General features: G+C 46.5%; 1 protein-coding gene across 1 annotated transcript; it reads right to left on the bottom strand.

The window, feature by feature from the left end:
* Nucleotides 1-1,615: 1,615 nt before the first annotated feature.
* Nucleotides 1,616-101,591, bottom strand: LOC137517955 (serum paraoxonase/arylesterase 2-like). Its single transcript, XM_068235042.1, has 9 exons — nt 101,453-101,591; nt 86,677-86,747; nt 82,175-82,230; nt 81,912-82,080; nt 26,333-26,465; nt 20,726-20,926; nt 15,970-16,051; nt 5,219-5,350; nt 1,616-1,852 (listed from the first exon to the last, which is right to left on the bottom strand). The coding sequence occupies exons 1-9, from the start codon at nt 101,500-101,502 to the stop codon at nt 1,691-1,693; spliced, it is 1,056 nt and encodes a 351-aa protein (XP_068091143.1). The 5' UTR covers nt 101,503-101,591; the 3' UTR covers nt 1,616-1,690.
* Nucleotides 101,592-117,298: the final 15,707 nt, after the last annotated feature.

Here is a 117,298-nt window from a genome sequence, read left to right as displayed (position 1 = left end):
GACCCTTTACTTTAATTGAATGTTTCTTATTTACACTGGGGTGCCATGTCCGTTTACCAATCAGACTCCTGAGTTATAGCTATGTATGTAGCTCCAGCTGGGGATCCTTGGAGTGCAAATGCTGCCATCTAGTGGCTTAGAATGAATTAGCACTTGTGGCACAGACTTGTGAAAAATTGGTGCTAACAAAACAATTAGAATCAACCATTAAACAATACTAATTACTTAAAGGAAACATCGGGGAAAAGTAACAAAATGAGCATTACTTACTCAGGGCTTCCTCCAGCCCCTGGCAGCTGCAATGTCCCTCACCACAGGTGTCTCGGGATCCCCTTAGTAGCAGATGCTGACCTCGCCAGGATGGCCTCCACTGCATGTATTCCAGGTACACTCTGCACTGCAGTCACCCCCCCCCCCCCCGCCCCTGTACCCTAGGAGAAGGCCCGCCCTCCCCACCCCTAGAAACAGGCATGCATTCTGGGTACACTCTGCACTGCAGTCACCTCACCTCCCGCCCCTGTACCCTAGGAGAAGCCCGCCCTCCCCGCCCCTAGAAACAGGCATGCATTCTGGGTACACTCTGCACTGCAGTCACCTCACCTCCCGCCCCTGTACCCTAGGAGAAGGCCCGCCCTCCCCACCCCTAGAAACAGGCATGCATTCTGGGTACACTCTGCACTGCAGGCACCTCACCTCCCGCCCCTGTACCCTAGGAGAAGCCCCGCCCTCCCCGCCCCTAGAAACAGGCATGCATTCTGGGTACACTCTGCACTGCAGTCACCTCACCTCCCGCCCCTGTACCCTAGGAGAAGGCCCGCCCTCCCCACCCCTAGAAACAGGCATGCATTCTGGGTACACTCTGCACTGCAGGCACCTCACCTCCCGCCCCTGTACCCTAGGAGAAGGCCCGCCCTCCCCACCCCTAGAAACAGGCATGCATTCTGGGTACACTCTGCACTGCAGGCACCTCACCTCCCGCCCCTGTACCCTAGGAGAAGCCCCGCCCTCCCCGCCCCTAGAAACAGGCATGCATTCTGGGTACACTCTGCACTGCAGTCACCTCACCTCCCGCCCCTGTACCCTAGGAGAAGGCCCGCCCTCCCCACCCCTAGAAACAGGCATGCATTCTGGGTACACTCTGCACTGCAGGCACCTCACCTCCCGCCCCTGTACCCTAGGAGAAGGCCCGCCCTCCCCACCCCTAGAAACAGGCATGTATTCCAGGTACACTCTGCACTGCAGTCACCTCACCTCCCGCCCCTGTACCCTAGGAGAAGGCCCGCCCTCCCCACCCCTAGAAACAGGCATGCATTCTGGGTACACTCTGCACTGCAGTCACCTCACCCCCCGCCCCTGTACCCTAGGAGAAGCCCGCCCTCCCCGCCCCTAGAAACAGGCATGCATTCTGGGTACACTCTGCACTGCAGGCACCTCACCTCCCGCCCCTGTACCCTGGGAGAAGCCCGCCCTCCCCGCCCCTAGAAACAGGCATGCATTCTGGGTACACTCTGCACTGCAGTCACCTCACCTCCTGCCCCTGTACCCTAGGAGAAGCCCCGCCCTGCCCACCCCTAGAAACAGGCATGCATTCCTGATACAAATCATTTGAACAAACTTTTTCTTTAGAAACATTTATTGACAGTGTAGATGTGGCTGTTCAGTGAAATGTGTGACTCGGTATCAGTCCCGGTTACTCCAGCTGGCAGTACAGAGCGCGGTGAAATACCGTCCCGACCAGCAGCTTCTTCTTATATACCGCAGCCACCGAGGAACCCTGAATCAGTGAGCCGTTTTCCGCGTACACTCGGGTCACTACCGGGCGCTCAGAGTGGATGTTCTGCACACGGACCACCTGAAAAAACGATTGTTGATTAAACTGTACAATATTAACCACTTAACAACCTCTGCCACGCTTATCTACGCCCCTTTAAAATTCACCTGAGTCACAGGGGCGTAGATAGGCAACTCCTGTTTATTTTCCTGCTGTGCGCGATCGCGTTCGCGTGCGCGATCGCGTGCGCGATCGCGTCCGCGTGCATGCGGACGGGCATACGCGTCGGGCACCCGCTGGTCTGTGATTGGCTGATGTGAACATGTGTTCACAAAGCCAATGACAGTGCTTATTCATGCAGAATGTGTGTAAACATTGTATCAGTCACTATGCTGTTACAGTTACTGAGATCACTCTTGAGAGGATCTCAGATAACTAACACAGCATTAGTGACTGATCAGCATCAGTGAGGTTTTTTTTTAAATAAATTATACCCCCATTAAGCCCATTAACCCTTGCCTCCCTTAAATGTGAAAATTGCTGTGGTTTTTAGGTGAAAAACCCTGTGGTAGAGAAGTGGTTAATATTATTTCATATTTGTATAGCGCCGACATGTTCCGCAGCGCTGTACAGAGTCTTGTCACTTAAAGAGACACTGAAGCGAAAAAAAAAATGATGATATAATGATTGGTATGTGTAGTACAGCTAAGAAATAAAAGAAATAAAACATTAGGAGCAGAGACAGAAGTCTACTATTGTTTCCAGTACTGAGTTAAGAAACTCCAGTTTTTATCTATACAAAAGAGCCATTGAGCTCCACGACTTTCAAAGTCGCAGAGAGCTCTGTCTTCTGAAGCTTGTTATCTGAGCTGTCAGCCACTGTATTTTATTTTTCTCTGCAGAGAAGGGGTTCAAAAGTTCACTGGTCTGCTCTGTAAAATCATTTAGAATGCTGAGTTGTGTGTAAATTGCAAATATTAGAGAATGATGCAATGTTATAATAATAACACCAATATATATATATATATATATATATAAAAACTATACACCTGAAAATAAAAGTATGAGAATATTTTCTTTGCTACTAATGTTCTAGTAATTATCCGTAGTACACAACCATTTCACTATATCATATTTTTTTCGTTTCAGTGTCTCTTTAACTCTCTCTCAGAGGGGCTCACAATCTAATCCTACCATAGTCATGTGTGTATGTATGTATCATGTACTGTATGTATCGTAGTCTAGGGCCAATTTAGGGGCAGCCAATTAACTTATCTGTTTGCTTTTGGGATGTGAGTGGAATCCAGAGTACCTGGGGAAAACCCACGCAGACACTCGGAGAACATACAAATTCTGTGCAGATATTACTGGGATGGGATTCAAATTTGGGATCCAGCGCTACAAGGCGAGAATGCAAACCGATACACCACCGTGCTGGCAACAGCATTCATGAAAATATGTCGCACTTATGGCCAAATTCAGGCACAAATCAGAAGAAAGATGGGCACGCCAAGAGCACGCCGATTGATGATGCAACCTATTTCAGGCTCATGTATCAATCGGACGTGCGGGTAAATCTCGGGCCGACATGCTGTTTCGGGTACGTGGCGGTAACAGCGGTGATGTCACATCCACCCCACGTGCAATACACCGGCAGCATGTGAGGCACAAATGGAGGAAGCCGTAGACAGATGGGCACCGCAGAGAGTGATAGCGGACAGGCAAGGGCGTAACAATAGACCCTGCAAGGGATGCAGCCGCAGGGGGCCTATAAGCCGCAGGGGGCCCTGTCCTGAGAGACTGAGAACTAAGGGTAAGGAGAGAAAACAAATTTCTGCTCTCTCCACCATTGCTCTGATGACTGTAACTGCTCAGCTGCTGATTGGGAATCATACAAAGTTTTGTAGACAAAGATTTTTAGATTTGTTTTGGCAGGAGGGGGCCCCATTTAAAGTTTTGCAGGGGGGCCCAGTGATTTCTAGTTTTTGCCCCTGACAGGTTAAGTATAAATGCATGCACAGGAGGGCACATGACACTGGGGGGGGGGGGGGGGGGCAGAGGGCACCTTCTATCACTGCCAAACTCACATGTGCACAGATCAGAAGATCTCTCTGCCACTCGGACACACCCCTGACAGGCGCGGGAGGTTAGGGGACCGGTAAGGGGAAGACCCCGAGGACAATGAGCAGCACCAGGACACTAAAAAAAGAGAAGGTCTAACAGATGTAATAATTGTAGAATATACGGGGGCTTTGCAATTAACTGCCAAAGTTGGCGCCACTCACTTCAATCCAATTGAAACGAACAATTAAAATGTCAAAGGAAAATTTTAAAAGCCAAAGAATTCTGTGTGTTTTTTAAGTGAAAATGTCCCAATTTCCCGCGAGATTGAACTTTACAAGTTTTGCCGCTCGTCTCTATCGCTGAACATGGATTTTGTAACTAAAGGCACCCACACTCACTACGTCGATTTCCACACTATATACAGCAGATTCGATCACTGTGATCAAATCTGCTGTGAAATCCTTAATGCAAATGTTGACCGATCGACCGATTTTCATCTGAAATCGATCAATTCCATTGATGTGTCCAAACGGAAAATTTCACTCGATCGCCGGTGGGTTGGGAGAGTGTCTTTAGTGGCACTTGATTTGGTCATGACTGAGGCAGCAATAATCTCACCTGTCCGCCGGTGCGAGTCCCCAGGTCCCTGCTGTCCCGTTCTCTGGCTGGCCTTCTTCTCCCTCTCCTCTTCCTGTCCCATCCTGTGAAAAGGGGAAGTTCAAACAGTAGAGCGCCCTCTACTGTTTGAACTTCTGCTCGGGACAAGAAGTGAAGAGAAGATGGAGAAGGCCAACAGCAGGGACCCGGGGACTCGCACATGGACAGGTGACATATTGCTGCTGGCCGGGGGAGCAGGGGACAGCGAGGCAAGCAGCAGCTTCACAGATTGTGCATCAATTTCATGCTGAAATCAATTCAGAATCTGTGTGCAGTGAATGGGCAGCTAATAAATCAATCTCTGATCAGATTCGATCAGAGAGAGAGATCTACTGTATCAGTTGGTTGATCTGGTGGCAATCGGCCAGTGTGAGTCTTAAAGGACTCACGAGGCAAAATACTAAAAAAAGTTAAATACCTGCATGAAATTTTAATGCACGGAGGATGCAATCCGCGCCCTCCGTGCCGTTCCACCGGGTCCCCGCTGCTCAAGGTCCCCCCGGGCCGGTCCCGACCCCACAGCATGGGCTCTCCTGTCTCCACTAAAATGGCCACCAGAGCTGGCCATGGCTGCACAGTCCGCATAGACACGAGTGCGGCTGCACAGCTCTAGGGCCGCCCCCCGATCCATGCTACAGGCTGTCTCCTGAGCAATCTCAGACGGGAAGGTGAATCCAAGTCATACGTCTGAATGTTCTATGGTAGATTACAGAAGAAGATACCAACCTCTGATCCCGGGACATCGTCCTCTTTGTAAAACATCACTTTAAATAGACTGATCTGGCATCCCGCCCAGATATCTCCTGTCTCTGGATCTACGGAAATATTGTCCACCAGCGTCTCCAAGTCAACAGACTTCTACAGAAACAGAAAATACGGCGTGAATACATATGTGAGAACCAAACTACATTTCATTATTGGTTACTATTCAGAGAGATAAGGGGGCTGCCATGTTCCTGACCCTCTGAGAGTGACTTCCTGCAAGGGATTCTGGGAAAAATCTGTCCAGAGACAGAGGATGCAGCCTGCACACTTGCTACATACAGGACAAACAGAGGGCTTCACAATGATTGAACACTTTATTAGGAACACTATACTAATACTAGGCAGAGTCTCCCTTTATTAGGAACACTATACTTATACTAGGCAGAGTCTCCCTTTATTAGGAACACTATACTAATACTGGGTAGGGCCTCCCTTTATTAGGAACACTATACTAATACTGGGCAGAGTCTCCCTTTATTAGGAACACTATACTAATACTGGGCAGGGCCTCCCTTTATTAGGAACACTATACTAATGCTGCATAGGGCTTCCCTTTATTAGGAACACTATACTAATACTGGGCAGGGCTTCCCTTTATTAGGAACACTATACTAATACTGGGTAGGGCTTCCCTTTATTAGGAACACTATACTAATACTGGGTAGGGTCTCCCTTTATTAGGAACACTATACTAATACTGGGCAGGGCCTCCCTTTATTAGGAACACTATACTAATACTGGGTAGTCTCCCTTTATTAGGAACACTATACTAATACTGGGCAGGGTCTCCCTTTATTAGGAACACTATACTAATACTGGGCAGGGCCTCCCTTTATTAGGAACACTATACTAATACTGGGTAGTCTCCCTTTATTAGGAACACTATACTAATACTGGGCAGGGTCTCCCTTTATTAGGAACACTATACTAATACTGGGCAGGGCCTCCCTTTATTAGGAACACTATACTAATACTGGGCAGTCTCCCTTTATTAGGAACACTATACTAATACTGGGCAGGGTCTCCCTTTATTAGGAACACTATACTAATACTGGGCAGGGCCTCCCTTTATTAGGAACACTATACTAATACTGGGTAGAACCTCCCTTTATTAGGAACACTATACTAATACTGGGCAGGGCCTCCCTTTATTAGGAACACTATACTAATACTGGGTAGGGCCTCCCTTTATTAGGAACACTATACTAATACTGGGCAGGGCTTCCCTTTATTAGGAACACAATACTAATACTGGGTAGGGCCTCCCTTTATTAGGAACACTATACTAATACTGGGTAGGGTCTCCCTTTATTAGGAACACTATACTAATACTGGGTAGGGTCAGGGCCGGTCCTGGACTTTCTGCTGCCTGAGGCAAAGATCGTAAAGGCGCCCTCCCCCCCCCCAATATTTCTACATAACATGAGCGGCGGCAGCCAGCCAGCCTTATCATCATCATCGTCACGTCGGCGGCGCTCGCTGCTCAGTGACTGACCGTGACAATCAGCCGCAGCCAGGGCAGCAGAGCGGGCGGCAGCCGCCGCCATCAAATCAGCAGGCTTAGGCACTAGGCAGCGTCACCAGCGTGCAGCCTTGGAGGAGACAGGAGAGGCTGCAGAGCTCGGAGTCATCGGACTCGGAGGCCGGCGGCAACAGTGCAGTTTCTAGGCTAAAATGCACCCAGGGCGAGGGTGTAAAAATTGCGCCCCCCTCCCCCGGTATAGGTAACCAGCTATAGGTCCCCCCGAGTATAGGTGGCCAGGCATGGGTGAGCCAGTAAAGTTGCCCCCAGTATAGGTTAGCCAGGTAGTTGCCTCCAGTATAGGTAGCCAGTATAGTTGCCCCCAGTATGTTAGATAGGCAGGCACCCCCCCCCCCCCGGTATAAGTTAGATAAGTAGGTGCCCCCAGTACAGGTTAGCTAGGTAGGTGCCTCCAATATAGGTAGCCAGTATAGTTGCCCCAGCATAGGTTAGATAGGTAGGTACCCCCAGTATAGGTTAGTTAGGTAGGTGCCCCCAGTATAGGTAGCCAGTATAGTTGCCACCTGTATAGGCTAGCTAGGTAGGTAGGTGCCCCCAATACAGGTTAGATAAGTGCCCCCAGTATAGGTTAGATAGGTAGCTTCCCCCCAGTATAGGTTAGATTAGGTCGCTGCCCTTCAGTATAGGTTAGATTAGGTAGGTGCCCCCAGTACAGGTTAGATTAGGTAGGTGCCCCCAGTATAGATTTGATAGGTAGCTGCCCCCAGTACAGGTTAGATTAGGTAGGTGCCCCCCAGTATAGGATAGATAGGTAGCTGCCCCCAGTATAGGTTAGATAGGTAGCTGCCCCCCAGTGTAGGTTAGATAGGTAGCTGCCCCCCAGTGTAGGTTAGATAGGTAGCTGCCCCCCAGTATAGGATAGATAGGTAGCTGCCCCCCAGTATAGGTTAGATAGGTAGCTGCCCCCAGTATAGGTTAGATAGGTAGCTGCCCCCCAGTATAGGTTAGATAGGTAGCTGCCCCCCAGTATAGGATAGATAGGTAGCTGGCCCCCAGTATAGGTTAGATTAGGTAGGTGCCCCCCAGTATAGGATAGATAGGTAGCTGCCCCCAAAACAGGTTAGATTAGGTAGGTGCCCCCCAGTATAGGATAGATAGGTAGCTGCCCCCAAAACAGGTTAGATTAGGTAGGTGCCCCCCAGTATAGGATAGATAGGTAGCTGCCCCCAAAACAGGTTAGATTAGGTAGGTGCCCCCAGTATAGGATAGATAGGTAGCTTGCCCAGGTAGGTGCCCCCTCATAATGGCGGAGGGGGGAGCCGGAGCCGCGGGGAGGGCAGCCCGACCTCTCCCTCCCTCTCCCCGGGCCGCCCTCCATGCTCCCCCCTCGGACTTTAGGCAGCAGAGTTAGCGCGCAGGGAAGCGCTGCTGTACACAGCCTGTTACTCACCTCCCTGGATCCGATCGCCGCTCCCGCCCTGCTGGTCTCCTCTCTGCCTAGCCGGCTGATACACACGCGGCTGCTTCCTGTGTAAACAGGAAGCAGCGTGTGTAATGTATCAGCGGCTACATTGCAGAGAGGAGACCAGCAGGGCGGGAGCGGCGATCGGATCCAGGGAGGTGAGTAACAGGCTGTGTACAGCAGCGCTTCCCTGCGCGCTAACTCTGCTCTCTAAAGTCCGAGGGGGGAGCATGGAGGGCGGCCCGGGGAGAGGGAAGGAGAGGTCGGGCTGCCCTCACCGCGGCTCCGGCTCCCCCCGCTCAGTCACAGCCACTTCATCTGGTGCCGCCCCTCCACTTCCTGCCGCCTGAGGAACCCGCCTCACCCCGCCTCATGGGCGGGCCGGCCCTGGGTAGGGTCTACCTTTATTAGGAACACTATACTAATGCTGCATAGGGCTTCCCTTTATTAGGAACACTATATTAATACTGGGCAGGGCCTCCCTTTATTAGGAACACTATACTAATACTGGGTAGTCTCCCTTTATTAGGAACACTATACTAATACTGGGTAGGGCCTCCCTTTATTAGGAACACTATACTAATACTGGGTAGGGCCTCCCTTTATTAGGAACACTATACTAATACTGGGTAGATCCTCCCTTTATTAGGAACACTACACTAATACTGGGTAGGGCCTCCCTTTATTAGGAACACTATACTAATACTGGGCAGGGCCTCCCTTTATTAGGAACACTATAATAATACTGGGTAGGGTCTCCCTTTATTAGGAACACTATACAAATACTGGGCAGGGCCTCCCTTTATTAGGAACACTATTCTAATACTGGATAGGGTCTCCCTTTATTAGGAACACTATACTAATACTGGGTAGGGTCTCCCTTTATTAGGAACACTATACTAATACTGGGCAGGGCCTCCCTTTATTAGGAACACTATACTAATACTGGGTAGGGCCTCTCTTTATTAGGAACACTATACAAATACTGGGTAGGGCTTCCCTTTATTAGGAACACTATACTAATACTGGGTAGGGCCTCTCTTTATTAGGAACACTATACAAATACTGGGTAGGGCTTCCCTTTATTAGGAACACTATACTAATACTAAGCAGGGCATCCCTTTATTAGGAACACTATAGTTATACTGGGTAGGGTCTCCCTTTATTAGGAACACTATACTAATACTGGGCAGGGCCTCCCTTTATTAGGAATACTATACTAATACTGGGTAGATCCTCACTTTATTAGGAACACTATACAAATACTGGGTAGGGCTTCCCTTTGTTAGGAACACTATACTAATACTGGGTAGGGCCTCTCTTTATTAGGAACACTATACTAATACTGGATAGGGTCTCCCTTTATTAGGAATACTATACTAATACTGGGTAGATCCTCCCTTTATTAGGAACACTATACTAATACTGGGCCTTTATTAGGAATACTATACTAATACTGAGTAGGGTCTCCCTTTATTAGGAACACTATACTAATACTGGGCAGGGTCTCCCTTTATTAGGGACACTATACTAATACTGGGCAGGGCCTCCCTTTATTAGGAATACTATACTAATACTGAGTAGGGTCTCCCTTTATTAGGAACACTATACTAATACTGGGTAGGGTCTCCCTTTATTAGGAACACTATACTAATACTGGGCAGGGTCTCCCTTTATTAGGAATACTATACTAATACTGGGTAGATCCTCCCTTTATTAGGAACACTATACTAATACTGGGCAGGGCCTCCCTTTATTAGGAATACTATACTAATACTGAGTAGGGTCTCCCTTTATTAGGAACACTATACTAATACTGGGCAGGGTCTCCCTTTATTAGGAACACTATACTAATACTGGGTAGGGCCTCTCTTTATTAGGAACACTATACTAATACTGTATAGGATCTCCCTTTATTAGGAACACTATACTAATACTGGGCAGGGTCTCCCTTTATTAGGGACACTATGCTAATACTGGGTAGGGCCTCTCTTTATTAGGAACACTATACTAATACTGGATAGGGTCTCCCTTTATTAGGAATACTATACTAATACTGGGTAGATCCTCCCTTTATTAGGAACACTATACTAATACTGGGCAGGGCCTCCCTTTATTAGGAACACTATACTAATACTGGGTAGGGTCTCCCTTTATTAGGAACACTATACTAATACTGAGTAGGGTCTCCCTTTATTAGGAACACGATACTAATACTGGGTAGGGCCCGCTATTATTAGGAACACTATACTAATACTGGGCAGGGTCTCACATTATTAGGAACACTATACTAATACTGGGTAGAATCTCCCTTTATTAGGAACACTATACTAATACTGGGTAGTGCCTCTCTTTATTAGGGACACTATACTAATGCTGGGTATGGTCTCCCTTTATTAGGAATACTATACTAATACTGGGTAGATCCTCCCTTTATTAGGAACACTATACTAATACTGGGCAGGGTCTCCCTTTATTAGGAACACTATACTAATACTGGGCAGGGTCTTACTTTATTAGTAATACTATACTAATACTGGGCAGGGTCTCACTTTATTAGGAACACTATACTAATACTGGACAGGGCCTCCCTTTATTAGGAACACTATACTAATACTGGGTAGGGTCTCCCTTTATTAGGAACACTATACTAATACTGGGTAGGGTCTCCCTTTATTAGGAACACTATACTAATATTGGGTATAGCCTCCCTTTATTAGGAACACTATACAAATACTGGGTAGGAGCCCCCTTTATTAGGAACACTATACTAATACTGGACGGGGCCTCCCTTTATTAGGAACACTATGCTAATACTGGGCAGGGCCTCCCTTTATTAGGAACACTATACTAATACTGGGTAGGGTCTCCCTTTATTAGGAACATTATACTAATACTGGGCAGGGCCTCCCTTTATTAGCAACACTATACTAATACTGGGCAGGGCCTCCCTTTATTAGGAACACTATACTAATACTGGGTAGAGCCTCCCTTTTTTAGGAACACTATACTAATCCTGGGTAGGGTCTCCCTTTATTAGGAACACTATACTAATACTGGGCAGGGCCTCCCTTTATTAGGAACACTATACTAAAACTGGGCAGGGTCTCCCTTTATTAGGTGCACTATACTAATACTGGGCAGGGCTTACCTTTATTAGGGGCACTATACTAATACTGGGCAGGGCCTCCCTTTATTAGGAACACTATACTAACACCGGGCAGGGTCTCCCTTTATTAGGAACAATATACTAATACTGGGCAGGGCCTCCCTTTATTAGGAACACTATACTAATACTGGGCAGGTCTCCCTTTATTAGGAACACTATACTAATACTGGGTAGGGCCTCCCTTTATTAGGAACACTATACTAATACTGGACGGGGCCTCCGTTTATTAGGAACACTATACTAACACTGGGCAGGTTCTCCCTTTATTAGGAACACTATACTAATACTAGGCAGGGCCTCCCTTTATTAGGAACACTATACTAATACTGGGCAGGGCTCCCTTTATTAGGCACACTATACTAATACTGGGTAGGGTCTCCCTTTATTAGGAACACTATACTAATACTGGGTAGGGCCTCCCTTTATTAGGAACACTATACTAATACTGGGCAAGGCTCCCTTTATTAGGAACACTATACTAATACTGGGCAGGGCTTCCCTTTATCAGGAACACTATACTAATACTGGGTAGAGCCTTCCTTTATTAGGAACACTATACTAATACTGGGCAGGGCCTCCCTTTATTAGGAACACTATACTAATACTGGGCAAGGCTCCCTTTATTAGGAACACTATACTAATACTGGGTAGGGCCTCCCTTTATTTGGAACACTATACTAATACTGGGCAGGGCCTCCCTTTATTAGGAACACTATACTAATACTGGGAAGCGCCTCCCTTTATTAGGAACACTATACTAATACTGGGTAGGGCCTCCCTTTATTAGGAACACTATACTAATACTGGGCAGGGCCTACCTTTATTAGGAACACTATACTAATACTGGGCAGGGCCTCCCTTTATTAGGAACACTATACTAATACTGGGCAGGGCCTCCCTTTATTAGGAACACTATACTAATACTGGGTAAGGTCTCCCTTTATTAGGAACACTATACTAATACTGGGCAGAGCCCCCCTTTATTAGGAACACTATACTAATACTGGGCAGGGCCTCCCTTTATAAGAAACACTATACTAATACTGGGCAGGGCTCCCTTTATTAGGAACACTATACTAATACTGGGCAGGGCCTCCCTTTATTAGGAACACTATACTAATACTGGGCAGGGCCTCCGTTTATAAGAAACACTATACTAATACTGGGCAGGGCCTCCCTTTATTAGGAACACTATACTAATACTGGGCAGGGCCTCCCTTTATTAGGAACACTATACTAATACTGGGCAGAGCCTCCCTTTATTAGGAACACTATACTAATACTGGGTAGGGCTTCCCTTTATTAGGAACACTATACTAATACTGGGCAGGGCCTCCCTTTATTAGGAACACTATACTAATACTGGGCAGAGCCTCCCTTTATTAGGAACACTATAATAATACTGGGTAGAGTCTCCCTTTATTAGGAACACTATACTAATACTGGGTAAGGTCTCCCTTTATTAGGAACACTATACTAATACTGGGCAGAGACCCCCTTTATTAGGAACACTATACTAATACTGGGCAGGGTCTCCCTTTATTAGGAACACTATACTAATACTGGGTAGGGTCTCCCTTTATTAGGAACACTATACTAATACTGGGCAGGGCTCCCTTTATTAGGAACACTATACTAATACTGGGCAGAGTCTCCCTTTATTAGGAACACTATACTAATACTGGGCAGGGCCTCGCTTTATTAGGAACACTATACTAATACTGGGCAGGGCCTCCCTTTATTAGGAACACTATACTAATACTGGGTAGGGCCTTCCTTTATTAGGAACACTATACTAATACTGGGCAGAGTCTCCCTTTATTAGGAACACTATACTAATACTGGGTAGGGCCTACCTTTATTAGGAACACTATACTAATACTGGGTAGAGCCTCCCTTTATTAGGAACACTATACTAATACTGGGCAGTCTCCCTTTATTAGGAACACTATACTAATACTGGGCAGGGTCTCCCTTTATTAGGAACACTATACTAATACTGGGTAGGGCCTCCCTTTATTAGGAACACTATACTAATACTGGGCAGAGTCTCCCTTTATTAGGAACACTATACTAATACTGGGCTGAGTCTCCCTTTATTAGGAACACTATACTAATACTGGGCTGGGTCTCCCATTTTTAGGAACACTATACTAATACTGGGTGGGGTCTCCCTTTATTAGGAACACTATACTAATACTGGGCAGGGCCTCCCTTTATTAGGAACACAATACTAATACTGGGTAGGGTCTCCCTTTATTAGGAACACTATACTAATACTGGGCAGGGCCTCCCTTTATTAGGAACACTATACTAATACTGGGTAGGGTCTCTCTTTATTAGGAACACTATACTAATACTGGGCAGGGCCTCCCTTTATTAGGAACACTATACTAATACTGGGCAGGGCCTCCCTTTATTAGGAACACTATACTAATACTGGGTAGGGCTTCCCTTTATTAGGAACACTATACTAATACTGGGCAGGGCCTCCCTTTATTAGGAACACTATACTAATACTGGGTAGGGTCTCCCTTTATTAGGAACACTATACTAATACTGGGTAGGGCCTCCCTTTATTAGGAACACTATACTAATACTGGGTAGGGTCTCCCTTTATTAGGAACACTATACTAATACTGGGTAGGGTCTCCCTTTATTAGGAACACTATACTAATACTGGGTAGAGCCTCCCTTTATTAGGAACACTATACTAATACTGGGTGGGGTCTCTCTTTATTAGGAACACTATACTAATACTGGGCAGGGCCTCCCTTTATTAGGAACACTATACTAATACTGGGTAGGGTCTCCCTTTATTAGAAACACTATACTAATACTGGGCAGGGCCTCCCTTTATTAGGAACACTATACTAATACTGGGCAGGGTCTCCCTTTATTAGGAACACTAAACTAATACTGGCTAGGGCTTCCCTTTATTAGGAACACTATACTAATACTGGGCAGGGTCTCCCTTTATTAGGAACACTATACTAATACTGGGTAGGGCTTCCCTTTATTAGGAACACTATACTAACACTGGGTGGGGCCTCCCTTTATTAGGAACACTATACTAATACTGGGTAGTCTCCCTTTATTAGGAACACTATACTAATACTGGGCAGGGTCTCCCTTTATTAGGAACACTATACTAATACTGGGCAGGGTCTCCCTTTATTAGGAACACTATACTAATACTGGGTAGAGCCTCCCTTTATTAGGAACACTATACTAATACTAGGCGGGGTCTCACTTTATTAGGAACACTATACTAATACTGGGCAGGGCCCCCCTTTATTAGGAACAGTATACTAATACTGAGAACTTTTTCTTTGAAAACTATAATGGCCAGAAACGGAGAAAAAATGTTTTCTTTTCTTATTATTCCAGTTAAAATGCATTTAGAATAAAAATTTTTTTAGCAAAACATACCACCTAGAGCTTATTTGGTGGCATAAAAATATAGATAGAAATAATTTTGTTGTGATTAGTAGTGATAAAGTTATTGCCAAATGAATGGGAGTAGTGCTGAAAGGTGAAAATCGCTCTGGTCCATAAGGGCAAAAAACCCTCAGTGGTGAAGTGGTTAAAGAGAACTGAACCTGAACTGAAAATAAAAAGTGAAAATAACCATACACAGGTCATACGTACCTCCTGTGTAGTCTACTCCTCAATCTCTTTCTCCTCTACTGTGTCCCATTTGTCCACTGTGATCAATGGAATTCTCTGTCCTTCATTTTAAAAATGGCCATTACCCCATAACAGCCTACAGGTCAGCACACTGATAAACTGTAATATCACCCACTTGAGCCGTAGGGAAACATGGACATTACCTTGCACATTCATTTATAACTGACAGCTGCTGATTTATAACTGACAGCAACTGGCATATTTCAGTTCTGACAAAATAATGTCAGAACTGGAAGGGATCACTGTAAGAAGAAAATGGTGAGCTTCTGAGAGGAACTGACGGTGAGGTTGGTATGTCATATTCATTTGCAGTTACATAATTTGTTTATTTTAAATAGCTTTCCTCGCTTCAGGTTCCCTTTAAAGAGAGTCTGAAGCGAGAATAAATCTCGCTTCAGAGCTCATAGTTAGCAGGGGCATGTGTGCCCCTGCTAAACCGCCGCTATCGCGCCGCTAAACGGGGGTCCCTTACCCCCCGAAATCCCCTCCGTAATGCGGGGGAGCACTTCCTGGTTGGGGCAGGGCTCACCGCCGCAGCCCTGCCTCCCGCGCGTCTGTCAGCGCGTATCTCCGCCTCTCCCCCGTCCCTCTCAGTCTTCCTTCACTGAGAGGGGCGGGGGAGAGGCGCAGTGGGGGGTTTGGGGGTCAAGGGACCCCCGTTTAGCGGCGCTATTGCGGCGGTTTAGCAGGGGCACACGTGCCCCTGCTAACTATGAGCTCTGAAGCGAGATTTATTCTCGCTTCAGAGTCTCTTTAAAGCTGTGTCATTCAGGGTACGATAACTGTACAATAATCATCTTACTTGGTGAACAAAGCGGATTCTGACTTTCAGGTACAAATGTCTATTTTATTCATTTATTTATTTTTTACATTTCTGCCTTATGTCATTAATTCCTCTAATGTGTTACCTTCACGTTAGACAATGACCAGTTTGCGTGTTTCTCAAGGACATTAACTGTGTGGCCGAAGGTATCAGCAAGATAGATGTACCTGCAGAAGACAAGAATGCAAAGAGCTTGAATAAGGCCTCAAACCCACCAGAGCTATTTTATGAGCGTTTAAAAAGCGATTCAAACCGCATGGACTTCCCTAAACGCTCAGCTAATGTTAATGGATGGGCCAAATTCCACTGGAGCGATTGCGATTACCAAAACGCAGGACATGCAGCATTTTCCGCGTTTAGCGTTAGCGTTTCTGCAATGTAAAGTATATAAACGCTGGCTTAATCGCTCATCAAAACCTGCACAGAGCGATTTTGCTAACGTTTTGAAGTTATTGTACACTGTAACAAAATTAAAATTAATTGAAAGGACCAATCAGAATTTAATCGCTAATCGCTACACAACCGCTGGCAAATTGAATACACTTTTTAAAATCGCTCCTGAAAACGCTCATGAAATCGCTTACAAACCACTCATACAAAATGCTAGCGATTGCGATTAGGGATAGCGTTGTGTAGTGGGTTCCAAGCCACACAGAGATTATACTTAAAGTGAACGCGAGGTGAGAGGTATATGGAGGCTGCCATATTTATTTCCATTTAAGCAATACCTTAAATACCAGTTGTCTGGCTGTCCTGCTGATCCTCTGCCCCTAATACATTTAGCCACAGCCCCTGAACAAGCATGCAGCAGATCAGGTGTTTCCAGGCCGAAGCAGAGGCGAGAGAGGCTCCAGCCTCAGGGCACAGTGTAGGAGGGGCCGAGGGAGGGGCCGAGGCAGAGGCGAGAGAGACTCCAGCCTCAGGGTGCAGTGTAGGAGGGGCACACAAGTCACTCAGCTATCATTGCCCTATTGTGTTTGAAGCAGAAAGAAATAAGAGAAGGGGTTACATGGCAGTGACTGAAAGCCAGATTACTAGGGATGAAGGTGTTGGGGGCCCTGGGGCACCTCTTAGTCTAATACTAATCAGTGTGTGACAGCTGGGGTGGGAGGGATGGAGGGCGCACTTTGGTGCCTCAGCCTTGGGTGCTGGAGGTCCTTGTCCCGGCTCTGGGTGTTTCTGACATTGTCAGATCTGACAAGATTAGCTGCATGCTTGTTTCTGGTGTTATTCAGACACTACTGCAGCCAAATTGATCAGCAGGGATGCCAGGCAACTGGTATTGTTAAAAAGAAAATAAATATGGCAGCCTCCCTATCCCCCTCACCTCGAGACAACTATCGATAAAAAAACTTTTTTTTTAATACTCTGCATTAGGGTTCCCATTACCACTAGTGCCATGGGCACTTTATTTTGTTTCCCACTGTTCTCTCTGTCTGCTTTAAAATCATCCTTCACTCCTCAGACAACTCACAAATAATTCAATGTGTTCTCCTCACAGCATGCAGGAGAGTCTGAGGAGGAAAGCTGATCAGAGGAGGTAACAGGCAGCTAGATGTGCTGGAATATTGCTGTAATATAACTAGCAGTCAGGGAGGTATGTATACACCACTCCTGACTGACTGCTGATCAGAGGAGGTAACAGGCAGCTAGATGTGCTGGAATATTGTTGTAATATAACTAGCAGTCAGGGAGCTATGTATACACCACTCCTGACTGACTGCTGATCAGAGGAGGTAACAGGCAGCTAGATGTGCTGAAATATTGCTGTAATATAACTAGCAGCCAGGGAGATATGTACTGTATATGTTACGGCCAAAACCAGAAATCGGTTTAGAATTGGCTGGCCGTTTCTAGAACTGGCCGATTTGACGTCGGCCAAAGACCAAAATGCTGGGAATTTCTGACATTGGCCAGCCAGTTCTAGAAACGGCCAAAGTCAGTCGGCCAAAGTCCAAACCGCACAAGTTCCAGAACATCCCGGGTCCTGTCCAGCACCATGAATGGCACTTGGAACTTACTCTCTGCTCTGAAACATACAGCATAATAATCTTTTTAAAGAAAAGCATTTCTTAGTTACAGCTGATACAAATCCTGCAATAAATCACCGGATCCAAAATAGTGTAACTAAGGTGATGACTGGAGCCAATCAGAGGTCTCTCAGCAGAAGCCCTAGCAACCAATCACAGAGGGGAACCCTGGCCAGCCCCACCTGACCTCATTGAGCCAATCAGAGGCCTCCTAGCCTAAACCCTGGCACCCAATCACAGAAAGGAACCCTGGCCAGTCCCCTGTATAATAAGGAGGGCTGCCATGATGAGACAGATCGTCCTGGCTTGCTGAATGCTCACTGAGAGAAATGCTCCAGTGCTGGTGGCCTACAAAGGGCTGCCTGTACACAGTTATAAACCTAAAGCTGTTCATTGATTAACCCCTTCACTACCTTATAGTTAAATCGTTAATTAGCTTGATTGATGTCTCATAGTGTGACAGTTAGGCTGCATTTCCACTTGTGCGGTGCGAATTTTTATGCGAATTCGCATGGATGACGATGTATGCGTATTTAACCATGGCAGTGCTGGTGTGATTTTCCATTGTTTCTATGCGAATTCGCATGAAAATTCACATTCCTAAACCACATGCGAATTTCCTATTAAATACATTGTATGTGATTCGCATAGCAGTATGCGGTATGCGAATTCTGATGGCTCTGCCATGCGAATTTTTTCTGCACAGAAAAACGCAAAGGAATCCTGACAAGTGGAAACAGTCCCATTCACTTGTATTGCTATGCGAATTTGCATGCGAAAAACGCAAGCGAATTCGCGATAGTGTGTGCTGCAGTGCTGCTGGGCCAAGTGCTGAACACAGTGATAAGCTGTTCAGTGATTAACCCCTTCACTATCACTACACAATAGTTAAATCATTAATTACCTTGATTGATGTCATAGTGTGACAGTCAGAGTGTGTGCTGCAGGGCTGCTGCAGCTGCTATGTGTCTCTGTGTGTGTGCTGTGCACAGACCAGGCCAGCTGCTGCCTGCCACGTGCAAACGTGTGCAAAGTACCCCGTGCAAAGTGCCATGTGCAAACACGTGCAAAGTGCCACGTGAAAAGTGCCACATGCAAACATGTGCAAAGTACCCCGTGCAAAGTGCCACATACAAACACGTGCAAAGTGCCACGTGCAAAGTGCAAGCACGTGCAAAGTGCAACGTGAAAAGTGCCACATGCAAACACGTGCAAAGTACAAACATGTGCAAAGTGCCACGTGCAAAGTGCTAAGTGCCACGTGCAAATACATGCAAAGTGCCACATGCCACGTGCAAATACGTGCAAAGTGCCATGTGCAAAGTGCAAAATGCCACTTTTCACGTGGCACTTTACACGTTGCACTTTGCCCGTTGCACTTTGCATTTGGCACGTTTGCACGTGGCACTTTGCACTTGCACTTGGCACTTTGCACGCGTTTGCACGTGGTACTCTGCACTTTGCACGTGTCTGCACTTTGCACGCGTTTGCACGTGGTACTCTGCACTTTGCACGTGTCTGCACTTTTCACGTGGCACTTTACACGTTGCACTTTGCCCGTTGCACTTTGCATTTGGCACGTTTGCACGTGGCACTTTGCACTTGCACTTGGCACTTTGCACGCGTTTGCACGTGGTACTCTGCACTTTGCACGTGTCTGCACTTTGCACGCGTTTGCACGTGGTACTCTGCACTTTGCACGTGTCTGCACTTTGCACGCGTTTGCACGTGGTACTCTGCACTTTGCACGTGTCTGCACTTTGCACGTGTTTGCACGTGGTACTCTGCACTTTGGACATAATGTGGGCTGCACGACCGCTGTCTGGAACCTAGACCTGATGTTAATTGACAGCTATTTTTTTTGTTTTGCTTTTGGGGGGATTTTAAGTCCCCACATCATTAATTAGTGTTCCTCTTTAAAAATAATAATGCTACATGCCTAATTTACCCTAAAAAACGTTCTTAAAGCAATTTAAATGCCACCTCTGGGTTTTCTACCCGGATATCTGAATTTGCCTGGATACCCCGGATAGTAGGGTCAGATACCTGATTCTATTCGGATACCCACCAGTTGGGGTCCGGATATCCGCTCTGGATCCAGATATCTGGGTATCCGAGCACCTCTGATAAACACACATCAAACAGCTGAACATTGGCGCAGACTCTGTGCCATCGATTATTGATCAGTGTGGTAAATCGACCATTTCTCAAGCGATCTGCTCAGAATTGTGAGGCTGCCTCCAGGAAACACACTTAGCAGAAACGCCAGCGTTGCGGAAAACACAGCCTTTCTGCCTGCAATGGGCCGCATCAAGAAACGCAGATAAAATGCATGTACGTTTTGTATGCATTTTATAATATGCGTTGTTAAAACCGCTGATTTTGTTGCTTATTTTTCAAAAACGCACATTATGAAAGTCAATGGTGACGCAATGCCATGCGTTTTGTATAGAGCGCCCCCTAGTGGCTGCAGCTCTGGCGCTTTGAGTTCGCCAGGAGAAAAGCGCAATTTTTTTTTTTAATGTGTTTTTATATGCAATAAAAAAATAAGAAAAAAACAATGTTTTCTGATGTATTTACGCTTACTGTTGTCTACCTCGTGATTTGCATAAAATGCATGGAAAATGCATAAAAAATGCAAACGCGGAAAAATGCACGCAAAACTCAAAAAACGCATGTGCGCAAAATGCAAACGCAATACGAAACACAATACAAACACACAAACGCATATGCATAAAAACGCGATGTTTCCCGCACTGCTAAGTGTGCAGCTAGCCTCAGGGAGGCGTGGCAATGGCGGAGGACACGCACTTCCCGTCAGGTGACACGGCGATCCCGTTGCAGAGGTAGAATCCTGTGGCCACTTCTCGGACATCGCCGGGGCTGTAGTACACCACATTTGACTTCTTTAATCCGATAATCATCTCCAGATGCATCATTGCTGGTGTTTTAAAGTAAAAATCATTTGTGGCATAAAAACTCTCCGGTCCAACAGCGACAAGGTCGTTCACACTGGAAAAAACAAATAATAAAAAACATGTGAGAACGTTTTCATAGGACTAGATCTTTAAAACAACCTTTACAATTCAATAGCCGTTTTCATATACTGAGAAGCAGCAGTTCCTGTGCAGCAGCAAACTTAGAAGTATATAGACGCTCACTAACAATACGTTTTTTAGAGAATGATCTAAAGCTTGGTACACACCTTTAAAGAGACACTGAAGCGAAAAAAAAATTATGATATCATGATTTGTATGTGTAGTACAGCTAAGAAATAAAACATTAAGATCAGATACATCAGTCTAATTGTTTCCAGTACAGGAAGAGTTAAGAAACTCCAGTTGTTATCTCTATGCAAAAAAGCCATTATCTCTAGGACTTTTAAAGTCCTGGAGAGGGCTGTTTTCTGACTTTTATTATCTCAACTCTTAGTTAACTATTAACTTTTTCTCTGCCAGAGGAGAGGTCATTACTTCACAGACTGCTCTGAAAGAATCATTTTGAATGCTGAATGTTGTGTAATCTGCACATATTATAGAATGATGCAATGTTAGAAAACACACTATATACCTGAAAATAAAAATATGAGAATATTTTCTTTGCTGCTAATCTTCTAGCAATTATTCATAGTACACAACCAATTCATTATAACTTATTTTTTTTCGCTCCAGTGTCTCTTTAAGTTTGATTGGCCAATCGCTGACCAATTTTACCCCCTCCATGCAGCATGAAGATTACCTACACAATCTGCTCATAGTATTCAGGATCTGTTGCCACTCATACTACATGGAAGTGGTAGGATTGTCCAATCAAAACTGAAGGTGTGTGCCAGGCTTTACTGTTGGGGGGTGGGGGGACGGAATGCCGAGTTCTTGACACAGTCCCTCCCCCCTCCACTACTTCCTGCAGTAAGTCTTATTAAAAATTTGAGTGCAGTTTATGAAAACGCATTTTCCACTGATGTAATTTATCTAAATGCCATTTAGTTGTATCTCTGATTTTGTGCAACATTCAGTTTCGCAATGTGTGATGTATGTTTCGAGCCAAATCAATGGGAAGAAATCTCTCATAAAATTGGCTGTCAACCTTTTGAACTCCCTCCATACACTCTCCCGACCAGTGCAGTGCCCACCTCAGGCTGCAGCCCGAGGCTGTTCCGTTATGGTCAATCCGTCCGTAAGACTAATCTGATCTGTCTATTGTGTCACCACCTCTCATGCTGATTCTGCGTTATGTTTATTGGACATTGTTTTTAGTTTTGCTTGCTTGTAAATTGCATGTTAAGTCTGTCTATCTTTTTCTCTACTGAGCTATACAGGTGAAACTCGAAAAACTAGGATATCTTGTACAAGTCCACTTATTTCAGTACTTAAGTCAACTTAAGATGACACTAATATATGAAATAGGAACCCTTTGCGGGTGTTGGGATGAAAGAGTCTGACACTTTGAGCCGAAAAATGGGAACAATAGTCTAATGGGCTGAGATTCTGACTTTGGAGTTCTCTAGAGTGACCAGATTTTTTGGGGGGGCGAGGCGCGCCAAAAAATGGGGGAGGTGCGGCGTGCCGAAAAATGGGCATGGCCATGACAATATATGGGCGGAGCTAACGTAATGATGTTTACGCCATGATTGGCAGCATGGGTGTGCAGAAACTGTGTGATGCTATTTAAAGAGAACCCGAGGTGGGTTTGAAGAATATTATCTGCATACAGAGGCTGGATCTGCCTATACAGCCCAGCCTCTGTTGCTATCCCAAACCCCCCTAAGGTCCCCCTGCACTCTGCAATCCCTCATAAATCACAGCCACGCTGCTGACAAACAGCTTGTCAGAGCTGGCTGTGTTTATCTCTATAGTGTCAGTCTGCTGCTCTCCCCGCCTCCTGCAGAACTCCAGTCCCCGCCTGCATCCCTTCCCTCCCTGCTGATTGGAGGGAAGGGACGGGGGCAGGGACCGGAGCTATGCAGGAGGCGGGGGAGCAGCTGAGACTGACACTACAGATGTAAACACAGCCTCACAGCACGGCTGTGATTTATGAGGGATTGCAGAGTGCAGGGGGACCTTAGTGGGGTTTGGGATAGCAACAGAGGCTGGGCTGTATAGGCAGATCCAGCCTCTGTATGCAGAGAACATTCTTCAAACACACCTCGGGTTCTCTTTAACCCTCCTGGCGGTAACCCTGAATGTAGTGTGGGGTAAGCCGCGCAGGAGGATTTCTCAGGCCCTGCTGGGCCGATTTGTATATATATTTTTTTTGCTACACGCAGCTAGCACTTTGCTAATTGCGTGTGCACACCGATCGCCGCCGCTCCGCGCCGATTCACCGCTACCTGCCGCGCCGTTCCCCCCCAGACCCCATGCTCTGCCAGGCCAATCAGTGCCTGGCAGCGCTGAGGAGTGGATCGGGACTCCCTTTGACGCACGACATCGATGACGTCATCCAGCCCGTCGCCATGGCGACAGGGGAAGCCCTAATGGAAATCCCGTTCAGAACGGAATTTCCGGACGGGCTTTATCGCCGGAGGCGATCGAAGAGGGTGGGGGGATGCCGCTGCACAGCGGCTATTATGTAGCAAGCCCTGGGCTTGCTACAGGATTTAAAAAAAATAAAATAAAAAAATCTACTGCGCTGCCCCCTGGCGGTTTTTAATAGACCGCCAGGAGGGTTAATAGTATACCATAACCCCAAAGCAGCAAACATAGCCAACTATGACCATTAAATAATTAATGCAGCAACAGTTACCCCAGACACCAGAAAATAAACGCAATGTGGGCAACATGTCAGCACAAAATAAACACAATGTGGGCAAACATTTCAGCACAAAATAAACGCAATGTGGGCAACATGTCAGCACAAAATAAACACAATGGGGGCAAACATTTCACATGGAATAAAAGGAATTTACTCACCTGACAGAAGACTCTTCACCCGGCCTCTGGCGCGCATCTCCCGGACTATCCTCCTGCAATCTCCCGTGCTGACAGGCAGAGCAGGGCTACGGCAAGATAGCGCCAGAAGCCCTGTACTGGAGACACAAATAGTCTCCAGTACAGGGCTTTCGAGCGCCATCTTCCCGTAGCCCTGCTCTGCCGGAAGAGGAAGACTAAGGAGGCTGGAGCGGGGCTGCGGGCTATGAACTGGCACGGCGTCTATTAGACGTCGCTGCCAGTTCATGCAGTTACAGTGGCCAGAGTCCTGAATGCTGGGACGCCCCGCGGCTGAAAGTGGTACATTTCCCGGGACCTTATGCAGCCTGAGACAGGGGACCCCGAAGGCGGGACACGTCCCGGGTAAAGAGGGACGTATGGCCACCGTAGGTTCTCATGAGCTGTAAGCCATAATCATCAACATTATAACAAATAAAGGCTTGAAATATCTCTCTTTGAATGTAATGAGTCTATTTCATATATTAGTTTCACCTTTTAGGCCTCTTTTTCATGGACTGTTGAGCTGTGTGCTCAGCAAGCAATTGCCAGGCAGCAGTGAGCAGTTACCAGGCAGCAACAAGCAGTTACCAGGCAGCAGTGAGCAGTAACCAGGCAGCAGTGAGCAGTAACCAGGCAGCAGTGAGTAGTTACCAGGAAGCAGTGAGCAGTTACCAGGCAGCAGTGAGCAGTTACCAGGCAGCAGTGAGCAGTTACCAGGCAGCAGTGAGCAGTAACCAGGCAGCAGTGAGTAGTTACCAGGCAGCAGTGATTAGTTACCAGGAAGCAGTGAGCAATTACCAGGCAACAGTGAGCAGTTACGAGGCAGCAGTGAGCAGTTGTGAGAGTCTGAGAGGCATTTCACTGCCTACAGTCTGTGGAAAAGAGGCCTTAAAGGACAACTGAAGTAAGAGGCTGCCATATTTATTTCCTTTTAAACAATACCGGTTGCCTGGCTGTCCTGCTGATCCTCTGCCTCTAATACTATCAGCCATAGACCCTGAACAAGCATGGAACAGATCAGGTGTTTCTGATATTATTGTCAGATCTGACAAGACTAGCTGCATGCTTGTTTCTGGTGTGATTCAGACACTACTGCAGCCAAATAGATCAGCAGGTCTGCCAGGCAACTGGCATTGTTTAAATGGAAATAAATATGACAGCCCCCATCTCCCTTTCATTGCAGGTGTCCTTTAAAGTTGAATTACTAAAATAAATGGACTCTTGCACAATATTCTAATTTTCCGAGTTCCGCATGTATCCTGTGCCATCCTCAATTCCGGGCACACCCAGTCATGCTCGCCGAAATAAACTGATTCTGATTAAGATTTTGAAGTTCATTACCTGGATTTTCATGTAAATAAACTCCACTGGTATTCACAAGAAATTGCAATGGGAAATTCCGCATTAAAAAAAAAACACTTTAAAAAAATTTGCCAAAATGCCAAAAGTTCATGCAAAAAAAAGAGAAAAGAATGCAAGAATTGCAAACGCAGAATTGTGCATGCGGAAAACATCATGCATAAAACAGAACAGTAAATGTGAGCATCACATGATCAGCCATCACATGATCAGCCATCACATGATCATCAGCCATCACATGATCAGCCATCACATGATCATCAGCCATCACATGATCAGCCATCACATGATCAGCCATCACATGATCAGCCCTGCGCAGATCTGCCTCTGCGGCGCCGTCTGTCAAGCAACGTCCAGCTGATTTACGGCAGATGGGAGGACTTATCGGTCACGTCTGGTACCTGTGCAGAGACGTGTGTGATGTACTCTGGGGTTGATCGATACAACCAAATTTCGATTTCATCGGAATTCCGTGTTCCGCAGGCAAATTTAGAACTGACACTGTTCTGAGTACCGAGTTCTGTTCTGAAAATTAGCTTCTAAAACTTTTCAAAAATGTTCAGCTCATATTGATTCCCTGGTCCCCGGAGGCCACATTAGAGTGGCAGAACAAGTAGTTTTCCACATGGATCGGGGGTGCAGGGGACCAGCCTTGTCCCTGGACCCCCCATTCTGTGAAAAAACACTCATTCTGCCACTTTAGTGTGGCCTTAGGGGGCCAGGGAATCCCTGGCGGCCATTTTGTTGGCATCAATATGGGCTGAAAATTCTTGTTTTAGAAGCTAATTTTCAGAACCTTGTAAATTCTGAGTTTCATGATTTACTCAAAAAGTCTGTATTCGGAACTCAACCCCAATGTACTCCAGCGGTGGCTGGATGGTGTAATGGTTAAGGGCTCTGTCTCTGACGCAGGAGACCAGGGTTCAAATCTCGGCTCTGCCTGTTCAGTAAGCCAGCACCTATTCAGTTGGAGACCTTGGGCTAGTCTCACTAACACTGCTACTGCCTATAGAGCCCTAGTGGCTGCTGCTCTGGTGCTTTGAGTCCGACAGGAGAAAAGCGCAATATAAATGTTATCTGTCTTGTCTTCTACGTTTACATTATAAACCATTATCGTTGACGGTCACGTTACCTGTGCAGAAGCGGGTGGGAGATACTCTTCTGATGGACAAGGACTTTGTTTTCAGAATTGAATTTGAATATTTCAATAATGGATGAGTACTGCGGGAGAGGGTGGGACACCACGAACAGGTAAATGGAGCCGTCTAAAAGACAAATAAAAAGTCATCACTATTATTGTCTATATAGTGCTAACATCTTCCGCAGCACTGCACAGAGTACTATTATTGACTATATAGTGCTAACATCTTCCGCAGCACTGCATAGAGCACTATTATTGTCTATATAGTGCTAACATCTTCCGCAGCACTGCACAGAGCACTATTATTGTCTATATAGTGCTAACATCTTCCGCAGCACTGCACAGAGCACTATTATTGTCTATATAGTGCTAACATCTTCCGCAGCACTGCACAGAGTACTATTATTGACTATATAGTGCTAACATCTTCCGCAGCACTGCACAGAGCACTATTATTGTCTATATAGTGCTAACATCTTCCGCAGCACTGCACAGAGCACTATTATTGTCTATATAGTGCTAACATCTTCCGCAGCACTGCACAGAGCACTATTATTGTCTATATAGTGCTAACATCTTCCGCAGCACTGCACAGAGCACTATTATTGTCTATATAGTGCTAACATCTTCCGCAGCACTGCACAGAGCACTATTATTGTCTATATAGTGCTAACATCTTCCGCAGCACTGCACAGAGTACTATTACTGTCTATATAGTGCTAATATCTTCAGCAGCACTGCACAGAGCACTATTATTGTCTATATAGTGCTAACATCTTCCGCAGCACTGCACAGAGCACTATTATTGTCTATATAGTGCTAACATCTTCCGCAGCACTGCACAGAGTACTATTATTGTCTATATAGTGCTAACATCTTCCGCAGCACTGCACAGAGCACTATTATTGTCTATATAGTGCTAACATCTTCCGCAGCACTGCACAGAGCACTATTATTGTCTATATAGTGCTAACATCTTCCGCAGCACTGCACAGAGCACTATTATTGTCTATATAGTGCTAACATCTTCCGCAGCACTGCACAGAGCACTATTATTGTCTATATAGTGCTAACATCTTCCGCAGCACTGCACAGAGCACTATTATTGTCTATATAGTGCTAACATCTTCCGCAGCACTGCACAGAGCACTATTATTGTCTATATAGTGCTAACATCTTCCGCAGCACTGCACAGAGCACTATTATTGTCTACTAGCTGATGACCCGGCATTGCCCGGGTATGTATTTGGCTGGTGTTGGCTCCGCCTACTTTTTCTAACCCTAACACATAATTACTCACTGACCAAGTTTGTTAACTTTGCGGTCTTTGGTATCAATAATCTGCTTTGAAATGAAACAAATCTGATTGGCTGTGTGTGGCTCCACCCCTTTTCTGAATTTGAACCCCAGTCACACAATAACCAACTGTACCAGGTTTGAGGCCTGTGCCATTAACAGTTCAAGAATTGTAGCAATTAAATATTCCCCTTGAAAAGCAACAGATGAAGTTTGATTCACTTTTGTAGGCTCCACCCACTTTTCTGAATATTAATCCCAGTGACCAACTGTGCAAAGTTTAAAAACCCTGCCATTAACAGTGTAAGAATGGCTGCAGTTTACATTTTCCCAGTGAAATGTGTATTTGTCTCCACCCACTGATGATCCGGCGTTGCCCGGGAATGTATTTGACTGGTGTTGGCTCCGGCCACTTTCTAACCCTAACGCACAAACACTCAATGACCAAGTTTGTGAGCTTTGGGGTCCTTGTCATCAATAATTTGCATATTCCCATAGAAATGAAACAAATCAGATAGGCTGTTTGTGGCTCCGCCCCTCTCCAGCATTCAAACCCCAGTCACCCAATGACCAACTGTAGCAGGTTTGAGGCATCTGCTATTAACAGTGTAAAAATGGCAGCAATTTAAATATTCCACTTGAAAATCAACAGGTGAATTTTGATTGGCTATTATAGGCTCCACCCACTTCCCTGAATATTAATCTCAATCACCCAGTGACCATCTGGGCAAAGTTTGAGAACTCTGCCATTAACAGTGTAAGAAGGGCTGCAGTTTATATTTTCCCAGTGAAATTTGGTTTTGGTTCCGCCCACTATTTGTAACCTGGACACACAGTCACTCAATGACCAATTTTGTGAGCTTTGGGGTCCTTGGCATCGATAATTTGTACTTTCCCATGAAATGAAACAAATCTGATTCACTGTTTGTGGCTCTGTCCCCTTTTCTGAATTTGAACCTCAGTGACCCAATGACCAACTGTACCAGGTTTTAGGCTTGTGTCATTAACAGTGCAAGAATTGCAGCAATTTTAATATTCTCCTTGAAAAGTGACATGTGATTTTTGATTGGCATTTTTAGGCTCCACCCACTTTTCTGAATATTAATCCCAGTCACCCAGTAACCAGCTATGCTAAGTTTGAGAACCCTGCCATTAACAGTGAAGAAGGGCTGCAGTTTACAATTTCCCAGAAAAATCTGTTTTTAACTCCACCCACTTTTTATAACCTTGACACAGTCACTACTCAATGACCAAGTTTGTGAGCTTTTGGGTTCCTGGCATCAAAATTGTGCTAATGGAAGCAGTTTATCCAGCAAAGAAATCTGGTTCTTTTTGGCTCCGCCCCTTTACTGAATTTGAACCCCAAACACTTAACAACCGACTGTAGCAGGTTTGAGGCCTCTGCTATTAACAGTGTGAGAATGGCTGCAGTTTCAATATTCCCCTTGAAAATCAATAGGTGAATTTTGATTGGCTGCTGTAGGCTCCACCCACTTTTCTGAACATTAGTCCCAGCCACCCAGTGGCCAACTGTGTCATGTTTGAGAACCCTGCCAATAACAGAATGGCTGAAATCAATCTAACAAATCTGATTGGCTGTTTGTGGCTCCACCCCTTTAGTGCATTTGGACCCCAGTCACCCAATGACTGACTGTATCAGGTTTAAGGCCTCTGCCACTAACAGTGTAAGAATGGTAGCAATGTGAATATTCCCCTTGAAAATCAATAGGTACATTTTGATTGGCTGTTGTAGGCTCCACCCACATTTCTGAATGTTCATCCCAGTCACCCAGTGGCCAATTGTGTAAAGTATGAGAACCCTGCAATGTAAAAAATGAAGTTGTTGGCACCGCCCACTTTTTCTAACCTTGACATACAGTCACTCAATTATCAAGTTTATCAGCTTTGGGTTCCTTGGTATCAATACTTTGTATATTCCCATTGAAAAATAAACAAATCTGGCTGTTTGTGGCTCTGCCCCCTTCCTGAATTTGGGCCCCAGTCACCCAGTGACCAACTGTACCAGGTTTGAGGAATCTGCTTTTCACAGTATAAGAGAATGGTAGCAGATGAAATATTCCCTTTGAAAATCAAATGGGGAATTTTTATTGGCTGTTGTAGGCTCCACCCACCTTCCAAAATCTTAATCTGTCACCCAATGACCAACTGTGCAAAGTTTGAGAACCCTGCCATTAACGGTGTAAGAATGGCTGCAGTTTATATTTTCCCAGTAAAAGTTGTTTTGGCTCCGCCCACTTTTCGTAACCTTGGCACACAGTCACTCAATGACCAAGTTTGTGAGCTGTCAGGTTCCTGGCATCAAAAATGTGTGAATGGAAGCAGTTTATCCACCAAGGAAATCTGATTGGCTGTATGTGGCCCCGCCCCTTTAGTGAATTTGGACCCCAGTCACCCAATGACCGGCTGTAGGAAGTTTGAAGCCTCTGCAATTAAAAGTGTAAGAATAGCAGCAGTTTAAATATTCCCCTTGAAAATCAATAGGTGAATTTTGATTGGCTGTTGTAGGCTCCACCCATTTTCTTGAATCTTAATCGCATTCACCCAGTGACCAAGTGTGCCAAGTTTGAGAACCCTGCGATTAACAGTCTAAGAATGGCTGCAGTTTACATTTTCCCATTTAAAATGAATGGCTGAAATTTGATTGGCTGTTTTATGCTCCGCCCACTTTTCCTGGATTTGTAACCTCGGTCACCAAGTGACCAACTGTGCTATGTGTGGGGACTCTGGCTCGATTACTGTGAGAATGGCAGCCTTTTACATTTTTTCCATTGACTTGAATGGGTGAAATCTGATTAGCTGTTTGTAGCTCCGCCCACGTGTGCAGGGGGGGCGCGAGACCCCCAGAACATATCATCCCAGGTAGTAAGGGATCTGTGTACCAAGTTTCGTTCAAATCGGTCAAGCCGTTTTCGCGTGATCGCGGCACATACACACACACACACACACATACACACACACACACACACACACATACATCCGATTTTATATATATAGATATAGTGCTAACATCTTCCGCAGCACTGCACAGAGCACTATTATTGTCTATATAGTGCTAACATCTTCCGCAGCACTGCACAGAGCACTATTATTGTCTATATAGTGCTAACATCTTCCGCAGCACTGCATAGAGTACTATTATTGTCTATATAGTGCTAACATCTTCCGCAGCACTGCACAGAGCACTATTATTGTCTATATAGTGCTAACATCTTCAGCAGCACTGCACAGAGCACTATTATTGTCTATATAGTGCTAACATCTTCCGCAGCACTGCACAGAGTACTATTATTGTCTATATAGTGCTAACATCTTCCGCAGCACTGCACAGAGCACTATTATTGTCTATATAGTGCTAACATCTTCCGCAGCACTGCACAGAGCACTATTATTGTCTATATAGTGCTAACATCTTCCGCAGCACTGCACAGAGCACTATTATTGTCTATATAGTGCTAACATCTTCCGCAGCACTGCACAGAGTACTATTACTGTCTATATAGTGCTAACATCTTCCGCAGCACTGCACAGAGTACTATTATTGTCTATATAGTGCTAACATCTTCCGCAGCACTGCACAGAGCACTATTATTGTCTATATAGTGCTAACATCTTCAGCAGCACTGCACAGAGTACTATTATTGTCTATATAGTGCTAACATCTTCCGCAGCACTGCACAGAGTACTATTATTGTCTATATAGTGCTAACATCTTCCGCAGCACTGCACAGAGTACTATTATTGTCTATATAGTGCTAACATCTTCCGCAGCACTGCACAGAGTACTATTACTGTCTATATAGTGCTAACATCTTCAGCAGCACTGCACAGAGTACTATTATTGTCTATATAGTGCTAACATCTTCCGCAGCACTGCACAGAGCACTATTATTGTCTATATAGTGCTAACATCTTCAGCAGCACTGCACAGAGTACTATTATTGTCTATATAGTGCTAACATCTTCCGCAGCACTGCACAGAGTACTATTATTGTCTATATAGTGCTAACATCTTCCGCAGCACTGCACAGAGTACTATTATTGTCTATATAGTGCTAACATCTTCCGCAGCACTGCACAGAGTACTATTACTGTCTATATAGTGCTAACATCTTCAGCAGCACTGCACAGAGTACTATTATTGTCTATATAGTGCTAACATCTTCCGCAGCACTGCACAGAGCACTATTATTGTCTATATAGTGCTAACATCTTCAGCAGCACTGCACAGAGTACTATTACTGTCTATATAGTGCTAACATCTTCAGCAGCACTGCACAGAGTACTATTATTGTCTATATAGTGCTAACATCTTCCGCAGCACTGCACAGAGTACTATTATTGTCTATATAGTGCTAACATCTTCCGCAGCACTGCACAGAGTACTATTATTGTCTATATAGTGCTAACATCTTCCGCAGCACTGCATAGAGTACTATTATTGTCTATATAGTGCTAACATCTTCAGCAGCACTGCACAGAGTACTATTATTGTCTATATAGTGCTAACATCTTCAGCAGCACTGCACAGAGTACTATTACTGTCTATATAGTGCTAACATCTTCAGCAGCACTGCACAGAGTACTATTATTGTCTATATAGTGCTAACATCTTCCGCAGCACTGCACAGAGTACTATTATTGTCTATATAGTGCTAACATCTTCCGCAGCACTGCACAGAGTACTATTATTGTCTATATAGTGCTAACATCTTCCGCAGCACTGCATAGAGTACTATTATTGTCTATATAGTGCTAACATCTTCCGCAGCACTGCACAGAGCACTATTATTGTCTATATAGTGCTAACATCTTCCGCAGCACTGCACAGAGTACTATTACTGTCTATATAGTGCTAACATCTTCCGCAGCACTGCACAGAGTACTATTATTGTCTATATAGTGCTAACATCTTCCGCAGCACTGCACAGAGTACTATTATTGTCTATATAGTGCTAACATCTTCCGCAGCACTGCACAGAGCACTATTATTGTCTATATAGTGCTAACATCTTCCGCAGCACTGCACAGAGTACTATTACTGTCTATATAGTGCTAACATCTTCCGCAGCACTGCACAGAGCACTATTATTGTCTATATAGTGCTAACATCTTCCGCAGCACTGCACAGAGCACTATTATTGTCTATATAGTGCTAACATCTTCCGCAGCACTGCACAGAGTACTATTACTGTCTATATAGTGCTAACATCTTCCGCAGCACTGCACAGAGTACTATTATTGTCTATATAGTGCTAACATCTTCCGCAGCACTGCACAGAGCACTATTATTGTCTATATAGTGCTAACATCTTCAGCAGCACTGCACAGAGTACTATTATTGTCTATATAGTGCTAACATCTTCCGCAGCACTGCACAGAGTACTATTATTGTCTATATAGTGCTAACATCTTCCGCAGCACTGCACAGAGTACTATTATTGTCTATATAGTGCTAACATCTTCCGCAGCACTGCACAGAGTACTATTACTGTCTATATAGTGCTAACATCTTCAGCAGCACTGCACAGAGTACTATTATTGTCTATATAGTGCTAACATCTTCCGCAGCACTGCACAGAGCACTATTATTGTCTATATAGTGCTAACATCTTCAGCAGCACTGCACAGAGTACTATTATTGTCTATATAGTGCTAACATCTTCCGCAGCACTGCACAGAGTACTATTATTGTCTATATAGTGCTAACATCTTCCGCAGCACTGCACAGAGTACTATTATTGTCTATATAGTGCTAACATCTTCCGCAGCACTGCACAGAGTACTATTACTGTCTATATAGTGCTAACATCTTCAGCAGCACTGCACAGAGTACTATTATTGTCTATATAGTGCTAACATCTTCCGCAGCACTGCACAGAGCACTATTATTGTCTATATAGTGCTAACATCTTCAGCAGCACTGCACAGAGTACTATTACTGTCTATATAGTGCTAACATCTTCAGCAGCACTGCACAGAGTACTATTATTGTCTATATAGTGCTAACATCTTCCGCAGCACTGCACAGAGTACTATTATTGTCTATATAGTGCTAACATCTTCCGCAGCACTGCACAGAGTACTATTATTGTCTATATAGTGCTAACATCTTCCGCAGCACTGCATAGAGTACTATTATTGTCAATATAGTGCTAACATCTTCAGCAGCACTGCACAGAGTACTATTATTGTCTATATAGTGCTAACATCTTCAGCAGCACTGCACAGAGTACTATTACTGTCTATATAGTGCTAACATCTTCAGCAGCACTGCACAGAGTACTATTATTGTCTATATAGTGCTAACATCTTCCGCAGCACTGCACAGAGTACTATTATTGTCTATATAGTGCTAACATCTTCCGCAGCACTGCACAGAGTACTATTATTGTCTATATAGTGCTAACATCTTCCGCAGCACTGCATAGAGTACTATTATTGTCTATATAGTGCTAACATCTTCCGCAGCACTGCACAGAGCACTATTATTGTCTATATAGTGCTAACATCTTCCGCAGCACTGCACAGAGTACTATTACTGTCTATATAGTGCTAACATCTTCCGCAGCACTGCACAGAGTACTATTATTGTCTATATAGTGCTAACATCTTCCGCAGCACTGCACAGAGTACTATTATTGTCTATATAGTGCTAACATCTTCCGCAGCACTGCACAGAGCACTATTATTGTCTATATAGTGCTAACATCTTCCGCAGCACTGCACAGAGTACTATTACTGTCTATATAGTGCTAACATCTTCCGCAGCACTGCACAGAGCACTATTATTGTCTATATAGTGCTAACATCTTCCGCAGCACTGCACAGAGTACTATTACTGTCTATATAGTGCTAACATCTTCCGCAGCACTGCACAGAGTACTATTATTGTCTATATAGTGCTAACATCTTCCGCTGCACTGCACAGAGTACTATTATTGTCTATATAGTGCTAACATCTTCCGCTGCACTGCACAGAGTACTATTACTGTCTATATAGTGCTAACATCTTCCGCAGCACTGCACAGAGTACTATTACTGTCTATATAGTGCTAATATCTTCCGCAGCACTGCACAGAGTACTATTACTGTCTATATAGTGCTAACATCTTCCGCAGCACTGCACAGAGTACTATTATTGTCTATATAGTGCTAACATCTTCAGCAGCACTGCACAGAGTACTATTATTGTCTATATAGTGCTAACATCTTCAGCAGCACTGCACAGAGCACTATTATTGTCTATATAGTGCTAACATCTTCCGCAGCACTGCACAGAGCACTATTATTGTCTATATAGTGCTAACATCTTCCGCAGCACTGCACAGAGCACTATTATTGTCTATATAGTGCTAACATCTTCCGCAGCACTGCACAGAGCACTATTATTGTCTATATAGTGCTAACATCTTCCGCAGCACTGCACAGAGCACTATTATTGTCTATATAGTGCTAACATCTTCCGCAGCACTGCACAGAGCACTATTATTGTCTATATAGTGCTAACATCTTCCGCAGCACTGCACAGAGCACTATTATTGTCTATATAGTGCTAACATCTTCCGCAGCACTGCACAGAGTACTATTACTGTCTATATAGTGCTAACATCTTCCGCAGCACTGCACAGAGTACTATTACTGTCTATATAGTGCTAACATCTTCCGCAGCACTGCACAGAGTACTATTACTGTCTATATAGTGCTAACATCTTCCGCAGCACTGCACAGAGTACTATTATTGTCTATATAGTGCTAACATCTTCCGCAGCACTGCACAGAGTACTATTATTGTCTATATAGTGCTAACATCTTCCGCAGCACTGCACAGAGTACTATTATTGTCTATATAGTGCTAACATCTTCCGCAGCACTGCACAGAGCACTATTATTGTCTATATAGTGCTAACATCTTCCGCAGCACTGCACAGAGCACTATTATTGTCTATATAGTGCTAACATCTTCCGCAGCACTGCACAGAGCACTATTATTGTCTATATAGTGCTAACATCTTCCGCAGCACTGCACAGAGCACTATTATTGTCTATATAGTGCTAACATCTTCCGCAGCACTGCACAGAGCACTATTATTGTCTATATAGTGCTAACATCTTCCGCAGCACTGCACAGAGCACTATTATTGTCTGTATAGTGCTAACATCTTCAGCAGCACTGCATAGAGTACTATTATTGTCTGTATAGTGCTAACATCTTCAGCAGCACTGCACAGAGCACTATTATTGTCTATATAGTGCTAACATCTTCCGCAGCACTGCACAGAGCACTATTATTGTCTATATAGTGCTAACATCTTCCGCAGCACTGCACAGAGCACTATTATTGTCTATATAGTGCTAACATCTTCCGCAGCACTGCACAGAGCACTATTATTGTCTATATAGTGCTAACATCTTCCGCAGCACTGCACAGAGCACTATTATTGTCTATATAGTGCTAACATCTTCCGCAGCACTGCACAGAGCACTATTATTGTCTATATAGTGCTAACATCTTCCGCAGCACTGCACAGAGCACTATTATTGTCTATATAGTGCTAACATCTTCCGCAGCACTGTACAGAGCACTATTATTGTCTATATAGTGCTAACATCTTCCGCAGCACTGCACAGAGTACTATTATTGTCTATATAGTGCTAACATCTTCCGCAGCACTGCACAGAGTACTATTATTGTCTATATAGTGCTAACATCTTCCGCAGCACTGCACAGAGCACTATTATTGTCTATATAGTGCTAACATCTTCCGCAGCACTGCACAGAGCACTATTATTGTCTATATAGTGCTAACATCTTCCGCAGCACTGCACAGAGCACTATTATTGTCTATATAGTGCTAACATCTTCCGCAGCACTGCACAGAGCACTATTATTGTCTATATAGTGCTAACATCTTCCGCAGCACTGCACAGAGCACTATTATTGTCTATATAGTGCTAACATCTTCCGCAGCACTGCACAGAGCACTATTATTGTCTATATAGTGCTAACATCTTCCGCAGCACTGCACAGAGCACTATTATTGTCTATATAGTGCTAACATCTTCCGCAGCACTGCACAGAGCACTATTATTGTCTATATAGTGCTAACATCTTCCGCAGCACTGCACAGAGCACTATTATTGTCTATATAGTGCTAACATCTTCCGCAGCACTGCACAGAGCACTATTATTGTCTATATAGTGCTAACATCTTCCGCAGCACTGCACAGAGCACTATTATTGTCTATATAGTGCTAACATCTTCAGCAGCACTGCACAGAGCACTATTATTGTCTATATAGTGCTAACATCTTCCGCAGCACTGCACAGAGCACTATTATTGTCTATATAGTGCTAACATCTTCCGCAGCACTGCACAGAGCACTATTATTGTCTATATAGTGCTAACATCTTCCGCAGCACTGCACAGAGCACTATTATTGTCTATATAGTGCTAACATCTTCCGCAGCACTGCACAGAGCACTATTATTGTCTATATAGTGCTAACATCTTCCGCAGCACTGCACAGAGCACTATTATTGTCTATATAGTGCTAACATCTTCCGCAGCACTGCACAGAGCACTATTATTGTCTATATAGTGCTAACATCTTCCGCAGCACTGCACAGAGTACTATTATTGTCTATATAGTGCTAACATCTTCCGCAGCACTGCACAGAGTACTATTATTGTCTATATAGTGCTAACATCTTCCGCAGCACTGCACAGAGCACTATTATTGTCTATATAGTGCTAACATCTTCCGCAGCACTGCACAGAGCACTATTATTGTCTATATAGTGCTAACATCTTCCGCAGCACTGCACAGAGCACTATTATTGTCTATATAGTGCTAACATCTTCCGCAGCACTGCACAGAGCACTATTACTGTCTATATAGTGCTAACATCTTCCGCAGCACTGCACAGAGCACTATTACTGTCTATATAGTGCTAACATCTTCCGCAGCACTGCACAGAGTACTATTACTGTCTATATAGTGCTAACATCTTCCGCAGCACTGCACAGAGTACTATTACTGTCTATATAGTGCTAATATCTTCCGCAGCACTGCACAGAGTACTATTACTGTCTGTATAGTGCTAACATCTTCCGCAGCACTGCATAGAGTACTATTATTGTCTGTATAGTGCTAACATCTTCCGCAGCACTGCACAGAGCACTATTATTGTCTATATAGTGCTAACATCTTCCGCAGCACTGCACAGAGTACTATTATTGTCTATATAGTGCTAACATCTTCCGCAGCACTGCACAGAGTACTATTATTGTCTGTATAGTGCTAACATCTTCCGCAGCACTGCATAGAGTACTATTATTGTCTGTATAGTGCTAACATCTTCCGCAGCACTGCACAGAGCACTATTATTGTCTATATAGTGCTAACATCTTCCGCAGCACTGCACAGAGTACTATTACTGTCTATATAGTGCTAACATCTTCCGCAGCACTGCACAGAGTACTATTACTGTCTATATAGTGCTAACATCTTCCGCAGCACTGCACAGAGTACTATTACTGTCTATATAGTGCTAATATCTTCCGCAGCACTGCACAGAGTACTATTACTGTCTATATAGTGCTAACATCTTCCGCAGCACTGCACAGAGTACTATTATTGTCTATATAGTGCTAACATCTTCCGCAGCACTGCACAGAGTACTATTATTGTCTATATAGTGCTAACATCTTCCGCAGCACTGCACAGAGCACTATTATTGTCTATATAGTGCTAACATCTTCCGCAGCACTGCACAGAGCACTATTATTGTCTATATAGTGCTAACATCTTCCGCAGCACTGCACAGAGCACTATTATTGTCTATATAGTGCTAACATCTTCCGCAGCACTGCACAGAGCACTATTATTGTCTATATAGTGCTAACATCTTCCGCAGCACTGCACAGAGCACTATTATTGTCTATATAGTGCTAACATCTTCCGCAGCACTGCACAGAGCACTATTATTGTCTATATAGTGCTAACATCTTCAGCAGCACTGCACAGAGTACTATTATTGTCTGTATAGTGCTAACATCTTCAGCAGCACTGCACAGAGCACTATTATTGTCTATATAGTGCTAACATCTTCCGCAGCACTGCACAGAGCACTATTATTGTCTATATAGTGCTAACATCTTCCGCAGCACTGCACAGAGCACTATTATTGTCTATATAGTGCTAACATCTTCCGCAGCACTGCACAGAGCACTATTATTGTCTATATAGTGCTAACATCTTCCGCAGCACTGCACAGAGCACTATTATTGTCTATATAGTGCTAACATCTTCCGCAGCACTGCACAGAGCACTATTATTGTCTATATAGTGCTAACATCTTCCGCAGCACTGCACAGAGCACTATTATTGTCTATATAGTGCTAACATCTTCCGCAGCACTGTACAGAGCACTATTATTGTCTATATAGTGCTAACATCTTCCGCAGCACTGCACAGAGTACTATTATTGTCTATATAGTGCTAACATCTTCCGCAGCACTGCACAGAGTACTATTATTGTCTATATAGTGCTAACATCTTCCGCAGCACTGCACAGAGCACTATTATTGTCTATATAGTGCTAACATCTTCCGCAGCACTGCACAGAGCACTATTATTGTCTATATAGTGCTAACATCTTCCGCAGCACTGCACAGAGCACTATTATTGTCTATATAGTGCTAACATCTTCCGCAGCACTGCACAGAGCACTATTATTGTCTATATAGTGCTAACATCTTCCGCAGCACTGCACAGAGCACTATTATTGTCTATATAGTGCTAACATCTTCCGCAGCACTGCACAGAGCACTATTATTGTCTATATAGTGCTAACATCTTCCGCAGCACTGCACAGAGCACTATTATTGTCTACTAGCTGATGACCCGGCATTGCCCGGGTATGTATTTGGCTGGTGTTGGCTCCGCCTACTTTTTCTAACCCTAACACATAATTACTCACTGACCAAGTTTGTTAACTTTGCGGTCTTTGGTATCAATAATCTGCTTTGAAATGAAACAAATCTGATTGGCTGTGTGTGGCTCCACCCCTTTTCTGAATTTGAACCCCAGTCACACAATAACCAACTGTACCAGGTTTGAGGCCTGTGCCATTAACAGTTCAAGAATTGTAGCAATTAAATATTCCCCTTGAAAAGCAACAGATGAAGTTTGATTCACTTTTGTAGGCTCCACCCACTTTTCTGAATATTAATCCCAGTGACCAACTGTGCAAAGTTTAAAAACCCTGCCATTAACAGTGTAAGAATGGCTGCAGTTTACATTTTCCCAGTGAAATGTGTATTTGTCTCCACCCACTGATGATCCGGCGTTGCCCGGGAATGTATTTGACTGGTGTTGGCTCCGGCCACTTTCTAACCCTAACGCACAAACACTCAATGACCAAGTTTGTGAGCTTTGGGGTCCTTGTCATCAATAATTTGCATATTCCCATAGAAATGAAACAAATCAGATAGGCTGTTTGTGGCTCCGCCCCTCTCCAGCATTCAAACCCCAGTCACCCAATGACCAACTGTAGCAGGTTTGAGGCATCTGCTATTAACAGTGTAAAAATGGCAGCAATTTAAATATTCCACTTGAAAATCAACAGGTGAATTTTGATTGGCTATTATAGGCTCCACCCACTTCCCTGAATATTAATCTCAATCACCCAGTGACCATCTGGGCAAAGTTTGAGAACTCTGCCATTAACAGTGTAAGAAGGGCTGCAGTTTATATTTTCCCAGTGAAATTTGGTTTTGGTTCCGCCCACTATTTGTAACCTGGACACACAGTCACTCAATGACCAATTTTGTGAGCTTTGGGGTCCTTGGCATCGATAATTTGTACTTTCCCATGAAATGAAACAAATCTGATTCACTGTTTGTGGCTCTGTCCCCTTTTCTGAATTTGAACCTCAGTGACCCAATGACCAACTGTACCAGGTTTTAGGCTTGTGTCATTAACAGTGCAAGAATTGCAGCAATTTTAATATTCTCCTTGAAAAGTGACATGTGATTTTTGATTGGCATTTTTAGGCTCCACCCACTTTTCTGAATATTAATCCCAGTCACCCAGTAACCAGCTATGCTAAGTTTGAGAACCCTGCCATTAACAGTGAAGAAGGGCTGCAGTTTACAATTTCCCAGAAAAATCTGTTTTTAACTCCACCCACTTTTTATAACCTTGACACAGTCACTACTCAATGACCAAGTTTGTGAGCTTTTGGGTTCCTGGCATCAAAATTGTGCTAATGGAAGCAGTTTATCCAGCAAAGAAATCTGGTTCTTTTTGGCTCCGCCCCTTTACTGAATTTGAACCCCAAACACTTAACAACCGACTGTAGCAGGTTTGAGGCCTCTGCTATTAACAGTGTGAGAATGGCTGCAGTTTCAATATTCCCCTTGAAAATCAATAGGTGAATTTTGATTGGCTGCTGTAGGCTCCACCCACTTTTCTGAACATTAGTCCCAGCCACCCAGTGGCCAACTGTGTCATGTTTGAGAACCCTGCCAATAACAGAATGGCTGAAATCAATCTAACAAATCTGATTGGCTGTTTGTGGCTCCACCCCTTTAGTGCATTTGGACCCCAGTCACCCAATGACTGACTGTATCAGGTTTAAGGCCTCTGCCACTAACAGTGTAAGAATGGTAGCAATGTGAATATTCCCCTTGAAAATCAATAGGTACATTTTGATTGGCTGTTGTAGGCTCCACCCACATTTCTGAATGTTCATCCCAGTCACCCAGTGGCCAATTGTGTAAAGTATGAGAACCCTGCAATGTAAAAAATGAAGTTGTTGGCACCGCCCACTTTTTCTAACCTTGACATACAGTCACTCAATTATCAAGTTTATCAGCTTTGGGTTCCTTGGTATCAATACTTTGTATATTCCCATTGAAAAATAAACAAATCTGGCTGTTTGTGGCTCTGCCCCCTTCCTGAATTTGGGCCCCAGTCACCCAGTGACCAACTGTACCAGGTTTGAGGAATCTGCTTTTCACAGTATAAGAGAATGGTAGCAGATGAAATATTCCCTTTGAAAATCAAATGGGGAATTTTTATTGGCTGTTGTAGGCTCCACCCACCTTCCAAAATCTTAATCTGTCACCCAATGACCAACTGTGCAAAGTTTGAGAACCCTGCCATTAACGGTGTAAGAATGGCTGCAGTTTATATTTTCCCAGTAAAAGTTGTTTTGGCTCCGCCCACTTTTCGTAACCTTGGCACACAGTCACTCAATGACCAAGTTTGTGAGCTGTCAGGTTCCTGGCATCAAAAATGTGTGAATGGAAGCAGTTTATCCACCAAGGAAATCTGATTGGCTGTATGTGGCCCCGCCCCTTTAGTGAATTTGGACCCCAGTCACCCAATGACCGGCTGTAGGAAGTTTGAAGCCTCTGCAATTAAAAGTGTAAGAATAGCAGCAGTTTAAATATTCCCCTTGAAAATCAATAGGTGAATTTTGATTGGCTGTTGTAGGCTCCACCCATTTTCTTGAATCTTAATCGCATTCACCCAGTGACCAAGTGTGCCAAGTTTGAGAACCCTGCGATTAACAGTCTAAGAATGGCTGCAGTTTACATTTTCCCATTTAAAATGAATGGCTGAAATTTGATTGGCTGTTTTATGCTCCGCCCACTTTTCCTGGATTTGTAACCTCGGTCACCAAGTGACCAACTGTGCTATGTGTGGGGACTCTGGCTTGATTACTGTGAGAATGGCAGCCTTTTACATTTTTTCCATTGACTTGAATGGGTGAAATCTGATTAGCTGTTTGTAGCTCCGCCCACGTGTGCAGGGGGGGCGCGAGACCCCCAGAACATATCATCCCAGGTAGTAAGGGATCTGTGTACCAAGTTTCGTTCAAATCGGTCAAGCCGTTTTCGCGTGATCGCGGCACATACACACACACACACACACATACACACACACACACACACACACACATACATCCGATTTTATATATATAGATATAGTGCTAACATCTTCCGCAGCACTGCACAGAGCACTATTATTGTCTATATAGTGCTAACATCTTCCGCAGCACTGCACAGAGCACTATTATTGTCTATATAGTGCTAACATCTTCCGCAGCACTGCACAGAGCACTATTATTGTCTATATAGTGCTAACATCTTCCGCAGCACTGCACAGAGCACTATTATTGTCTATATAGTGCTAACATCTTCCGCAGCACTGCACAGAGCACTATTATTGTCTATATAGTGCTAACATCTTCCGCAGCACTGCACAGAGCACTATTATTGTCTATATAGTGCTAACATCTTCCGCAGCACTGCACAGAGTACTATTATTGTCTATATAGTGCTAACATCTTCCGCAGCACTGCACAGAGTACTATTATTGTCTATATAGTGCTAACATCTTCCGCAGCACTGCACAGAGCACTATTATTGTCTATATAGTGCTAACATCTTCCGCAGCACTGCACAGAGCACTATTATTGTCTATATAGTGCTAACATCTTCCGCAGCACTGCACAGAGCACTATTATTGTCTATATAGTGCTAACATCTTCCGCAGCACTGCACAGAGCACTATTATTGTCTATATAGTGCTAACATCTTCCGCAGCACTGCACAGAGCACTATTACTGTCTATATAGTGCTAACATCTTCCGCAGCACTGCACAGAGCACTATTATTGTCTATATAGTGCTAACATCTTCCGCAGCACTGCACAGAGCACTATTACTGTCTATATAGTGCTAACATCTTCCGCAGCACTGCACAGAGCACTATTACTGTCTATATAGTGCTAACATCTTCCGCAGCACTGCACAGAGCACTATTACTGTCTATATAGTGCTAACATCTTCCGCAGCACTGCACAGAGCACTATTACTGTCTATATAGTGCTAACATCTTCCGCAGCACTGCACAGAGCACTATTACTGTCTATATAGTGCTAACATCTTCCGCAGCACTGCACAGAGTACTATTACTGTCTATATAGTGCTAATATCTTCCGCAGCACTGCACAGAGTACTATTACTGTCTATATAGTGCTAACATCTTCCGCAGCACTGCATAGAGTACTATTATTGTCTGTATAGTGCTAACATCTTCCGCAGCACTGCACAGAGCACTATTATTGTCTATATAGTGCTAACATCTTCCGCAGCACTGCACAGAGTACTATTATTGTCTATATAGTGCTAACATCTTCCGCAGCACTGCACAGAGTACTATTATTGTCTATATAGTGCTAACATCTTCCGCAGCACTGCATAGAGTACTATTATTGTCTGTATAGTGCTAACATCTTCCGCAGCACTGCACAGAGCACTATTATTGTCTATATAGTGCTAACATCTTCCGCAGCACTGCACAGAGTACTATTACTGTCTATATAGTGCTAACATCTTCCGCAGCACTGCACAGAGTACTATTACTGTCTATATAGTGCTAATATCTTCCGCAGCACTGCACAGAGTACTATTACTGTCTATATAGTGCTAACATCTTCCGCAGCACTGCATAGAGTACTATTATTGTCTGTATAGTGCTAACATCTTCCGCAGCACTGCACAGAGCACTATTATTGTCTATATAGTGCTAACATCTTCCGCAGCACTGCACAGAGTACTATTATTGTCTATATAGTGCTAACATCTTCCGCAGCACTGCACAGAGTACTATTATTGTCTATATAGTGCTAACATCTTCCGCAGCACTGCATAGAGTACTATTATTGTCTGTATAGTGCTAACATCTTCCGCAGCACTGCACAGAGCACTATTATTGTCTATATAGTGCTAACATCTTCCGCAGCACTGCACAGAGTACTATTACTGTCTATATAGTGCTAACATCTTCCGCAGCACTGCACAGAGTACTATTACTGTCTATATAGTGCTAACATCTTCCGCAGCACTGCACAGAGCACTATTATTGTCTATATAGTGCTAACATCTTCAGCAGCACTGCACAGAGCACTATTATTGTCTATATAGTGCTAACATCTTCCGCAGCACTGCACAGAGCACTATTATTGTCTATATAGTGCTAACATCTTCCGCAGCACTGCACAGAGCACTATTATTGTCTATATAGTGCTAACATCTTCCGCAGCACTGCACAGAGCACTATTATTGTCTATATAGTGCTAACATCTTCCGCAGCACTGCACAGAGCACTATTATTGTCTATATAGTGCTAACATCTTCCGCAGCACTGCACAGAGCACTATTATTGTCTATATAGTGCTAACATCTTCCGCAGCACTGCACAGAGCACTATTATTGTCTATATAGTGCTAACATCTTCCGCAGCACTGCACAGAGTACTATTATTGTCTATATAGTGCTAACATCTTCCGCAGCACTGCACAGAGTACTATTATTGTCTATATAGTGCTAACATCTTCCGCAGCACTGCACAGAGCACTATTATTGTCTATATAGTGCTAACATCTTCCGCAGCACTGCACAGAGCACTATTATTGTCTATATAGTGCTAACATCTTCCGCAGCACTGCACAGAGCACTATTATTGTCTATATAGTGCTAACATCTTCCGCAGCACTGCACAGAGCACTATTATTGTCTATATAGTGCTAACATCTTCCGCAGCACTGCACAGAGCACTATTACTGTCTATATAGTGCTAACATCTTCCGCAGCACTGCACAGAGCACTATTATTGTCTATATAGTGCTAACATCTTCCGCAGCACTGCACAGAGCACTATTACTGTCTATATAGTGCTAACATCTTCCGCAGCACTGCACAGAGCACTATTACTGTCTATATAGTGCTAACATCTTCCGCAGCACTGCACAGAGCACTATTACTGTCTATATAGTGCTAACATCTTCCGCAGCACTGCACAGAGCACTATTACTGTCTATATAGTGCTAACATCTTCCGCAGCACTGCACAGAGTACTATTACTGTCTATATAGTGCTAACATCTTCCGCAGCACTGCACAGAGTACTATTACTGTCTATATAGTGCTAATATCTTCCGCAGCACTGCACAGAGTACTATTACTGTCTATATAGTGCTAACATCTTCCGCAGCACTGCATAGAGTACTATTATTGTCTGTATAGTGCTAACATCTTCCGCAGCACTGCACAGAGCACTATTATTGTCTATATAGTGCTAACATCTTCCGCAGCACTGCACAGAGTACTATTATTGTCTATATAGTGCTAACATCTTCCGCAGCACTGCACAGAGTACTATTATTGTCTATATAGTGCTAACATCTTCCGCAGCACTGCATAGAGTACTATTATTGTCTGTATAGTGCTAACATCTTCCGCAGCACTGCACAGAGCACTATTATTGTCTATATAGTGCTAACATCTTCCGCAGCACTGCACAGAGTACTATTACTGTCTATATAGTGCTAACATCTTCCGCAGCACTGCACAGAGTACTATTACTGTCTATATAGTGCTAATATCTTCCGCAGCACTGCACAGAGTACTATTACTGTCTATATAGTGCTAACATCTTCCGCAGCACTGCATAGAGTACTATTATTGTCTGTATAGTGCTAACATCTTCCGCAGCACTGCACAGAGCACTATTATTGTCTATATAGTGCTAACATCTTCCGCAGCACTGCACAGAGTACTATTACTGTCTATATAGTGCTAACATCTTCCGCAGCACTGCATAGAGCACTATTATTGTCTATATAGTGCTAACATCTTCCGCAGCACTGCACAGAGCACTATTATTGTCTATATAGTGCTAACATCTTCCGCAGCACTGCACAGAGCACTATTATTGTCTATATAGTGCTAACATCTTCCGCAGCACTGCACAGAGCACTATTATTGTCTATATAGTGCTAACATCTTCCGCAGCACTGCACAGAGCACTATTATTGTCTATATAGTGCTAACATCTTCCGCAGCACTGCATAGAGTACTATTATTGTCTGTATAGTGCTAACATCTTCCGCAGCACTGCACAGAGCACTATTATTGTCTATATAGTGCTAACATCTTCCGCAGCACTGCACAGAGTACTATTACTGTCTATATAGTGCTAACATCTTCCGCAGCACTGCACAGAGTACTATTATTGTCTATATAGTGCTAACATCTTCCGCAGCACTGCACAGAGTACTATTACTGTCTATATAGTGCTAACATCTTCCGCAGCACTGCATAGAGTACTATTATTGTCTGTATAGTGCTAACATCTTCCGCAGCACTGCACAGAGCACTATTATTGTCTATATAGTGCTAACATCTTCCGCAGCACTGCACAGAGTACTATTACTGTCTATATAGTGCTAACATCTTCCGCAGCACTGCATAGAGCACTATTATTGTCTATATAGTGCTAACATCTTCCGCAGCACTGCACAGAGCACTATTATTGTCTATATAGTGCTAACATCTTCCGCAGCACTGCACAGAGCACTATTATTGTCTATATAGTGCTAACATCTTCCGCAGCACTGCACAGAGCACTATTATTGTCTATATAGTGCTAACATCTTCCGCAGCACTGCACAGAGCACTATTATTGTCTATATAGTGCTAACATCTTCCGCAGCACTGCACAGAGCACTATTATTGTCTATATAGTGCTAACATCTTCCGCAGCACTGCACAGAGTACTATTATTGTCTATATAGTGCTAACATCTTCCGCAGCACTGCATAGAGTACTATTATTGTCTGTATAGTGCTAACATCTTCCGCAGCACTGCACAGAGCACTATTATTGTCTATATAGTGCTAACATCTTCCGCAGCACTGCACAGAGTACTATTACTGTCTATATAGTGCTAACATCTTCCGCAGCACTGCACAGAGTACTATTACTGTCTATATAGTGCTAATATCTTCCGCAGCACTGCACAGAGTACTATTACTGTCTATATAGTGCTAACATCTTCCGCAGCACTGCATAGAGTACTATTATTGTCTGTATAGTGCTAACATCTTCCGCAGCACTGCACAGAGCACTATTATTGTCTATATAGTGCTAACATCTTCCGCAGCACTGCACAGAGTACTATTATTGTCTATATAGTGCTAACATCTTCCGCAGCACTGCACAGAGTACTATTATTGTCTATATAGTGCTAACATCTTCCGCAGCACTGCATAGAGTACTATTATTGTCTGTATAGTGCTAACATCTTCCGCAGCACTGCACAGAGCACTATTATTGTCTATATAGTGCTAACATCTTCCGCAGCACTGCACAGAGTACTATTACTGTCTATATAGTGCTAACATCTTCCGCAGCACTGCACAGAGTACTATTACTGTCTATATAGTGCTAACATCTTCCGCAGCACTGCACAGAGCACTATTATTGTCTATATAGTGCTAACATCTTCAGCAGCACTGCACAGAGCACTATTATTGTCTATATAGTGCTAACATCTTCCGCAGCACTGCACAGAGCACTATTATTGTCTATATAGTGCTAACATCTTCCGCAGCACTGCACAGAGCACTATTATTGTCTATATAGTGCTAACATCTTCCGCAGCACTGCACAGAGCACTATTATTGTCTATATAGTGCTAACATCTTCCGCAGCACTGCACAGAGCACTATTATTGTCTATATAGTGCTAACATCTTCCGCAGCACTGCACAGAGCACTATTATTGTCTATATAGTGCTAACATCTTCCGCAGCACTGCACAGAGCACTATTATTGTCTATATAGTGCTAACATCTTCCGCAGCACTGCACAGAGTACTATTATTGTCTATATAGTGCTAACATCTTCCGCAGCACTGCACAGAGTACTATTATTGTCTATATAGTGCTAACATCTTCCGCAGCACTGCACAGAGCACTATTATTGTCTATATAGTGCTAACATCTTCCGCAGCACTGCACAGAGCACTATTATTGTCTATATAGTGCTAACATCTTCCGCAGCACTGCACAGAGCACTATTATTGTCTATATAGTGCTAACATCTTCCGCAGCACTGCACAGAGCACTATTATTGTCTATATAGTGCTAACATCTTCCGCAGCACTGCACAGAGCACTATTACTGTCTATATAGTGCTAACATCTTCCGCAGCACTGCACAGAGCACTATTATTGTCTATATAGTGCTAACATCTTCCGCAGCACTGCACAGAGCACTATTACTGTCTATATAGTGCTAACATCTTCCGCAGCACTGCACAGAGCACTATTACTGTCTATATAGTGCTAACATCTTCCGCAGCACTGCACAGAGCACTATTACTGTCTATATAGTGCTAACATCTTCCGCAGCACTGCACAGAGCACTATTACTGTCTATATAGTGCTAACATCTTCCGCAGCACTGCACAGAGTACTATTACTGTCTATATAGTGCTAACATCTTCCGCAGCACTGCACAGAGTACTATTACTGTCTATATAGTGCTAATATCTTCCGCAGCACTGCACAGAGTACTATTACTGTCTATATAGTGCTAACATCTTCCGCAGCACTGCATAGAGTACTATTATTGTCTGTATAGTGCTAACATCTTCCGCAGCACTGCACAGAGCACTATTATTGTCTATATAGTGCTAACATCTTCCGCAGCACTGCACAGAGTACTATTATTGTCTATATAGTGCTAACATCTTCCGCAGCACTGCACAGAGTACTATTATTGTCTATATAGTGCTAACATCTTCCGCAGCACTGCATAGAGTACTATTATTGTCTGTATAGTGCTAACATCTTCCGCAGCACTGCACAGAGCACTATTATTGTCTATATAGTGCTAACATCTTCCGCAGCACTGCACAGAGTACTATTACTGTCTATATAGTGCTAACATCTTCCGCAGCACTGCACAGAGTACTATTACTGTCTATATAGTGCTAATATCTTCCGCAGCACTGCACAGAGTACTATTACTGTCTATATAGTGCTAACATCTTCCGCAGCACTGCATAGAGTACTATTATTGTCTGTATAGTGCTAACATCTTCCGCAGCACTGCACAGAGCACTATTATTGTCTATATAGTGCTAACATCTTCCGCAGCACTGCACAGAGTACTATTACTGTCTATATAGTGCTAACATCTTCCGCAGCACTGCATAGAGCACTATTATTGTCTATATAGTGCTAACATCTTCCGCAGCACTGCACAGAGCACTATTATTGTCTATATAGTGCTAACATCTTCCGCAGCACTGCACAGAGCACTATTATTGTCTATATAGTGCTAACATCTTCCGCAGCACTGCACAGAGCACTATTATTGTCTATATAGTGCTAACATCTTCCGCAGCACTGCACAGAGCACTATTATTGTCTATATAGTGCTAACATCTTCCGCAGCACTGCATAGAGTACTATTATTGTCTGTATAGTGCTAACATCTTCCGCAGCACTGCACAGAGCACTATTATTGTCTATATAGTGCTAACATCTTCCGCAGCACTGCACAGAGTACTATTACTGTCTATATAGTGCTAACATCTTCCGCAGCACTGCACAGAGTACTATTATTGTCTATATAGTGCTAACATCTTCCGCAGCACTGCACAGAGTACTATTACTGTCTATATAGTGCTAACATCTTCCGCAGCACTGCATAGAGTACTATTATTGTCTGTATAGTGCTAACATCTTCCGCAGCACTGCACAGAGCACTATTATTGTCTATATAGTGCTAACATCTTCCGCAGCACTGCACAGAGTACTATTACTGTCTATATAGTGCTAACATCTTCCGCAGCACTGCATAGAGCACTATTATTGTCTATATAGTGCTAACATCTTCCGCAGCACTGCACAGAGCACTATTATTGTCTATATAGTGCTAACATCTTCCGCAGCACTGCACAGAGCACTATTATTGTCTATATAGTGCTAACATCTTCCGCAGCACTGCACAGAGTACTATTATTGTCTGTATAGTGCTAACATCTTCAGCAGCACTGCACAGAGCACTATTATTGTCTATATAGTGCTAACATCTTCCGCAGCACTGCACAGAGCACTATTATTGTCTATATAGTGCTAACATCTTCCGCAGCACTGCACAGAGTACTATTATTGTCTATATAGTGCTAACATCTTCCGCAGCACTGCATAGAGTACTATTATTGTCTGTATAGTGCTAACATCTTCCGCAGCACTGCACAGAGCACTATTATTGTCTATATAGTGCTAACATCTTCCGCAGCACTGCACAGAGTACTATTACTGTCTATATAGTGCTAACATCTTCCGCAGCACTGCACAGAGTACTATTACTGTCTATATAGTGCTAATATCTTCCGCAGCACTGCACAGAGTACTATTACTGTCTATATAGTGCTAACATCTTCCGCAGCACTGCATAGAGTACTATTATTGTCTGTATAGTGCTAACATCTTCCGCAGCACTGCACAGAGCACTATTATTGTCTATATAGTGCTAACATCTTCCGCAGCACTGCACAGAGTACTATTATTGTCTATATAGTGCTAACATCTTCCGCAGCACTGCACAGAGTACTATTATTGTCTATATAGTGCTAACATCTTCCGCAGCACTGCATAGAGTACTATTATTGTCTGTATAGTGCTAACATCTTCCGCAGCACTGCACAGAGCACTATTATTGTCTATATAGTGCTAACATCTTCCGCAGCACTGCACAGAGTACTATTACTGTCTATATAGTGCTAACATCTTCCGCAGCACTGCACAGAGTACTATTACTGTCTATATAGTGCTAACATCTTCCGCAGCACTGCACAGAGCACTATTATTGTCTATATAGTGCTAACATCTTCAGCAGCACTGCACAGAGCACTATTATTGTCTATATAGTGCTAACATCTTCCGCAGCACTGCACAGAGCACTATTATTGTCTATATAGTGCTAACATCTTCCGCAGCACTGCACAGAGCACTATTATTGTCTATATAGTGCTAACATCTTCCGCAGCACTGCACAGAGCACTATTATTGTCTATATAGTGCTAACATCTTCCGCAGCACTGCACAGAGCACTATTATTGTCTATATAGTGCTAACATCTTCCGCAGCACTGCACAGAGCACTATTATTGTCTATATAGTGCTAACATCTTCCGCAGCACTGCACAGAGCACTATTATTGTCTATATAGTGCTAACATCTTCCGCAGCACTGCACAGAGTACTATTATTGTCTATATAGTGCTAACATCTTCCGCAGCACTGCACAGAGCACTATTATTGTCTATATAGTGCTAACATCTTCCGCAGCACTGCACAGAGCACTATTATTGTCTATATAGTGCTAACATCTTCCGCAGCACTGCACAGAGCACTATTATTGTCTATATAGTGCTAACATCTTCCGCAGCACTGCACAGAGCACTATTATTGTCTATATAGTGCTAACATCTTCCGCAGCACTGCACAGAGCACTATTACTGTCTATATAGTGCTAACATCTTCCGCAGCACTGCACAGAGCACTATTATTGTCTATATAGTGCTAACATCTTCCGCAGCACTGCACAGAGCACTATTACTGTCTATATAGTGCTAACATCTTCCGCAGCACTGCACAGAGCACTATTACTGTCTATATAGTGCTAACATCTTCCGCAGCACTGCACAGAGCACTATTACTGTCTATATAGTGCTAACATCTTCCGCAGCACTGCACAGAGCACTATTACTGTCTATATAGTGCTAACATCTTCCGCAGCACTGCACAGAGTACTATTACTGTCTATATAGTGCTAACATCTTCCGCAGCACTGCACAGAGTACTATTACTGTCTATATAGTGCTAATATCTTCCGCAGCACTGCACAGAGTACTATTACTGTCTATATAGTGCTAACATCTTCCGCAGCACTGCATAGAGTACTATTATTGTCTGTATAGTGCTAACATCTTCCGCAGCACTGCACAGAGCACTATTATTGTCTATATAGTGCTAACATCTTCCGCAGCACTGCACAGAGTACTATTATTGTCTATATAGTGCTAACATCTTCCGCAGCACTGCACAGAGTACTATTATTGTCTATATAGTGCTAACATCTTCCGCAGCACTGCATAGAGTACTATTATTGTCTGTATAGTGCTAACATCTTCCGCAGCACTGCACAGAGCACTATTATTGTCTATATAGTGCTAACATCTTCCGCAGCACTGCACAGAGTACTATTACTGTCTATATAGTGCTAACATCTTCCGCAGCACTGCACAGAGTACTATTACTGTCTATATAGTGCTAATATCTTCCGCAGCACTGCACAGAGTACTATTACTGTCTATATAGTGCTAACATCTTCCGCAGCACTGCATAGAGTACTATTATTGTCTGTATAGTGCTAACATCTTCCGCAGCACTGCACAGAGCACTATTATTGTCTATATAGTGCTAACATCTTCCGCAGCACTGCACAGAGTACTATTACTGTCTATATAGTGCTAACATCTTCCGCAGCACTGCATAGAGCACTATTATTGTCTATATAGTGCTAACATCTTCCGCAGCACTGCACAGAGCACTATTATTGTCTATATAGTGCTAACATCTTCCGCAGCACTGCACAGAGCACTATTATTGTCTATATAGTGCTAACATCTTCCGCAGCACTGCACAGAGCACTATTATTGTCTATATAGTGCTAACATCTTCCGCAGCACTGCACAGAGCACTATTATTGTCTATATAGTGCTAACATCTTCCGCAGCACTGCATAGAGTACTATTATTGTCTGTATAGTGCTAACATCTTCCGCAGCACTGCACAGAGCACTATTATTGTCTATATAGTGCTAACATCTTCCGCAGCACTGCACAGAGTACTATTACTGTCTATATAGTGCTAACATCTTCCGCAGCACTGCACAGAGTACTATTATTGTCTATATAGTGCTAACATCTTCCGCAGCACTGCACAGAGTACTATTACTGTCTATATAGTGCTAACATCTTCCGCAGCACTGCATAGAGTACTATTATTGTCTGTATAGTGCTAACATCTTCCGCAGCACTGCACAGAGCACTATTATTGTCTATATAGTGCTAACATCTTCCGCAGCACTGCACAGAGTACTATTACTGTCTATATAGTGCTAACATCTTCCGCAGCACTGCACAGAGCACTATTATTGTCTATATAGTGCTAACATCTTCCGCAGCACTGCATAGAGTACTATTATTGTCTGTATAGTGCTAACATCTTCCGCAGCACTGCACAGAGCACTATTATTGTCTATATAGTGCTAACATCTTCCGCAGCACTGCACAGAGTACTATTACTGTCTATATAGTGCTAACATCTTCCGCAGCACTGCACAGAGTACTATTATTGTCTATATAGTGCTAACATCTTCCGCAGCACTGCACAGAGTACTATTACTGTCTATATAGTGCTAACATCTTCCGCAGCACTGCATAGAGTACTATTATTGTCTGTATAGTGCTAACATCTTCCGCAGCACTGCACAGAGCACTATTATTGTCTATATAGTGCTAACATCTTCCGCAGCACTGCACAGAGTACTATTACTGTCTATATAGTGCTAACATCTTCCGCAGCACTGCATAGAGCACTATTATTGTCTATATAGTGCTAACATCTTCCGCAGCACTGCACAGAGCACTATTATTGTCTATATAGTGCTAACATCTTCCGCAGCACTGCACAGAGCACTATTATTGTCTATATAGTGCTAACATCTTCCGCAGCACTGCACAGAGTACTATTATTGTCTGTATAGTGCTAACATCTTCAGCAGCACTGCACAGAGCACTATTATTGTCTATATAGTGCTAACATCTTCCGCAGCACTGCACAGAGCACTATTATTGTCTATATAGTGCTAACATCTTCCGCAGCACTGCACAGAGTACTATTATTGTCTATATAGTGCTAACATCTTCCGCAGCACTGCATAGAGTACTATTATTGTCTGTATAGTGCTAACATCTTCCGCAGCACTGCACAGAGCACTATTATTGTCTATATAGTGCTAACATCTTCCGCAGCACTGCACAGAGTACTATTACTGTCTATATAGTGCTAACATCTTCCGCAGCACTGCACAGAGTACTATTACTGTCTATATAGTGCTAATATCTTCCGCAGCACTGCACAGAGTACTATTACTGTCTATATAGTGCTAACATCTTCCGCAGCACTGCATAGAGTACTATTATTGTCTGTATAGTGCTAACATCTTCCGCAGCACTGCACAGAGCACTATTATTGTCTATATAGTGCTAACATCTTCCGCAGCACTGCACAGAGTACTATTATTGTCTATATAGTGCTAACATCTTCCGCAGCACTGCACAGAGTACTATTATTGTCTATATAGTGCTAACATCTTCCGCAGCACTGCATAGAGTACTATTATTGTCTGTATAGTGCTAACATCTTCCGCAGCACTGCACAGAGCACTATTATTGTCTATATAGTGCTAACATCTTCCGCAGCACTGCACAGAGTACTATTACTGTCTATATAGTGCTAACATCTTCCGCAGCACTGCACAGAGTACTATTACTGTCTATATAGTGCTAACATCTTCCGCAGCACTGCACAGAGCACTATTATTGTCTATATAGTGCTAACATCTTCAGCAGCACTGCACAGAGCACTATTATTGTCTATATAGTGCTAACATCTTCCGCAGCACTGCACAGAGCACTATTATTGTCTATATAGTGCTAACATCTTCCGCAGCACTGCACAGAGCACTATTATTGTCTATATAGTGCTAACATCTTCCGCAGCACTGCACAGAGCACTATTATTGTCTATATAGTGCTAACATCTTCCGCAGCACTGCACAGAGCACTATTATTGTCTATATAGTGCTAACATCTTCCGCAGCACTGCACAGAGCACTATTATTGTCTATATAGTGCTAACATCTTCCGCAGCACTGCACAGAGCACTATTATTGTCTATATAGTGCTAACATCTTCCGCAGCACTGCACAGAGTACTATTATTGTCTATATAGTGCTAACATCTTCCGCAGCACTGCACAGAGCACTATTATTGTCTATATAGTGCTAACATCTTCCGCAGCACTGCACAGAGCACTATTATTGTCTATATAGTGCTAACATCTTCCGCAGCACTGCACAGAGCACTATTATTGTCTATATAGTGCTAACATCTTCCGCAGCACTGCACAGAGCACTATTATTGTCTATATAGTGCTAACATCTTCCGCAGCACTGCACAGAGCACTATTACTGTCTATATAGTGCTAACATCTTCCGCAGCACTGCACAGAGCACTATTATTGTCTATATAGTGCTAACATCTTCCGCAGCACTGCACAGAGCACTATTACTGTCTATATAGTGCTAACATCTTCCGCAGCACTGCACAGAGCACTATTACTGTCTATATAGTGCTAACATCTTCCGCAGCACTGCACAGAGCACTATTACTGTCTATATAGTGCTAACATCTTCCGCAGCACTGCACAGAGCACTATTACTGTCTATATAGTGCTAACATCTTCCGCAGCACTGCACAGAGTACTATTACTGTCTATATAGTGCTAACATCTTCCGCAGCACTGCACAGAGTACTATTACTGTCTATATAGTGCTAATATCTTCCGCAGCACTGCACAGAGTACTATTACTGTCTATATAGTGCTAACATCTTCCGCAGCACTGCATAGAGTACTATTATTGTCTGTATAGTGCTAACATCTTCCGCAGCACTGCACAGAGCACTATTATTGTCTATATAGTGCTAACATCTTCCGCAGCACTGCACAGAGTACTATTATTGTCTATATAGTGCTAACATCTTCCGCAGCACTGCACAGAGTACTATTATTGTCTATATAGTGCTAACATCTTCCGCAGCACTGCATAGAGTACTATTATTGTCTGTATAGTGCTAACATCTTCCGCAGCACTGCACAGAGCACTATTATTGTCTATATAGTGCTAACATCTTCCGCAGCACTGCACAGAGTACTATTACTGTCTATATAGTGCTAACATCTTCCGCAGCACTGCACAGAGTACTATTACTGTCTATATAGTGCTAATATCTTCCGCAGCACTGCACAGAGTACTATTACTGTCTATATAGTGCTAACATCTTCCGCAGCACTGCATAGAGTACTATTATTGTCTGTATAGTGCTAACATCTTCCGCAGCACTGCACAGAGCACTATTATTGTCTATATAGTGCTAACATCTTCCGCAGCACTGCACAGAGTACTATTACTGTCTATATAGTGCTAACATCTTCCGCAGCACTGCATAGAGCACTATTATTGTCTATATAGTGCTAACATCTTCCGCAGCACTGCACAGAGCACTATTATTGTCTATATAGTGCTAACATCTTCCGCAGCACTGCACAGAGCACTATTATTGTCTATATAGTGCTAACATCTTCCGCAGCACTGCACAGAGCACTATTATTGTCTATATAGTGCTAACATCTTCCGCAGCACTGCACAGAGCACTATTATTGTCTATATAGTGCTAACATCTTCCGCAGCACTGCATAGAGTACTATTATTGTCTGTATAGTGCTAACATCTTCCGCAGCACTGCACAGAGCACTATTATTGTCTATATAGTGCTAACATCTTCCGCAGCACTGCACAGAGTACTATTACTGTCTATATAGTGCTAACATCTTCCGCAGCACTGCACAGAGTACTATTATTGTCTATATAGTGCTAACATCTTCCGCAGCACTGCACAGAGTACTATTACTGTCTATATAGTGCTAACATCTTCCGCAGCACTGCATAGAGTACTATTATTGTCTGTATAGTGCTAACATCTTCCGCAGCACTGCACAGAGCACTATTATTGTCTATATAGTGCTAACATCTTCCGCAGCACTGCACAGAGTACTATTACTGTCTATATAGTGCTAACATCTTCCGCAGCACTGCATAGAGCACTATTATTGTCTATATAGTGCTAACATCTTCCGCAGCACTGCACAGAGCACTATTATTGTCTATATAGTGCTAACATCTTCCGCAGCACTGCACAGAGCACTATTATTGTCTATATAGTGCTAACATCTTCCGCAGCACTGCACAGAGTACTATTATTGTCTGTATAGTGCTAACATCTTCAGCAGCACTGCACAGAGCACTATTATTGTCTATATAGTGCTAACATCTTCCGCAGCACTGCACAGAGCACTATTATTGTCTATATAGTGCTAACATCTTCCGCAGCACTGCACAGAGTACTATTATTGTCTATATAGTGCTAACATCTTCCGCAGCACTGCATAGAGTACTATTATTGTCTGTATAGTGCTAACATCTTCCGCAGCACTGCACAGAGCACTATTATTGTCTATATAGTGCTAACATCTTCCGCAGCACTGCACAGAGTACTATTACTGTCTATATAGTGCTAACATCTTCCGCAGCACTGCACAGAGTACTATTACTGTCTATATAGTGCTAATATCTTCCGCAGCACTGCACAGAGTACTATTACTGTCTATATAGTGCTAACATCTTCCGCAGCACTGCATAGAGTACTATTATTGTCTGTATAGTGCTAACATCTTCCGCAGCACTGCACAGAGCACTATTATTGTCTATATAGTGCTAACATCTTCCGCAGCACTGCACAGAGTACTATTATTGTCTATATAGTGCTAACATCTTCCGCAGCACTGCACAGAGTACTATTATTGTCTATATAGTGCTAACATCTTCCGCAGCACTGCATAGAGTACTATTATTGTCTGTATAGTGCTAACATCTTCCGCAGCACTGCACAGAGCACTATTATTGTCTATATAGTGCTAACATCTTCCGCAGCACTGCACAGAGTACTATTACTGTCTATATAGTGCTAACATCTTCCGCAGCACTGCACAGAGTACTATTACTGTCTATATAGTGCTAACATCTTCCGCAGCACTGCACAGAGCACTATTATTGTCTATATAGTGCTAACATCTTCAGCAGCACTGCACAGAGCACTATTATTGTCTATATAGTGCTAACATCTTCCGCAGCACTGCACAGAGCACTATTATTGTCTATATAGTGCTAACATCTTCCGCAGCACTGCACAGAGCACTATTATTGTCTATATAGTGCTAACATCTTCCGCAGCACTGCACAGAGCACTATTATTGTCTATATAGTGCTAACATCTTCCGCAGCACTGCACAGAGCACTATTATTGTCTATATAGTGCTAACATCTTCCGCAGCACTGCACAGAGCACTATTATTGTCTATATAGTGCTAACATCTTCCGCAGCACTGCACAGAGCACTATTATTGTCTATATAGTGCTAACATCTTCCGCAGCACTGCACAGAGTACTATTATTGTCTATATAGTGCTAACATCTTCCGCAGCACTGCACAGAGCACTATTATTGTCTATATAGTGCTAACATCTTCCGCAGCACTGCACAGAGCACTATTATTGTCTATATAGTGCTAACATCTTCCGCAGCACTGCACAGAGCACTATTATTGTCTATATAGTGCTAACATCTTCCGCAGCACTGCACAGAGCACTATTATTGTCTATATAGTGCTAACATCTTCCGCAGCACTGCACAGAGCACTATTACTGTCTATATAGTGCTAACATCTTCCGCAGCACTGCACAGAGCACTATTATTGTCTATATAGTGCTAACATCTTCCGCAGCACTGCACAGAGCACTATTACTGTCTATATAGTGCTAACATCTTCCGCAGCACTGCACAGAGCACTATTACTGTCTATATAGTGCTAACATCTTCCGCAGCACTGCACAGAGCACTATTACTGTCTATATAGTGCTAACATCTTCCGCAGCACTGCACAGAGCACTATTACTGTCTATATAGTGCTAACATCTTCCGCAGCACTGCACAGAGTACTATTACTGTCTATATAGTGCTAACATCTTCCGCAGCACTGCACAGAGTACTATTACTGTCTATATAGTGCTAATATCTTCCGCAGCACTGCACAGAGTACTATTACTGTCTATATAGTGCTAACATCTTCCGCAGCACTGCATAGAGTACTATTATTGTCTGTATAGTGCTAACATCTTCCGCAGCACTGCACAGAGCACTATTATTGTCTATATAGTGCTAACATCTTCCGCAGCACTGCACAGAGTACTATTATTGTCTATATAGTGCTAACATCTTCCGCAGCACTGCACAGAGTACTATTATTGTCTATATAGTGCTAACATCTTCCGCAGCACTGCATAGAGTACTATTATTGTCTGTATAGTGCTAACATCTTCCGCAGCACTGCACAGAGCACTATTATTGTCTATATAGTGCTAACATCTTCCGCAGCACTGCACAGAGTACTATTACTGTCTATATAGTGCTAACATCTTCCGCAGCACTGCACAGAGTACTATTACTGTCTATATAGTGCTAATATCTTCCGCAGCACTGCACAGAGTACTATTACTGTCTATATAGTGCTAACATCTTCCGCAGCACTGCATAGAGTACTATTATTGTCTGTATAGTGCTAACATCTTCCGCAGCACTGCACAGAGCACTATTATTGTCTATATAGTGCTAACATCTTCCGCAGCACTGCACAGAGTACTATTACTGTCTATATAGTGCTAACATCTTCCGCAGCACTGCATAGAGCACTATTATTGTCTATATAGTGCTAACATCTTCCGCAGCACTGCACAGAGCACTATTATTGTCTATATAGTGCTAACATCTTCCGCAGCACTGCACAGAGCACTATTATTGTCTATATAGTGCTAACATCTTCCGCAGCACTGCACAGAGCACTATTATTGTCTATATAGTGCTAACATCTTCCGCAGCACTGCACAGAGCACTATTATTGTCTATATAGTGCTAACATCTTCCGCAGCACTGCATAGAGTACTATTATTGTCTGTATAGTGCTAACATCTTCCGCAGCACTGCACAGAGCACTATTATTGTCTATATAGTGCTAACATCTTCCGCAGCACTGCACAGAGTACTATTACTGTCTATATAGTGCTAACATCTTCCGCAGCACTGCACAGAGTACTATTATTGTCTATATAGTGCTAACATCTTCCGCAGCACTGCACAGAGTACTATTACTGTCTATATAGTGCTAACATCTTCCGCAGCACTGCATAGAGTACTATTATTGTCTGTATAGTGCTAACATCTTCCGCAGCACTGCACAGAGCACTATTATTGTCTATATAGTGCTAACATCTTCCGCAGCACTGCACAGAGTACTATTACTGTCTATATAGTGCTAACATCTTCCGCAGCACTGCACAGAGCACTATTATTGTCTATATAGTGCTAACATCTTCCGCAGCACTGCATAGAGTACTATTATTGTCTGTATAGTGCTAACATCTTCCGCAGCACTGCACAGAGCACTATTATTGTCTATATAGTGCTAACATCTTCCGCAGCACTGCACAGAGTACTATTACTGTCTATATAGTGCTAACATCTTCCGCAGCACTGCACAGAGTACTATTATTGTCTATATAGTGCTAACATCTTCCGCAGCACTGCACAGAGTACTATTACTGTCTATATAGTGCTAACATCTTCCGCAGCACTGCATAGAGTACTATTATTGTCTGTATAGTGCTAACATCTTCCGCAGCACTGCACAGAGCACTATTATTGTCTATATAGTGCTAACATCTTCCGCAGCACTGCACAGAGTACTATTACTGTCTATATAGTGCTAACATCTTCCGCAGCACTGCATAGAGCACTATTATTGTCTATATAGTGCTAACATCTTCCGCAGCACTGCACAGAGCACTATTATTGTCTATATAGTGCTAACATCTTCCGCAGCACTGCACAGAGCACTATTATTGTCTATATAGTGCTAACATCTTCCGCAGCACTGCACAGAGTACTATTATTGTCTGTATAGTGCTAACATCTTCAGCAGCACTGCACAGAGCACTATTATTGTCTATATAGTGCTAACATCTTCCGCAGCACTGCACAGAGCACTATTATTGTCTATATAGTGCTAACATCTTCCGCAGCACTGCACAGAGTACTATTATTGTCTATATAGTGCTAACATCTTCCGCAGCACTGCATAGAGTACTATTATTGTCTGTATAGTGCTAACATCTTCCGCAGCACTGCACAGAGCACTATTATTGTCTATATAGTGCTAACATCTTCCGCAGCACTGCACAGAGTACTATTACTGTCTATATAGTGCTAACATCTTCCGCAGCACTGCACAGAGTACTATTACTGTCTATATAGTGCTAATATCTTCCGCAGCACTGCACAGAGTACTATTACTGTCTATATAGTGCTAACATCTTCCGCAGCACTGCATAGAGTACTATTATTGTCTGTATAGTGCTAACATCTTCCGCAGCACTGCACAGAGCACTATTATTGTCTATATAGTGCTAACATCTTCCGCAGCACTGCACAGAGTACTATTATTGTCTATATAGTGCTAACATCTTCCGCAGCACTGCACAGAGTACTATTATTGTCTATATAGTGCTAACATCTTCCGCAGCACTGCATAGAGTACTATTATTGTCTGTATAGTGCTAACATCTTCCGCAGCACTGCACAGAGCACTATTATTGTCTATATAGTGCTAACATCTTCCGCAGCACTGCACAGAGTACTATTACTGTCTATATAGTGCTAACATCTTCCGCAGCACTGCACAGAGTACTATTACTGTCTATATAGTGCTAACATCTTCCGCAGCACTGCACAGAGCACTATTATTGTCTATATAGTGCTAACATCTTCAGCAGCACTGCACAGAGCACTATTATTGTCTATATAGTGCTAACATCTTCCGCAGCACTGCACAGAGCACTATTATTGTCTATATAGTGCTAACATCTTCCGCAGCACTGCACAGAGCACTATTATTGTCTATATAGTGCTAACATCTTCCGCAGCACTGCACAGAGCACTATTATTGTCTATATAGTGCTAACATCTTCCGCAGCACTGCACAGAGCACTATTATTGTCTATATAGTGCTAACATCTTCCGCAGCACTGCACAGAGCACTATTATTGTCTATATAGTGCTAACATCTTCCGCAGCACTGCACAGAGCACTATTATTGTCTATATAGTGCTAACATCTTCCGCAGCACTGCACAGAGTACTATTATTGTCTATATAGTGCTAACATCTTCCGCAGCACTGCACAGAGCACTATTATTGTCTATATAGTGCTAACATCTTCCGCAGCACTGCACAGAGCACTATTATTGTCTATATAGTGCTAACATCTTCCGCAGCACTGCACAGAGCACTATTATTGTCTATATAGTGCTAACATCTTCCGCAGCACTGCACAGAGCACTATTATTGTCTATATAGTGCTAACATCTTCCGCAGCACTGCACAGAGCACTATTACTGTCTATATAGTGCTAACATCTTCCGCAGCACTGCACAGAGCACTATTATTGTCTATATAGTGCTAACATCTTCCGCAGCACTGCACAGAGCACTATTACTGTCTATATAGTGCTAACATCTTCCGCAGCACTGCACAGAGCACTATTACTGTCTATATAGTGCTAACATCTTCCGCAGCACTGCACAGAGCACTATTACTGTCTATATAGTGCTAACATCTTCCGCAGCACTGCACAGAGCACTATTACTGTCTATATAGTGCTAACATCTTCCGCAGCACTGCACAGAGTACTATTACTGTCTATATAGTGCTAACATCTTCCGCAGCACTGCACAGAGTACTATTACTGTCTATATAGTGCTAATATCTTCCGCAGCACTGCACAGAGTACTATTACTGTCTATATAGTGCTAACATCTTCCGCAGCACTGCATAGAGTACTATTATTGTCTGTATAGTGCTAACATCTTCCGCAGCACTGCACAGAGCACTATTATTGTCTATATAGTGCTAACATCTTCCGCAGCACTGCACAGAGTACTATTATTGTCTATATAGTGCTAACATCTTCCGCAGCACTGCACAGAGTACTATTATTGTCTATATAGTGCTAACATCTTCCGCAGCACTGCATAGAGTACTATTATTGTCTGTATAGTGCTAACATCTTCCGCAGCACTGCACAGAGCACTATTATTGTCTATATAGTGCTAACATCTTCCGCAGCACTGCACAGAGTACTATTACTGTCTATATAGTGCTAACATCTTCCGCAGCACTGCACAGAGTACTATTACTGTCTATATAGTGCTAATATCTTCCGCAGCACTGCACAGAGTACTATTACTGTCTATATAGTGCTAACATCTTCCGCAGCACTGCATAGAGTACTATTATTGTCTGTATAGTGCTAACATCTTCCGCAGCACTGCACAGAGCACTATTATTGTCTATATAGTGCTAACATCTTCCGCAGCACTGCACAGAGTACTATTACTGTCTATATAGTGCTAACATCTTCCGCAGCACTGCATAGAGCACTATTATTGTCTATATAGTGCTAACATCTTCCGCAGCACTGCACAGAGCACTATTATTGTCTATATAGTGCTAACATCTTCCGCAGCACTGCACAGAGCACTATTATTGTCTATATAGTGCTAACATCTTCCGCAGCACTGCACAGAGCACTATTATTGTCTATATAGTGCTAACATCTTCCGCAGCACTGCACAGAGCACTATTATTGTCTATATAGTGCTAACATCTTCCGCAGCACTGCATAGAGTACTATTATTGTCTGTATAGTGCTAACATCTTCCGCAGCACTGCACAGAGCACTATTATTGTCTATATAGTGCTAACATCTTCCGCAGCACTGCACAGAGTACTATTACTGTCTATATAGTGCTAACATCTTCCGCAGCACTGCACAGAGTACTATTATTGTCTATATAGTGCTAACATCTTCCGCAGCACTGCACAGAGTACTATTACTGTCTATATAGTGCTAACATCTTCCGCAGCACTGCATAGAGTACTATTATTGTCTGTATAGTGCTAACATCTTCCGCAGCACTGCACAGAGCACTATTATTGTCTATATAGTGCTAACATCTTCCGCAGCACTGCACAGAGTACTATTACTGTCTATATAGTGCTAACATCTTCCGCAGCACTGCATAGAGCACTATTATTGTCTATATAGTGCTAACATCTTCCGCAGCACTGCACAGAGCACTATTATTGTCTATATAGTGCTAACATCTTCCGCAGCACTGCACAGAGCACTATTATTGTCTATATAGTGCTAACATCTTCCGCAGCACTGCATAGAGTACTATTATTGTCTGTATAGTGCTAACATCTTCAGCAGCACTGCACAGAGCACTATTACTGTCTATATAGTGCTAACATCTTCCGCAGCACTGTACAGAGCACTATTATTGTCTATATAGTGCTAACATCTTCCGCAGCACTGCACAGAGTACTATTACTGTCTATATAGTGCTAACATCTTCCGCAGCACTGCATAGAGTACTATTATTGTCTGTATAGTGCTAACATCTTCAGCAGCACTGCACAGAGCACTATTACTGTCTATATAGTGCTAACATCTTCCGCAGCACTGTACAGAGCACTATTATTGTCTATATAGTGCTAACATCTTCAGCAGCACTGCACAGAGTACAAGACAGACACTGGGGGAAATAAGGATAAACTGTTCAACACATGATAAAATCAGGACATCCAGGAACACCAGCACAACATCCATCCAAAATTCACAAATAATGTATTACATGCGCTCTTTGGTGTTTTCTCTGTCCTTCAAAACTTCTTAATTTTTGTCCAAAGTTTCTTGCTTAAAGCAGTAGCATCAGCCATACTATGCCAGGGAAAAAACCCACATATATAAGTAGATAAATACTTGATCTACTTACATAACACATGTATTGTACTGTCCACGTTTTGATTTCAGTGAATGTTATATAGTAAATTAAGCGAATTTTGTTCCACAGCTGAGGCTAATTCCTGATGTCATTTCTGCCCTTTACTTTCTTTTATTTTCTCCTCCAATCGCTGAGTTAACTCAGCCTTGCTTGTAAACACAAGTTAGCAGGGGATCCAGGGCCCGATTTCTGGAAAGGCCAGGAAGGCCACGGCCTAGGGCGATAAAATTAGATAAGATAAGAAGGGCGGCAGGACTTGGAGAGAGATGAGGTCATATGTCAAAGTAAATCATCTCTTCTGGTCCTGCAGCGTAGCCATCCAGTGCCCTGCTCTGCACTAAGGCCTAGTGCACACCAGAGCGGTTCGGCTGCGTTTTGCGATCCGCTTGCGGCTGCGGATCCGCTAGGGTAATGTATCTCAATGGGCTGGTGCACACCAGAGCGGGAGGCGTTTTGCAGAAACGCATACTCCCGGGCTGCTGCAGATTTTGGATTGCGGATGCGTTTCTGCCTCAATGTTAAGTATAGGAAAAACGCAAACCGCTCTGAAAAACGGCACTTCAGAGCGGTTTGCCAGGCGTTTTTGTTACAGTAGCTGTTCAGTAACAGCTTTACTGTAACAATACAGGAAATGTACTACACCAAAACCCTTAGACAAAACCGCAAAACGCTAGCTGAAACGCTACAGAAAAAGAAGAAAAAGCGTTTCAAAATCTGCTAGCATTTTGCGGATCTGCTAGCGGTTTTTGGTGTGCACCAGGCCTAATAGCTGAATTCCAGAGTTCCCCAATCCCTGCATCTCTCTCTCACTTCCTGATGTGTTCAAACAATCAGGATCAATCATAAATAGGGATGGTCGGAATGCCAATTTCCGATTCCGCGGTAAATCCGCATTCTGTCATGTACCGATTACCGATTCCACTTTCCGCTACCAATTTCCGCTTTCCAAGGCGGAATTTCCGCCGGAAATCGCGGAAATTCCGCCCGACTTTAACATCGATTTTCTCAAAAACTATAAGGTCTTTCTGAAAACTTTTTTTTGCATCTTGTTCAGAAGATTATGTTTAATAAACTCTGCAAATTTGGTGTTTCTAGGACTTACGGGGGCTTTGTTATTAACTGCTAAAATCGGCGGATTTTTACTGTAATGTAAAATGCAGAAAATAGGCAGATGCAGATTTTCTGCATTTTACATTACAGTAAAAATCCGCCGACTTTAGCGGTTAATAGAAAAGCCCCCTTAAGGCCTAGAAACACCAAATTTTCAGGGTTTATTAAACCGAATCTTGTGAACAAGATGCAAATAAAAGTTTTCAAAAAGACCTTATAGTTTTTGAGAAAATCGATGTTAAAGTCGGGTGGAATTTCCGCAATTTCCGGCGGAAATTTCCGCAATTTCCGGCGGAAATCCGCCTACGGCACTTGCATTACCGATTTCCGCATTCCAATGCGGAAATGCAATTTCCGATCGGAATTTCGGAAATTGTATTTCCGCGGAATCCGAATGAGCATCCCTAATCATAAATGCTACCTGATAATCCATTCCTTTCTTTGTATGATAGACTTACAGATCCAGTGAGAAATACCAGAGATTTACACTACAAAGCAGATAGAACTAAGTTTTGCTGAGTTTTAATGCAGGCATTCACAAAGATCAGTGAGCTCTGCAGTTTCTTCACCTCTTTTACAGCTTTGACACTGACCCCAGAAGTTGTTAATTTATCTAATCCTAATTTATGACTGTTTTTCTTTTTTTCCCCTAGTAGCAGTGGTCGCTTCTCTTCCTTAGTTAACTCTTTCCTGACTCATTTTCTGTCCTCCAGCTCCTACCATCTGCAGGAATAAAAATGCTGTTTTCTTCCCTTTCATTGCTAAACTGTTATTTTAAATGACACCTGAGCAGTGGTGCTCATCCAATATTCGGGTATCCGAACTACCCAGATAATCTGAACTTTTTCCACTATCCAAACCTTAAATAGCAATTCGGATATTTTTAAAATCTGAATAGCACTATCCGAGCAAACTCGGATTTCCCATCTGAGAGAGGGATTTTACGTCCCCGCATCATTAAAAAAACATGATGCTACATGCCTCATTTACCCTAAAAAACGTTTTAAAGGCAATTTAAATAAGCCTTCTTCAGACTTTGTTCCCGTATACTGCCAATATGTTAGAGCACATCACCATATGTACATTCAGCATTCAAAAGAGATGCATAGATTTTTCAGCAAATATAAATAAATCTCATTCAGATGCTTTAAAGTGGAGCTGAACTCTTGCACAGGACAGAAGGAAAACAGAGATCTTAATTCCCCCTCCCTCATCTGTGTCTAATCACAAGTTGCAATTTGATCTCTACACTGTGTCACCTGACTGCCACAACATCTAAGCTCATTTGAAAGCACAGGATGTTAACAATATGTCTGCTTCCATAAAAGCAGGAAGTAGACACACTGCAGATTTATTTCAGGATTTGTATCAGCTGTAACAAAAATGTTTTTATTGAAAGGTTATGTTGTTGCGTATCTTTTAGAGCAGAGAGGAAGTTCTGAGTTCAGGTCCACTATAATTACAACAGAACATCCAAAGTGGGTCCTGACAGGATATTTGCTACTTACCTGTTCTCTGCTTTGGATGGACTTCTCTCCATTGCACTGCCCTGTCACCTGTTTGTGGCTCCGACTGCAGCCAGTCTCACAGAGGACAAAGAAGCAGCACATGCTCTGGCCACTCTCGCTCCCTGTCACCTGTCTGTGGCTCTGACTGCAGCCAGTCGCACAGAGGACAAAGAAGCAGCGCATGCTCTGGCCACTCGCACTGCCCTGCCAGCTGTCTGTGGCTCTGACTGCAGCCAGTCGCACAGAGGACAAAGAAGCAGCGCATGCTCTGTCCACTCGCGCTCCCTACCACCTGCCTGTGGCTCTGACTGCAGCCAGTCGCACAGAGGACAAAGAAGCAGCGCATGCTCTGTCCACTCGCGCTCCCTAACACCTGCCTGTGGCTCTGACTGCAGCCAGTCGCACAGAGGACAAAGAAGCAGCGCATGCTCTGGCCACTCGCGCTCCCTGCCACCTGTCTGTGGCTCCGACTGCAGCCAGTCACACAGAGGACAAAGAAGCAGCGCATGCTCTGGCCACTCACGCTCCCTGCCACCAGTCTGTGGCTCAGACTGCAGCCAGTCACACAGAGGACAAAGAAGCAGCGCATGCTCTGGCCACTCGCGCTCCCTGCCACCTGTTTGTGGCTCTGACTGCAACCAGTCACACAGAGGACAAAGAAGCAGCGCATGCTCTGGCCACTCGCGCTCCCTGCCACCTGTTTGTGGCTCTGACTGCAGCCAGTCACACAGAGGACAAAGAAGCAGCGCATGCTCTGGCCACTCGCACTCCCTGTCACCTGTTTGTGGCTCTGACTGCAGCCAGTCGCACAGAGGACAAAGAAGCAGCGCATGCTCTGGCCACTCGCGCTCCCTGCCACCTGTCTGTGGCTCTGACTGCAGCCAGTTGCACAGAGGACAAAGAAGCAGCGCATGCTCTGGCCACTCGCACTGACCTGCCAGCTGTCTGTGGCTCTGACTGCAGCCAGTCGCACAGAGGACAAAGAAGCAGCGCATGCTCTGTCCACTCGCGCTCCCTACCACCTGCCTGTGGCTCTGACTGCAGCCAGTCGCACAGAGGACAAAGAAGCAGCGCATGCTCTGGCCACTCGCGCTCCCTGCCACCTGTCTGTGGCTCTGACAGCAGCCAGTCGCACAGAGGACAAAGAAGCAGCACATGCTCTGGCCACTCTCGCTCCCTGTCACCTGTCTGTGGCTCTGACTGCAGCCAGTCGCACAGAGGACAAAGAAGCAGCGCATGCTCTGGCCACTCGCACTGCCCTGCCAGCTGTCTGTGGCTCTGACTGCAGCCAGTCGCACAGAGGACAAAGAAGCAGCGCATGCTCTGTCCACTCGTGCTCCCTACCACCTGCCTGTGGCTCTGACTGCAGCCAGTCGCACAGAGGACAAAGAAGCAGCGCATGCTCTGGCCACTCGCGCTCCCTGCCACCTGTCTGTGGCTCTGACTGCAGCCAGTCGCACAGAGGACAAAGAAGCAGCGCATGCTCTGGCCACTCGCACTGCCCTGCCAGCTGTCTGTGGCTCTGACTGCAGCCAGTCGCACAGAGGACAAAGAAGCAGTGCATGCTCTGTCCACTCGCGCTCCCTACCACCTGCCTGTGGCTCTGACTGCAGCCAGTCGCACAGAGGACAAAGAAGCAGCGCATGCTCTTGCCACTCGCGCTCCCTGCCACCTGTCTGTGGCTCTGACTGCAGCCAGTCGCACAGAGGACAAAGAAGCAGCGCATGCTCTGGCCACTCGCGCTCCCTGCCACCTGTTTTTGGCTCCGACTGCAGCCAGTCGCGCAGAGGACAAAGAAGTAGCGCATGCTCTGGCCACTCGCGCTCCCTGCCACCTGTCTGTGGCTCTGACTGCAGCCAGTCACACAGAGGACAAAGAAGCAGCGCATGCTCTGGCCACTCACGCTCCCTGCCACCTGTTTGTGGCTCTGACTGCAGCCAGTCGCACAGAGGACAAAGAAGCAGCGCATGCTCTGGCCACTCGCGCTCCCTGCCACCTGTTTGTGGCTCCGACTGCAGCCAGTCGCACAGAGGACAAAGAAGCAGTGCATGCTCTGGCCACTCGCTCTCCCTGCCACCGGTCTGTGGCTCTGACTGCAGCCAGTCACACAGAGGACAAAGAAGCAGCGCATGCTCTGGCCACTCGCGCTCCCTGCCACCTGTCTGTGGCTCTGACTGCAGCAAGTCGCACAGAGAACAAAGAAGCAGTGCATGCTCTGGCCACTCGTGCTCCCTGCCACCTGTTTGTGGCTCTGACTGCAACCAGTCACACAGAGGACAAAGAAGCAGCGCATGCTCTGGCCACTCGCGCTCCCTGCCACCTGTTTGTGGCTCTGACTGCAGCCAGTCACACAGAGGACAAAGAAGCAGCGCATGCTCTGTCCACTCGCGCTCCCTACCACCTGCCTGTGGCTCTGACTGCAGCCAGTCGCACAGAGGACAAAGAAGCAGCGCATGCTCTGGCCACTCGCGCTCCCTGCCACCTGTCTGTGGCTCTGACTGCAGCCAGTCGCACAGAGGACAAAGAAGCAGCGCATGCTCTGTCCACTCGCGCTCCCTACCACCTGCCTGTGGCTCTGACTGCAGCCAGTCGCACAGAGGACAAAGAAGCAGCGCATGCTCTGGCCACTCGCGCTCCCTGCCACCTGCCTGTGGCTCTGACTGCAGCCAGTCACACAGAGGACAAAGAAGCAGCGCATGCTCTGGCCACTCGCACTGCCCTGCCAGCTGTCTGTGGCTCTGACTGCAGCCAGTCGCACAGAGGACAAAGAAGCAGCGCATGCTCTGTCCACTCGCGCTCCCTACCACCTGCCTGTGGCTCTGACTGCAGCCAGTCGCACAGAGGACAAAGAAGCAGCGCATGCTCTGGCCACTCGCGCTCCCTGCCACCTGTCTGTGGCTCTGACTGCAGCCAGTCACACAGAGGACAAAGAAGCAGCGCATGCTCTGGCCACTCGCGCTCCCTGCCACCTGTTTGTGGCTCTGACTGCAGCCAGTCACACAGAGGACAAAGAAGCAGCGCATGCTCTGGCCACTCGCGCTCCCTGTAATTTCTCGCTCCTGCCCATGGCAGGTACAGTGTTATGCATTCTTGACAAGTACCGGTTATACATCAGCATCATTTCTCAAGTATGCATGCCCAGAACACTATCGGCTGCTGTGCACATCCGGGCAGGAGGGCAAATTACAGGAATTATTTGTTGAATGGGGGGCAGAGCAGCACAACTGAGATGAGTCCATTCAAATCAGTGATCGCTAGTCAGAGTGTTGGACAATTTTTTTTTTTTGGGGGGGGTCGCTTGGTGACAGCAGGCCTAGGGTACTGGGAAGAACAAATCCGGCCCTGAGGGGATCGTGTTTCAGATAAGCAGCTGGCAGGGAAATAAATGGAGGAGGAGAAATAGATTATAGATAAAAAGAACCCCCAGCATGCAAAAGTTTGGCACTGACTACTAAAGGGCCAGTGCTCCTGAAGTATATGATAACTCCAAATCATAACAGCAGAAAATGTTTTGAAAGTTTTGAATGCAGGCTTAGCATCTTTATCACTTAATACACTCAGACCAGTTGCTGTCGAAATTTGATTTTTATGGTGACAATCCCACTTTAACCATTTCAGCCCCTGGGTATTTTTCCCCTTATGCATCCAAGCAATTTTCACCTCCTATTCAATCGCCAATAACTTTATCACTAATTATCATAATGAATTGATCTATAGCTTGTTTTTTCTCCGCCACCAATTAGGATTTGTTTGGGTGCCATTGTGCTAAGAATTATTTTTTTCTTAATGCATTTTCACAGGAATATTAACAAAAAAAATGGGAAAAAAATCATTATTTCTCAGTTTTCAGCGATTATAGCTTTAACCACTTAAGGACCACAGTCTTTTCGCCCCTTAAAGAGAACCAGAGATGAAGCAACCTCATGTATTTTACCTTATAAATCAGTGGGAACATGACAGTAAACACCTAATCTGCTCTTTGTTACATTGTTCTCTGTTTAATTTGCCTGTTATCACCTCTAAGATAAGAATCCCGACTAAGCAGTCGGTCTGGCTTTGCTACAGAATAATTATAGCTGAGACTGTGTTCTTTGCTGTCTTCAAGTCCAAGCCTGCCCCCTGCTGGCTTTGCTCAGGAATCATTATAGCTGAGTCATTATAGCAAAGCCAGACTCAATGCTCAGTCCGGGATTCTTATCTCAGCTAGATAACAGACACTTTTAGCAGTGAGGATGGAACAGAGAGCATGGTAAATGTTTTCTCTAATGTTCCCACTGATTTCTATGGTAAAATACACAAGGGTGCTTCGTCTCTGGTTCACTTTAAGGGCCCATTCACACTTAGAACCGCAGAACGCCGGCGATTACCGCCGGCGTTTTGCGGGAGTGATTTTCCCGCGATTAGCGCGGAAAAATCACTGGACACTGCGGCGGTTTTGGAGCGATCGCGATTAGCGTGCTGTGCACGCTAATCACGATCGCTAATCGCGGAACGCTCGTCGCCGGCAAACCGCTGCATGCAGCGCGGTTGCGGTTATCGCTAACCGCAACCGCGGCAGTGAGAACACTGCCACTCGCTACATTGTGTAGCGGTTCTTGCAGAACCGCTAGCGGTTTGCCGTGAGCGGGAATCGCTCGATTCCCGCACAAGTGTGAATGGGCCCTAAGGACCAGAGCCTTTTTCTCCATTCAGACCACTGCAGCTTTCACGGTTTATTGCTCGGTCATACAACCTACCACCTAAAGGAATTTTACCTCCTTTTCTTGTCACTAATACAGCTTTCTTTTGCTGCTATTTGATTGCTGCTGCGAGTTTTAGTTTTTATTATATTCATCAAAAAAGACATGAATTTTGGCAAAAAAAATGACTTTTTTAACTTGCTGTGCTGACATTTTTCAAATAAAGTAAAATTTCCTATACATTTGAGTGCGAAAGTTATTCTGCTACATGTCTTTGATAAAAAAAAACCCCATTCAGTGTATATTTATTGGATTGGGTAAAAGTTATAGCGTTTACAAACTATGGTGCCAAAAGTGAATTTTCCCATTTTCAAGCATCTCTGACTTTTCTGCGCACCTGTCAGGTTTCATGAGGGGCTAAAATTCCAGGATAGTACAAATACCCCCCAAATGACCCCATTTTGGAAAGAAGACATCCCAAAGTATTCAGTGAGAGGCATGGTGAGTTCATGGAAGATTTTATTTTTTGTCACAAGTTAGCGGAAAATGACACTTTGTGACAAAAAAAAAAGTTTCCATTTCTTCTAACTTGCGACAAAAAAAAATGAAATCTGCCACGGACTCACTATGCTCCTCTCTGAATACCTTGAAGTGTCTACTTTCCAAAATGGGGTCATTTGTGGGGTGTGTTCACTGTCCTGGCATTTTGGGGGGTGCCTAATTGTAAGCACCCCTGTAAAGCCTAAAGATGCTCATTGGACTTTGGGCCCCTTAGCGCAGTTAGGCTGCAAAAAAGTGCCACACATGTGGTATTGCCGTACTCAGGAGAAGTAGTATAATGTGTTTTAGGGTGTATTTTTACACATACCCATGCTGGGTGGGAGAAATATCTCCGTAAATGACAATTGTTTTATTTGTTTTACACACAATTGTCTATTTATAGAGATATTTCTCCCACTCAGCATGGGTATGTGGAAAAATACACCCCAAAACACATTACACTACTTCTCCTGAGTACGGCGATACCACATGTGTGGCACTTTTTTGCACCCTAACTGCGCTAAGGGGCCCAAAGTTCAATGAGTACCTTTAGGATTTCACAGGTCATTTTGCGACATTTGGTTTCAAGACTACTCCTCACGGTTTAGGGCCCCTAAAATGCCAGGACAGTATAGGAACCCCACAAATTACCCCATTTTAGAAAGAAGACACCCCAAGGTATTCCGTTAGGAGGATGGTGAGTTCATAGAAGATTTTTTTTTTTTTTGTCACAAGTTAGCGGAAATCGATTTTAATTGTTTTTTTTTCACAAAGTGTCATTTTCCGCTAACTTGTGACAAAAAATAAAATCTTCTATGAACTCACCATACTCCTAACGGAATACCTTGGGGTGTCTTCTTTCTAAAATGGGGTCATTTGTGGGGTTCCTATACTGCCCTGGCATTTTAGGGGCCCTAAACCGTGAGGAGTAGTCTTGAAACCAAATGTCGCAAAATGACCTGTGAAATCCTATAGGTACTCATTGGACTTTGGGCCCCTTAGCGCACTTAGGGTGCAAAAAAGTGCCACACATGTGGTACTGTCGTACTCAGGAGAAGTAGTATAATGTGTTTTGGGGTGTATTTTTACACATACCCATGCTGGGTGGGAGAAATATCTCTGTAAATGACAATTGTTTGATTTTTTTTACACACAATTGTCCATTTACAGAGAGATTTCTCCCACCCAGCATGGGTATGTGTAAAAATACACCCCAAAACACAATATACTACTTCTTCTGAGTACGGCGATACCACATGTGTGACACTTTTTTGCAACCTAGGTGCGCTAAGGGGCCTAACGTCCTATTCACAGGTCATTTTAAGGCATTTGGATTCTAGACTACTGCTCACGGTTTAGGGCCCCTAAAATGCCAGGGCAGTATAGGAACCCCACAAGTGACCCCATTTTAGAAAGAAGACACCCCAAGGTATTCTGTTAGGAGTATGGTGAGTTCATAGAAGATTTATTTTTTGTCACAAGTTAGCGGAAAATGACACTTTGTGAAAAAAAAAACAATACATATCAATTTCCGCTAACTTGTGACAAAAAATAAAATCTTCTATAAACTCATCATACACCTAACAGAATACCTTGGGGTGTCTTCTTTCTAAAATGGGGTCACTTGTGGGGTTCCTATACTGCCCTGGCATTTTAGGGGCCCTAAACCGTGAGGAGTAGTCTTGAACCCAAATGTCTCAAAATGACCTGTGAAATCCTAAAGGTACTCATTGGACTTTGGGCCCCTTAGCACAGTTAGGTTGCAAAAAAGTGTCACACATGTGGTATCGCCGTACTCAGAAGAAGTAGTATAATGTGTTTTGTGGTGTATTTTTACATATAACCATGCTGGGTGGGAGAAATATCTCTGTAAATGACACATTTTTGATTTTTTTTACACACAATTGTCCATTTACAGAGAAATTTCTCCCACCCAGCATGGGTATGTGTAAAAATACACCACAAAACACATTATACTACTTCTCCTGAGTATGGCGATACCACATGTGTGACACTTTTTTGCAGCCTAGGTGCGCTAAGGGGCCCAACGTCCTATTCACAGGTCATTTTGAGGCATTTGTTTTCTAGACTACTCCTCACGGTTTAGGGCCCCTAAAATGCCAGGGCAGTATAGGAACCCCACAAGTGACCCCATTTTAGAAAGAAGACACCCCAAGGTATTCCGTTAGGGGTATGGTGAGTTCATAGAAGATTTTCTTTTTTGTCACAAGTTAGTGAAAAATTACACTTTGTGAAAAAAACAATAAAAATCCAATTTCCGCTAACTTTTGACAAAAAATAAAATCTTCTATGAACTCATCATACACCTAACAGAATACCTTGGGGTGTCTTCTTTCTAAAATGGGGTCACTTGTGGGGTTCCTATACTGCCCTGGCATTTTACGGGCCCAAAACTGTGAGTAGTCTGGAAACCAAATTTCTCAAAATGTCTGTTCAGGGGTATAAGCATCTGCAAATTTTGATGACAGGTGGTCTATGAGGGGGCAAATTTTGTGGAACCGGTCATAAGCAGGGTGGCCTCTTAGATGACAGGATGTTTTGGGCCTGATCTAAAGGATAGGAGTGCTAGGGGGGTGACAGGAGGTGATTGATGGGTGTCTCAGGGGGCGGTTAGAGGGGAAAATAGATGCAATCAATGCACTGGGGAGGTGATCGGAAGGGGGTCTGAGGGGGGTCTGAGGGTTTGGCCGAGTGATCAGGAGCCCACACGAGGCAAATTAGGGCCTGATCTGATGGGTAGGTGTGCTAGGGGGTGACAGGAGGTGATTGATGGGTCTCAAGGTGTGATTAGAGGGGGGAAATAGATGCAAGCAATGCACTAGCGAGGTGATCAGGGCTGGGGTCTGAGGGCGTTCTGAGGTGTGGGCGGGTAATTGGGTGCCCGCAAGGGGCAGATTAGGGTCTAATCTGATGGGTAACAGTGACAGGTGGTGATAGGGGGTGATTGATGGGTAATTAGTGGGTGTTTAGAGGAGAGAAGAGATGTAAACACTGCACTTGGGAGGTGATCTGATGTCGGATCTGCGGGCGATCTATTGGTGTGGGTGGGTGATCAGATTGCCCGCAAGGGGCAGGTTAGGGGCTGATTGATGGGTGGCAGTGACAGGGGGTGATTGATGGGTGGCAGTGACAGGGGGTGATTGATGGGTGATTGATAGGTGATTGACAGGTGATCAGTGGGTTATTACAGGGAATAACAGATGTAAATATTGCACTGGCGAATTGATAAGGAGGGGTCTGAGGGCAATCTGAGCGTGTGGGCGGGTGATTTGGTGCCCGCAAGGGGCAGATTAGGGTCTAATCTGATGGGTAACAGTGACAGGTGGTGATAGGGGGTGATTGATGGGTAATTAGTGGGTGTTTAGAGGACAGAAGAGATGTAAACACTGCACTTGGGAGGTGATCTGATGTTGGATCTGCGGGCGATCTATTGGTGTGGGTGGGTGATCAGATTGCCCGCAAGGGGCAGGTTAGGGGCTGATTGATGGGTAGCAGTGACAGGGGGTGATTGATGGGTGATTGACGGGTGATTGACGGGTGATTGACAGGTGATTGACAGGTGATCAGGGGGGATAGATGCATGCAGTACATGGGGGGGGGTCTGGGGGGGGTCTGGGGAGAATCTGAGGGGTGGGGGGGTGATCAGGAGGGAGTAGGGGGCAGATTAGGGACTAAAAAAAAAATAGCGTTGACAGATAGTGACAGGGAGTGATTGATGGGTGATTAGGGGGGTGATTGGGTGCAAACAGTGGTCTGGGGGGTGGGCAGGGGGGGGTCTGAGGGGTGCTGTGGGCGATCAGGGGGCGATCAGGGGGCAGAGGGGGGAGAATAAGTGTGCTTGGGTGCAGACTAGGGTGGCTGCAGCCTGCCCTGGTGGTCCCTCGGACACTGGGACCACCAGGGCAGGAGGCAGCCAGTATAATAGGCTTTGTATACATTACAAAGCCTATTATACATACGTGCAGCGGCGATTCGGGTGCTAGTAACCCGCCGGCGCTTCCGAACGGCCAGCGGGTTACAGCAAACGGTGGGCGGAGCCAGTCCCCGGCGGCTGATTGCGTCACGAATGACGCGATCGCCGCATAGCCACTCCCGCAACCGCCCCCGCCGATGGGCGTATTGCGGTCGTTTGGGCCCGGACTTTGCCGCCGCCCATCGGCTGGGGGCGGTCCTCAAGTGGTTAAAATAATACATGCTACCATAATTATAACCTATGCATTTTATTTGCCCATTTGTCCCGGTTATTACACCCTTTAAGTTATGTCCCTATCACAATGTATGGGGCCGATATTTTATTTGGAAATAAAGGTGCATTTTTTCAGTTTCGCGTCCATCACTATTTACAAGCTTATAATTTAAAAAAATTTCATAGTATACCCTCTTCACATGCATATTAAAAAAGTTCAGACCCTTAGGTAGCTATTTATGTTTTGTTTTTATTTTATTTGGGTAATTTTTGATGTGGGAGGTAAACAGTTAATTTTAAATGTAATAATGTGTTTATTTCATTAAAAATGGATGTAGATGTAGTTTAACTATTTGGCCACAAGATGGTCACAGTAAAAAAAAAAATTTTAGTCCTGGAAGCGAACGCTCTCGCTTCCAAGAAGCATAAGGAGGACGGGAACGTTTTTTTTTGTCAGAAAGACGGCAGCCTCTGATAAGTAGCCGTCGGCCTTTCTACCGGGGACTTAGATCAATGCATGAGAACTATGTTCCCATTCATTGATCTCCGGGCTAACGGGGGACAACATGTACATGGTTGCGCGCGGGAGCGCACAGAAGCGCGCAGCAGCGCTACAGCAGCCGCCTGGATGTGACAATCATGTTGAGGCGGCATAAATGGTTAAAGGGAACCTGAAGTGATAGGAATATGGAGGCTGCAATATTTATCTCATTTTAATTCATGCAGATTGCCTGGCTGTCCTGCTGATCCTCTGCCTCTAATACGTTTAGCTGTAGACCCTGAACAAGCATGCATCAGATCAGGTGCTCTGACTGAAGTCAGACTGGATTAGCTGCATGCTTGTTTCAGGTGTGTGATTCAGACACTACTGCAGCCAGAGAGATCAGCAGGGCTGCCAGGCAACTGGTATTGCTTAACAGGAAATAAATATGGCAGTCTCCAATTTACTTTTCACTTCAGGTTATCTTTAGAGTTAATTCACAAATATGCCCACAGTCCATGTTACTACCAGAAATAAAGGATATAATGTCCAAAGTGAATCTGTCGTCATTTTCTCCCGTCACATGGAGCTTGCCTGGACCCCAGACCTGCCAGGAACCCTTGCTGTCCCCAGCTGACTACGGTTGACGTCTAGGAGTGGGACATTGGGCATGTGAGATACGCTTGCAAATATTTGCCACCTTCTGGGGGAAATTCATGAGACTATCTGACTATTCCTGGGCCCAGGAAAGGAGAAATTCATGAGACTGTCTGCTTAGTCCTGACCCAGGAGTGGATCATCTGCCTAATGCTGGGTATGGGAAATTCATGAGACTATCTGCCTATTCCTTGGCCTGGGAGTGGGAGATTTTTAAGACTATCTGCCTATTCCTTGGCCTGGGAGTGGGAAATTTATAAGACTATCTGCCTATTCCTGGGCCCGGGGTGGGTAATTCATGAGACTATCTGCCTATTCCTTGGCCTGGGAGTGGGAAATTTATAAGACTATCTGCCTATTCCTGGGCCCGGGGGTGGGTAATTCATGAGACTATCTGCCTTTTCCTTGGCCTGGGAGTGGAAAATTTTTAAGACTATCTGCCTATTCCTTGGCCTGGGAGTGGGAAATTTATAAGACTATCTGCCTATTCCTGGGCTCGGGGGTGGGTAATTCATGAGACTATCTGCCTTTTCCTTGGCCTGAGAGTGGAAAATTTATAAGACTATCTGCCTATTCCTTGGCCTGGGAGTGGGAAATTTATAAGACTATCTGCCTATTCCTGGCCCTGGGTATGGGTAATTCATGAGACTATCTGCCTATTCCTTGGCCTGGGAGTGGGAAATTTATAAGACTATCTGCCTATTCCTGGGCCCGGGGGTGGGAAATTCATGAGACTATCTGCCTATTCCTGGCCCTGGGTATGGGAAATTTCACGAGACTATCTGCCTATTCCTTGGCCTGGGAGTGGGAAATGTATAAGACTATCTGCCTATTCCTGGCCCTGGGTATGGAAAATTCATGATACTATCTGCCTATTGCTTGGCCTGGGAGTGGGAAATTTATAAGACTATCTGCCTATTCCTGGCCCTGGGTATGGAAAATTCATGATACTATCTGCCTATTCCTTGGCCTGTGAGTGGGAGATTTACAAGACTATCTGCCTATTCCTGGCCCTGAGTATGGGAAATTCATGAGACTATCTGCCTATTCCTGGCCCTGGGTATGGAAAATTCATGATACTATCTGCCTATTCCTTGGCCTGTGAGTGGGAGATTTACAAGACTATCTGCCTATTCCTGGCCCTGGGTATGGGAAATTCATGAGACTATCTGCCTATTCCTGGCCCTGGGTATGGGAAATTCATGAGACTATCTGCCTATTCCTTGCCCTGGGTATGGGAAATTCATGAGACTATCTGCCTAGTCCTTGGCCTGGGAAATTTATAAGACTATCTGCCTATTCCTTGGCCTGTGAGTGGGAGATTTATAAGACTATCTGTTTATTCCTGGCCCTGAGTATGGGAAATTCATGAGACTATCTGCCTATTCCTGGCCCTGGGTATGGAAAATTCATGATACTATCTGCCTATTCCTTGGCCTGTGAGTGGGAGATTTACAAGACTATCTGCCTATTCCTGGCCCTGGGTATGGGAAATTCATGAGACTATCTGCCTATTCCTGGCCCTGGGTATGGGAAATTCATGAGACTATCTGCCTATTCCTTGCCCTGGGTATGGGAAATTCATGAGACTATCTGCCTATTCCTGGGCCTGGGAGTGGGAAATTCATGAGACTATCTGCCTAGTCCTTGGCCTGGGAAATTTATAAGACTATCTGCCTATTCCTGGCCCTGGGTATGGGAAATTCATGATACTATCTGCCTATTCCTGGGCCCGGGAGTGGGCGATTTATAAGACTATCTGCCTATTCCTGGGCCTGGGAGTGGGAAATTCATGAGACTATCTGCCTATTCCTGGGCCTGGGTATGGGAAATACATGAGACTATCTGCCTATTCCTTGCCCTGGGTATGGGAAATTCATGATACTATCTGCCTATTCCTGGGCCTGGGAGTGGGAGATTTATAAGACTATCTGCCTATTCCTGGCCTGGGAGTGGGAAATTCATTGTATTATTATTATAAATAGGCTGAAGTATTCGCCAGGCGATTAATTTGCCACAAAGATTGTGTATTCACATTCGCCACCTCAGGCAAATGCATGGTGGATTCGGCTCGCTCCCTATACATCATCATTGGGCTAAACTTTGACCCCTTACCTCACAGTCAGCAGACACATAGCAGCCAATCAGCTAGCACCCCTTCCTGGACCCCCCACCCCCCTATAAAAATGTCTTTGTAGGTTTTAAAATTCTCCTGCCCATTGAAGTCTATGGCGATTCGCAGATTCATCAGATTCGCATGTTTTTGCGGAGATTCGTATTAGAAATTCGCAAACCCAAAATTTGATATTCGGCCCATCACTAGAGATTATCTGCCTGCTCCTGGGCCCGGGAGTGGGAAATTCATGAGACTATCTGCCTATTCCTGGGCCCGGGAGTGGGAAATTCATGAGACTATCTGCCTATTCCTGGGCCGGGAGTGGGAAATTCATGAGACTATGTGCCTATTCCTGGGCCCGGGACTGGGAAATCCATGAGACTATGGGCTGGTGCACACCGAGCGGCTTTTTGGGCGTTTTCAGATCCGCTTGCGGCTGCGGATCTGCTTGGTCAATGTATCTCAATGGGGTGGTGCACACCAGAGCGGGAGGCGTTTTGCAGAAACGAAAAATGCCTGGGTGAGGCATTTTTTGGATTGTGGATGCGTTTCTACCTCAATGTTAAGTATAGGAAAAACGCAAACCGCTCTGAAAAACGGCACTTCAGAGCGGTTTGCCAGGCATTTTTTGTTACAGTAGCTGTTCAGTAACAGCTTTACTGTAACAATACAGGAAATCTACTATACCAAAACCGCTAGACAAAACCGCAAAACGCTAGCTGAAACGCTACAGAAAAAGAAGGAAAAGCGTTTCAAAATCTGCTAGCATTTTGCGGATCTGCTAGCAGGTTTTGGTGTGCACCAGGCCTTACTGCCTATTCCTGGGCCCGGGAGTGGGAAATCCATGAGACTATCTGCCTATTCCTGGGCCCGGGAGTGGGAAATTAATGAGACTATCTGCCTATGCCTGGGCCCGGGAGTGGGAAATTCATGAGACTATCTGCCTATTCCTGGGCCTGGGAGTAGGAAATTCATGCAACTATCTACCTATTCCTGGGCCTGGGAGTGGGAAATTCATGAGACTTTCTGCCTATTCCTGGGCCTGGGAGTGGGAAATTCATGAGACTCTCTTCCTGTTCCTAGCCCTGGGAGTGGTGGACTCCGAACTCTTTTAAATGGTGGGTTTTCAGTGCTGGAAGGGAATATGTCACCACTTCTCACCTTTCTCATCGGTGTATGCGCTGAGTCCATGAGGATTAAGTGAAGACACATCATAACCGTCACTGATCTGTAGTGATATTGGATGAATCGTTTCCTCGTTCAGATCTATCAGCAATATTTCTGCTGGCTTGTCAGGTCCAAAACACTTTAACTGAGGATTCTTCAGGCCCTTAAAAGAGAGATCAGCTGTTACCCGGGCCTCAAAAACCAACACTATCTACACAGAGAAATATAGCGTCTGTCAGGTGACAATATGTACTTACAGTGCTGGCAAACGCCAGTCCGCTGGGGAGAATGTGAATATCCTCCGAGCCGTACTCTGCGGACAAAGACCATGGTTATTCCGTTACATAAAAAAAAAATGTTTTTTATTAATCAAAGAATTGTATAATAAAAATCATAATAGCTATTATCATTACACATAAAAGTGTCATAAATGATGCATGTCACAACTGGTTTGCATACTGCCTGGTGGCGTACCTACCACAAGGCTGCAGGTGCTCACAGCCCCGGGTGTAGCCATGGCTAAGGGTTCCGCTATGGTGCTTAGTCACTGCGTTCTTCCACCTGGGAACTTTCCTCATAGTTTGGGCAACATTTTGGAAAATAGCATCAGGCAGTGCAGGGACTGTACTACTTCCTACACTAGATGTAGCACCCGCCCCTTCCTGTCACATGGGCAATGTGTTTCCTCTCTCTACACACAGCCTGCAGTGAGTGAATGTGCAGAGCAGCAGGGTGAGTAGAGAGAATGATTGCTGTGCTGCAGCTGGGACATTAGCAGGGAGAGGTGGCAGGATGTGTTTAGTGCTTTAGAAGTTGCCTGTCATTAGTAGCCATGTGCACTGGCTGCTGTAATACCAGAGTGCCCTGGACTATTGGTTATTTATCCTGATCAGGGTAATTAATCAATATTGCAGAACAGTCTGCTGTTGCAGAAGCCAGTGAGACAGGAGCTGACAGCCGACTTCTGTAGTGAGCAGAGAAGCAAGCTCCAGGCAATTTAGATAAGCCTGATTGCAGGTAATCTTATCTCTTTTCCCAGCTCCCCTTCCCACCCTGTTGTCTTCCCCCCATGACCCTTTCCTCTTTTCAAATTTTATTGGCTTCTTTTAACAGCATGTCCCTGCCAAACAGCACTGGTGATATCTGCAGTCCTGGTGTGAGGTCTTCCTGCCATTTCTCCTCCTCTCTTAGCAGGCTCTCTGTCTTGTGCCTCTACCTCTTCATCCCCCCTCCTCCTATGCATCCCCCTCTTTCCTATGTCCCGCTTTTCTGACTGTCCTCAGAGGAGCTCACAATCTAATCGTGCCATAGTCATAGTCTAATGTCTTACCGTATTATTATTGTGTATTTGCTTAGCAGTGGCATCTTCTGCGGCACTGTATAGAGTACAGAGTTTCATAATAGTTAGCTCCGTCCACATCCTGATGACTCCTTTTACACCCAAAATCATCCCCCAACATTTGCAGCAACATGCTCGGCTCCCCAACCCATCAACATTCCCATAAAAAGATTGTTGTTGTTTTTTTTTTGGGGGGGGGGAAATCCATGCGACTATCTGCCTATTCCTGGCCCTGGGAGTAGGAAATTCATGCGACTATCTGCCTATTCCTGGGCCCGGGAGTGGGAAATCCATGAGACTATTTGCCTATTCCTGGGCCCGGGGGTGGGAAATCCATGAGACTATCTGCCTATTCCTGGGCCTGGGAGTGGGAAATCCATATTTCTGGGCCTGGGAGTGGGAAATTCATGAGACTATCTACCTATTCCTGGGCCTGGGAGTGGGAAATTCATGAGACTATCTGCCTATTCCTTGGCCTGGGAGTGGGAAATTCATGAGACGATCTGCCTATTCCTGGGCCTGGAAGTGGGAAATTCATGAGACTATCTGCTTATTCCTGGGCCTGGGAGTGGGAAATTCATGCGACTATCTACCTATTCCTGGGAGTGGGAAATTCATGTGACTATCTGCCTATTCCTGGGCCTGGGAGTGGGAAATTCATGCGACTATCTACCTATTCCTGGGCCTGTGAGTGAGAAATTCATGAGGCTATCTGCCTATTCCTGGGCCTGGGAGTGGGAAATTCATAAGACTATCTGCCTATTCCTGGGCCTGGGAGTGGGAAATTCATGAGACTATCTGCCTATTCCTGGGCCTGGGAGTGGGAAATTCATGAGACTATCTGCCTACTCCTGGGCTTGGGAGTCGGAAATTCATGAGACTATCTGCCTATTCCAGGGCCCGGGAGTGGGAAATCTATGAGACAGCCTATTCCAGGGCCCAGGAGTGGGAAATTCATGCGACTATCTGCCTATTCCTGGGCTTGGGGGTGGGAAATTCATGAGACTATCTGCCTATTCCTGGGCCCGGGAATGGGAAATCCATGAGACTATCTGCCTATTCCTGGGCCCGGGAATGGGAAATCCATGAGACTATCTGCCTATTCCTGGGCCCGGTAGTAGGAAATTCATGCGACTATCTTCCTATTCCTGGGCCTGGGAAATCTATGAGACTATCTGCCTATTCCAGGGCCCGGGAGTGGGAAATTCATGCAACTATCTACCTATTCCTGGGCCTGGGAGTGGGAAATCCATTAGACTATCTGCCTATTCCTGGGCCTGGGAGTGGGAAATTCATGTGACTATCTGCCTATTCCTGGGCCTGGGAGTGGGAAATTCATGCGACTATCTACCTATTCCTGGGCCTGGGAGTGAGAGATTCATGAGGCTATCTGCCTATTCCTGGGCCTGGGAGTGGGAAATTCATAAGACTATCTGCCTATTCCTGGGCCTGGGAGTGGGAAATCCATGAGACTATCTGCCTACTCCTGGGCTTGGGAGTGGGAAATTCATGAGACTATCTGCCTATTCCAGGGCCCGGGAGTGAGAAATTCATGCGACTATCTGCCTACTCCTGGGCCTGGGAGTGGGAAATCCATGAGACTATCTGCCTATTCCTTGGCCTGGGAGTGGGAGATTTATAAGACTATCTGCCTATTCCTGGGCCCGGTAGTAGGAAATTCATGCGACTATCTTCGTATTCCTGGGCCCGGGAGTGGGAAATCCATGAGACTATCTGCCTATTCCAGGGCCCGGGAGTGGGAAATTTATGCAACTATCTACCTATTCCTGGGCCCGGGGGTGGGAAATCCATGAGACTATCTGCCTATTCCTGGGCCCGGGAGTGGGAAATCTATGAGACTATCTGCCTATTCCAGGGCCCGGGAGTGGGAAATTCATGCAACTATCTACCTATTCCTGGGCCTGGGAGTGGGAAATCATAAGACTATCGGCCTGTTCCTGGGCCTGGGAGTAGGAAATTCATGAGACTATCTGCCTATTCCTGGGCCTGGGAGTGGGAAATTCATGAGACGATCTGCCTATTCCTGGGCCTGGGAGTGGGAAATTCATGAGACTATCTGCCTATTCCTGGGAGTGGGAAATTCATGCGACTATCTACCTATTCCTGGGCCTGGGAGTGGGAAATACATGAGACTATCTGCCTATTCCTGGGCCTGGGAGTGGGAAATTCATAAGACTATCTGCCTATTCATGGGCCTTGGAGTGGGAAATCCATGAGACTATCTGCCTACTCCTGGGCCTGGGAGTGGGAAATCCATGAGACTATCTGCCTATTCCTTGGCCTGGGAGTGGGAGATTTATAAGACTATCTGCCTATTCCTGGGCCTGGGCCCGGGAAATTCATAAGACTATCTGCCTATTCCTGGGCCTGGGAGGTGGAAATTCATGAGACTATCTGCCTATTCGTGGGCCTTGGAGTAGGAAATCCATGAGACTATCTGCCTACTCCTGGGCCTGGGAGTGGGAAATCCATGAGACTATCGGCCTGTTCCTGGGCCTGGGAGTAGAAAATTCGTGAGACTATCTGCCTATTCCTGGGCCTGGGAGTAGGAAATTCGTGAGACGATCTGCCTATTCCTGGGCCTGGGAGTAGGAAATTCGTGAGACGATCTGCCTATTCCTGGGCCTGGGATTGGGAAATCATAAGACTATCGGCCTGTTCCTGGGCCTGGGAAATTCATGATATTATCTGCCTATTCCTGGCCCTGGGAGTGTAACTGGGAAATTCATAAGACTATCTGCCTATTCCTGGGAGTGGGAAATTCATGCGACTATCAGCCTATTCCTGCGAGTGGGAAATTAATGCGACTATCTGCCTATTTCTGGGCCTTGGAGTGGATCATCTCTCTAAGCTGGGCTCGGGAATGGGAATAACATCAGACTACCTGCCTATTCCTTGGTCCAAGAGTGGAAATGATTGTTGTTGTTTTTTTTTTGGGGGGGGGGGGGGGGGGTTGCCAGATGTGACCCCTCCCCCCTCCTTAACCCTGGAGGTGCTTGGACACTGCAGCTCACTGGTGGAGACTGGACAGGTGAGACACTTATCCTATGCTCTGCTGTCCATACTCTGCACCCCAGATCCCTACATCTAGCCAATCCTTTACTATGACCACAGAGCTGACTCCACCCACCTCCTTCCTGTGTTCCAGAGTGGGCGGGGTCAGGGTATGGTTCTGTGCTGGGGAAGTAACGCCCACTTTTCCGACAGTGCGCAGGACTCTGGGTCATGTGACTGAATTCTCCAAAGGGGTATCTCTCTGGAATGGGTGCATCAAATGTGAACAGAGTGTGAGTGATGCCATAGCCCCTTATATGCCTTCTCTAACAAAGGAAAATCTGCTGTAAGTTTGTTCCACAGCCCTCTAATTCCATAATGTGTCCCTGCGTGTGACATACTCACCCATTCCTTTTATCAGCTGACAGTTGGGCAGATCTACCGGTTCCACCTCCTTGTAGAAGCCAATCCTGTGTCTGCAGAAATAACAGCAGAAAGCCAGGATGAGAACCAAAGAAAAGACAGTATCAGTTGACACCCTCGATGTTCCAGGAGACATTGATTTTACTTAAAGGGCCACTATCGCGAAAAAAAGTAGGCAGTTAAAATCCGACAGAACTGACAGGTTTTGGGCTAATCCATCTCCTCATGGGAGATTTGGGGTTTTATTTGTTTTCCACAGCATTTCCTGAACAGCCAAAATAGTAAGATACCAGCCAGTCTCCCTACTCACTTGCACACTATTTTGTCAGTTAGACTTAGCAACTGCTGTTGAAAACAAAGAAAACCCCGAGAATCCCCCATGAGGAGATGGACTGGCCCAAAACCTGTTGATTCTGTCAGATTTTAACTGCCTACTTTTTTCATTATAGTGGTCCTCAACCTATAATGTGTATTGTACATTGGTCAGGGTCAGGGACAGGTAACATACTGTAGAGTACTATGACAAAATGCAACCGAATTACAGGGCCAGGAAAGAAATATACAAAGAGATTATGCCTATATCTCCATGTGATGTACAAGGGGGTACTGATGAGTGTGTGTGCGTGTGTGTGTGTGTGTATATACAGCGTGTGTGTGTGTGTGTGTGTGCGTGCGTGTGTGTGTGTGTGTGTGTGTGTGTGTGTGTGTGTGTATACACAGTGTGTGTGTGTGAGGCGTGTGTGTGTGTGTGTGTGTATACAGTGTGTGTGTGTGCGTGCGTGTGTGTGTGTATACACAGTGTGTGTGTGTGTATACTGTGTATGTGTGTGTGTACACAGTGCGTGTGTGTGTGTATATACAGTGTGTGTATATACAGTGTGTGTATACAGTGTGTGTGTGTGTGTATATACAGTGTGTGTATACAGTGTGTGTGTCTGTGTACAGTGTGTCTGTGTACAGTGTGTCTGTGTGTGTGTGTGCGTGTATACAGTGTGTGTGTGTATGTGTGTGTGTGTGTGTGTGTATACACAGTGTGCGTGTGTGTGTGTGTGTGTATACTGTGTATGTTGATTCTGTCAGATTTTAACTGCCTACTTTTTTCATTATAGTTGTCCTCAACCTATAATGTGTATTGTACATTGGTCAGGGTCAGGGACAGGTAACATACTGTAGAGTACTATGACAAAATGCAACCGAATTACAGGGCCAGGAAAGAAATATACAAAGAGATTATGCCTATATCTCCATGTGATGTACAAGGGGGTACTGATGAGTGTGTGTGCGTGTGTGTGTGTGTGTATATACAGCGTGTGTGTGTGTGTGTGTGCGTGTGTGTGTGTGTGTGTGTGTGTGTGTGTGTGTGTGTATACACAGTGTGTGTGTGTGAGGCGTGTGTGTGTGTGTGTGTGTGTGTGTATACAGTGTGTGTGTGTGCGTGCGTGTGTGTATACACAGTGTGTGTGTGTGTATACTGTGTATGTGTGTGTGTACACAGTGCGTGTGTGTGTGTATATACAGTGTGTGTATATACAGTGTGTGTATACAGTGTGTGTGTGTGTGTATATACAGTGTGTGTATACAGTGTGTGTGTCTGTGTACAGTGTGTCTGTGTACAGTGTGTCTGTGTGTGTGTGTGCGTGTATACAGTGTGTGTGTGTATGTGTGTGTGTGTGTGTGTGTGTGTGTGTATACACAGTGTGCGTGTGTGTGTGTGTGTGTATACTGTGTATGTGTGTGTACACAGTGTGTGTGTGTGTATATACAGTGTGTGTATATACAGTGTGTGTATACAGTGTGTGTGTGTGTATATACAGTGTGTGTATACAGTGTGTGTGTCTGTGTACAGTGTGTCTGTGTACAGTGTGTCTGTGTGTGTGTGTGCGTGTATACAGTGTGTGTGTGTGTGTGTGTGTGTGTGTGTGTGTGTGTGTGTGTGTGTGTGTGTGTGTGTGTTTGTGTGTGTGTGTGCAGATATCATAAACTATAAATGCATTTTGCAGGAACGGATCTTTTGCAGGAACGGATCTTTTGCAGGAACTGAACTTTTGCAGATACTGATCTGTTGCATGTGTACAGCATCTTTGTGTGCAGCCAGGATCTTGCAAAGATTTGTATCTGATGTGGAGTTCAGCTCCATAGAATAGACTGTGTAGAGTATGGCTCTCGTACTACATGGAAGGGGGTAACATTGGTCTGTGATCTTGCCTTTTCCAAAGACTATGGTCTGATGTGTGTATGAGCCTCTACTCTGAAAGCTGCCATTGCATTGTATTCATAACTGGTGTATTTATATTGTAGTGTACCTAGGATGATGATTTCTGAGCAGTGTATCCGTTCTGGACACATTAGAAGAAGTTTCTGCACAGTCAGGGAATGTTTACATTCCTCTCTGCTACAATTAAGTAAACACAAGATAAGGTTATCACCAGTTCGGATGTGGCTGCCCCTGCAGGAGAAAAAGTCAGTCCTGTGATTTAACCCTTTGAATGCAACCCAGTGGCATGCATTGAAGTCAATGGGCAATGCCGAAATTTTAAATGTGTTGGCAGTGCGGCACGCGTACTTATGCAAATACTAAAAGGAACCCCCGGGAATCCAAGTGACCTACCAGGGAGTACGTCACTGGGCGAGGGGCGGGTAAAGACGTGTGGGGGCGGGGGGCGGCACAATGCATATGACACTGTTGGGGGGCACTCTGACGCAAGGGTCATATAAATGATGATTTGTGCAATGCGATGGGGGCGGAGCATTGCACAGCAAACACATTGGCCAGGTATAAAACCGGCCTCAGCACACCCTGCACAGGGTAGGGGAGTCACGGGACACCTACCTTGTCCTCAGAGTTTTAGAAAGAAAAGTGAGTTTACATTTACAAATAGCAAACATGAGCTTGGCGTGAGTTTGTGCAGCATGCAGGGAGCCCTCCCCTAGTGCTGCTCTAGTTAATTATTACCCATAAAAGTCCTCTTGATCAGCACACGATCCCGGCCAGCCTGAAACCTCTGGTAGTGTGTTAGATGGGTTTCCAGGAATCCTGCAATGCTTGCGTTTGTTATTAGAGAAATGATTTGTTGGTGTGAGTGGTGCTGATAACATGAACGTTAGTAACATAGTAAAACAAACAGAAGACAATTGAGAACCCCAATAGTGTGTTACCGATGATGACAAATGGACATTTTCAACAATGGCAAGTGTGGGTTGCCGGAGATAGGCAACCACTGTTTGCACATGCGGGAAAATTAGACCTGTCCCCACTCAGGCTAAGAAGACGCTCTCTGTAGATAGGAAAAGAGGGTGGCCACACCCATCCATTTGTTTATTGGTAACACGGTCCACTGCAAAGGGCTATTGCAATCGCTAGCGTTTTGTGGTAGCGCTTTGCAAGTGATTTTAGAAATGATTTCCCTGCTCTTATACAATTAGCCACTTTGTCCACCACTACCTGTACTACTATCTGTAACGCTGGGGGGGTCATAGTTTCTAACCACCCAGCACTAGAGATGTCGCGAACCTCCGATTTTCGGCGGAAGGTTCGGTTCGTGTAAAAGTTCGCGAACCGCAATAGACTTCAATGGGGAGGCGAACTTTGCAAAATAGAAAAAATTATGCTGGCCACAAAAGTGATGGAAAAGATGTTTCAAGGGGTCTAACACCTGGAGGGGGGCATGGCGGTGGTGTGGAATACATGCCCAAAGTCCCGGGTAAAAATCTGGATTTGACGCAAAGCAGCGTTTTAAGGAGAGAAATCACATTGAATGCTAAATTGCAGGCCTAACGTGCTTTCAAACATCTTGCATGGGTATACATCAATCAGGGAGCGTAATTAGAGTTCTGCTACACACTGACACACCAAACTCACTGTGTAACGCACCGCAAACAACTGTTTGCGTAGTGACGGCCCTGCTGGACTGGTGCGCACCGTGGCCAGAGTGTAGGCTGTGGCGGTTTGCAAGCCCATATGGTCGCCGGGCTGTGGTAGCTCAATGATAGAACAACAGTGACTGTCCAGCTGATCAAATTTGGTCTGACCACAATGAAGCAGCGACCTTATTATCTTTTGTGTGCCACCCCCACCCGAGACACTCAAATAGCCGGCGGTCATCGCTTGATTGTGATACGCAAGCCCCTTCACCGCGGCAAGGTAATGATCATGAAGGGGGATGGGCACATGTACATGCCTTTTGTTTTTGCAGCTGCCTGCAGTGCAGCCAGAAAAATTAGGCAGGCATATACACACACCAGAAACATTAGTGTAGCCTTAAAAATTCAGGAATCCGCCTAGAGTCCTGGACCCTGTTGATGGTGGAGGAGAAGGCAAGCGGCCTGCAGGCAGAGATGCTGTGTGTGGGGACTGACTTAGTCTTCGGTCGTGCAGTAGCCCTCCGTGATCCATTCCTCATTCATTTTGATAAAGGTCAGGTGCTGAACACTGTCGTGACTTAGGCAACTTCTCTTCTCAGTGACAATGCCTCCAGCTGCACTGAAGGTCCTTTCTGACAGGACGCTTGCGGCAGGGCAAGAGAGAAGTTGTATGCAAATTGGGACAGCTCTGGCCACAGGTCAAGCCTGCGCAACCAGTAGTCCAAGGGTTCATCGTCGCTTTTCGCAGTGTCTACATCCACACTCAAGGCCAGGTAGTCGGCTACCTGTCGGTCCAGGCGTTGGTGGAGGGTGGATCCGGAAGGACTATGGCGAGGAGTTGGACTAAAGAATGTCCGCATGTCCGACATCACCCTGAGATCGCTGGAGCGTCCTGTCCTTGCCTGCGTGGACTTGGGAGGAGGAGGGTTTCTGCCAGTGGTACCTTGATTGCGTTGTGCAGCCACATCACCCTTAAACGCATTGTAAAGCATCATCGCCAGCTTGTTCTGCAAGTGCTGCATCCTTTCCGCCTTCTGTTGAGTTGGTAACAGGTCCGCCACTTTGTGCCTGTACCGAGGGTCTAGTAGCGTGGCCACCCAGTACAGGTCATTCGCCTTGAGTTTTTTGATACAGGGTCCCTCAACAGGCTGGACAACATGAAAGAGGACATCTGCACAAAGCTGGATGCAGACGTAATCTCCATCTCCTCTTGCTCTTCCTCAGTGACGGGATGCAACTCTTCTTCCTCCCCCCACGAACAATACCATGGGAACGTGGAGCAGCAGAAGCCCCCTGTGACGGCTGTCGCGGTTGTTCTTCTTCCGCCACCTCTTCCTCCTCCACAGAAACACCTTCCTCATCACCATCATCAGAGTCTGACTCCTCTCCTTCCCCACACGACTCCTCTTCTTCCTCCTCCTCCTCCACCCCCCTCTGTGCTGCCGCAGGTGTTGTGGAAACATCGGGTTCGGATGTATATCGCTCCCACGACTCCTGCTGCCGTAACTGTTCTCGTTCACGCTCCTCCAGAGCTGTATCCACCACTCTACGCACGGCACGCTCCAGGAAATAGGCGTAGGGGATCAAGTCGCTGATGGTGCCCTCAGTGCGACTCACCAGTTTGGTCACCTCTTCAAAGGGCTCCATGACCCTGCATGCATTTTGCATCAGTGTCCAGTTGTTGGGCCACAACATCCCCATCCTCCCAGATTGTGTCCTTGTACTGTAATTATACAGGTACTGGGTGACGGCTTTCTCCTGGTCTAGCAGGCGAGAGAACATCAGCAGGGTGGAATTCCAGCGAGTCGGGCTATCGCAAATCAAGCGTCTCACCAGCAAGTTGTTTCTACGCTGAATGTCCGCAAAGCGTGCCATGGCCTTGTAAGAGCGCCTGAAATGCCCATACAACTTCCTGGCCTGCTTCAGGACGTCCTCTAAGCCTGGGTACTTGGACACAAATCTTTGCACGACCACTGATTCAGCACATGTGCCATGCAGGGTATGTGTGTCAGCTTTCCCAAATTCAACGCAGCAATGAGATTGCTGCCGTTGTCACACACCACGTTGCCGATCTCAAGCTTGTGCGGGGTCAGCCATTGCTCCACCTGTTTGTTGAGAGCAGCCAGGAGAGCTGCTCCAGTGTGACTCTCCGCTTTCAGGCAAGACATGTCTAACACTGCGTGACACCGTCGTACCTGGCATGCAGCATAGGCCCTGGGGTGCTGGGGCTGTGTAGCTGGAGAGGAGATCGCGGCACCAGCCAAGGAGGAGGAGGAGGATGACGACAGCAAAGAGGTGATAGCAGGTGGAGAGGAGGTGGCTGGAGGCCTGCCAGCAAGCCGTGGAGGTGTGACAAGTCGGTCCTTTCCGCAGCCACGTACTCCCTGCTTGCTGCCATTGGTCACCAGGTTGACCCAATGGGCTGTGTACGTAATGTAGCGGCCCTGCCCGTGCTTGGCAGACCCTTGACCCAACGCTCTTCGCAATAGATGACACCACTTGCCTCTCAACTGCACGGTACAGTTTGGGTATGGCCTTTTGTGAAAAATAATTGCGGCCTGGTATCTTCCACTGCGGTGTACCAATGGCCACAAACTTACAGAAAGCCTCCGACTCCACCAGCTTGTATGGTAATAGCTGGCGAGCTAATAGTTCCGCCACGCCAGCTGTCAGACGCCGGGCAAGAGGGTGACTGGCAGACATTTGCTTCTTACGCTCAAATACTTCCTTCACGGACAGCTGGGTACTGCTGTGGGCAGAGGAGCAGGAACCGCTGAAGGGAAGAGGCGGTGTGGAGGAGGGTGGCTGTGAAGGTGCAAGGGAGAAAGCGGATGAGGACGATGCACCTGAAGGAGGAAGAGGAGAAGGAGGGTGGCTTGTCTTTTGGGTGCTGCTTTTCCTCAGGTGTTCTTGCCATAGCTGTTTGTGCCTTCTCTCCAGGTGCCTTCGTAAGGCACTTGTCCCTACTTGAGAATTGGGCTTTCCCACTGCTCAATTTTTGCTGGCAGAGACAACACATGGCTTTGCTCCGATCTGAGACACACATGTTAAAAAATTTCCAAACCGCTGAGCCCCCCTGGGGTGATGACGCTACGGTGGCATTAGCAGCTGACGTTGAAGGGCGTGTTGGCTGGCTGTCCATAGCTAGTGATACATGGCGCCGGACACTGCCCCCAGCTGTTTCTGAGGATGAGCTCCCTCTGCTTCTAATATAGAGTCGTCTCCTCCTACTCCTCTCTGACTCTCCCTCTGAACTGTCCCCCTGGTCATCTCCTCTACCGGGAACATACGTGGCATCCGTATAATCGTCATCATAATCCTCCAGCCCAGCTTCGCTTTCCTCAGACACCTCCTCAACTGCACCAACTTCAGGTGGTTCATCATCCCCCTCCTCACACGTTACGTCCATACTATCGCCACCTAACTCAGACGTATGAGGTGTTGTACCTGCGCCTTCTTCTTGTTGTTGCAGTATTGGCTGGGAATCAGTGATTTCACCACCACCACCAAATAACTCCTGCGAAGTGTCAAATGCAGCGGATGTGGTGCTTGTTGTAGCGCTGGTGGCTGCGGGAGATGAGGTGTTCTGTGTTAAATAGTCAAGCACATCCTGATCTTGGGAAGTGATGGCACGTGCCTTCTTCTGAGCACTGTATTTTGGGCCAGGTCCGCACGAAATCACAGCAACACCACCTTGCACAGACCTGCCAGTGCCTGGTGGCCTTCCTCTGGGTCTGCCTCTACCTCTTCCTCTACCTAGTTTGTCCATTTTGTCCATCTTGGGGGGATGCTAGGTATATGCAGTGAGCTGGGTTCACTCAACACAACAGGTAGTTAGATGCAGTGAGGTGGGTTCACTGAACAGTAAAGGTAGTTAGATGCAGTGATGCAGGTTCACTCAACACAACAGGTAGTTAGATGCAGTGAGGTGGGTTCACTCAACAGTAAAGGTAGTTATATGCAGTGAGGTGGGTTCAATCAACACAACAGGTAGTTAGATGCAGTGAGCTGGGTTCACTGAACAGTAAAGGTCCTTAGATGCAGTGAGGTGGGATCACTGAACAGTAAAGGTACTTAGATGCAGTGAGGTGGGTTCACTCAACACAACAGGTAGTTAGATGCAGTGAGCTGGGTTCACTGAACAGTAAAGGTACTTAGATGCAGTGAGCTGGGTTCACTCAACACAACAGGTAGTTAGATGCAGTGAGCTGGGTTCACTGAACAGTAAAGGTCCTTAGATGCAGTGAGGTGGGATCACTGAACAGTAAAGGTACTTAGATGCAGTGAGGTGGGTTCACTCAACACAACAAGTAGTTAGATGCAGTGAGCTGGGTTCACTGAACAGTAAAGGTACTGTAATGATTTGCTCAGCTGCCTGTGCAGGCAGGCAGCTTTTTGACCATTGTGTAGGTTTGCATGCTGCAGGACTCTGGAAAGAAGAGCTTCTGTCAGTTTTGCAGCTTGTGCTTGCTGAGGAATTTGCATATGTTGTCATGCAAATTGCCTGGCCACATTCATTGGAGGTGTGTACTATAAGTACTATGTGTGTCCCACAATGCTCGGCTGTTCATAAGGAGTCTTCCTGTGAAACACTCTGGAGAGTGTCAGCCATGCTCTTTGTTTGAAGATCAGCTTAGAGTAATTCCTGGAAACTGTGCTAGGCAGACTCCCTAAGTGCAGTTAGGATTGTTTATCTGTTTGTTTGTTCTGTTGCTGTTGTCCTGTCCCAGCGGTGGTCGACAGGAAATGGTTCTGATCTCTGTTCTTGGAGTATAGCTGGTGCAGCGGTTGCTACCAGCTATCTCTTCTGTTCTGTCTCCTGGGATCGCGCTAGCCACTTGTCGCTAGCGCTGTGGATCCTTCTGTTCTGTCTCCTGGGATCGCGCTAGCCACTTTTCGCTAGTGCTGTGGATCCTTCTGTTCTGTCTCCTGGGATCGCGCTAGCCACTTTTCGCTAGCGCTGTGGATCCTTCTGTTCTGTCTCCTGGGATCGCGCTAGCCACTTTTCGCTAGTGCTGTGGATCCTTCTGTTCTGCTACTCTGTACCTGGATCGCGCTAGCCACTTTCGCTAGTGCTGTGGATCCTATCTCTCGCTTGTCCCTGTTTTCGTGTGTCTGTCTTGTCTGCTACGACCGCTTGCTGGAGGCTCGGTGAGGGAACCGTTAAGCAAGCGTTCGCGTCCTCTGTTTCATGTTTGTCTGTCAATGGTTAGTTAGGCGTGCTTGTCTCTATTGTGCTTATCACGTGGAGACCGCGCATAACCGCATGCACTGTTGCGAATGAGTGCGGTGTTCGCGGTTAGCTAGCGTTTGTTATTTTCGCATCTTCTCATTGTATTATTTGCTGTGCCTTTGCTACCCTCGTATTCTGTTCTAATCTGCCTTGTGTCACGTCTGGCGATCGCACCTCTCGCGATCGCGTTCCTACTTTATTCCTGCTGTGGTGTGTGCGCGGTCGCGGGTTGGCGACCAGTTTTATGCACACATACACAATCTGTCTCTGTGCTCACTCTCAACCACTTCTCTTGCGATTACGGTTCTTCCCTTCGTACAATTCCTGTCTGGCGTGTGTGGTAGGGCAGAGGAGCTGTTCCTTTGCACTCCACAGCTCCACCTGCCGACAGGAATTTCCCTCTGCAGGTGCATTGCACCTACTGCTGGGTTCCTGCAAATGTATACGCTTGTGGAGGAAATCCGCCGTGTCAGCGCACGTCTGGTGCGCTGACCACGGAGACGATTCCGCAATCGTTACAGGTACTTAGATGCAGTGAGGTGGGTTCACTCAACACAACAGGTAGTTAGATGCAGTGAGCTGGGTTCACTGAACAGTAAACGTACTTAGATGCAGTGAGGTGGGTTCACTCAACACAACAGGTAGTTAGATGCAGTGAGCTGGGTTCACTCAAAAGTAAAGGTAGTTATATGCAGTGAGGTGGGTTCACTCAATACAACAGCTAGGTATATGCAGTGAGGTGGGTTCACTGAACACAACAGGTAGTTCGATGCAGTGAGCTGTGTTCACTCAACACAACAGTTAGTTAGATGCAGTGAGCTGGGTTCACTGAGCATTAAAGGTAGTTATATGTAGTGAGGTGGGTTCACTCAACACAAAGCTAGGTATATGCAGTGATGAGGTGGGTTAAGTATACACAACAGGTACTGGGGTATATGCAGTACTGGCTGGGTAGTACAATGTGCAGCTCCCTGTCACACACACAGGTAGTCAGTCACTGAATGTGCTGGGCTGCTGGCAGTGGCACATACACTATCAATTAGCAAGGCTGTGCATGCAGCAAAAGTGTCAGTTTGACACACAGGAAAAAAAAAAGTACAGGATGAGCTCTGACAAAAGCTAGGGTGCTATAAAAGCAATAACAATCAGCCAGGAGCAAGCTAAGCAGCCAAGAACCTAACTAATCTGTCCCTAGGAGAACAAGTCTGCAGCAGCTGTCCCTAGTCTGTCTCTAGCAGGCACACGAGTGAGTGTAATGGCCGCCGGACCCTGCCTTATATAAGGGGGGGGAGGGGCTCCAGGGCTTACTGTAGCCTGAATGGCTACAATGTACCTGCTGACTGTGATGCAGAGGGTCAAAGTTGACCCTCACAGTGCATTATGGGGCGAATCGAACTTCCGCAAAATTTTGCCTGGTCCAGGCGAATACGAACCACCAAAATTCGCCTGTAACCGTTCGCAGGCGAACCGTTCACGACATCTCTACCCAGCACAACAAGGCTTATGGCCCATACTCACGGGCTACTTTTGCAGCCTGTCGCTAGCACACGGGAGCGTATGCGCGACAGTTCGGCGACAGCTTGTCGAACAGGGATTAGTGAAGCGACGGAAGCTGTCGCCGACGTTCCTCCCCCCAGCCGGAAGCGCCGTGAATTCTCTATGGGTTGCTGTCGCTAGTCCGCATACACACGCGGACTAGCGACAGTTGCGGTGAAGTTGGGGAGGCAACTGTCGCCATGCGATTGACCGCGGCAATCGCCTGGCGACAGCAGCGATGAGGGATGGTGCGAGGTGCGTGCCTCATACTCACGGTCGACCTGTCGCCACGTGGTTGCGGCGACAATTGTAGCCCGTGAGTATGGGCCATAATGAGCTGGATAATGGAAGAGGCTACACAGGACTCCAGTCTGTCTTGTATCTGTCTGTATGTTTGCTATCACAAGAGCAGCACAACATCGCACTGCGCTGCCATTGCGTCTTATCAGAGGCCCAGAGCTGCAGTTGCTCTGGGCAGCCTGTGTAGCCTCTTCCATAATTCAGCTCTTAGCCTTGTTGTGCTGGCTGGTCATAAAGTATGACCCCCCCCCCAGCGTAACAGAAATAATGTGTTTTTTATATTTTTTTCTTTGTTTTCCCATTAAAATTCATAGAAAACAAAATAGTTCGAGGGCAAAAATGGCATACCATGCAAGCCTAGTTTGTCTTGAAAAAAACAATATATATTTCATTATGTGTCATAAGTAGGGATAAAGTTATTTCTGATTAAATAAGGACATAGCTAAACTGTCAAAACTGCTCTGGTCCGTAAGTGGGAAACAAGGTCTGGATGCGAAGTGGTTAATTAGAGTGCAAGCGCTCACAAAATGCTGCGTGTCCTGTGAATTTTTAAATCACAGGTGATTTTGCGGTGATCCAAAAAACACTTACAAAAACGCTCTAGTGGGTCCCAGCCCTTACTGATATATCTTTCTGTAGGTAGTGAAGGCTGTTTATTGTACCAGACAGTACCCTTGTAACCCCCCTACTCTATCCCCTAAGACTAACCTGTTACCAATATGCCCAAGCATTTACAGGCAAGTCTGTGTAAAGGAGGAGGGGAGCGTGGTCATTGTGCCATTGTGTGCATGCGCAGAGAGCTCTACCTGCGCACTACCGCCTGACCCCGGGGAACTGGACTGAGCTTGCCCTGAGCTGTGCGGCAGTGATGTAGGTGACAAAGGGAGGGGGTGTAGGAGAAAGGGGGGGGCGTGGTCGTTGTGCCATCGTGTGCATGCGCAGAGAGCTCTACCTGCGCACTACCGCCTGACCCCGGGGAACAGGACTGAGCTTGCCCTGAGCTGTGCGGCAGTGATGTAGGTGACAAAGGGAGGGGGTGTAGGAGAAAGGGGGGGCGTGGTCGTTGTGCCATCGTGTGCATGCGCAGAGAGCTCTACCTGCGCACTACCGCCTGACCCCGGGGAACAGGACTGAGCTTGCCCTGAGCTGTGCGGCAGTGATGTAGGTGACAAAGGGAGGGGGTGTAGGAGAAAGGGGGGGGGGGGGCGTGGTCGTTGTGCCATCGTGTGCATGCGCAGAGAGCTCTACCTGCGCACTACCGCCTGACCCCGGGGAACAGGACTGAGCTTGCCCTGAGCTGTGCGGCAGTGATGTAGGTGACAAAGGGAAGGGGTGTAGGCGAAAGGAGGGGGCGGTGGCCATGAGCACTGCATCTATTGCATGCTTGCTCCTCCAACTTTGGTGTCCTTTAATGGAACTATAAAGTTCACTATTTTAACAATGAACCTCCCCAAGAGGGAGCTTCGTAACCCAGTATGCAGTTGAGGGCTGGGGGGTTAAGGGGACCGCTGTTGCTTATTGCTGCTTGTATAGCCCCATCCCTGTGAAAGTCGCCATCACGGCCACAATGCATGTTGGGAGCTGTAGTATGTAGATGTGCATACATCTCCCAGCAGACGTACTACAACTCCCAGCATGCACTGTGTCCAGGAGCGCACTCCACAGGTAGAACCATTGAACTGCCGCAGCTGCGTCCGATGATGCTGCACTCAACACAGATTACACACATATAAACAATACTATATTTAATCCTTAACATACTTCACTATAAATAACATGAATAGAATAATTTATATATTTGTAATAAAATAAATAGCCTTAAAAATGTATATATTTATAATAAAATAAATAGCCTTAAAATCACGTACACACTAATAATATTAAAAATAGAAAAAGTTATATATATATATATATATATATATATATATATATATATATATATATATATATATATATATATATATATATATGTTACGGCCAGAACCCGAAGTATGGCCACTTCGGGTTCTGGCCGGCCAATGTGCGAAGTGGCGTTGTTAGAAATGTAATGATTACAATAAGTTTTACGGCCGTCTCGCTGCGGCCGAATGTATTACAACTTTAGTTAATTTAATGAAACGAAGCCGTCGGCTTTCGCACTGCCTCCTCTCCTCCACCCCTCACCCCCCCCAGAGGCCTTTCTTCTCTCCCTGCCTCTCTCCTCTCCCTGCCTCTCTCCTCTCCCGGCCTCCTATACAATATACGGAGCAGCCGCATGCATGTCCCCGAGAGTCGTTCGTCGCAGCAGGAGAGCAGAGCGGGGAGGCTGCAGACATTGCTTCTGTCAGCACCCGCTCTGCAGGAACGGCAGGATTCCCCTGCCGCGACGAACGACTCTCAGGGACACGCGGCTGCTCCGTATATTGTATAGGAGGCCGGGAGAGGAGAGAGGCGGGGGGGGGGGGGGGGGGGAGAAGAGGAGGCAGTGCCAAAGCCGGCGTCTTCATCTATTACATTGCCGCCGTCTTCATTTCATTAAATTAACCAAGTTGTAATACATTTGGCCGCAACGAGACGGCCGTAAAATACATTGAACTTATCGCAATCATTACATTTCTAACATTGGCTGCTGCGCTGCGGTCACTTCACACATTGGCCGTCCTGAACGCGAAGTGGCCACACTTCGGGTTCTGGCCGTAACATATATAATAGATAGCCTTACAATCACGAACGCGTTAAAAATCCTAAAATAACAGTAATATTAAAAGCGATACGATATATTAGTAAGTTAATAAAACTATAATTGACACATTATAAGTGTAAAAAACAAAGTTAATACCAAAGCGATGTATTTCCAATAGAACACGGTTGAAAAAGCTATTTAAGCATTATACGTATGAAAACGAATGTTAAATGATAAAATAAGTGTAAAAGATAATCTACGTGTTACAGCCCTGAAAACGAAATTTAAAAATGGAAAAATAAGTAAACCACAAAGTTAAAACGAACTTGTAAACGATATTTGTAATAAACCTTACTCTGTAAACGAAAACTTTTGTTAAAGGGGAACTGAAGAGAGAGGTATATGGAGGCTGCCATGTTTATTTCCTTTTAAGCAATACCAGTTGCCTGGAAGCCCTGCTGATCCTCTGCCTCTAATACTATTAGCCATAGCCCCTGAACAAGCATGCAGCAGATCAGGTGTTTCAGTGGTTCAGACTTATAAGTCTGATCTGACAAGACTAGCTGCATGCTTGTTTCTGGTTTTAATCAGATACTACTGTAGAGAAATAGACCGGCAGGGCTGCCAGGCAACTGGTATTGATTAAAAGGAAATAAACATGGCAGCCTCCATATACCTCTCTCTTCAGTTCCCCTTTAACACGTTCCCTGCAACCGCTATTTCTCGGGCGCCCTTTTTTCCTGTCGGGCGCCCAATAGCCGATATTCTGCATTGCAGTCTATGGCGGCGCCCTTTTTGTTCACTAGCCATGTGCGCCCTTTTTCACTGCTTCCCCAGAACTCAGCTGCGGGTTTCGAGCACTTGTGTATGTCATGTGAGCGTGTGTCTGGCTGTCAGCAACAATAATCAGAAGGTTATGCAGTGATGTATTATAAGAAATATTTCTTCCTCACATAAAGCTAAATTATTGCATTCATTTTTAAGACGGAAAATTAACTTGTCATTTAATTTCACGTATTTATTTATTTCTGCTGGACCTGGATGGAAGGAAGTCTTTTTCTTAACAGAAGTGACTTTGTTCCTGTGTACATTTTGTTTTTAGGTTAATAAGTAACACTCTTTGTTGTAAAAAAGCTGCCAGATCTACCATGGAAAGAGAAACTTACGTGAATCCCAGGATGGCCCCAACAAGAATCACCTTCAGCAAAGTTCCCATCTCGGCGCTCCGGTACGGCGGACTATGGCAGCTCTGGTGAGGGCAGGCAGGGAAGTAAAGGGATGTTCTGCCTGCACTAATTATAGTAAGGTGGCGGTACACACAGTTATACAGAGGTCAGGGTGGGGGATGCATGCAGTTTGGCAGAGTAAGGTTGGGGGCGGTGGATACACACAGTTCTACAGAGGTCAGGGTGAGGGTGGTAGATACACAGAGATAGTGGTGATCATAATCTGCTCATCACGATTACATGAAATTTCACAATTACAAGCACACATAATTACCATTTGGACATTCAACTGATTTTGCATAATCCATTTGTAATTTTGCAAAATGACGGTTAATAGCAAAGCCCCTACAGGCCACACCCACATGCTGAACAAGTCAAAAACTAAGACCTTGTAGTTTTTGAGATAATTGATGTTGAAATTAGAAAGGAAAAATTGTTTTAAAACTCAACCTCAGTTTAAAAACATTTTTCCTTTGCATTTTCAAAATGGACTAGCTGAAAAACTAGCTCCCACTGACGTCACCAGGAGTGTATTGTGCAGGCCCAGTACGGTCTGCACCTGCGCTGTACGTTCCTTGTGACATCAGCGGGAGCGAGGACACGGCCATGCAGGCGCAGTGGTTTTCCGAGTTTAAAGTCAGACATTCCAGAAGTGAACCAGAGGCGGGACAGGAGCATCGGTGAGTGGCTGCGTGGGCACAGGATGTCTGTGGGCGGGGCCGGAGCATCGGTGAGTGGCTGCGCGGGCACAGGATGTCTGTGGGCGGGGCCGGAGCATCGGTGAGTGGCTGCGCGGGCACAGGATGTCTGTGGGCGGGGCCGGAGCATCGGTGAGTGGCTGCGCGGGCACAGGATGTCTGTGGGCGGGGTCGGAGCATCGGTGAGGGCAGAGGCGTCTGAGCCATCAGGCAGGTATAAATTCTTGCCTAGAGCGGCAGGAGGAGCCCTGCTGCACTGAGTAGTGAGAGAAGAAATGCCTCTCAGCTCACTCAGGTATCAGTTTACACAGCAGCAGCTAACAGCAGCGCCTGACTCAACTCATAACTGATTCATTTCCTTCAGCTCAATGATTCAAAGAGCCACAGTAATGAATGAGTCAGTGAGAGAAGGCACTCATCCTAGTCAGGGATCCCAGTACAGCATCAGCTCCTGAGTCCTGAGATTCATTCAGTCCCTCTCTCTGCTACTGGTAACTGCGTGGATGTAGAGACTGTGTAGCAGCCAGGCATGGACTGCCCCCCAGGCCGCCTTTCATTCAATGATTTAGGGCTGGTCCTGTGTCTGCTGTATTCAGGTTTGTTGATGTAAGGCAATGTAAAACACTAGGCTAGCTGATAAAAGTGCAATTAGAGGGCAGGCAAGCTGGTAAATATACACGGCATGATGCAGAGGAGGGTGCATGGGAAAAAAATCTGTCTGGTCTCTCCCCATTGTTAAAATGACTGCATGTGCAGATAAGGTGTTAAACAGGTTGAAAAGTTTTGACAGTCCCTAGACTAGAGGAGGGCTGCTTTCTGACTTGTGTGAGAGATTGACAGGGACAGCAGTCCTATTACCGGCAACTAGCCTCTGTGTGATGTGGGACTTCAATACAGATTAGCTCTCTGCTCCATCTCAGGCTATTCTGAGTCTCACTCCACTCCTCCTATCTCTGGGCTAGGACACAACAAAATCGCAATAGCAATCGCTAGCAATTCGCGAATGCGACTTTGTGAAGCGATTTTTGAAAGAATCGCTCCAATAAATGCTACCTGCAGCATGTTTGCGATCACAACACTGCTGTGGGAACACCCTCATAGGGTAACATTAGCCCAGCGCTTTTCAAATTGCTGTAAATTTGAAAAGCGCTCTGAAGCCCTCTTGGTGTGCACCAGTCTCCTTCATTCACCTTTGTTTCCCTCTTCCCCTAGTGCTGGCTGGCTGTCTCTTCTTGTCATACAGGAAAGCTAAATAAAAGTGCAATCCTGGTGAGGCAAACATCTTCTTCCCTCTCTTTCAGCTTTTCTCTCCTCATCATTTCTCTGCATAAGGGATCAGACACACTATAAGGTAGTGAAAACCGGGATTAGTAGAGATGGTGGTGAAGGGGAGGACATAGGTAGGTGTATGTGGGGGGATTGGCCTTGAGGGAATTACAGTGGCCACATACGTCTGTTGACTTGACAGCCGATCGACCAACCGTTTTGATATTAGCAAATCGGATAAAAAATGTTTGGGTGGAAATTGGTTGAATGTATCAATCTGAGATGTTGGGGAATCTTGGGCCAATGTGGTTGTCAGGTGCGATAATCATGGAGTGCGATATCCACGAATTATAGACAAGATGGAAACCCCGGCCGTTGTCCCTCAAAATGTATTGTGCCCCCCTGATGCCTGTACTTTACCTGCCACACTGTTCACAGAGTGTCCTTGCTGTATTTCCGCATTGGCGCTCCACGTGATGACTCATTCATTCCTGTGGTTCTTTGAATCATTGAGCTGAAGGAAATGAATGAATCAGTCAGTAAATCAGTAATGATTCAGGCGATGCTGCTGCTGTGTAAACTGATACCTGAGTGAGCTGAGAGGCATTTCTCTTCTCACTACTCAGTGCAGCAGCGCCCTTCCCTCCTCCTGTCGCCCTTCCCTCCTCCTGTCGCTCTAGGCAAGAATTTATAGCTGCCTAATGGCTCAGACGCCTCTGGTCAGGTGCGATAATCATGGCGTGCGATAACCACGAATTATAGACAAGATGCAAACCCCCGGCCGTTGTCCCTCAAAATGTATTGTGCCCCCCTGACGCCTGTACTTTACCTGTCACACTGTTCACAGAGTGTCCTTGCTGTATTTCCGCATTGGCGCTCCACGTGATTACTGGCATATATGACATGGGGTGAGTGTGTGACATAATTTGGACTGAGGCTGCCATGATAACGGTCCTCTAGTCTGTGTTTCCCCCCAGGCCAGAAGGTCCCAGTCCTCCCCTGGTAGTATATAGTGTATGTCTACTGTGTGCTGTGTATAGTGTGCTCTGTGTGCGCATGTGTATAGTGTGTGTGTGTGTATAGTGTAGTGTGTGTGTGTGTGTGTGTATAGTTTAGTGTGTGTACAGTGTGCTCTGTGTGTAGTGTGTATAGTGTGTGTGTGTGTGTGTGTGTAGTGTGTATAGTGTAGTGTGTGTGTGTATAGTGTGTGTGCGTGTGTACTGTGCGTGTCTATAGTGTGTGTGTGTACTGTGTATAGTGTGTATGTTGTGTGCGGCAGGGCCGGGCCGAGGCATAGGCTGGAGAGGCTCCAGCCTCAGGGCGCAGTGTAGGAGGGGGCGCTCAATTCATTCAGCTGTCATTCCTAATTGTGTATGAAGTAGAAAGAAATAAGAAAAGGGGATACATAGCAGTGACTGCAAACCAGATAACTAGATATTAAGGTGTTGGGGAGGTTGTGGGCCCAGTGGCCCTCTTAGTCTAATAGCAATCAGTGTGTGACGGCTGGGGTGGGAGGGATGGAGGGGCGCACTTTGGTGTCTCAGCCTTGGGTGCTGGAGGACCTTGTCCCTGCTCTGGTGTGCGGTGTGTGTGTGCGTGTATAGTGTGTGTGTGTATAGTGTGTTTGTGTGTGTGTACTGTGTGTGTGAATGCATGCCGCAATAAGTATATTTTATAGTGAAACGCTCTGCTGCATTACAACTATTTTCTGGTGAACCCATGCCGCAATAAGTGTATTTTCTGGTGAGACGCTGCTGCATTATGATTTTGGGGGGTCTTGGGGGTGGGGTTCACCACAGTAGTGGTGTTCACCACGAGGGGTGGGGGTATAGGGCTGGGGGCAATCATGGAGGGGGCGCCACAGGATTTCTCGCCTGGAGTGACAAAATGGCTAGAGCCGCCCCTGGGTGAGTGGCTGCGCGGGCACAGGATGTCTGCGGGGGACCAGAGAATCGGTGAATGGCTGCGTGGGCACAGGATGTCTGCAGGGGGCCGGAGCATCAGTGAGTGGCTGCGCGGGCACAGGACGTCTGCGGGGGAGCAGAGCATCAGTGAATGGCTGCGTGGGCACAGGATGTCTGCAGGGGGCGGAGCATCGGTTAGTAGCTGCGTGGGCACAGGATGTCTGCAGGCGGTGGAGTATCGGTGAGTAGCTGCGCGGGCACAGGACGTTTGAGGGGGGTGGAACATCGGTGAGTGGCTGCGCAGGTGCAGGATGTCTGTGGGGGACCAGAGCATCGGTGAGTGGATGCGCGGGCACAGGACGCCTGCGGGGTGGGGAGCATCGGTGAGTGGCTTCGCAGGCACAGGATGTCGGCGGAGGGCGGGGCATCGGTGAGTGGCTGCGCGGGCACAGGACGCCTGCGGGGTGGGGAGCATCGGTGAGTGGCTTCGCAGGCACAGGATGTCTGCAAGGACCGGAGCATCAGTGAGTGGCTGCGCGGGCACAGGATGTCTGCGGGGGCCGGAGCATCGGTGAGTGGCTGCGCGGGCACAGGATGTCTGCGGGGGCCGGAGCATCGGTGAGTGGCTGCGCGGGCACAGGATGTCTGCGGGGGCTGGAGCATCGGTGAGTGGCTGCGCAGGCACAGGACGCCTGCAGGGAGCGGAGCATCGGCGAGTGGCTGCGCAGGCACAGGACACCTGCAGGCAGTGCAGGGACAAGGTCCTCCAGCACCCAAGGCTGAGACACCAAAGTGCGCCCCCCCATCCCTCCTATCCCAGCTGTCCCACACTGTTTGCTATTAGACTAAGAGGCGCCACAGGGCCCACAACCTCCCCAACACCTTAATCTCTAGTTATCTGGCTTGCAGTCACTGCTATGTATCCCCTTTTCTTATTTCTCTCTGCTTCAAACACAATTAGGAATGACAGCTGAATGAATTGTGCTCCCCCTCCTACACTGCGCCCTGAGGCTGGAGCCTCTCCAGCCTATGCCTCGGCCCGGCCCTGCCTGCAGGGAGCGGAGCATCGGTGAGTGGCTGCGCGGGCACACGATGTCTGCGGGGGCGGGAGCATCGGTGAGTGGCTGCGCGGGCACAGGATGTCTGCGGGGGCGGAGCATCGGTGCGTGGCTGCGCAGGCACAGGATGTCTGCGGGGGACCAGGGCATAGGTGAGTGGCTGCGCAGGCACAGGATGTCTGCGAGGGCGGGGAAAGAACATCAGTGAGTTGCTGCGCAGGCACAGGATGTCTGTGGGGACCGGAGCATCGGTGAGTGGCTGCGTGGGCACAGGATGTCTGTGGGGGGGCGGAGCATCGGTGAGTGGCTGCGCTGGCACAGGATGTCTGGGGGGACCAGAGCATTGGTGAGTGGCTGCGCGGGCACAGGACGTCTGCGGGGGACCAGAGCATCGGTGAGTGGCTGCGCGGGCACAGGATGTCTGCGGGGGGCGGAGCATCGGTGAGTGGATGCGCGGGTACAGGATGTCTGCGGGGGACGGAGCATCGGTGAGTGGCTGCGCGGGTACAGGATGTCTGCGGGAAGCGGAGCATCTATGAGTGGCTGCGCAGGCACAGGACGTCTGTGGGGGGGTGGAGCATCGGTGAGTGGCTGCGCGGGCACAGGACGTCTGTGGGGGGGCGGAGCATCGGTGAGTGGCTGCGCGGGCACAGGATGTTTGCGGGGGGGGGGGAGGCGGAGCTTCGGTGAGGCATCGGTGAGTGGCTGCGTGGGCACAGGATGTCTGCAGGGGGGTGAAGCATCGGTGAGTGGCTGCGCGGGCACAGGATGTTTGCGGGGGGGGGGAGGCGGAGCATCGGTGAGTGGCTGCGTGGGCACAGGATGTCAGCGGGGGACCAGAGCATCGGTGAGTGGCTGCGCGGGCACAGGAGGTTTGCGGGGGGGAGGCGGAGCATCGGTGAGTGGCTGCGCGGGCACAGGATGTCTGCAGGGGGGTGAAGCATCGGTGAGTGGCTCTGCGGGCACAGGATGTTTGCGGGGGGGAGGCGGAGCATCGGTGAGTGGCTGCGCGGGCACAGGATGTCTGCAGGGGGCGGAGCATCGGTGAGTGGCTGCGCGGGCACAGGATGTCTGCAGGGGGTGAAGCATCGGTGAGTGGCTGCGCGGGCGCAGGATGTCAGCGGCGGACCAGAGCATCGATGACTGGCTGCGCGGGCACAGGATGTCTGCAGGGGGTGAAGCATCGGTGAGTGGCTGCGCGGGCGCAGGATGTCAGCGGGGGACCAGAGCATCGGTGAGTGGCTGCGCGGGCACAGGATGTCTGCAGGGGGTGAAGCATCGGTGAGTGGCTGCGCGGGCACAGGATGTATGCGGGGGGGGGGGTGGAGCATCGGTGAGTGGCTGCGCAGGCACAGGATGTCTGCAGGGGGCCGGAGTATCGGTGAGTGGCTGTGCAGGCACAGAATGTCTGTGGGGGCCCGGAGTATCGGTGAGTGGCTGTGCAGGCACAGGATGTCTGTGGGGGCCCGGAGTATCGGTGTATGTGTATAGTGTGTATGTTGTGTGCGGTGTGTGTGTGTGTGTATAGTGTGTGTGTACAGTGTGCGTGTGTATAGTGTGTGTGTGTATAGTGTGTGTGTGTGTACTGTGTGTGTGAATGCATCGGTGAGTGGCTGCGCGGGCACAGGAGGTTTGCGGGTGGGGGGGGAGAGGCGGAGCATCGGTGAGTGGCTGCGCGGGCACAGGATGTCAGCGGGGGACCGGAGCATCGGTGAGTGGCTGCGCGAGCACAGGATGTCTGCGGGGGACCGGAGCATCGGTGAGTGGCTGCGCGAGCACAGGATGTCTGCGGGGGACCGGAGCATCGGTGAGTGGCTGCGCGAGCACAGGATGTCTGCAGGGGGGCAGAGCATCGGCGAGTGGCTGCGCGGGCACAGGATGTCAGCGGGGGACCAGAGCATCGGTGAGTGGCTCCGCGAGCACAGGATGTCTGCGGGGGACCGGAGCATCGGTGAGTGGCTGCGCGAGCACAGGATGTCTGCAGGGGGGCAGAGCATCGGTGAGTGGCTGCGCGGGCACAGGATGTCTGGGGGGACCAGAGCATCAGTGAGTGGCTGCGCGGGCACAGGATGTCAGCGGGGGACCAGAGCATCGGTGAGTGGCTGCGCGGGCACAGGATGTCTGGGGGGACCAGAGCATCGGTGAGTGGCTGCGCGGGCACAGGATATCAGCGGGGGACTGGAGCATCGGTGAGTGGCTGCGCGGGCACAGGATGTCTGCAGGGGGGCAGAGCATCGGTGAGTGGCTGCGCGGGCACAGGATGTCAGCGGGGGACCGGAGCATCGGTGAGTGGCTGCGCGGGCACAGGATGTCTGCGGGGGCCGGAGCATCGGTGAGTGGCTGCGTGGGCACAGGATGTCTGCGGGGGACCGGAGCATCGGTGACTGGCTGCGCGGGCACTGGATGTCAGCGGGGGACCATTAGAAGTCCCGGGTAAGTTCAACTCGTTTTCTCCAGACCCCCTACAGTATTCCTTTAAAGCGGCATTGTTAGCCACAAAATCAAATTCCATTTACCCCCTGCTCTGTGTTTATTATGTAGTCTGCAGCCGCACCCAGCATGGAGCACTGTAATAACAGCGCAAGAGATGTGGCCTCTGCTGGCGCCACCATAAGCAGCGCACTGTGAGTAACTCCGGCGTTTTCAGAAGACGGAGCTGAAGTTTCTCTTAAAACACTATAATTTGGCCTCCAGCAATAGCTGGAAGCCGAATTATCCACATGGATGTGGAGAGGTGTTAGGATTCCTCCTGTGACGTGTTCTGTCCATTGCAGGAGGTGCCGCAAATGGACAGTTCTGGTTTATCAGTCTGCATGCATTCAGTTGTGCATTCGCAGTGAGTCACTTTGTCATTTGCAATTGCTTTGCAGTTCTGAACAGCTCAGAATTATTCTGTCATTATTCCACTAATGGTTTGCTGCAGTTGAGCTGCAGCCAGATAGCCCTGGATTTCCAGCATGCATGTTCTTGCATAGAACTGCATGCATTTGTTATGATGGTCTTTCAGCTGGCAAATGGTGTTCAGGCCAGCTCAGGATTGAGTGATTACCATTCAGCTGTGTGGAGATTTGCATGCTTGCATCCATTGGCTGATGCAAGCATAAAAGCCTGCCTCTGCTGTTAGACTGCGCCCGTCATAGTTTCAGTCTTAGCCTGTCTAGCTGTTACTACTGGGCCCTTGTTCCTGTTTCCTGTTACCTTGCGTGGATTGCGCTGACTCCTGCGGGGGAGTAGCGAATTCTTCCTAGTCCTGTTTCTGTTACCTTGCGTGGATTGCACTGACTCCTGCGGGGGAGTAGCGCACCCTTCCTAGTCCTGTTCCTGTTACCTTGCGTGGATTGCGCTAACTCCTGCGGGGGAGTAGCGAATCCTTCCTAGTCCTGTTCCTGTTACCTTGCGTGGATTGCGCTGACTCCTGCGGGGGAGTAGAGAATCCTTCCTAGTCCTGTTCCTGTTACCTTGCGTGGATCGCGCTAACTCCTGCGGGGGAGTAGCGAATCCTTCCTAGTCCTGTTCCTGTTACCTTGCGTGGATTGCGCTGACTCCTGCGGAGGAGTAGCGAATCCTTCCTAGTCCTGTTCCTGTTACCTTGCGTGGATTGCGCTGACTCCTGCGGGGGAGTAGCGAATCCTTCCTAGTCCTGTTCCTGTTACTTTGCGTGGATTGCGCTGACTCCTGAGGAGGAGTAGTGAATCCTTCCTAGTCTTGTTCCTGTTACCTTGCGTGGATTGCGCTGATTCCTGCGTAGGAGTAGCGAATCCTTCCTAGTCCTGTTCCTGTTACCTTGCGTGGATTGCGCTGATTCCTGCGGAGGAGTAGTGAATCCTTCCTAGTCCTGTTCCTGTTACCTTGCGTGGATTGCGCTGATTCCTGCGTAGGAGTAGCGAATCCTTCCTAGTCCTGTTCCTGTTACCTTGCGTGGATTGCGCTGACTCCTGCGGAGGAGTAGTGAATCCTTCCTAGTCTTGTTCCTGTTACCTTGCGTGGATTGCACTGACTCCTGCGGGGGAGTAGCGAATCCTTCCTAGTCCTGTTCCTGTTACCTTGCGTGGATTGTGCTGATTCCTGCGTAGGAGTAGTGAATCCTTCCTAGTCCTGTTCCTGTTACCTTACGTGGATTGCGCTGACTCCTGCGTAGGAGTAGTGAATCCTTCCTAGTCCTGTTCCTGTTACCTTGCGTGGATTGCGCTGACTCCTGCGTGGGAGTAGCGAATCCTTCCTAGTCCTGTTCCTGTTACCTTGCGTGGATTGCGCTGACTCCTGCGTGGGAGTAGCGAATCCTTCCTAGTCCTGTTCCTGTTACCTTGCGTGGATTGCGCTGGCTCCTGCGTAGGAGTAGTGAATCCTTCCTAGTCCTGTTCCTGTTACCTTGCGTGGATTGCGCTGACTCCTGCGTGGGAGTAGCGAATCCTTCCTAGTCCTGTTCCTGTTACCTTGCGTGGATTGCGCTGACTCCTGCGGGGGAGTAGCAAATCCTTCCTAGTCCTGTTCCTGTTACCTTGCGTGGATTGCGCTGACTCCTGCGTAGGAGTAGCGAACCCTTCCTAGTCCTGTTCCTGTTACCTTGCGTGGATTGCGCTGACTCCTGCGTAGGAGTAGTGAATCCTTCCAAGTCCTGTTCCTGTTACCTTGCGTGGATTGCGCTGACTCCTGCGTAGGAGTAGCGAATCCCCCCTAGTCCTGTTCCTGTTACCTTGCGTGGATTGCGCTGACTCCTGCGTAGAAGTAGTGAACCCTTCCTAGTCCTGTTCCTGTTACCTTGCGTGGATTGCGCTGGCTCCTGCGTAGAAGTAGTGAATCCTTCCTAGTACTGTTCCTGTTACCTTGCGTGGATTGCGCTGGCTCCTGCGTAGGAGTAGTGAATCCTTCCTAGTCCTGTTCCTGTTACCTTGCGTGGATTGCGCTGACTTCTGCGTAGGGGTAGCGAATCCTTCCTAGTCCTGTTCCTGTTACCTTGCGTGGATTGCGCTGATTCCTGTGTAGGACTAGCGAATCCTTCCTAGTCCTTTTTCTGTTACCTTGCGTGGATTGCGCTGATTCCTTCGTAGGAGTGGCGAATCCTTCCTAGTCCTGTTCCTGTTACCTTGCGTGGATTGCGCTAACTCCTGTGTAGGAGTAGTGAATCCTTCCTAGTCCTGTTTCTGTTACCTTGCGTGGATTGCACTGATTCCTGCGTAGGAGTAATGAATCCTTCCCAGTCCTGTTCCTGTTACCTTGCGTGGATTGCGCTAACCTCCTGCGGGGGAGTAGTGAATCCTTCCTAGTCCTGTTCCTGTTACCTTGCGTGGATTGCGCTGACTCCTGCGGGGGAGTAGCGAATCCTTCCTAGTCCTGTTCCTGTTACCTTGCGTGGATTGTGCTGACTCCAGCGGGGGAGTAGCGAATCCTTCCTAGTCCTGTTCCTGTTACCTTGCGTGGATTGCACTGACTCCTGAGGAGGAGTAGTGAATCCTTCCTAGTCCTGTTCCTGTTACCTTGCGTGGATTGCGCTGACTCCTGCGGGGGAGTAGCGAATCCTTCCTAGTCCTGTTCCTGTTACCTTGTGTGGATTGCGCTGACTCCTGCGTAGGAGTAGCAAATCCTTCCTAGTCCTGTTCCTGTTACCTTGCGTGGATTGCGCTGACTCCTGCGGGGGAGTAGCGAATCCTTCCTAGTCCTGTTCCTGTTACCTTGCGTGGATCGCGCTGACTCCTGTGGAGGAGTAGCGAATCCTTCCTAGTCCTGTTCCTGTTACTTTGCGTGGATTGCGCTGACTCCTGCGGGGGAGTCGTGAATCCTTCCTAGTCCTATTCCTGTTACCTTGCGTGGATTGCGCTGACTCCTGCGGGGGAGTAGCGAATTCTTCCTAGTCCTGTTCCTGTTACCTTGCGTGGATTGCGCTGACTCCTGCGGGGGAGTAGCGAATCCTTCCTAGTCCTGTTCCTGTTACCTTGCATGGATTGCGCTGACTCCTGCGGAGGAGTAGTGAATGCTTCCTAGTCCTGTTCCTGTTACCTTGCGTGGATTGCGCTGACTCCTGCAGAGGAGTAGTGAATCCTCCCTAGTCCTGTTCCTGTTACCTTGCGTGGATTGCGCTGACTCCTGCGGGGGAGTAGTGAATTCTCCCTAGTCCTGTTCCTGTTACCTTGCGTGGATTGCGCTGACTCCTGCGGGGGAGTAGTGAATTCTCCCTAGTCCTGTTCCTGTTACCTTGCGTGGATTGCGCTGACTCCTGCGTAGGAGTAGCGAATCCTTCCTAGTCCTGTTCCTGTTACCTTGCGTGGATTGCGCTGACTCCTGCGGGGGAGTAGCGAATCCCCCCTAGTCCTGTTCCTGTTACCTTGCGTGGATTGCGCTGACTCCTGCGGGGGAGTAGTGAATTCTCCCTAGTCCTGTTCCTGTTACCTTGTATGTTGGTCTGTGTGAACTCTTGCTGTCGCTGGGTCAGTGACTGGATTAGCAAGCGTTCATTCTGTTTTTTCTTGTTTATGTTTAGTCAGATCCATGGTACATTTGAACTGGCAGGACCCCAAGGATTTTGTACAATATTTAGTTTTGTTATACTGTTAAAAACTACCTGTTATTATCTATGTTTGACCTATTGTCTGTTTATCTTGCTCTGTCTGTCCTGCCTTGTGGATTGCGCTATCTCCTGCGTAGGAGCGGCAAATCCTCTAGTCCTGCTCTTGTGAGGTACGCCATTGCTGCGGTTGCTATTGGCTGCCTCATTTCAGTCAGTCTTGTATCTACCTTTCCCCGAAAATAAGACAGTGTCTTATATTAATTTTTGCTCTAAAAGATGTGCTAGGGCTTATTTTCAGGGGATGTCTTATATTTCTATAAGGAAGTGTCTCTCAGCAGAACATTTCCTGTTCCTTTGTACTGTGCTGTGTGAAAGTATGCTACTGTACTGATCAGGCACCTGCCCTGTCCTCCCTGCACACAGCTGATAACCTTGCTGTGTGCTGGGATGACAGAATCAGAGCACTGCACCACACTGGCCCCACTTACTGGCTGCCTCGTCCTCCTCTTTAGCTTCTACTAGGGCTTATTTTCGGAGTAGGGCTTATATTTCAAGCATGCTAAAAATTTTAGCTAGGGCTTATTTTCAGGGTAGGTCTTATTTTCAGGGAAAGAGGGTATCTGTATGTTTGCTATCAGAAGAGAAGCGCAACATCGCACTGCGCTGCCATTGCATCTTATCAGAGGCCCAGAGCTGCAGTTGCTTTGGGCAGCCTGTGTAGCCACTTCCATTATCCAGCTCTCAGCCTTGTTATGCTGGCTGGTCAGAAAGTATGACCTCCCAGCGTAACAAGGAGGAATAGTATTTATGCCGCCGGGAACTGGTTTAGCAGCAGGATAAGCCATATTCCGGCTATGTCCTGCACCCTACTCTCCCAGGGGCCACTTCATATGTACGCCCAGGCTCGGACTGAGCTGCTGAAGTACAGATTTTCCTCTTGGGGGCCCCGCCTCCTGAAAGCCACAGTGCTTAAAAGGAGAGGGGTATAGTGCAGGAAGGAGGGAAACTGGGCACAGAGCGGTAAGGAGGGGGAAGCCTCCCCCTCCCTCACCTAGGGCCCCCCCTTCCATGCCCCCCCTCCAGAATTGCAGCCAGCCAGCGACAGCAGCGGGAACGGCTTGCCAAGATCGATAGCTCTGCGTGCCGCTGGTCTGGTCTTCTGCACTGACATTGTCTAATCACACTCCCGCAGTACTTCCTGTGAGAGCGTGATTGGACAGTGCAGTACAGGAGACCAGACCAGCAGAGGCACGCAGAGCTCTCTGATTCTCGGTGAGTGATTCCCACTCACTGCTGCTGCTGGGTACAATTTTGGAGGGGGAGCACGGAAGGAAGGGGGGCCCTAGCTGTGCCCACTGCCCCTCCTTCCAGCCTCGCGGCACCCACTAACTGGGGACTTGCCTACCTAAACTGGGGACACCTATAGACCTGGGGCTATCTATACTGGAGACACCTATATACCTGCCTACCTAAACAGGGGACACCTATAGACCTGGCTACCTAAACTGGGGACACCTATAGACCTGGCTACCTAAACTGGGGACACCTATAGACCTGGCTACCTAAACTGGGGACACCTATGGACCTGGCTACCTATACTGGGGACACCTATAGACCTGGCTGCCTATACTGGGGACACCTATAGACTTGGCTACCTATACTGGGGACACCTATAGACCTGGCTATCTAAACTGGGGACACCTATAGACCTGGCTACCTAAACTGGGGACACCTATAGACCTGGCTATCTAAACTGGGGGCACCTATAGACCTGGCTACCTAAACTGGGGACACCTATAGACCTGGCTACCTAAACTGGGGACACCTATAGACCTGGCTACCTAAACTGGGGACACCTATAGACCTGGCTACCTAAACTGGGGACACCTATAGACCTGGCTACCTAAATTGGGGACACCTATAGACCTGGCTACCTATACTGGGGACACCTATAGACCTGGCTACCTATACTGGGGACACCTATAGACCTGGCTACCTATACTGGGGACACCTATAGACCTGGCTATCTAAACTGGGGACACCTATAGACCTGGCTACCTAAACTGGGGACACCTATAGACCTGGCTATCTAAACTGGGGGCACCTATAGACCTGGCTACCTAAACTGGGGACACCTATAGACCTGGCTACCTAAACTGGGGACACCTATAGACCTGGCTACCTAAACTGGGGACACCTATAGACCTGCCTGCCAGGACCTCTCTTTTTTGGGAAATCTGCTGCCAATCTGATTGCATTTTCCTGGGAAATCTGCTGCCAATCTGATTGCATTTTTCTAGGAAATCTGCTGCCAACCTTAAATCTGCTGCCAGGCTAAAGCTTTCCCGGTAGGCCCTTAGTGTCCCAGTCCGACCCTGTGTACGCCCCTGCACTGCAAGCATTCCAGTATGATCATCAATGTTTCAGCTGTAATAAATATTATCTCAGCAGGCCTGGCTCTATTTATTCCATTGCCGACTAGAAGGAAGCGTGTCATCAACCCGCCCACATTCCTGCTCCTCACTGATTGGCTGAGGGCAGTTCAGCGAGCTTCTGAAATCTGATCTGTGCTGTGCTCACGTGTTTACAAAGCAAGCTAGCTATGACAGTGCAGTTTCTAGGAGAGACAAAAGTAAGGGAGGAAATACCATCAGAAATTGAGTCAGTCAGAGGGAATCAAGATGAGAAATGCCTGGCAAGGGGCAGAACAATGCCATACTTCATAGTGATGGTGTGGCTGTAAATATAGATGCAGAGGGGTGGGGCATAAGTGGACACATAATGAGGGGGGACTTGATCCTGTTGAGGTGTTAGTGCCTTCATCATGCTTTGTTTTCTCTGGCAGTGCTATGCCCTTCCCCCTCATTATATCCTGTGTGTATGGCCCCGCCCCTTGTATGTCCGCCATTTTTACAGTCTATTAACAAACAGGGGTAGCTGTGCACACCCTTCTGGGAGCTTTCTGTGGTCTTAATTGGTCCGTTCTCTACCTATAGCAGCCAACACTGCATGTGGAACCTGAAATTCAAGCTGAAGGCTATTCTGGGCACACATTTATTAGTCACTGTTAATCTGTATGTTGTGTATAAACCATCTGTATATTAACTCCCAGCATGCATCACTGCAGGACAGTCACTGATCCCTGAAGATCCCTCCTGACCCTGAAAATCTAGGCATACATTTACACATCCTGGATTACACCATCAGTATGCCACTCCCACAGACCAACATCACGCTGCAGGCCATGCCCTCAGACCCACACCATGCTGCAGGCCACTCCCACAGACCAACATCACACTACAGGTCATGCCCTCAGACCCACACCATGCTGCAGGCCACTCCCTCAGACCCACACCATGCTGTAGGCCACTCCCTCAGAACTACACCATGCTGTAGGCCACTCCCTCAGAACTACACCATGCTGTAGGCCACTCCTTCAGAACTACACCATGCTGCAGGCCACTCCCTTAGACCAACATCACGCTGCATGCCACTCCCTTAGACCAACATCACGCTAAAGGCCACGCCCTTAGACCAACATCATGCTGCAGGCACTCCCTCAGACCCACACCATGCTGTAGGCCACTCCCTCAGAACTACACCATGCTGTAGGCCACTCCCTCAGAACTACACCATGCTGTAGGCCACTCCCTCAGACCCACACCATGCTTTAGGCCACTCCCTCAGACCTAGACCATGCTGTAGGCCACTTTCTCAGACCCACACCATGCTGTAGGCCACTCCCTCAGAACTACACTATGCTGTAGGCCATTCCCTCAGACCTACACCATGCTGTAGGCCACTCCCTCAGACCCACACTATGCTGCAGGCCATTCCATTAGACCAACATCATGCTGCAGGCCACTCCCTCAGACACACACCATGCTGTAGGCCACTCCCTCAGACCTACACCATGCTTTAGGCCACTCCCTCAGACCTAGACCATGCTGTAGGCCACTTTCTCAGACCCACACCATGCTGTAGGCCACTCCCAAAGAACTACACAATGCTGTAGGCCACTCCCTCAGACCTACACCATGCTGTAGGCCACTCCCTCAGAACTACACCATGCTGCAGGCCACTCCCTCAAACCCACACTATGCTGCAGGCCACTCCCTCAGACACACACCATGCTGTAGGCCAATCCTTCAGATCCACACCATACTGTAGGCCACTCCCTCAGACTTACACCATGCTGTAGGCCACTTACTCAGACCTACATCATACTGTAGGCCACTCCCTCAGACCCACACCATGCTGTAGGCCACTCCCTCAGACTCACACCATGCTGTAGGCCACTCCTTTAGACCTACACCATGCTGTAGGCCACTCCCTCAGACCTACACCATGCTGTAGGC

Source organism: Hyperolius riggenbachi, chromosome 5, assembly GCF_040937935.1.
Source record: "Hyperolius riggenbachi isolate aHypRig1 chromosome 5, aHypRig1.pri, whole genome shotgun sequence".
NCBI classification, from domain to species: Eukaryota; Metazoa; Chordata; class Amphibia; order Anura; family Hyperoliidae; genus Hyperolius; species Hyperolius riggenbachi.
The sequence above is the reverse complement of the archived record's forward strand: the minus strand, read 5'-3'. Positions and strand labels throughout refer to the sequence as shown.

Coding starts and splice junctions, on each gene's coding strand:
- LOC137517955 (XM_068235042.1), bottom strand. CDS start 101,502: ATGGGAACTTTGCTGAAGGTGATTCTTGTTGGGGCCATCCTGGGATTC. Junction 26,466..81,911: donor CGCATACACCGATGAGAAAG/GTGAGAAGTGGT, acceptor TTTGTCTTTTAG/ACGGCTCCATTTACCTGTTC. Junction 16,052..20,725: donor GCCGTGTCACCTGACGGGAA/GTGCGTGTCCTC, acceptor TGTCTTCTGCAG/GTACATCTATCTTGCTGATA.